The sequence below is a fragment of the Moschus berezovskii genome, chromosome 23 (assembly GCF_049115385.1).
Source record: "Moschus berezovskii isolate FMDL1 chromosome 23, NW_MosBer_1.0, whole genome shotgun sequence".
Classification (NCBI taxonomy): Eukaryota; Metazoa; Chordata; class Mammalia; order Artiodactyla; family Moschidae; genus Moschus; species Moschus berezovskii.
The window spans coordinates 27,205,144-27,347,812 of NC_142482.1; the positions used below are offsets into that span (position 1 = coordinate 27,205,144).

General features: G+C 49.4%; 3 protein-coding genes and 2 long non-coding RNA genes across 6 annotated transcripts in view; 2 read left to right on the forward strand and 3 right to left on the reverse strand.

Moving 5' to 3' along the window:
• Positions 1 to 899, reverse strand: part of TREM1 (triggering receptor expressed on myeloid cells 1) — a 14,948-nt gene extending 14,049 nt beyond the window's left edge. For both annotated transcript variants that reach the window (XM_055406340.2, XM_055406339.2), the window contains exon 1: positions 745 to 899. In XM_055406340.2, the coding sequence (XP_055262315.2) occupies positions 745 to 793 (49 nt within the window). In that variant the 5' untranslated portion in view covers positions 794 to 899. The remainder of the gene's footprint in view (positions 1 to 744) is intronic.
• A 22,012-nt stretch (positions 900 to 22,911) lies between these two features.
• On the forward strand, positions 22,912 to 46,945 carry LOC148774114 (uncharacterized). The gene is made up of 3 exons (XR_016036014.1): positions 22,912 to 23,182; positions 35,977 to 36,124; positions 46,852 to 46,945. It is a non-coding gene; the product is annotated as an uncharacterized LOC148774114 (long non-coding RNA).
• Positions 36,266 to 42,233, forward strand: NCR2 (natural cytotoxicity triggering receptor 2; the record flags this gene model as incomplete). Its single annotated transcript, XM_088831521.1, is given in 5 exon segments — positions 36,266 to 36,391; positions 36,746 to 36,777; positions 36,871 to 36,989; positions 39,488 to 39,588; positions 40,938 to 42,233. Coding segments are annotated over 5 exon segments (474 nt in total), but the record flags the coding sequence as incomplete, so codon positions are not given.
• A 21,910-nt stretch (positions 46,946 to 68,855) lies between the features above and the next one.
• Positions 68,856 to 69,853, reverse strand: LOC148774116 (uncharacterized). Its single transcript, XM_088831176.1, has 3 exons — positions 69,811 to 69,853; positions 69,455 to 69,539; positions 68,856 to 69,348 (listed from the first exon to the last, which is right to left on the reverse strand). The coding sequence occupies exons 1-3, from the start codon at positions 69,851 to 69,853 to the stop codon at positions 68,856 to 68,858; spliced, it is 621 nt and encodes a 206-aa protein (XP_088687302.1).
• Positions 69,854 to 105,980: 36,127 nt separating this feature from the next.
• LOC148774117 (uncharacterized) lies at positions 105,981 to 108,445 on the reverse strand. Its single transcript, XR_016036111.1, has 3 exons — positions 108,325 to 108,445; positions 106,692 to 106,953; positions 105,981 to 106,242 (listed from the first exon to the last, which is right to left on the reverse strand). It is a non-coding gene; the product is annotated as an uncharacterized LOC148774117 (long non-coding RNA).
• Positions 108,446 to 142,669: the final 34,224 nt, after the last annotated feature.

Sequence of the window (142,669 nt, forward strand, 5' to 3'; positions counted from 1 at the left end):
CCCTGCGGAGCCCGAGCAGCAGAGCCTCAGGGCCCTGGGATCACTACCTCTGTGAAAACAGGCTCTTTTCCTCTGTGCACGTCTGTGTCCTCAGCCACAGCAGGTTTCCTGGCCCATGCTTGGCCCCTGGGAGATATTTACTGAATGGACTATGTCTTTCGGGTTTAGGCTTCCCTGCTGGTTCAGTTGGTAAAGTCTGCCTTCAATGTGAGAGACCCAGGTTCGATCCCTGGGTGGGGAAGATCCCCTGGAGAAGGAAATGGCAACCCATTCCAGTATTCTTGCCTGGAGAATGCCATGGATAGACATGAGGTCACAAAGAGTTGGACACAACTGAGTGACTAATACTTCTTTCAACATCCAAAGCACCATGATGGAATATAAAGGGGAAAAAATGTCAAACTCAAAAACAAAATTCCCTTAGATCATGTCAAGATAAGATTTTTCTCTACCATTAGTTTCCCACTCAGGGTTTTGCATGTCCCTGACAACATCAAAAGGCATAGGCATCTTGTTTCCCTAACCCGCCCCCTTTAGTTCTGTTCTCAGGCCCTGCGTGTTCTCCTGATTCTTTTAAGTTTGGGTGGAGAAACCCAGTGTGGCATATCTACCGGATGGTTCTGTCTTGGGTGGCCACATCCCCCGGAGCTTCAGAGGAAAAGGGAGACCTTTCTCGTGAGGGTCTGGCCCCAACCCCAGGTCCTGGGCAAAGAGCTCACTGCTCACGCCTCCTCCGCATCTTACCTGGGATGAAGAGCATCCAGAGCAGCCCCCAGAGCCTGGCCTTCCTCATCCTTCAAGTGCACTGACTCCCACTGTTCTGTGGCTCCTGGCACAGCTACAGAGGGACACTCTACCCCCAGAGGCTCCTGAAAGTTGCACAACAGGATGTTATGCCATTGCTGGGAGGTGCTGAGTCTGATGCTGTGTTTCATCACTGGCTATCTTGGCTCCAGACATCAAGGACAACATAGGGATCCAAGACTAGACTCATTCATAGACCAGAAAAGATGCAGGATGATACAGTACAAGACAGTAAAAAAAGAAGAAAGAAATCCAAAAGGTTCCTTACTAGAAGCAATGAAAGGTAGATTTGACAGTGTGAAAAGTCAGTAACAGAAAAGATTCACTTCAGAAATCATCCCAAATGTAAAATGAATAGGACATGTTAAAGAGCTCAGAAATATACTAGAGGACAAGGCATAGAAATCCAATCCACAAATCATCTACAAATAAGAAATGCCCTTGAAGATTAACATGGGACAGTGGATCATAAACAAGATTAAAAGTGTATATTAAATAAAAACACTTTCCAAGACACAAGTACCCCAATGTTCAGAGCAGCACTAATTACAATGCCCAAAATATGGAAATAACCTAAATGCTCACGAACAGATGAATGGATAAAGAAGACACGGTATATATGCAGATATATAGGAATATTTTCAGCCAAAATAAAGAATGAAATAATGCTATTTGCAGCAACTGGAATGAACCTAGAGATTATCATACTAACGAAGTAGTCAAAGACAAGTACCATATGATCTCACTTATATGTGGAATCTAAAATATAACACAAGTGAACTTATTTACAAAACAAAAAATAGACTTGCAGACATAGAAAACAAACTTATGGTTACCCAAGGGGAAAAGAGAGGAGGGAGGGATAAATTAGGCCTTTGGGATTAGTAGATACAAGCTGCTGCTGCTGCTGCTGCTAAGTCACTTCAGTTGTGTCCGACTCTGTGTGACCCCATAGACGGAAGCCCAACAGGCTCCCCTGTCCCTGGGATTCTCCAGGCAAGAACACTGGAGTGGGTTGCCATTTCCTTCTCCAATGTGTGAAAGTGAAAAGTGAAAGTGAAGTCGCTCAGTCGTGTCCGACCCTTAGCGACCCCACGGACTGCAGCCTACCAGGCTCCTCCATCCATGGGATTTTCTAGGCAAGAGTACTGGAGTGGCTTGCCATTGCCTTCTCCGATACAAGCTACTACATATAAAATAGATTTTTTAAAAAAGGTCTTATTGTACAGTATAGGGAACTACATTCAATATTTTGTAATAAACTATAACAGAAAAGAATCTGAAAAAATATATATACATATATGAAAAATTATATATACACTGGATCATGGATCGCTTCACTGTATACGAGAAACTAACACAACATTGTAAATCAACTACACGTCAATAAAAATTAGAAACATTTGCTATTATTGTCTCCCATTCTGAAGGTTGTCTTCTCACCTTGCTTAGAGTTTCCTTTGCTGTGCAGAAGCTTTTGATTTTAATTAGGTCCCATTTGTTTATTTTTGCTTTTATTTCCAATATTCTGGGAGGTGGGTCTTGGAGGATCCTGCTGTGATTTATGTCGGAGAGTGTTTTGCCTACGTTCTCCTCTAGGAGTTTTATAGTTTCTGGTCTTACATTTAGATCTTTAATCCATTTTGAGTTTATTTTGGTGTATGGTGTTAGGAAGTGTTCTAGTTTCATTCTTTTACAAGTGGCTGACCAGTTTTCCCAGCACCACTTGTTAAAGAGACTGTCTTTTCTCCATTTTATATTCTTGCCTCCTTTGTCGAAGATAAGGTGTCCATAGGAGCGTGGGTTTATCTCCGGGCTTTCTATTTTGTTCCATTGATCTATATTTCTGTCTTTATGCCAGTACCATACTGTCTTGATGACTGTGGCTTTGTAATAGAGCCTGAAGTCCGGCAGGTTAATTCCCCCAGTTCCATTCTTCTTCCTCAAGATTGCTTTGGCTATTCGAGGTTTTTTGTATTTCCATACAAATTGTGAGATTATTTGTTCTAGTTCTGTGAAAAATATTGTTGGTAGCTTGATAGGGATTGCATTGAATGTATAAATTACTTTGGGTAGTATACTCATTTTCACAATATTTATTCTTCCAATCCACGAACACGGTATATTTCTCCATCTATTCATGTCCTCTTTGATTACTTTCACTAGTGTGAAAAGCAACTGATAAAGGATTAATCTCCAAATTATACAAGCAGCTCCTGCAGCTTAATTCCAGAAAACTAAGTGACCCAATCAAAAAATGGGCCAAAGAACTAAACAGACATTTCTCCAAAGAAGACATAAAGATGGCTAATAAACACATGAAAAAATGCTCAACATCCCTCATCATCAGAGAAATGCAAATCAAAACCACAATGAGATACCATTTCACACCAGTCAGAATGGCTGCTATCCAAAAGTCTACATGCAATAAGTGCTGGAGAGGATGTGGAGAGAAGGGAACCCTCTTACACTGTTGGTGGGAATGCAAACTAGTACAGCCACTATGGAGAACAGTGTGGAGATTCCTCAGAAAACTGGAAATAGAACTGCCATATGATCCAGCAATCGCACTCCTGGGCATACACACCGAGGAAACCAGAATTGAAAGAGACACATGTACTCCAATGTTCATTGCAGCACTGTTTATAATAGCCAGGACATGGAAGCAACCTAGATGTCCATCTGCAGATGAATGGATAAGAAAGCTTTGGTACATATACACAATGGAGTATTTCTCAGCCATCAAAAAGAATGCATTTGAATCAGTTTTAATGAGGTGGATGAAATTGGAGCCAATTATACAGAGTGAAGTAAGACAGAAAGAAAAACATCAATACAGTATACTAACACATATATATGGAATTTAGAAAAATGGTAACCTGAACCCTGTATAAGAGACTGCAAAAGAGACATAGGCATTTAGAACAGTCTTTGGGACTCTGTGGGAGAGGGTGAAGGTGGAATGATTGGAGAGAATGGAATTGTAGCATGTATATTATCATAAGTGACCAGTCCAGGTTCGACGCATAAATTTTCCTCTGTTCATTTCTTTGCATTTGTGCTTTTTTAATAAAATTCTTTTTTAAAAAATAAAAAAAAAAAATTAGAAACAAAAAGACCTGCTCTCCAGATCTGAAAAGATATCTGAAATTGGAAGTTGAGAGAATTTTTAACATTGGCAAGGAAAAAATTCATGAAGAAAAATCAAGACTGGACAGTTTCCAGGTGAGAAATTTTAAATTTAAATAAAAGCTCCTGCTGCTAAACAAACAGGAAAAGAAAACTTGATTCCTCCAAAAGGATTGAACTGAGTGGGACTCGAATTTCTCCCACCGAGTAACAAATACTGAGACAGTGGGATGGTGTGTGAAGAAAATCTGCCTCCAGAATTGTGTACAAAAGCTGATTGCTATTCAAGTATGAAAGCAGCAAAAAAGTACTATTGCAAATTAACAAAGCAAAAAAAAAAAAAAAACAACCTCTAAGGTTAACTTTAACATTTTAAATTAAAACTGTTGAGTGCAGCAACTTCTAAGACACCAACAATAATGAAGAAATTTAAATCCTACTATCACACCCTGCAGAGATCATTGTAGTTAAGGTTTTACTAAAATTTTTTTCTATTCTTGGTTTTATAAATGATATCAGAAACCAGGCTTGCAACTGCACTTGGATTGAAATCTGCCAGAAGCACTATTTGTTTTATTTGTCTGGCCCACAGGGAGGGAAAGGAGACAGAGAGGTTTTGAAATTTTCTGACTCAGTGAGGTGTCTATTTGATTTTTACAAGGATGAGTCAGATTTGCACAGTTAATTTAACAGATCCCTCTTCTTACAAGATGTGTCTTCCAGACCTAAATGAATACTACAGCACATGCCAATTTTTTGTGTCTTTGCCTCCTTTCAGGGTTCAGGGTCAGTGTTCAGGGTCAAATTCCTGGAAGATTAAGAGAAACCTTTTTTTTCCACTAATTTTTGCTTCATGTCCTTTGAGGTTCTGTTATTAGCTGTATATTCTTACAAGATCATTAAGTCTTCCGGGTTGATTGATGCTTTTATCATATAGAATGGCTCTCTTTGTCTCTAGCTCTTTTCTTTGCTCTAAAGTCTAATCAGATATTGATACAGCCAGGCTCCTCTGTCCATGGAATTCTCTGGGCAAGAATACTGGAGTAGGTAGCCGTTCCTTTCTCCAGGGGATCTTCCCAACCCAGGGATCAAACCCAGGTCTCCTCCAGTGCAGGCAGATTCTTTACTGCCTGAGCCACCAGGGAAGCCCTGTTAATGTAGCCACTTCTGCTAAAAAATTCACAGTTCTATATCTTGTTCCATCCTTTTTCCTTAAACTTTCCTAGTCACTGTCTTTGAAGTGAGATTCTTACAAGCAGTATCTACCTGGATTGTGGTGTTTTCTCCACTCTGTCACCCTCTGTCTTTGGTAAGGGTGTGGCAATGATTTACATCTAAGGTAAATATTGATGGGTTAGCACTTCACTGTCTTATTGCTGGTTTTGTTTCTGTCCTCTGGTTCTCATTTCTCTGTTTCTCTTTTGGGAACTTTTCATTAAATAGCCTGAGAAGGATTTCTAACTAAACTCGAGTATCACAGGAAAGTGATGGCTCCTTCATGATGTCCTAACTAGAGGCGGCACCTGAGTGTATTTAAATGAGAGAAGTCTCTCTCTACCTGTCTGATCACTTTGTGTACTTGAAGTAAACAGAATGTATTCTCTCATTTTTTAAACCACTGTTTTTCTGAAGAGTTGAGTGACCCATCCATTATTTTTTTCTTTCTTTCTTTTTTCGGGAGGTCATGGGGGAAGCTGCATCATATGGATCTTAGTTCCCTGACCAGGGATGAAACCTGGGCCCCCTGCAGTGTGGAGTCCTAACTTTCCTGCAGCCAGGATTTTAAATTCTCAAACTACTTCTCCCAACAAGCTACTATCTCTTACGGCTTCTCATTAAATAGTCTTGGGACTTGGGACCTAGGATTTCTTTTCATTTTATTAAGGTTCAGTTCAAAGTTCCTCCTTCAGAGGCCCCAGCACCAGGAGGGTTTATTTTTAAGGTACCATGAGTCTTTTTGGTTTTATTCTTCAAACATTATTTTTAGTACTATTATGAACGCCTGTGTAACTATTATTCTGGTTGGGTTCTTTTTCTACTTTAGTAAGTCAGTCACTGGCCCATGTCAATAGGTTCCAATCTTCACAATGGGATAAGGTAACAGTTTCTTTCTTAATATGGATTGGTTAATCACATATCTGTTCTAACCTAGCTAGAATATATGTGTGACATCTTTTAACAACGAGAATGTGTATGTCTTCTTTTTGGCTCAAAGGAGGGCCTTATGGGTCCAGGACCCAGATCTCTGAATTCTGGTGCTGGTTTTTCTGAAGAGGCCCAATGAGACTTGTTGAGTCCTGCCCCCAAAAGGCCTTCCCTGGTGGCTCAGATGGTAAAGAATCTGCCTGCAATGCAGGAGTTGCTGGAGACTTGGGTTCAATCCCTGGGTCAGGAAGACCCCCTGAAGGAGGGCGCGACAACCTACTCCAATATTCTTGCTTGGAGAATCCCTTGGACAGAGAAGCCTGGCAGGCCATAGTCCACATGGTCACAAAGAGTTGGAAGTGACTGAAGCGACTTAACATGCATGCATACCCCAAGGCCACAGGTGTAAGACCTTGTACCAAGGCCACAGAAGTAGAGCCCAGAAGCAAGGTCACCTCCGAAGCTGACTTAGCCCCTTTGTAACCATTGCCAAAAGCCCCCCTGATCATCACCAACAGGCTTCCTGACCCCAGATTAGGCAAAAATGCTCACCTGGGTAGTCACCCTAAAGCTATGTGCGTGCATGTTCAGTTGCTTAAGTCGTGTCCGATTTTGCCCTCAAGAGTCACCTAATGCCATCCTTCCAGCAGGAATTTTGTCTTGAGACTATAAAAATCGTCTACTAACCAACAAAAATGGTCGGCTCTCCCCTGTCCGTCAGGAGGACTGCCCGCTGTGCTCGCAGTACCCACAATATCTCTGCTCTTGGTTCTTAATAAACTCACTCCCCTCTGAAATGCTCCGTGTTTGGAAATTCTTTTCCAACCTCAGACTGCCTCAACAAGACTGTTTCCAGGAGTGGGAAAAACTGCACAGTGGAGCCAAGTGCAGCCTTGGAACCAAGTGCAGCAGGAAAAGCCGCACAGTGGAACCACTGCCCTTGCCCCAGTTGAAATGCATTCTTTGGGCAACACTCACGGGAACAGACGCAACCCTGCCCCTTCCTCCAGCGCCTGGTCCCCTCTAGTCCCCCTGTTGACAGAGAACAAAGGAGAAATCTGGCTGCAGCATCTCAACTCAGACCAGGGTAGAGAAGTGCTCATCAGAGAGCCAGTGGCCTGAATAACCCGACAAACATCCGGATAATGGGCTGGGGGTAGTTTAATCAGCCTCGCTGACAGTGACTATACTAGCCTTCAGGCATGAGAACACTTCCACCCACTCTTCAAACACCCATGCAGTTAAATATGAACCCTTTTTTTAATCAGGGGAAAAAACCCAACCTATATATAACACTTACTATCCATAAAAAAAAGATATTCTGTTCTTCCATTTTGAATATAATTATATTTGTCTATCAATTTGTCTTGATAGACAGGCTGCTATTTTGGGGGGGAGGGTGGGGAGACCCAGGTTTGATCTCTGGGTCTGAAAAATCCCCTGGAGAAGGGAATGGCAACCCACTCTGGTATTCTTTCCTGGAGAATCCCATGGACAGAGGAGCCTGGAGGGCTACGGTCTATGAGGTCACAAAGAGTCGGACACAACTCAGCGACCAGCACCATTAATACCACATGTTGCAGCATGTGGGATCTGAGTTCTCCGACCAAGGATCGAACTGACAGCCCCAGTAATGGAAACTGCAGCCCATACAGTATCCCAGAGTTGTAACCCTGGACCATCAGGGAATGTCCTGCTGTTTCATTTCTGATGCTCACTAATCCCAATTTGGCTATGAGAGTCTTTTCAGCTAGGCCCCATGTTTTTTCACTATCCCATAAGATTATTAAATGCTTCCTCACTCAATGGCAACAAAATGCCTTGCTGAACACACTCTTTTTGCACTGACTATCCAAGGCAACCAGAATCCTAGCAATAAGACTGAAATATAAATTTATAAGTGAACCTTCAAAATTACTGGTATTAACTTTGATACAAAAGCAAATTGGCATCCTGGTTAATGGCAAAACAATACAAAAATTGATATACGCTCTTCAAATGGACTTTTAAAGATACCCAATTCAATTTTAACCTCACTGTCTATCATTTCCTATTGAATCTTAACATGAAAGCATATTATTTAGACTTCCTTCTTTTATTAACTTTTCCTTTCTTGTCAAAATCAGTTTCTTAGCCTTCAGTTCAGTTCAGTCACTCATGAAATGACTATTTCATGCATACCAGGTGGACTGAAGCTTTAAGAGTCAGCACAGAATTCACATTTCTCCTTTCTCTAACGTGGCTATAGAAGCTTCTATCAGCCAAGTCTCTAAAGCTTCAGTGAGCAGAGCTTTGATGGTTCATTTGCATCAGACACGTGAGTACAAACTATCACAGCATTGTTAATTGTCTAAACTCCAATATGGAATAAAAAGTTAAAAAAGAAAAGATGGGAGGACAGGGCCCTGTGGTGCTTCTGGGCACACGGCCTTTCTGTGTCCATCATTTCTTTGATTACAGGAAACAGTCTTCACTCAGCCTCCACAAACTTCCCTGAGTCCTAACGGAGAGATTTGAGCACTTGCTGTTTAGGAAACGGAGGCGATGTCAGACCAGGGAGAGACAGTCTAGAGAAACAATAGAGAAGCCTTGGGGCAAAGTCCTGGTTCCCCATCAAGGGATACCAACAATAGTTTTAAGTTGTTTTACAAATACTGAAACCCCCTCCAGGTGGGAGAAATGAATGATTATTGAGTCAGTTAAAGCATCACTAGGAACAAAACTAGTGGGGGTGATGGAATTCTAGTTGAACTATTTCAAATCCTAAAAGATGATGCTGTGAAAGTGTTGCATTCACTATGCCAGCAAATTTGGAAAACTCAGCAGTGGCCAGTTCAGTTCAGTTCAGTCGCTCAGTCGTGTCCGACTCTCCACGACCCCATGAATCACAGCACGCCAGGCCTCCCTGTCCATCACCAACTCCCGGAGTACACTCAGTGGCCACAGGACTGGAAAAGATCAGTTTTCATTCCAATCCCAAAGAAAGGCAATGCCAAAGATTGCTCAAACTACCACACAATTGCACTCATTTCACACACTAGCAAAGTAATGCTCAAAATTCTCCAAGTCAGACTTTAACAGTATGTGAACCAAGAACTTCCAGATGTTCAAGCTGGATTTAGAAAAAGCAAAGGAACCAGAGATCAAACTGTCAACATCCGCTGGATAGAATGTCTACTTCTGCTTTATTGACTATGCCAAAGCCTTTGACTGTGTGGATCACAATAAACTGTGGAAAATTCCGAAAGAGATGGGAATACCAGACCACCTGACCTGCCTCCTGAGAAATCTGTATGCAGGTCAAGGAGTAAGAGTTAGAATTGGACATCGAACGACAGACTGGCTCCAAATTGGGAAAGGAGTATGTCAAGGCTGTATATTATCACCCCATTTATTTAACTTATATGCAGAGTACATCATACAAAATGCCAAGCTGGATGAAGCACAAGCTGGAATCAAGATTGCCAGGAGAAACAGCAATAACCTCAGGATATGCAGATGACACCACCCTTATGGCAGAAAGTGAAGAAGAACCAACAAGCCTCTTGATGAAAGTGAAAGAAGAGAGTGAAAAACTTGGCTCAAAACTCAACATTCAAAACACGAACATCATGGCATCCGGTACCATCACTTCATGGCAAATAGATGGGGAAACAGTGGAAACAGTGAGCGACTTTAATATTTGGGAGGGCTCCAAAATCACTGCAGATGGTGACTGCAGCCATGAAATTAAAAGAAGCTTGCTCCTTGGAATAAGAGCTATGACCAACCTAGACAGCATATTAAAAAGCAGAGACATTACTTTGCCAACAAAGGTCCAGCTAGTCAAGGCTATGATTTTTCCAGTAGTCATGTATGGATGTGAGAGTTGGACTGGAAAGAAAGCTGAACGCCAAAGAATTGATGCTTTTGAACTGTGGTATTGAAGACTCTTGAGAGTCCCTTGGACTCCAAGGAGATCCAACCAGTCCATCCTAAAGGAAATCAGTCCTGAATATTCATTGGAAGGACTGATGCTGAAGCTGAAACTCCAATCCTTTGGCTACCTGATGGAAGAACTGACTCATATGAAAAGACTGATGCTGGGAGGGATTGGGAGCACAAGGAGAAAGGATGACAGAGAATGAGGTGGCTGGATGGCATCACCGACTTGATGGACATGAGTTTGAGTGAACTCCAGGAGTTGGTGATGAACAGGGAGGACTGGCATGTTGCAGACCATGGGGTTGCAAAGAGTCGGACACGACTGAGCAACTGGACTGAACTGACTGTCCAGGGTGGATGAGTGCTGAGCTACTTCAGTCCTGTCCGACTTTTTGTGACCCTATGGATTATAGCCCGTCAGGCTCCTCTGTCCATGGGATTCTCCTGGCAAGAATACTGGAGTGGGTTGCCATGCCCTCCTCCAGGAGATCTTCCCAACCCAGGGATCAAACCAGCATCTCTTTGTCTCCTGCATTGGCAGGAGGATTCTTTGCCACTGGCGCCACCTGGAAGCCTTGTCCAGAGTATCCTCCTGATATTAATTGTATGACATTGGCAGATGTCAGTGAACTGCAAAGAATCACTTCCATTCTAACCTCAGGAAGAGATTAGGGAGAGTATCTAATAATTTTAGGGAGAATTTCATATGATAAATGAAAAAGATAATACAGACAAGTACAAGTTTTTTGATGCCTTACCTAAAATCCACTAAGTTCTTTATTTCATTGCTCAAAATCATATAGGTGTGAGTCTGTGTACATGTGCATTACTTATATTCATATATGAATGATATATATTAGATCTTTAATTTAGATTCAATCCATGATATAGACTAGCATTTCCTTTGACCATAGTTTGCTTACATTTTGAACTCCAGTTTCTCAAAAATATTTAGATAGAAACATTCATTGTCCCAGTGATTTTGGCTTGGCAGCAGTGAATAGTGGCATGAAGCAAGATCTTAATTCCCTGCCCAGAAATTAAACCTGGGTAACCTGCAGCAGCAGCAGCAACCTGGATGAGAACCTAGAATCCCAGCAAGCACTAGAGGCTAGAAGCTATTTTGCCCTGGATCTTTGCCCCCAGTGAAAAATTCATTTATCACAGAGACAAAAACTATAAATGCAGGAATCCAAAGTTTATTATTGGAGACAAAGCACAACAAGTGGGAGAGCACACAGGGGGACAGTTTTAGTTAAGACAGCATTTCTCATGATGTACTCTGCGTATAGGTTAAATAAGCAGGGTGACAACATATAGCCTTGACGTGCTCCTTTTCCTATTTGGAACCAGTCTGATGGTCCATGTCCAGTTATAACTGTTGCTTCCTGACTTGCATATAGGTTTCTCAAGAGGCAGGTCAGGTGGTCTGGTATTCCCATCTCTTTGGAGAATTTTGAGCATGTCTTTACTAGCATGTGAGATGAGTGCAATTGTGCAGTAGTTTGAGCATTCTTTGGCATTGTCTTTCTTTGGGATTGGAATGTAAACTGACCTTTTCCAGTCCTGTGGCCACTGCTGAGTTTTCCAAATTTGCTGGCATATTGAGTGCAGCACTTTCACAGCATCATCTTTCAGGATTTGAAATAGTTCAACTGGAATTCCATCACCTCCACTAGCTTTGTTCGTAGTGATGCTTTCTAAGGCCCACTTGACTTCTCATTCCAGGATGTCTGGTTCTAGGTGAGTGATCACGCCATCATGATTACCTGGGTCGTGAAGATCTTTTTTGTACAGTTCTTCTGTGTATTCTTGCCACCTCTTCTTAATATCTTCTGCTTCTGTTAGGCCCATACCATTTCTGTCCTTGATCGAGCCCATCTTTGCATGAAATGTTCCCTTGGTATCTCTAATTTTCTTGAAGAGATCTCTAGTCTTTCCCATTCTGTTGTTTTCCTCTACTTCTTTGCATTGATCGCTGAAGAAGGCTTTCTTATCTCTCCTTGCTATTCTTTGGAACTCTGCATTCAAATGGGAATATCTCTCCTTTTCTCCTTTGCTTTTCACTTCTCTTCTTTTCACAGCTATTTGTAAGGCCTCCTCAGACAGCCATTTTGTTTTTTGCATTTCTTTTCCATGGGGATGGTCTTGATCCCTGTCTCCTATACAATGTCGCAAACCTCTGTCCATAGTTCATCAGGCACTCTGTCTATCAGATCTAGTCCCTTAAATCTATTTGTCACTTCCACTGTATAATCATAAGGGATTTGATTTAGGTCATACCTGAATGGTCTAGTGGTTTTCCCTACTTTCTTCAATTTAAGTCTGAATTTGGCAATAAGGAGTTCATGATCTGAGCCACAGTCAGCTCCCGGTCTTGTTTTTGCTATATAGAACTTCTCCATCTTTGGCTGCAAAGAATATAATCAATCTGATTCCGGTGTTGACCCTCTGGTGATGTCCATGTGTAGAGTCTTCTCTTGTGTTGTTGGAAGAGGGTATTTGCTATGACCAGTGCGTTCTCTTCAGTCGTGTATAAATGCAAAGTCACCACTAGAGGGAGCAATTTAACCAGTTTATCTTTGGATGTGCTTCTGTAACTTCTCGCCTATTAAGTGGAGGGAACATTCTAAGTGGCAGCAGTTTTTAGACTCTGTGTCCTCAGCCCTCAATACTCAAAAAGTGTTATCTTGGTAATGTGTTTCACACAAAAATAATTTTAACCTATATTTTTTTAAAATAGTTTCTGAAGTTTGCAACGAGGTCCACCCATGAAAACACAAGGTTACCTTGTAGCCTGGCTGAATCCTTGTTTACACGTAGGGTTTATGATCTAGGGAAGTCCCAGAAATATGCGAGTCCTCTCTAAATGAGTTGTATTTATTCATGTACATGAATAAATTCATTCTGTACTTATTCATTCAGAATTATCAGACTGAATACCAAAGAAAATTCCAATAAAAGTTTATTATCAAAAGTTCAGAGATAGACACCTAGGGCTGGGCTGATCATCATCAGGGAATTTGGTTCCTTCTCTCTGCCCCCACCTTCCTATTCACGGCCTCCAAAGTCTATCATCTTGTGGCCAAAATGACTGCTGGAGCTCCAGCCCTCACATTTGTGCTCTTGGCAGCCAGAAAGTATTTTCTGTACACTTCCTTAGCTTCAATGGGTCTCCACCTCTTCCCTGGGGGTGACAAGACTTGTTGCCCCTACCCCAGCTGCTTGATACTTTTGTTCCATAGAGAGTAGGGATCTATTTTCCCACTCCCTTGCTCTAGGTCCTCCCCACTGAGGGAGATTTTCCATCTTCCATCCTTCCCATGAGCACCTAGAAGAGAAGTTACAAGTTGGTGTGAACACGCCTCTTGTGTCTTGGGATCCCAGGAGTTCTATACTGTCATGCTAGCCTGCACTTGATCTTTGATAATTTGGTAAAACAGCTGAATTGTTCTGACCCACTTGTTTGGTATTCTGCATCTTTTCCTCCCCTCCTGAGGACAGGTGAGCCAGTGATAATGTCTTGAGTCTATGTGGAGTGGCCTCTTTTCCCTTGGGTTTTAGTTTATTCAGTTGTCTTACAACCTCAACTCCTTGGAGATTCAGGAAAATTTGTGACTCTGTAGTTTACTTGGCTCTTTCTTCTTCTCCGGATGGGAGCAGGTCTCTACATCCTGGGCATAACTGAAGAGGCCATATGTGAAGAGACTGAGAATTTTCCAGAGTTACGAAAAGTCATTAAGCCACAGACACAAGCTATCACAAACCAAGCAACATAAACAAAAAGGAACCCTCACCTTGGCATATTGTCGAGAAATTGCAGAACATAAAACTGAGAGGAAGCAGTCTTCACTTATGAAGGATTTTAAATAGCAGACTTCTCACCTGCAACAACACAAGCCAGGAGGCAGTGGAATAAACATCATCTAAATGCTTAGGAGGAATAACTGCCAAACTGAAACTGTTCACCTAACAAAACTCTCCACAGACAGCTGTATTCGTTGGCACTGGGTTCAGTTCTAAAGAACAGAAAAGCTCCAAATGACGGTGCTTAACACAGCTTGGGGGGTTATTTCCATCTCGTGTAAAACCAAGCTCTGCAGTCTATGGGGCAGGTGGGGGCTGGCCCCTGGTTTCCTCCCTCTGTATCCTGCCATTGCCAGATGTGGTTCTTACACTCCTGATCCAAGGCAATAAAAAAGTGCCTTCTCTCTAAGGAAAATGACGGTCATGGAAGATGGAAGCAATCATTTTATAAAATGAAAACTGGGGCTTAGGTCAGCATGTCACATATTTTATCAAATGCTGTTGGCCTGACACACTTCTGGGAGCTGTGGTTCAAAGTCTAGAGGAGTGGTCTAGCCTTGAACTTACATCCTGGTGGTGGCGGGAGTTGAACTGGGGACCTTCACCTTCCTTCCCTTTAGACCATAGTGCATCTAGGAGGTTCACAAAGCAGTCGTTGCCTGCTGATCTCCCCAGGCTTGGAGACACTATTCCAGCTGCCGTCAGCGCCTTCAATCCTTCTAAACTCACACAAAGCCTTCCTTCCCGGATGCTCCTCGTTTGTCTGCTCCAGAGTTCACCCGAAGACAAGTCCTCATGGAGTTCCCACTGCTCTCAAGGGCTGACTGCTGGGGGCTTCCCCAGCCTCCCACCACCAGACCCATTCTGAAACAAGGGTCAGGGATGCTCTTACATGCCGTTATGACTGGTGTTCTCAGGAGGGTCTCTGGACTGTGGGCAGGGGCCCTGAAAACACAAGAGAGAGTGACCAGGGTACTGGGAGGGCGATGCAGACGCTGGTCACAGGAAAACAGACGTTGTCTCATTGTCTCTGCTCCTGGACCCGTGGGCTGAAGCAGGCAAGAAGAGGAGGGAGAAGGGACGGAGGAAAGGTGCAGGCTTGGTGGAGCGGGGGAGGCAGGCGAGGGGCTCCGAGAGAGCCAGGGAGTGGAGCCACTCCAGTTCAGAACTTCCACCCCGTCCTTCCTCCCCAGGTCATGCAGAAATAAAAGAGAACAGCGATGGGACTGCTTCCCTTCAGTCTGGACCGCAGGGTCCACCAGCATCTTCAGCCAGCCTGGACCACCAGGAGGCACACTCACGCCCTTCCCGTGCGTGCCCGCTGGGGAAACAGAGCAGGACCCTATAGTCCTTGCCCCTCGGGCCCTCTGTCTGCCGTTTGTCTGCGGAAAGACTTTAGCCAAGGGATAAGTTTAACAGTGAGAAAATGCAGGAAAAAAAGGAAAACAGTCAAAGGAAACCAAATAATAATGATGTAGTCCTTAAGCATAATCAAGGACCTTTAGTTCCTCTGCAAGGGCTACAGATAATACTCTGAGCCATATCCTGTGAACTGTCTGATACATACTGAAACACCCATCGTGGGGAGAAGTTAGCTACGTGATGGCCAGACTGAAGCCGTGACTTAAGCTGCCGCAATACCAAGAACGAGCCTCAAGAAATGAAAACAAAACCTAAGATTAATGGCACTTGAAACGATCAAGATGACACTGGTCAGACCACAGATGACCAATGTCAAGGTGCCTATCAGAGCTGACTGCTGTTTCTTCACGTAGCCCCCTCCTTCCCCCTGATTGTCGGGTCAAGGGAGTCAGCCTTTGCACAGGCATCCACCCTCCCCCTCCCCACAGTTGCCAGCATCCAAGATAAAGCAAACTTTCCTTTTCCATCAACCTTGCCTCTTTATTAGCTTTTGAGCGGTGAGCAGCCAGACCCCACCTTTGGTTATGCTGGGAAGCCCCCCAAGTTCCTAAAAGAAAGACTTTGACCTTATATTCGTGAAGAACAACACCTAGCACCTGGGGTGCATTCCTCACCCAATGGGGAAAGGGGGTGGTCCTCTGACCTCCTCCTCAGGCCGACCCCTCCCTGCCCCGGGCTCTCCCTCTGTCACTGGCCGCACACATCTGCCAGTCATCCCAGCTGCTCTCTCCCTTACCTCCTACATCCTCCTTCTGCCATCAACAAACAGTTCCATCTCAACCTACTGCTCTTGCACCTCCCCCGCCAGATCCCACCTCCCTCTCCTCTCTTGCCGGTTCCCACCAGGTCACCGCTGGCACCTCCAGGATCTGATCCTTCTTCATGCTCTTTCTGCTCACAGTTCTCAGGCCATTCTTCCTCAAGCACATCTGTTTGCATTGCTTAGTTTTAGGAAACCATTTGTGGTTCAAAGAGATCAGTAAGAAAAGGGACAGTAACCTAAAGAAAAATGCACAGGAACAGTCAGGTCACAGAAAACCAGCAATGCAAACAGCGCATCAGTGTTCAAACAGCCAATCACCCTTCCGCATCACTGAAAAGGCACAAAACAAAACAACAAAATGCAACCTGGACCCAACAGATTGACAGAAACCAAACAGTCGCTGACACTGATTTAGCATTAGCAAGGCTGCAGGCACCCTCACTCACTGTTGATCATTGGGACTACAGGTTTACCCTCAGAAGCCCAAGTGTAACCGCTGAAGAAGGCAATTTTGACAACATCAGTAGAAATGTATGTTCCCATCAACCCAGCAATTCCATTGCTAGAAATTTTCCTATTATAGATCTGAGGGCTTCCCAGGTGGCGCTAATGGTAAACAATCTGCCTACCAATGCAGGAGACGCAGGTTCGGTCCCTGGGTTGGGAAGATCCCCTGGAGTAGGAAATGGTAACCCGCTCCAGCGTTCTTGCCTGGAGAATCCCATGGACAGAAGAGCCTGGTGGGCTACAGTCCACGGGGTCGTAACCAGTCAGACAAGGCTGAGTGGCTGAGCATGCCCGTGCCACAAAATTACCACTGTACGGAGCAAGGAAGCATATGGTGGGAATCCTGACTTTGGGAAACGGGAATGCATTCCCTTCAAATCCAGGAGCAAGACAGGCAGGCACACATTCATCTCTTCCAGCCATCATCCTACTGAAAAGCCCAGGCAATGCCTTAAGACTAGGGGGAAAAAAAGGGGGAAGCCATAAGTAGCAGAAGCAGGTGACAAAACTACCATTGTTTGCTTGATATGATTATCCGTGTTAGAAATTTCAAACGTATAGGATAACAGGAGAAATTATCAAGTCACTAAATAGAAGATCAAAATGTAAAATTCAATTACATTTCTATGCCCTAGCTAGCAACAGTTACAAACATAAGTTTTGTTTATCTTTAAGACAGAATTACAGCAGTTAGCTTATCTTCAGCCTGACTGGTTTCTGATTAAACGTATTTGTAAACCACAGCTTCCTCATTTGTCATTTTGTTTTTTACCTTTTACCTCAGTGAACTCAGTAAATTTTCTATCTGTATTTTCAAAGAAAGATACCTAGTTTCTTTCACATGAAAACTCTGGGTTGTCTTTACACAATGAGGACAATTTAATGAGGCGTGAAATTACGGGATCATAATATTTCCCTCTATTCTCAAGAAAGAATAATTTGTTGTCTTCTGGCATTCATGCTGCAGCAGAAAACTCTGAAGCCAAGATTTTTTTTTTATTAAGTCCTTTAGAAGTAACCCTTTCTTCCCTCCAACACTGATGCTTATAAGAATTTTCTCTTAGTTAGTATAAACTTTTTCTTTTCTTTTTTTTTTTTTTTTGCATACAGGTATATGGCTGACATTACAACTGCTTGGTGGTATTCAGTTTATTTTTATTTCTAGACATTGGGAGAATCATCATTTTCAGCTCCCTTGAAATTGGCAAGGCAATATTACATTGGTTTTGTCGAAAGAACTGCACTGTGTCAGTTCCGGGTGGGAACATTTAATTGCTTCTCTTTCCGGCACTTTCTTCTGCTAGAGAAGCACTTGTTGATTTGGACAGGCTATCAGACTGAGGCAGCCTGGAACTCGGAGGCAGTCTCCAAGGACAATGCCTTGAAAGTTCACCAGGGACCCTCAGCACACTGGAGAGAGGTCAATGTTTGTCGTGCAAAGCCCGCTGAAGGGTAGAGGGTGTTTATGACTTCAGCATCAATAATCTGATCCTGACAGACAAAACATAGTTCTCTTTTCATTAATTCTGTTTGGAATGCAGGAAGCCCTTTTAATCAGCATTCTCTGTTTCCCTTCACTTCAACAAAATTTTCTTCTCCATCTTCAGTTCAGTTCAGTCACTCAGTCGTGTCCGACTCTTTGCAACCCCATGAACCTCAGCACGCCAGGCCTCCCTGTCCAACACCAACTCCTGGAGTTTACCCAAACTCATGTCTATTGAGTCAGTGATGCCATCCAACCATCTCATCCTCTGTCATCCCCTTCTTCTCCTGCCCTCAATCCTTCCCAGCATCAGGGTCTTTTCAAATGAGTCAGCTCTTCGCATGAGGTGGCCAAAGAACTGGAGCTTCAGCTTCAACATCAGTCCTACTAATGAACTCCCAGGACTGATCTCCTTTAGGATGGACTGGTTGGATCTCCTTGCAGTCCAAAGGACTCTCAAGAGTCTTCTCCAACACCACAGTTCAAAAGCATCAATTCTTCGGTGCTCAGCTTTCTTTATAGTCCAACTCTCACATCCATACATGACTACTAGAAAAACCATAGCCTTGACTAGATGGACCTTTGTTGGCAAAGCAATGTCTCTGCTTTTTAATATGCTGTCTAGGTTGGTCATAACTTTCCTTCCAAGGAGTAAGCGTTTTTTTAATTTCATGGCTGCAATCACCATCTGCAGTGATTTTGGAGCCCAAAAATATAGTCTCTTACTGTTTCCACTGTTTCCCCATCTATCTGCCATGAAGTGATGGGACCAGATGCCATGATCTTTGTTTTCTGAATGTTGAGCTTTAAGCCAACTTTTTCACTCTCCTCTTTCACTTTCATCAAGAGGCTTTTGAGTTCCTCTTCACTTTCGGCCATAAAGGCAGTGTCATCTGCATATCTGAGATTATTGATATTTCTCCCGGCAATCTTGATTCCACCTTGTGCTTCTTCCAGCCCAGCATTCCTCATGATGTACTCTGCTTATAAGTTAAATAAGCAAGGTGGCAATATATAGCCTTGACGTACTCCTTTTCCTACTTGGAACCAGTCTATTGTTTCATGTACAGTTCTAACTCTTGCTTCCTGACATGCATACAAGTTTCTCAAGAGGCAGGTCAGGTGGTCTGGTATTTCCATCTCTTTCAGAGTTTTCCACAGTTTATTGTGATCCACACAGTCAAAGGCTTTGGCATAGTCAATGAAGCAGAAACAGATGTTTTTCTGGAACTCTCTTGCTTTTTCGATGATCCAGTGTATGTTGGCAATTTGATCTCTGGTTCCTCTGCCTTTTCTAAAACCAGCTTAAGAAAATTCTCTTCTTATCCTTCTGTCCTTCAGGAAAAACACCCAGTTGTCTCCCTATTCCTGCTGATCTTGTAAATCCTTAATTTGTATGACATGTGCACACGGCTTTATTTGTTTCTTTGTGGCTGTGCTGAGCCTTTGTCGCTCCACGCGGGACTTTCTCTAGTGGTGGAGAGCGGGGCTACCCTCCAGGCGTGGTGCACGGGCTTCTCATTGCAGCGGCTTCTCCTGCTGTGCAGCACGGGCTCCAGCTGTGAAAGCTGCAGTAGCCTCAGCTCCTGGGCTCAGTAGCTGTGGCCCACGGGCTTGAGGCATGTGGAATCCTCCCAGACCAGGGGCTGAGACGGTGTCCCCTGCCTTGGCAGTGGACTCTTGACCATCTAAGCCCCCAGGCAAGCCCTGGCAGGCGGATTCTTATCCACTGCACCACCGGGGAAGTTTTGTAAATCAGCATTTTAAAATTAAATTCCTTTTTCTCTCTACATTCTGGAAGATAGTTATTATCCCATTTTAATAGTGACTTACCACAGCAGCAACTAGAATTCAAGGGTATTGGAAGCCAGGCATATACCCTTCCCTCACCCCAGATAGAAATGTTAGAGGATTCATTTGGGGAGCGGGGAGTAGAATGACTTACACTGAAAAGAAAACATGATCACAGTGCGTTCTTTCCATGGCTAAAAAATATTTACAAGATCAGAAAATGTAAAACCTGAATATCCATCTTTTATGGATATAGTTGTGATTGACTATACTGTGGGTTTACAGGTAGAGGAATTGGGAATGGGCAGGAAAGTGATCCATTAAATGATTCAATTCTTATCTTCATTAATAGATTAACAGATAATATGTAAAGCTGGAAAATCAATAAATAACACTATAAACTTTATTTTTCTCTCTCTTCTAGATTTTCTCTCCCCAGAATATAGAAGTAAACACCTGAATAAATAGATTTTAAGTGATTCCTTCAGGGGAATGGAAACTGAGGCTTAGAATGATGGAGAAGAGTGTTTTTGACTTTTTGAATCTTGTACAATTTTGTGTCTTTTTGAAATGTGAGCTGTGAAAGTCGCTCAGTTGGGTCCAACTCTTTGTGACTCCATGGACTATACAGTCCATGGAATTCTCCAGGCCAGAATACTGGAGTGGGTAGCTGTTCCCTTCTCCAGGGGATCTTCCCAACCCAGGGATCGAACCCAGGTCTCCCGCATTGCGGGTGGCTTCTTCACCAGCTGCACCACAAGGGAAGCCCAAGAATACTAGAGTGGATAGCCTATCCCTTCTCCATGGGATCTTCTGACCCAGGAATCGAACCGGGGTCTCCTACATCGCAGGCGGATTCTTTACTGACTGAGCTATCAGGAAAGCCCTGTGTCTTTTTAAGCAGCAATCATCACACATGTCAAGTTACTTAGAAAAAATTTCACAAACTGCTTCACTAACTAGCTGCTTCTTTTGTTTCCCTTTTTCTTCCTCTGAACAAAAATGTTCACAACAGCTTTATTCACAGCAGCCAAAGCTTAGAAATAACCCAAATGATGGAATGAATGACTGAATGATTTTTTCCGCCTTTTAATTCACTCTAGGAAGAGACTATCAGTTTTGTCCTCCAAACAACTCACCAGAATTCCCTTTGCCCTATACCTCTCTAGCACAGAAGGTGATTATCATTTATTTTCATCTTCTTTGAATGGATGGACCAAGCATGATGTGTTTCTTTATCAGGCATTTTGAACACATGTTCATACATGTGTTCACACTGTTTGTTCTTTATTCTCTAATGAATTACTTGTTCATATCCTAAGCCTTTTTTAAAATGGAAGTGTTTGCCTGATTCTTATTTATTTATTTTTTAATTTATTTATTTAAAAAAAAGATGTTTATGTACAAAAGCTATTAACCCTTTATCTGGTATATAGGATGGGAATAACTTTCCTTCATTGCCATAGACTTTTAAAATGCATGTGTTTTTTGGAAATATCAAATATTACATTTTTATATGGTATATAAAACACCATTTTTATGTGGTATGAAATAAGATATTTCCTTTAACTAGAAAAAGGGGAGTCAAAGCTGACTGCAGTGGGCAATGGGGACCTGATCTGCTGGGTGATGGAGAAACAGGAATCCCCAGAGAGGGGGAGAGGGGGAGGGTAGGGGAGAATGCCTGTCAGTTGTGTTTGTTTCCACTGAGGTGAGCTGGGTGGGAGGGGGCAGCCTAGATGCTCAGGGAGAGTCCCACAGGTGGGAGACACACGCTTCGGAGACTTGGAATTATAGCGATAGAAGGCAGTCTGGGGGTCCTCAGCTCTGGGGGAAGAGGCACCCCCATAGCATTGCCCTCAGGTGCTGGGAAGCCTCTTCCAGAGACACAGGAGTGCCGTTTCATGCGAGGCCCCAGATCTCAGGGTCATAAAGGAGCAGGAGGAAGTGGGGGACCCCAGGTTCAGGGATGAGTTCCCACAGGCCCTGCTGGGGGCCGGGCAGCAATACTGCTCTTCCCTAATATTGGTACAGCCCTGAGAAGTGAGGAGTCCGGGGGAGGCAGTGGGAGGGAATTCAGGGATGGGAAATTCTGTTCCATCCCTTCTCCATCAGACCCGCTTTCTGGCCCAGGTCCCTTTTCATTTCTTGAAATCTCTCCTTCCCACCCAAGTCTGTCATCCTCATCAGATTTATGGTCATCCCAGATAAAATGTGGAGGCTTCTGAGCCATTTCCTGGGGCCTGGAGCTGGTGACTAACCTGGAGCCACTTCTTTAACCCAGGCTTTGTTCTTATACTCGAATCCTGGGAGAAGCACTGATATTTCACGACTCTCTGGCCCTGCACAGCCCACACCACCCAGGAGCCTAGGAAAGACGTCCTCAGCTCAGGCTTACTCAGATTGCATGGGTTTTTGCATCATAGGTGGGAGGAGTGAATATTTGAGTCTTTTGAGTTCAGATCGTGAGGGAAATCCACATTTTCCACTTATACAGGTTATACAGGAGCTAGGAAGACACAGAAAGGAGATGGAATTTCAATTTTAAGAAAACAAGACAGTAAAAAGGGGACCTTAGGAGAAAGAAAACACACTTGCAACTTAGTTTCCAAGGCCTTGTCACCAGAGTACCTATGTCTGGAATTCTCAAACTAGTCGGCACCGTAGAGTCACCTGGAAGTTATGAGAAGATGCCAACGCCCACGCCAGACGCAGAGCAATGAAAAGATCCCCGTGGGGTGGGACCAGACATCCGTGTGCTTGAAGGCCCCCTGGCGATCCCCGCGTGCAGGGAAGCCTGGGAATCACCGGTCTAAACAGTGAAGCAGTCGTCACTCTCCTCTTTCACACTGGGGAAACCGAGGCACGGGGAGTCTCGTGATTCTCTTAAGGTTCCGCCGTGAATCAGGGGCATCACGGGGGCCCAGAGGACTCCGGGCTCAGAGCTCCGTCTTCTGCCGCAGTCGCCCCGGGGCTAAGCAGGGAGCGCAGCCAGGCTGGTCCGCGGCGGAGCGGGGCAGGGCCGGGGGCCCGGAGCGCGCCCGGTGGCGGCGGGCTGCCCCGCCCCCTGCTGGCCAAAGCGCGCTATAGGCCCTCCAGCTGCGCGCGCGAACCGCGCCGCAGCTCCGCTCCCGAGAGCGCGTCCGCCCACACCTTCCCCTCTGAGGCCCTCCGTCCTACGACTTGCGCTTTGCTGTGTGACACGGGGCCCTCCCTTCGCCGCCGATAGTGAGGTCACCGTTTCCCGGCGCTGCCGTTTCTCCATGTCCTTGGGTGAGCATCTTCCGTGCAGAGCTGCGGGTCCCGGCGCCCCCATGGTGCAGTCTCCGCTGAGCATCTGGACCTTTGTGGGGATCTCAGTGGGACCTCGGGGAACAGAACCTGCCGAGAGAGCGCTCACACCCCAGGTCAGTCTCTGTCCCCAGTCCTGAGTCCCATCTCTTCCTCACACGAGCTCTCCAAGGAGGAGCTGGGGGCAGATGGCTCTGTGGGAACTGGGTTCAGGCAATGGCATAGTCTGTGGCCCTGTTACAGAAAACAGCGCGGAATGGCCCCCATTACTCTGTTGACCTTCTAGGGGGTACCTGTCTTCTTACCCACCCCCCAACCCCAAGATTCAGGACATGAGAAGAATCTGGGAGAAGCTGAGAACACAGTAGTCCCAGGAGGGGTGAGGAAAGGCAGCTCCACCTGCCTGCTCCTCCCTCTCAGTGTGACTGCAGGGACAGAGGGGACTCAGTTTCCCTGTCTGTCAAATGGGAATATTACACCTTCTCTCCCATCAAGTCTATGAGGTCGACAGCTCTGGCTAGACTTCCAATGGCTTTCCCTGAGATTTGTTTCCTAAAGTCTTCCTGCCTAGGGAGCTTTGCTCTGGTCTCCCGCAGAAAAGTATGCTTAGGGCCAGGTCTTCTGAACTTCTTTCCCAATACCTCCTATCACTCCCTCCCACCCCCAAACACACACACATAGGATCAGACTGAATCAGGACTCTTTCCACTCCTCCACACTCCTTCTAAAGCTCAGCGTGAATTCGGTGACCTCCAGAGAGCAAGTAGAGGATGCCCAGCTGGAACTGCAGGTGGAAAGCCCAAAGGAAGGGAGTTCAGTGGAGTGACTCTGCCCATCAGCTAGGTGGAAGGAGTAAGATCTGGGCAGAGACAGCAAGGATTCCAGAAACACTGAAGACTAGAAAAAGGATTCCAGAAACTGAAAAAGATTTCCCTAAGGAAATCACATATTTGAAAGCCATTTATAATGTTGAGTTGCCTGTTGTATTAATCGCTCAGTCATATCAGACTCTTTGGGACCCCATGGACTGTAGCCCACCAGGCTCTTCGGTCCCTGAAATTCTCCAGGCAAGAATATTGGAGTGTGTTACCCTTTCCTTCTCTAGGGGATCTTCCTGACCCAGTGATCAAACCTGGGTCTCCTCATTGCAGGCCGTTTCTTTACCATCTGAGCCACTAGAGAAGCCTGTATAATGTTGAAGTTCAACACAGATTGGGACAGACTTGAAGTTCTAACACAGTTGACTCAAATTACATATTTTTCAAAGTTTTACAATATTCTACAGTAGAGAAAAATACAAGAACTTGGAGGAGGTTTTCCTTATTTATAGAATTTTATTATTTTTGTTCCAACTTGACCATTGCAAAGGTTTAAAACATATGTGGTGGTGGGGTGGGGAGGGTGGAAATTTCTCAGCAGCCCAGGGGTTAAGACTTGGCCTGTGTCACTTCTGTGGCCCAGGTTCAGTCCTTAGCCTGGGAACTAAGATTCTGCAAGTCATGCCGTGGGGTCAAAACTTAATTAAACATTTGCATGGGGAACCTCAAACAATTGTTTAAGAACTGAACTTGCCTCTAACTTTGACTCCAACAAGCACATGAATTCCTTGTCTGGGAAACAACCAAGGCAAGTGAGACACAGGCAGGATAAGGGCGGTCACTCTGGCATAACACCAGCCCAGGCTTTCACTCCTCTCTCTTCCCTCTTTCTCTCTCTCAGGCTGCCATCTGCGGAGAGCCCTGTCCCCTCTAGCTGCAGATCCCAGAGCTTTTGCCCGCCCCCCTTCTAGCCCCCACTCTTACTTCCTCTCACTCAGGATGTCTGAACAACACAGGACGCAGCTGAGGAGTCTGGACAAGCCCAGGCTCAAGTCAGAGGCTCTCCAACGTGCTTAGAAAGAGTCCCTGAGGCCTGGGGCAGGGCCTGCTGACGCTTCGGCTCCTCTGTGGGCATCCTTTCTGCAGATTTCTCTGCCTCTGCCAGGTAGAATCCAGCAGCCCACTGTAGGGGAAACTTTTTCCTCTACCCTTCTAGGTTCTCTTTGGCTGGTCCAATAACTAAATTGACAGAAGCCGGATCAACGGGAGAAAATAAATTTAATTTCATATGTATGGGAACTCCAAAGATACGAGACTCAAAGCAGTGACCAAAGTTACTAGGCAGCTTTTATACCTTTCAGACAAAAAAAAAAAAAAAAACCCAACAACAATTATCTGTGAAGGTTTGACAAAATAAAGGGATTTGGGCTTGGGATCGCAAATCAAAGAAGTAACAAAGGTTGTTTCTACAGCTTTCTCAGCCTTGAACTCCCTGTCTCTGGTAATAAGTATGCTTCCTACCCTCCTCGTGCAGGGAGAGTACCATCACACAGGAGATTAATTTCCTGCTTTCAGGGGGGCAGATGGGTCCGAGTGTTCTCGTGCCAGCTGCTTTCCAAGCAGCTTTCATTCAAAATAACCAACATGCCAAAGTGACATATTTGGGGGCAGCTAAGTCACTTCAGTCATGTCCGACTCTGTGCGACCCCATAGATGTCAGCCCACCAGGCTCCCCCACCCCTGGGATTCTCCAGGCAAGAACACTGGAGTGGGTCACCATTTCCTTCTCCATATTTGGAGGCAGCCAGTGCTAAACCCCATCACCACTGACCACAGCCTTCACCAGCCCCCCTGCCTGTCACCAAGAGTTCCTGTCCCCATGACACTTCCTGGTCCCAAGTTCATCTAAAGCCACTCTCCCCAGGCCATCTCCTGAGTACTGTGTTCTCACTGGTTCTCTGTGCTTTCGTTCAGTATATACCTTTCTCTCAACTTTCAGACAAGCCCCTCATCTCGGCAGGCTGTGCAGGACCGAGGGCTGTCACCACCCACCCCTCCTGCCCTGGCCTCGGGAACGTAGATGCTGGTTTCTCTGGATGCCCATTTCCCCCACCCCACCTCCTTGACCATTTAAAATATAGCACAATAGAATATTTTAAATATTATCTTCATTACACAGCAACACATGAAATTGTGCACATAAAGATTCTTTCTTAAAAACAAGCACCACAGTGGTAAACAGATAAAGTTCCCTTCTCCACTCCTTTCCCCAACACTAACCAGGCTCCTTCCCTCGAAAGGTAGCCCTGCTGTTTGATGGATGAGTAGATTTTTAGGCAGTTCCTGGGTTTCAATAACTGTAGGCTTACGTGAGCAAACAGATGAACTGTCTGAGCGGATCCTTCTTTGCAGAGATGAGATTATACTCTCCATGTCAGTCTGCATGCATGTGTGCTCAGTCGCTTCTGCTGTGTCCAACTCTTTGTGACCCTGTGGACTGTATGTAGCCCACCAGGCTCCTCTGTCCATGGGATTCTCCAGGCAAGAATACTGGAGTGGGTTGCCGTGCTCTCCTCCAGGGGATTTTCCCAACCCAGGGATCCAGCCAGCATCGCCTGCATTGCAGGCAGATTCTTTACCACTGAGCCAGCAGGGAAGCCCATGCCATTCTTCGGTAACCATCCAGCATGAGGCTTGGACCTGAAGCTGTGTTCATATCTAAGATGAGCCCCAGTCTTTTTTTTTTTTAATCTTTTATATTTTGTATTGGGGTATAGCTGATTAGCAAACAGTGTTGTGATAGTTTCAGGTAAACAGCAAAGGGACTCAGCCATACATATACATGATTCCATTCTCCTCCAAACGCTGCTCCTATCCAGGCTGCCACATAGCATTGAGCAGAGTTCCCTGTGCTATACAGTAGGTCCCTGTTGGTTATCCATTTTAAATATAGTGTGTACTGTCCATCCCACACTCCCTAACTGTCCCTCCCACCACCCTTCCCGCTGGCAGCCATAAGGATGAGCCCCATTCTTTTTGAACTGCTCCGTGGTACCAAACAGAAGAGATGCTCCGTTATCTTATTACTGCCCCACGGGGCTGCTGTGACTGTGTTAGATTAACACTTGTTAAGAGCGCTGGATAGTGAGCTAAGGCTCAACAAAAGATGACAAGGGGAATAGAAATAGAGAAGTTACCACTCACAGGTGCCTCAAGAGGCCACGTGTGGAGGTCAATGCAGAGCACAGAGTCAGGGCCTGGGACCAAGCCTTTATTAGGGTCCATGGATGGGGTGCTTTGGGGTACCTGGGCTGAGTCCAAATTGGTCACTTAAAACCAAAATGAGTGGGGTTTTGGTGAAGGGAAGGCTCTGGGCCTTAGGGCTATTGGGGAAGTCAGATCAGGAAATTATTTTTGTGACTCCAAGGGCTGCTTTCTAGGAGGGGGTTCAGTTCAGTCGCTTAGTCATATCCGACTCTTTGCGACCCCATGGACTGCAGCATGCCAGGCCTCCCTATCCATCACCAACTCTCAGAGTTTACTCAAACTCATGTCCATCAAGTTGGTGATGCCATCCAGCCATCTCATTCTCTGTCGTCCCCTTTTGCTCCTGCCCCCAATCCCTCCCAGCATCAGGGTCCTTTCCAGTGAGTCAACTCGTCGCATGAGGTGGCTAAAGTATTGGAGTTTCAGCTTCAGCATCAGTCCTTCCAATGAACACCCAGGACTGGTCTCCTTTAGGATGGACTGGTTGGATCTCCTTGCAGTCCAAGGGACTCTCAAAAGTCTTCTCCAACACCACAATTCAAAAGCATCAATTCTTCTGTGCTCAGCTTTCTTCACAGTCCAACTCTCACATCCATACATGACCACTGGAAAAACCATAGCCTTGACTAGACGGACCTTTGTTGGCAAAGCAATGTCTCTGCTTTTTAATATGCTATCTAGGTTGGTCATAACTTTCCTTCCAAGGAGTAAGCGTCTTTTAATTTCATGACTGCAGTCACCATCTGTAGTGATTTTGGAGCCCAAAAATTAAAGTCTAACACTGTTTCACTGTTTCCCCATCTATTTCCCATGAAGTGATGGGACCAGATGCCATGATCTTAGTTTTCTGAATGTTGAGCTTTAAGCCAACTTTTTCACTCTCCTCTTTCACTTTCATCAAGAGGCTTTTTAGTTTCTCTTCACTTTCTGCCATAAGGGTGGTATCATCTGCATATCTGAGGTTATTGATATTTCTCCCGGCAATCTTGATTCCAGCTTGTGCTTCCTCCAGCCCAGCGTTCCTCATGATGTAGTCTGCATATAAGTTAAATAAGCAGGGTGACAATATACAACCTTGACATACTCCTTTTCCTATTTGGAACCAGTCTGTTGTTCCATGTACGGTTCTGACTATTGCTTCCTGACCTGCATACAGGTTTCTCAAATGTTCCCTTGGTATCTCTAATTTTCTTGAAGAGATCTCTAGTCTTTCCTATTCTGTTGTTTTCCTCTATTTCTTTGCATTGGTTGCTGAGGAAGGCTTTCTTATCTCTCCTTGCTGTTTGGAACTCTGCGTTCAGATGCTTATATCTTTCCTTTTCTCCTTTGTTTTTTGCTTCTCTTCTTTGTATTTGTAAGGCCTCCTCAGACAGCCATTTTGCTCTTTTGCATTTCTTTTCCATGGGGATGGTCTTGGTCCCTGTCTCCTATACAGTGTCACGAACCTCCGTCCATAGTCCATCAGGCACTCTATCAGATCTAGTCCCTTAAATCTATTTGTCACTTCCACGGTATAATCATAAGGGATTTGATTTAGGTCATATCTGAATGGTCTAGTGGTTTTCCCTACTTTCTTCAATTTCAGTCTGCATTTGGCAATAAGGAGTTCATGATCTGAGCCACAGTTCATGATCTGAACTTTGGCTGCAGAGAATATAATCAATCTGATTTCGGTGTTGACCATCTGGTGATGTCCATGTGTAGAGTCTTCTCTTGTGTTGTTGGAAGAGGGTGTTTGCTATGACCAGTGCGTTCTCTTGGCAAAACTCTATTAGCCTTTGCCCTGCTTCATCCCGCACTCCCAGGCCAAATTTGCCTGTGACTCCAGGTGTTTCTTGACTTCCTACTTTTGCATTCCAGTCCCCTATAATGAAAGGACATCTTTTTTGGGTGTTAGTGTCAGTTTAAGACTCCTGCAAGCCTCCTGGCCAAACAAAATCGATGTCTAGGCAGCAGGATCCCAGAGGAGTTTAGCTAAACCCTTGACAAGGGCTCACAATTACAAACAATGTGTCTGAGCATTGTCTTTCTGAGCACGTTCGTGTGTGTATGTGTGTGTGTGTGTGTGTGTGTGTCAGAGATGAGGACCTACAAGTAATATCGACAAGTCAGAGAATATACAAGTTAAACTTTATAGACCCTCCCTATTATATGCTGCCACGAACACAGATACCACCTGCTTCACCAGGCCCTCACCAGCACCGGTATGAAAATCTTTTTAACGATTTGTCAAATTAATAAATTAAAGTAATATTGCCATTTGCTTTCTTTTGTCAATTCTTGACTAGTAAAAAGGTACAGTGTCTTTGAGGATATTTTGAGGATATTTATTCCAATTATTTGAAGTTTCTCTTCTGCCCCGTGAATCATTGCCATTAATTCTAAATTCAGACATTCTGTGTGCTTGTGTTAAATCTTTCCCTCTGTATGTAGTAGGAAAGAATATATTGGATCAGTTTCTTTTACTTTAACATGTGTATTCTATTGCTATTGATTCAAGTTAAGAATGTTGCCTACAGACTGAAATATACAGGATACCCATTCTGAAGGCTCCAACCTTTTTTAAATTTATTTTTTTAATTGAAGGATAATTGCTTTACAGAATTTTGTGGTTTTTCGTTATACATCACCAAGAATCAGCCATAGGTATACCCATGTCCCCTCCCTCCCAAACCTCCCTCCCCATCCCATCCTTCTAGATTGTCACTTTCCCATTCATATAAACATTTGCAGAACAGAGAATAACATTTGTCTTATTGGAGGTTTTCAGGAATATGGTGAGCTGATCCATGGGGACAGCTGCAAGAACAAAGGATTCCAACACCTAAGAGTTTACAGTAACCAGCCACCCACCACCTTTTTTAGTGTAAAAGAAGCTTGAATTCTACTGGGGTAAGATTGTTCTCTGGGCTTCCCAGATACAGCTAATGGTAAAGAACCCACCTGTCAATGCAGGAGACATAAGAAACATGGGTTGGATCACTGCTTCAGGAAGGTCCCGTGAGGAGGGCATGGCAGCCCACTCCAGTATTCTTGCCTGGAGAATCCCATTGACAGAGCAGCCTGGGGAGCTACAGTCCGTAGAGTCACAAAGAGCTGGACAAAACTGAAGCAGCTTAGCCTGCAAGGTGGTCCTCTAGGACATTAGTCTGCCACCTTCCCAGACTCCCAGCTTTCCAAGTAAAATCATTATTTCTTACCCCAATACCTTATCTATGAGGCAAGCAGACTGAGCTTGGACTCAGTAACAATGCCACAGATTTTCCTCAAGTGGAATGAAGGGTACATTCTCCCACTTGTATCTTAGGCTGTTGAGCTTTCTGCTCTAAACATCCTAATTTTTCTGATCTCAATTTTTAACCCTCAGAAATCAAATCTGTTGATGGTCAGTTTTCTTAATTTGGATTTACCTTCTTTTTCTATTTGTTTTCTATCATTCTCAAAGGTTGGGGGTGAGAAGAGACAGACACCAGTGAGCCTAGTCCTTTCTTCCCCGCATGCGTGGATGCATGGGAAACACACACCACCTGTCTTTTCCAGACTGAGGTTTTCTCTGTGTTTGCAGAGGCTCATTTGGGCTGGAGGTGCCAGGCCTCGAGGAAGCTGGAATTTCCTGTAGAATAGAAACCCTGGCAGGTGCAAGCAATGTCAGGCTCTGCCCAGGAGGGATTCGCCATCTCTAGAGTCCGGAGAAGGCAATGGCAAGCCACTCCAGTACTCTTGCCTAGAAAATCCCATGGATGGAGGAGCCTGGTGGGCTGCAGTCCATGGGGTCGCTAGGAGTCGGGCACGACTGAGCGACTTCACTTTCACTTTTCACTTTCACACACTGGAGAAGGAAATGGCAACCCGCTCCAGTGTTCTTGCCTGGAGAATCCCAGGGACAGGGGAGCCTGGTGGGCTTCCGTCTATGGGGTCACACAGAGTCGGACACGACTGAAGTGACTTAGCAGCAGTAGCAGCAGAGCCCCAGGGGAAGTAGAGGCTTAGCGTGAAGGACCGCTAAGGGTGAGACACGCGGATTCGGTGTGAGGTAGAACAGCCTGAATCGGGTGGAGACGGGGAGGCAGAGGGAGCCAGCACTAATGGAGGTGGTGGTCTGGGTGGTTTCTGAACCCAAAAGCAGGAGGAGGAGCCCTGAAGGAGAAAGATTCTAGGGTTGGGGAGAAAGAGGCTGGGACGTGGGAGCAGATGCCCGCGGAGTGGTCCGGCGAGGGTGGGTCTGCGCTGCAACACAGTGGATTCAGGGCTGGGAGCTGTCTGCCCCGAGTACAGAACAGTCTTTGCTTAGAAAGGATCGCAGCCAACAGGAGGGTCAAGAGTGGATGTGGGCGAGCAGGTGTCGCTCCAGGGCCTGGACTGCATTGGGGGCCATCGGAAACCTTCACTGCTGCTGCCCTTTCTTCCAGCCCTGGGGAGTGAGGAGGAATTCCTCCCAGTGAAGTGCAGACACAGCCTGGCCCCACTCCTTTCCCAAGCCCGCCCCGCCTCTCAGGCGCCAGTCATTCCCTAAGAGACTGACTCTGGCTCAGCAGCTGCCACACTGAATGAGTGAATGCGAGAGGACGGTGCGTCTGTGCGAGCGTGGCAGCGTTCAGACAAGAGGCCTGAGAGTTTGGAGGGAGAGGATCTTGGTGGCTTATGAGCAGCAAAGAAGCAGCCAGAGATGGGCAGAGCCTCGGGGTGTTCAAATCAGGATCAAATAGACTGGAAACCTCAAAGAGATCGGAATAGACTGGAAACCTCACCCCTGTGCCTGCCGCCTCACCCCCTTACCATCTTTCCCAGCGGGCTGTCACCATCTCCTCCTGCCCCTGCCCTCTGCGCCCAAGCCACGCCCACCCACCTCCCCAGTGGCCGTAGCACAGGAACACAGCACAGCTGACAGCAGCAGGCCCTTGGCCACGACGAGGCCACACAGCAGGTTGACCAGGCGTCTGGAGGCAGCCACACCAGAGGAGACAGAGCTCTGGATCCATGGAGAGAGGAGGGAGAAGAGACAGGCAGGACCCGGGCTGAGGTGATTGCTGCCTTGGGTACTCCCCAAGTCCAGGCCCCTGGACTCATGGAACTGGAGTCTGATTCTGCACCTGACCCACCCGACCCACTGTCAAGGACCCATGGGCTCACGGCGCCAGCATGTGGAGCAATACCTACAGTTCCTTTGACTCGTGGGGAATGACCTGCTCTGAGTCCAAGTCTGGGGGCAGCTGGCACCCCAAGAGAGTCAGAGGCTTCCAAGGGACCAGAGCCCGTTGATCATGGAGACAGGAAAGACCCTGCCAAGAGGGGTGGTGGCAGAGAGACTGGGCTGGAGTGAGAGCAGAGAGCCACTGGGGCCAGAGGTACAAGCACACCAGTTGGAGTACCAGCTCTGTCTACTGCAGAAGAGCCCAGACCTGCAACAGATAGACGGGAGCGGCACCACCCAGAGGTGCCCGCAGAGAACCTCCCGGAAGGAGCCACACGACTGAGGACAGACCTCACGTCCCTCACGTGAAACCAGCACTCACGGAAGTCCTGTCGCTGCTGACACGCATTAATAGCTATCTCCCAGCCCCATCATACGTGCAGTTTAACCCTTCCTCTCCCGTGCCAACCCAGCTCCGAGATGAGACCTGGGACCCCGTTCAGATCTCTGCGCCCACCCCCAGGCTCCCCCTTCCTGTATCAGAGGCCACACAGTCACCTGTCCAGCCCTTCCCAGACCCCTCCCTTCCAATAAGACCCCCAGACCGACCTGTGCTCAGAGACACTGACGGGGATTGGCCTGGATATCACCGGAAAAGCAAATGCAGCTGATGACAACACAGAGAAGGTGATGACCGCCCAGGGTCCCCAGAGGGAGAGTGGGCCAGCCCCCAAAGTCCTAAGAGGAGGAGGGGTGGGGAGAGCCAGCCCCTCAGGGTCCTTCAGGCTGGAGCTGACTGGGGCACCAGGGGAAGGAGCCTCCCCAGAGCTGGTGGGAAGAGAGAGACGGGGCTGGGGAGAGAGCCTGACACTGAGCTCGTTGCAATGGTGGGGGGAGCCAGGGGCTCCTGTGGAGGGAGACAGCACAGGCGCTCGTCCCCAAGGCCCCACTCCTTCTGATCCTCAGACCCGGGGCCAAAACAGCCTGCAGGAGACCCTAGACCCCAGGGACTCACCCAGGCCCTCCTCGCTCACACGGGGTGGCCAGTTCCAGGCAGGGTGAGGTTGTGTCTGAGTCACTATGTGGATCCCCAGTGGGCCTCTGGTGCAGCTTCTACCTGTTGAGTCAGGACACCCAAAGATGCAAGTGTCAGCCTGTGTCTGGGGACTGGGGACCCAACTGCCCACGTCAGTGTGGGAGGGAGCAGGGAGCTGCTGGGATCTGGGGTGATGGAGGCTGGGGAAGGGCCTGAGTGGCGTTATGTCCCTGGACACCCCAGGAAGGCCCCTTCCCTCAGCAAAGAGCTCACCTGGGCAAACCTGCAGGAGGATTTTCTTGTACGGAATGGTGCCACCTTTGGAGTCCTTGGCTTCCCCTTCGTAGGTTCCTGAATCCTCCTCTTTCAGCCCAGCCATGGTGACGTTAGTGAAGCCAGAGCCAGGGTCATCCCAGGTTGTATAGTGAGAGTACTTGACGCATTTCCTGGGCTTGGAAGTGTAGACTAACTCAAGGCACTTAGACCCTTTTTCTTACACCAGATGGGTAGCCCTGCCCAGTGGTCACAGTGGCCAGACAAGGGGGAAATTGTGTGGGAAGGAGTGGCTACACACCCTGCCACACAATGACACTCCTTTATACCAGCCAGGCCCCCCTTCCTCCCCTCAGGAGGGTGCCTCCAGTGTGGTGTGTCATTAGGTTCCTGGAGGGGGCACTATGCCTGTGCCATGGAATTCTGTCTCCTGTCCCGTCTGTGGGCCCGACTTCAGCGGAGAGTCAGGTGCGGTCGGAAGTCAGGGGGCTGGTCTGGTTCCATCCGTCCCTCACTGTCCGACTTTCAGCAGGTCACTGGTGTTTCTGGGCAGACGTATGTGAGAGAGGAAAGCAACACTTCCATCGCAAACCTATTGCGGGAATTGAGAGGCAGGGCCCGGGAAAACGCTTTGGAAAGTCGCATTGTGTGAGAGGGTTGGCGCTGCTCCTTGGCTTCTCCTCGCTCTGAAGCTCCATCCTGCTTTCCCACCTGTGAATCCACGGGCCCTCACAGGCCAAGTTCCCAACGCGTCCATCTTTTGTCTGTCCCTTTGCTCTCATCCTCGGTCTCAGCTCACTCCTATTGCAAGGAGGAGGCCACTGCACCCAGAAGGAGCGGGAGTCAGGGGGGAGGCGGGGAGGCAGAGCACTGGACTCAGAACCGAGTCCCCTTGATAGGTTCCGCTTCCCAGGTCAGTCATCGACTCTGTACAGGGTGCCCGGCGCAGGTGTTAGGCTGCAGAGCCCCCAGTGGCCACGACTGGAATTACACGTCCATAAAGCACAAGCCGGTGGGTGGGTGCGTACTTGGTCCGGTCAGTGGTATCTTGACTCTTTACGACCCTGTGGACTGCAGCCTGCCGGCTCCTCTGGGCATGAGATTTCCAGCCAAGAATACTGGAGTGGGCTGCCATTTCTTTCTGTGGGGGATCTTCCCCACCCAGGGATCGAACCCGAGGCTCCTGCCTCTCCCGCATCGGCAGGTGGATTCTTTACCTCTGAGACGCCTGGGAAGCACAGGCCAGGGTCCTAATCAATCTCAAACTCTCCGTCTCTCTTCTCTCTTTCTCTTTCTTTGTAAATTTTATTTTAAAAGACATTTTATTTATTTGGCTGCACTGGGCTTTAGTTGCAGCATGTGGGATCTAGTTCCCGGACCAGGCCCCCTGCATTGGGAGCACAGAGTCTTAGCCACTGGACCACCAAGGAAGTTCTTAAATTGCATCTTTTTAAAATTAAATTCTAGGGAATTCCCTGGTGGTCCAGTGGTTAGGACTCTGCACTTTCACGGCCGAGGGTCCAGTTTCAATCCCTGGTCTGGGAACTAAGATCCCACAAGCCATGCAGCATGGTCAAAATAATTAATTAATTAGGATAAATAAATCTTAAAAGTGCCAACACTTGCTAAGGGAAAAGATATTAGGGTCTTTGTGTGTCAGTTACACCAATGTTTCTCTGGTGTCCACAGGTAGACAGGTGAGGGTGTAGACATGACGCCAGGTCCCCCAGCTCCTGTGTCCCCTTCCCTCCTCATCTCTGACCACTGACTCCTGTCCCCCACAGCCCTTCTGAGGACTCCTGATCTCTTTGCTCTCAGCTTCCCTCTCCTGCTCCTTTGCCAGGGACCCTCCCTGTATTTCCTTGCTGGGATTCAATCTCTGCCTCCTCTCTCCTCTCCCCTCCAGCACCCTTAAAACCTTCCTGACCTACCAGTCAGGCCCTCCCTGATCAGGCATGAAGATTCTGACCACCCTGGGAGTCTGTGAAGCTAACAGCTCCTGCTCAGTCCTCTGAGGGCCCCTGGAGGCTGTTACCTACCTTCAGCATGACTCTCCCTAGAGAGGAGGGTAGAACCAGGAGCCCGCAGGGTACAAAGAGAGGAAGAAGAGAAAGAGGGAAGAGCCCATCACCTGACCAGTTTCTTCCTGGCCTCCTCAGCTCCTCCCCCAGAGGCAGGTCATGGTGGGGAAGGGGCAGGTGGGTACAGAGGAGAGGAGCAGCCTCTACAGAGACTGGGGGCTGCGTGCTAAGCAGGCTTCAGCCTCTAGGTTCAGAGTCACGGTTGTAGCCAAGAGGGCCCCCTTCCCTCTGCCCTCAGGATCTGACCCCCCAGGTTTCCCTCTCCCCAGGCCAGCCCTTATCTCTTTCATTTTGTCCATCTCAGAGGCGCTGAAAGAGCCAAGTGGAATCCAGCTCAGCTGGGGTCGCCTCCCATTGGCACACTGGAGAAGGGCCATGTGGCCTGGAGACCACCCCCCACCACCCCACCACCCCCCCCCCGGCCCTGCAACTGCTGCTGCTGCCCTTCCCAGGTGAGGAGGGAGTGGGGAGCTAGGGAAGGAGAGGAGAGAACGCAGAACAGGGGCCTCCGTGGCCAGGGGTCTGTGGGTAGGCCACGTGGCCCTGACCAGTGGCCTTTTCTCCACTGGTGGGAGCTCTCAAAGGGTCAGCACCCTCAAAAAGTATCAGGGCAGGCCCTCTTGGTGAGGTGCCAGTACCCGCACAAGGCCAGGCCCTACGAGAGGAAGGGCTGCTGTGAGGTGTCCACGCTCGTGTGCACCAGGCTGGTCACCGGCTCTGTGCCCAGGGCTCTTGGTTCTCCATGTGGGACAACTCGAGCTCTGGCTGCTTCACTGTCAATGTGGAGCCCTATACCAAGGTCACAAGTACCAAGGCCACAGATGCCGAGCCCTGCGTCATCTCCACAGCTGACTGAGCCCCATGGCAACTGTTGCTGTGAGCCCTCCGATCTAGACTGGCCAGCGCCTTGCCCCCATATTAGGTAAAAATGCCTGTGGTGGTATTCACCCTATAGTGCCCTAATCAATCACCTAATGCCACCCTTCCAGCAGGAATTTCCTTTTTCTATAAAAATTGGCTGCTAACCCACAAAAAGTGTCAGCTCTCCCTTGAGCCGACCACTGTTCTTATAGCATCCAGTCTGCTCTCCCTGGTCTTTCGGGAGGTCAGCCCACTGTGCTCGCAGCGCCCTCATTATCTCTGCTCTTTGTTCTTGGTAAACTCCCTCCTTGCGGAAATACTCTGTGTCTACACACAGACCAGTCACCATGACTGCTCTGAGGGAGGAAGACTCGGGCCACTACTGGTATCGCATCTACCACGCTTCCGGCCGCTCTGCCTCCAAGTCCGTGTAGATCTATCTGGTGGTGTCGCCAGGTGAGCCCCTTCTCTGGGATCCCCTCGCTCCCTTTTGGTGCCTCCTGATTACCGAGTCATGGAAGCCAGGCTGCCCTCCCCTAGCCGGGTCTCCTGGGGAGGTTGTAGGGAACACGTGTCCTGGGGACTCTGATATGCGCGCGCACACACACACACACACTTAACACACTGTCCCCATGGCTTACAAGGCTTCTCAAAGATGCTCAAACAGAGCCAAATACTCATCTTTATGCAATTCACAATTTTTACCACTTTGGCAAAGACCCTGTTGAGTTGTGCTGATGGTTTTTTTCATAATGAGACTTTCTCGATGAAGGAAGCAGTGCATTGCATTACACTGTGGCCCAGAGCTTCTTAATCTGAATGTTGATTCCAGGATGTTTTCCTGTAACAGTAGCCACAGCTTTCAGATCACACTCCCACATAAAACTTAAACCCCAAACCACTTGTCAGCAATGTAATTCTTCATAGTTTTATACAGGTCAGGGTTAGTTGTGTTTTAGGCAATGAAGCTTAAAGTAAATAAAAAAGAATTCCTTCATATCATTGTGTTCAAATTGCACCTGTAGTGAAAGAAGAGATATATTGTCAATTGTTATACCTTTTCCAAGTTACTCCAAAAACACTTTTCCAGGTTTATTTATTCTCAGAGTTGGTCTTCTACAACATTAGCCAATTCCTGAATACATGGAATTAACGGGTCAATGGAGAGTGATGCTTAAGCTCCCTTCTTTGCCATGGATTAACCCAATATTGTGGACCAGACTTGTCTGTTTCAGCCTTTCAGTCATGTTTAGCAACTGCAGACAGAATTTTAGTCTAAGCAACAGAAAGTGTGGCTTCACAAGAAGCTCATGAAACATTAGAATTTATGTGTTCAAGAGCTTTTAAATTCAATATGCTTTTCTAAAAATTAGTATGTTTGAACTTGTGTTTTTATACTTTGCTTGTTTTACATGCCATTTGTTTTATGATGTATTTGCTTCATTACAACTTAACAAATAACTCACTGGGTTGTAGTACTTCACCATCAGTTATAATTACAAAACTCACTCACTCTGAGTGCCATCGTTACCTACTGCTGTGACAACAACTGCCACAAACGCAGTGGCTTAAAATGCCAGATGTTTATGATCTGAGTTATGCAGACCCGAAGTTCAGTCTCACTGGGCTAAAATCAAAGAGTCAGTCAGCAGTGTTCCTCTCTGGAGGCTCTTAGAGAAAATTCTTTTACTGCTCATTCGGGTCTTGGGCAGAATTCAGTTCCTCGTAGATATACAGCCACGGTGCTGTTTTGTCGCTGACTTCTAGAGTCTGCCACGCTTCTTGGCTCATGGCTCCCTTCCTCCATCTTCACAGCCAAGCTTCCTTCTCACGCATTTCACTCTCTGACTAGAGCTGAGGAGCACTGTGTGTGCGCTTGTGTGCTTAGTCGCTCAGTCCTGTCTGACTCTTGGCGACCTGGTGGACCGGGCTGCTCCGTCCATGGGATTCTCCAGGCAAGAATACTGGGGTGGGTTAACATGCCCTCCTCCAGGGGATCTTCCTGACCCAAGGATCGAACCCAAGTCTCTTACGCCTCCCGCATTGGCAGACGGGCTCTTTACCACACGCCACTTAGACAGTATGCCTGTTTTATTTGGGGATGCCCTCTCTCCCCTGGCAATACTAAACTTTCACTTTGAAAGTTTTTTTTTCCCCCCAAGCCTTGTGTACTTTCTGTTTCTTCCAAGTACCCTTCTGTGTCTTTTGTATTCACTGGCTTCTGTCTTTCCTCAGAACTTTCTGGAAACCTCTGCTACTTCTCAGCAGCCTGTCCATATTGAGGAACTCTGACAGTGTGTTACAGAGGTTTGTGGATTAGACTGAATGTCTCCACCAAAAATTTATATACTGAAACCCTAAGCCCCAAGTTGATGGTATTAGGAGGTGGGGCCTTTGGGAGTGACTGGGTCCTGAGAGTGCAGCCCTCATGAATGGAATTAGCGCTCTTAGAAAAGAGACCCTACAAAGCACCCTTGCGCCTTCTGCCACGTGGGGACATAGCGTGTGGACTGCCCTCTACGAACCAGGAAGCCCTCCCCTGACATGGAATCTCCCTCTGCTTTGACCTTGGCCTTCCTGGCCTCTAGAACTGTGAGCAGTAAATGTTGGTTGTTTAAGCTTCAATAGGCACTCAATACAGTGTGTTCCCTACATACGAACTTCCGCGTTGCAAACTTTCAAAGATAGCAGCGTGCCTCTAGTTCCAGAAAGGAACCATTACCATGAGGCGTAAGTGGAACTGAAGCTTGCCCTCCACTCACTGCAACTTGAGAAAAGCCCACACACAGCAACGAAGACCCAGCCCAGCCCCTGGATAAATATCAAATAAACACAGAAATAAAAATTAAAGCAAAAAACATTTATGGAGCTCTCTCTTTATTCTTCAGGATGGATTCAGGCAATGTTTACCCATTTACTGCCACCTACCTCACACAGCTTCCACACCTTCTTAGAAGGAGCAGAGAAGGACCCCAGGTTTTCTATCAAACCACCCCTCCCACCACCCACCACCAAGGGCAGGAGTGAACGAGACCTCAGATCTCCAGTTCTTCCTGTGAGAACTCTGCGACCCCCAGACCAGCCTCTTCACACCTACATCCATCCGTCTCCTCCAGTCAGGACAAGATGCCCAGGGTTCCCGGGTCCTTCCTCATCACCCAGAATCACGTCTCCATAAGGCCTCACAGATTCATTAAACTAACCCCGTCCCCAAACCCCCAGGTCTTCTCACTCTGCCCTCTGAAGCCCGGAGTCAACAACGCAAGCTCTTCTCCCTGTTACTCTCCTGCTCACATCTCAGGTGACGTCACCACATCAGCCCTAAATCCCCTCTTTCTGGAAAAAAATTACTCCAGAAGTTCCCCCTCTCTTCTGCAACACCTTTTCTCCCTGTCTCACGTGTTGTAACAATTACAATACAATGGACTGTGAACATAGTAAAAACCTCTCAACCCCACGGCACCTCCAGCTACTGTTCCGTGTTCTATCGCTCTTGACAGCAACTCCCTGGTAAAGACTGAATACACTCTCAGCCTATGGTATTTCTCTTTCTGTTCTCTCCTGAACCCACTCCAATTTGTTTCAGTTCAGTTCAGCCCAGTCACTCAGTCGTGTCAGACTCTTTGCGACCCCATGGACTGCAGCACGCCAGGCTTCCCTGTTCTTCACCACCTCCTGGAGTTTACTCAGACTCATGTCCATTGAGTCGGTGATGCCATCCAACCATCTCATCCTCTGTCATCCCCTTCTCCTCCCGCCTTCAATCTTTCCCAGCATCAGGGTCTTTTCAACTGAGTCAGTTCTTTGCATCAGGTGACCAAAGTATTGAAGTTTCAGCTTCAGCATCAGTCCTTCCAATGAATATTCAGGACTGAGCTCCTTTAGGATGGACTGGTTGGATCTCCTTGCAGTCCAAGGGACTCTCAAGAGTCTTCTCCAACACCACAGTTCAAAAGCATCAATCCTTTGGCGCTCAGCTTTCTTTATGGTCAAACTCTCACATCCATATATGGCCACTGGAAAAACTATAGCTTTGACTAGATGGACCTTTGTTGGTAAAGTAATGTCTCTGCTTTTTAATATGCTGTCTAGGTTGGTCATAGCTTTTCTTCCAAGGAGCAAGTGTCATTTAATTTCATGGCTCACTCCCTGAAACAACTTGTCAGTCTCCAGCGGCTTCCACATTGCTAAATCCAAAATGCTCAAACATCATCATATTGGACAGATAAGCAGCAGTGGGTACGGCTCACCTCTCCTTCATTCTTGAAATGCCATCATCCATTGGCTTCTAATGAAAAGAAAAAACACTTGTGGTTTCCTTCCTAATTCATTTGCAGCTGCATGATAAGTTGCCCCCAAATTTAGAAACTTAAAACAACAAATGACACATGTATTGTCTCACAGAGCACCCTGGGGGCGTCCATCTTAACCGGGTGTTCCCGGTTCAGACTCTCTCATGTGGCGGCAGTCGGGGTGTCAGCACGAGCTGCAGTCACCTGAGAGCCTGGCCGTGCCTGGAGGACCACTTGGCTCTCCATGTGGATGTAGGACCAAAGTCTTGGCTCCTTATCCAGAATGATTGATGCTGGAGAGGGTGGAGATGAATTCCCAGTGCCTTTTACAACCTAATCTCTGAAGTCACACACCACTACTTCTGCTGTATTCTGTTCATTAGAAGCTGGTCACTGGGTCCAGCCCGCACTCAAAGGGAGAGGGATTCGGCTCCATCTCTTGAAGAAAGGTCTATTAAAGATTTTGTGGATTGTTCAGAAATTACTACAGTGTATACTCTGGCCACAAGATACTTACATTTCTCCCACATGCAAAATATGCTCATGCGTTCAAAAGGCCATCAAAAATTTCATCAGAATGAGGTCCAGAAAATTGCCATTTGAATCAGGCCCAGGTGTTGATGAAGCACCTCAGGTACAGTTCTCAATATGCAGACCTGTGAGCTAGAGAGATATGTTATCAGACATATAGCCAACAGACAAAGGTGCTTCAGGCATGGGATAACCCTGATAGAAGTGCCTATTCAATAGAGTGAGAACCTAAAAAAAGGGACTTCCCTGGTAGTCCAGTGGTTAAGAATCTGCCTACCAATGCAGGGAATGTGGGTTTGAACCCTGGTCAGGGAACTAAGATTCCACCTACTGTGGGGCAGCTAAACCTGCTCACTGCAGCTAAAGAGCCCTCAGGCTTTAGAGCCAACGCCCTGCAACTAGAGAAGCCCCTCATGCTTCAGCAAAGAGACTACGAGTCACAAAGAAGATGCAGTGCCATCAAAAAAGAAAAAAAAAAAAAAGATGGGAAATAAGAAGCAAAAGGAACCACAGAGCCACAGAAAAGCTAAAATTCAGCTAGACAAGTGTTGGAAATTCCTTGATGAGGACTCTGCCCTGCTCCTACCTGAAAATAATTTCCCATGGCTCTTGGCTGCTCTTCCTGGGCTCTCAATCCTGCCCTCTGAGTCATCCTTCACTTTCCATGAAAGGCAACCCATGTTTATACCTTCGTAGTTTTCTCAGCCTGCTTCCTGCCCATCCTTGGGGAATATGAAGGCCTTTAAAAATTTTGTGCCTTTGTTCCTTTCAGTCAAGCTGGCAGTGTGTGTGAATGTCATTTTTCTTAAAAAAAAAAACGTGTGGGTCTCCTATGTATCTTATTGAGGTTCACTCAATTAGACAAAAGCCACTCCCACAAATCTCTTCAAGACAGGATATCTCCTACACCTTGGGATTCTGCTGCTGAGTCATAATGCTTTTTTTCATCTATTTTAAATTGAAGTGTAGTTGATATATAATTTATATAAGTTCAATTCAGTTCAGTTCCGTCACTCAGTTGTGTCCGACTCTTTGCAACCCCATGAATCACAGCACTTCAGGCCTCCCTGTCCATCACCAACTCCTGGAGTTCACTCAAACTCATGTCCATCGAGTCGGTGATGCCATCCAGGCATCTCATTCTCTGTCGTCCCCTTCTCCTCCTGCCCCCAATCCCTCCCAGCATTAGAGTCTTTTCCAGTGAGTCAACTCTTCGCATGAGGTGGCCAAAGTATTGGAGTTTCAGCTTTAGCATCAGTCCTGCCAATGAACACCCAGGACTGATCTCCTCTAGAATGGACTGGTTGGATTTCCTTGCAGTCCAAGGGACTCTCAAGAGTCTTCTCCAGCACCACAGTTCAAAAGCATCAATTCTTCGGCAGTCAGCTTTCTTCACAGCCCAACTCTCACATCCATACATGACCACTGGAAAAACCATAGTTACAGGCATACAATACAGTGATTCACAACTTTTAAAGGTTGTACTCCATTGATAGTTACTATGACATATTGGCTCTCTTCCCTATGTTATACAGCATCCTTGTAGCTGATTTTGTACAGAATGATTTGCAGCTCTTACTCTCCTACCCTTGTGCTGCCCCTCCACCCTTCCCTCTCCCCACCAGTAGCCACTAGTTTGTTCTCTATATATTCTGCTTCTTTTTTGTTACAGTTACTAATTTGTTGTATTTTTCAGCTTCCACATATAAGTGATGTTACAAAGTATTTTTCTTTCTCTGTCTGACTTATTTCACTAACCATAATAACTCTAAACCCTCCATATTGTTGTGAATAGTAAAATTCATTCTTTTTAAGGCTAAGTCCCCTCATGTGAAGCATTGACTCACTGGAAAAGAGTCTGATGCTGGGAGGGATTGGGGGCAGGAGGAGAAGGGGACGACAGAGAATGAGATGGCTGGATGGCATCACCGATTGATGGACATAAGTTTGAGTGAACTCCAGGAGTTGGTGATGGACAGGGAGCCCCGAAGTGCTGTGATTCATGGGGTCACAAAGAGTCGGACACAACTGAGCAACTGAACTGAAGTGAACTGAACTGAAGGCTAAGTAGTATTCCATTGTATGTATGTATCAATCACATCTTCTTTCTCAGTTTATCTGTTGATGGAAGCTTAGGCTGTTTCCTTACCTTGGCAACTTTAAAAACTGCTGCTATGAACATTGGGGTGCATATATCTTGTCAAATTCGTGGTTTGGTTTTGTTTTTTCAGATGTTTACCCACAAGTGGAATTGATGGGTCATATGGTAATTCTATTTTTAGCTTCTTAGAAACGTCCAGACGGTCTTTAAGCTTCTTAGAAGACCTCATGTTTGATTGAAAGAATCTGTGAGTCAGGAGCCCTTAAACTCATTAAAGTCCTTTGGTCTGAGGCACTATCTTTCATCTTTCTGAGGTCTTCACAAGGGATTTATAGTCACACCCTTGGTTTCATCTTTAGACCAGATTTTCCAGAGAGTGCTCTGGATTTGATTTTAGCATCATTTAAAGAGCCTCTTGATGAAAGTGAAAGAGTGAAAAAGCTGGCTTAAAACTCAACATTCAAAAAATGAACATCATGGCATCCAGTTCCATCACTTCATGGCAATTAGGTAGGGAAACAATGGAAACAGTGACAGACTTTATTTTCTTGGGCTCCAAAATCACTGCAGATGGTGAATGCACCCATGAAATTACAAGACGCTTGCTCCTTGAAAGAAAAGTTATGACAAACCTAGCCAGAGTATGAAAAAGCAGAGATGTTACTTTGCCAGCAAAGGTCCATCTAGTCAAAGCTATGGTTTTTCAGTAGTCATGTATGGATGTGAGAGTTGGACTATAAAGAAAGCAGAGTGCCGAAGAACTGATGCTTTTGAACTATGGTGTTGGAGAAGACTCTTGAGAGTCCCTTGGACTGCAAGGAGATCCAACCAGTCTATCCTAAAGGAAATCAGTCCTGAATATTCATTGGAAGGAGTGATGCTGAAGCTGAAACTCCAATACTTTGGCCATCTGAGGCAAAGAGCTGACTCACTGGAAAAGACCATGATTCTGGGAAAGATTAAAGGCAGGAAAAGAAGGGGACGACAGAGGATGAGATGGTTGGATGGACCAACTCACCGACTCGATGGACAAGAGTTTGAGCAAGCTCCGGGAGTTGGTGATGGACAGGGAAGCCTGGTGTGCTACAGTCCATGGGGTCGCGAAGAGTCAGACACGACTGAGCTACTGAACTGACTGACTGACAAGAGGCTGAGAATTTTCAAAGCCATCAAGTATCAGCTCCCTTCACATTTAATAGCACTGCCTGTAGTTTCTCTCTTTTCTCTCACATTTCATAAGTCACAAGGAGAAACGAGGCAGCACCCTCAACAGTTTGCCCGGAGATCTCAGCCACACCACCCAGCTCATCGGGTGCATTTTCCAGTTTTCACATTACTGAAGGTGGCAATGCTGCCAGCGTTTCTGCCACCACATGACAAGGACCCCTTTCCTCCTCACCGACTGGCTAAGTGAACCTTGTCCCCATTCTTATGGTGTCCACCTCCAATCTCCTCGTTGCTACAAACAGGACTGATACCATCCACATTACCAAGCTATTTGGATTGCTATTAATAAGTAGGATCATCAGTAAGCATCAGACACTTGGAGGACACAGAACAAATGAAGAGCTTCCGAGGGAGTGAGATGTGGGAGAGGACTGGCCTGTGACACAGCAGACAACTTCTCAGCCGGAGGCACGGAGGATCGCGTGTGGGCAGACGGTGAACTCCAGACCTACGGGAAGTGGGCTCCTCTTCCTCGTGGACAGCAGAGGGGACACAGGAAAGGATCAGGGTGAGAAAAAGGACCAACCTGAGCCCACAGCACATACATCCTTGTTGACACCTCTTTCTGACCCGCAGCAGCCACGGGCAGCCCTCCTCCTTGCCAGAAGGCTGTGGCTGCAAACGTGACACACGGTGGGAAGGGGCCGGGGTTGCCTCTGCATTTGTGTGAAATTCTGCCCCAACCTCGACCTCCTCCTGGCTTCCTGTTCTGACTGCAGGGGTGTGTGTGTCTCTGTGTGTCTGTGTGTGTGCTCAGTCATGTCCAGCTCTTTTCGACCCCATGGACTGTAGCCCACCAGGCTCCTCTGACCATGGAATTTTCCAGTCAAGAACACTGGAGTGGGTTGGGTTGCCATTTCCTCCTCCAGGGCATCTTCCTGACCCTCGTCTCCTTGTCTCCTGCATTGGCAGGCGGGTTCTTTACCACTAGCACCACTCTGACTGCGGGGGACACACAGTGGGAAATCCTGGTGGAATTCAGGAGCCCTGGACGCCAGTACAAAGCCGCCTGCCGCCTTCAGCAGGCCTGCTCTGGACCTCTTTCCTCACCCACGCGTGTGGTATGTGTGTTCTCAGTCATGTCCGACTCTTTGCAGCCCCATGGACTGTAGCCCGCCAGGCTTCTCTGTCCAGGGAATTTTTCAGGCAACAATACTGGAGTGCGTTGCCATTCCCTTCTCCAGGGCATCTTTCTCACCCAGGGACCCTACATCTCCTGCATTGGCAGGCAGATTCTTTACCACTGTGCCACCTGGGAAGCCCTCCTCACCTGTAGGGAGAGGAGTATTACCTCCATACTGTCTTGTGAGGGTTATAATAAGTAATGCAAATGAACGAGCCTTGTAAATTATAAAATTATATGAATATATTGATATATTGCTGCTTACATTTCCTGGTGTGCTACAGTCTGTGGGGCTGCAAAGTGTTGGACATGACTTGGAGACTGAACAATACGTTTCCTCCAGGCTGTAAAACTCCACCCTGCATTTCCACCTTTGATCTCTTTGAAGGGGCCACCTTCTCCACTTTGCCCTCTGTTTTCCCATCATCCCCCTTTCAGATCCTCAGTTCTCTTGTTGGCCAACCAACCAGAAGACTTCCAGCCCCTTGGGTGCTGTTGGGAGCCAGGAAGGACTCTGTACATAAGCCCAGTGAGTAGAAGGGCCCAGGGTGAACAAGGCTTGGACCCAAGACCCAGGCAACTTTCTTAGCTCAGTGAACTTGGGCAGGTCACTGCCCCTCTCTGAACCTCTGTTTCTTTCTCTGGAAAATAAGTGGGATGAAGATAAGTCAGAGCAGCCATGACTCATATGAGGTCAGTTAAAAACAAGACAAAGGCCCCAAATGGAGTCACTTATGCTAAGCTTCATGTCACCAAAGTGAGACTTAATCTGTATATTCAACTCTTCCAGAAATGGATTCTTAACTTAGTCAATCAGGAGTCATCTGATGAGCCCTATTTAAGCAATCTGCCTGATAGATCCCTGCCAGAGGAAAGCAACTTTGCAATAACCAACCTGCTTTTTTGCCAGTATAACTTCCTTGTTTCCACTCCTCTATGAAAGTCTTTCATTGTCTGCTAGATTGGATGCTGCCCAATTCAAATTGATTTTTGCTCAAATAAACTCTTAAACATTTTAATATGCCTCTTTTTTTCTTTTAACAGTTTGCAAGAGAGGGTACACAGTCCCAGGAAGGTGCCGAAGCCACCACTCCATTGACACTCACCTCTAAGAGTCTGGCAGCATGCCAGGTGTCCAGGGGCAATTTGGGCTCACAGGTTTGAGGTTTTTTCCTCAGAAACCCCAGTCTTCCACTTCTTTCCAGTTCTCTACCTTCTTTCTGAGCTCCTCTAGGGACCAGGCTCCCCTCTGGATCCAAGATAGGGGTTCCTGGAGAAGCCAGAGGTCTCGGTCAGATGGGTTCCTGCTCAAGGTTAGAGTGCCGAATTTACTGGGAAAATCTGAAAACCAACTGGGGAATACAGGCTATTGAGAAATGGTTTTTAATTGCATTGGCTGTGGTAATATTAATTTCCTGTGTAGCAAGAGGCTCTTTTTTTAGAGTTGCCTACTAAATTATTTAAAGGTGGAGTGTCAGGATATCTGCAATTTATTTTTAAATACATTCTCATAAAAAATACAGTGAGTTAAAAATAAAGAAATGGAGTGGAATATCTGGACCCCAAGCTCCAATGACAGTGCCTGCGGCAGGCAGATCCTGCTCCTCTCTGGAAATTAGACAAATGAGTCCCCACTTCCTGTGGGGAGGGGCCTGTTGATTAGAAAACTGCACCCCCTTCTTAGGGGGGTACTCAGGCAGCACCTGGTCAGATTTCAGCCTCATCTGTGCCCCCTGGGCAGCCCCGAGGACTGGCACACCTGGGGTGTCCCACCTGGTGTCATCAGATGATAACAGATGCAGCCAGCATCACAGCCCCGGTCCCAGCTATGTCCCCGTTTCAGCAAAGCCCTGAACTGGGCACTGGCCAGCAGACCCCAATAGCCACACCTCAAATTGCACCACCGCACCAGGTTTTGGGGGACTTTTTTCCTCCTTTCTATGTAAACTATGTATAAATGTCAATGATTTCTTGATTCTAAAAATCCTCAAGTTCACTAAAGTTCACTAAAGTCTTTCGTCTACTTATTTTTTAAAGCAGCATCTCACCGGCCTCAAGTCAGGCAGCGGGAAAGCTGAGGGACAGCCATGCCCACAGCACCCAGGCTGCCTTTCCCTCTCCCAGCCCTCCTCCTGAGCCACCCCAGCCCCTCTGGGTACCACTGCCTCTCTGAGGACCCCTGCTCCTCTGGGACCAACACATTCCCCTCCTTTGCTCCCAGCTTTCCGTCCTCCTCCAGCACCCATCAAACCTCCCAGGGGTGGAAACGCGTTACTGACTCACCAGTCAGACCTGGGCGTGATGGGGTCCAGTGGGGCTCAGGACTATGGCCGGGATCCAAATGAGGTTTAGACCCTGTCAACTGTCTTTTAGCCCAACTTTCAAGGAGGGGGTGGTGGGCAAGGCTTAAAGCCAGGAACCCAGGAAGTGAGAAACACTGCGGGGGTGGGGGGTGGGGAGACGGGAAATGGAAAGAGTGAGCAGCCTTGAGATGCCCCATAGTTTTGTCCGGGAACTTTTCAATGACTCACCTGCCTGCCCACTTCACCCTTGCCTCACCCAAATTGGGGGTCAGGAGTGGGGGTCAGGCGTCGGGGGAGCCAAGAGCATCTCAGTTTCCTGCGGCTGCCACACGGGGGCAGAGCTGAGGCCGCTCAGGCCCGTTGATGCTCCGCGACCCTTGGGGACAGGGAGGGGCTTCTCCTGGCTCCTCTTCCCTCCTACCCTGTTCCCTGAGAGCCCATCACTCCAGGCCTTCATTTTCTCAAGGATGCCTGAATCCTTCTCAGTTCTTCTCAGAGGTGCTGGGGGAGCCCTGATCAATCAGGCCCATTTCCCAGGGACCCTGTCATTCTGCAGCCCCTCCACCCGCTCCCACCAAGGGGCAGCTTGGCGGGGAGGACCCCGTCCACTAACGCCACTCCACCTGGGGTGCAAGTGGCCTCGACTTCAGAGGAGGGGGTTGAGTAGAAGGATGCGAGAGAAGGTGGGAGATGGAAGGGGTGGGCCAGAGAGGAGTGGTCCTGCAGCCGGAGCGCCAGCCAAGAGGTTTGCTTCTGGTGTGGCACTCCCCTCCCCAACCTGAGGGCCCCCTGGGCCTGAGACCTGTATCCGAGGCTCCTGGGGAGAGACACCCAAGCCGGAGGGAATGGGAAGGGCTTCTCTGGGTAGGACCCTGCCCACCCTAGGAAGAAGAGCTGTCGCCTTAATGAAAAATGCGCAACATATGAGTTATGAGTTTAAGTTTTATTCTGGGATCCTTACTGAAGACTATAGCCTGGGAGACAGCTGCTTAGTAACCCTGAGGAATCTGCTCCAAAGAGGTAGGGGAGAAACCAGTGTATATGTGATATTTTTGGCCAGTCAAAGCCATGTGCAAAGTCAAGTTTTGCTACTGTTTGGTCACAAAGTGATGTCTGATTCTTTGTGACCCCATGGACTATAGCCCGCCAGGCTCCTCTGTCCATGGGACTTCCCAGGCAAGAGTCCTGGAGTGGGTTGCCATTTCCTTCTCCAGGGGATCTTTCTGACCCAAAGATTGAACCACGTCTCCTGCAGTGGTCAAGCTTCAGTTCAGTTCAGTCTCTCAGTCGTGTCCGACTCTCCGCGACCCCATGAATCACAGAATGCCAGGCCTCCCTGTCCATCACCAACTCCCGGAGTTCACTCAAACTCGTCCACAGAGTCGGTGATGCCATCCAGCCATCTCATTCTCTGTCGTCCCCTTCTCCTCCCGCCCCCAACCTTTCCCAGCATCAGAGTCTTTTCCAGTGAGTCAACTCGTCGCAGGAGGTGGCCAAAGTATTGCAGTTTCAGCTTTAGCATCAGTTCTTCCAATGAACACCCAGGATTGATCGCCTTTAGAATTGACTGGTTGGATCTCCTTGCAGTCCAAGGGACTCTCAAGAGTCTTCTCCAACACCACAGTTCAAAAGCATCAATTCTTCAGCGATCAGCTTTCTTCACAGTCCAACTCTCACATCCATACCTGACCACGGGAAAAACCATAGCCTTGACTAGATGGACCTTTGTTGGCTAAGTAATGTCTCTGCTTTTTAATATACTATCAAGGTTGGTCATAACTTTCCTTCCAAGGAGTAAGCGTCTTTTAATTTCATGGCTGCAATCAGCATCTGCAGTGATTTTGGAGCCCCCAAAAATAAAGTCTGACACTGTTTCCACTGTTTCCCCATCAATTTCCCATGAAGTGATGGGACCAGATGCCATGATCTTTGTTTTCTGAATGTTGAGCTTCAAGCCAACCTTTTCACTCTCCTCTTTCACTTTCATCAAGAGGCTTTTGAGTTCCTCTTCACTTTCTGCCATAAGGGTGGTGTCATCTGCATATCTGAGGTTATTGATGTAGTCAAGCTTACATCTTGCTAAAACATTCCTGCTCATCACAGAGAGCAGACACCTCGAGTTAATGATTTTAGTGCTTTCCTGTGACTGGGAAGATGCACGAATCTGGGGCCATTGGAATTCTTCCTGGGAACTGCATCTAACTTTCTGGGGGGGCCCGTTTATCCAAAGCTCACTGTGCCTTAGGCTGTTTCTCATCCTGAATTCCTCTCAGGGTGCACTGAGAACCTGGTGGTGAGCAAAGTTCTCAGTTCTGTATTCACAGGGCAAAGGAGGGAGGCTCAGCAAATCACGGTGACCTGCCAGTCACCAGGCCCAGGTGTGAAGCAAGGCTATGTGCCCCCACACTCGGCCCGGATCGGGCTTCACTGTCCCCCTGACTGGTTTCAGAGGTGAGCCCAGGCACACCAGTAGGAAACACAGGGCTCCCTGCAGCCACCAGAACTTCATAATTATCCCCCGTGTCCCTGGTGAACTCCTTCCCTTAGGAAATGGGTCTCCAGGGGCACCAGGCTTCTGGGAGAAACGCCCCTCACCCTTTCCCCAGAGGACTGGCTCTCCACACAAGCAGTTCCCCACAGAGAAGCCAGAAAGGAAAAGCCTTACAGATTTTCTCCTTAGAAAACACTACTTTTCTCACATATAATAAAACATACTATTTATAAACGATGTTTTTAAAAGGCGACGGGATACTGGCAGTCCAGGGCTTATGTCTCCGTGCTTCCAATGCAGGGGGAACAAGTTTCATCCCTAGTCAGGGAACTAAGATCCCACATGCCATTCAGCGTGGCCAAAACATTAAATAATAATAAGAAGAAAAGTGACAGGATAGAAAAAATAATGTTATACTCAAAAAAATTTAAAAAAAACTATCCAGAATGTACAGGGAACTCGTAAAATCAATCAGTAAAGGGGGTTAAGGAGAAAGACTCCAGGCCCAAAATGATGCCGCTTTTCCTAAAGTCCATGACAACAGACCTAGACTTAACACTTGACCTAACTGTAGTCTCCACCTCCCCCAGGGACAGTCTTAATCAACCAGCTTGGAACTCTGTGGTCAGCACCCAGGAGCTAATCTGCCCGTGGACCTTCTCCCTCCCTCAGAGGAGGAAGAGGCCATCTGCATGATAAAACCCTTCCCCTACCCCTCCAAAAAGATGTCCAGGCCTTAAAATAATCCTTTATTTTCTTGTGCTAAAATCTCCCTTGCCCCCCACCCTTCTAGCAATAGAAACCTTCTATTCTGTGCCACCCCTCAGAGCACCCTTCTGGATGAGTGCTGCCGATTCATGAATCCTTGAATAAAGCCAATTAGAGCTTCAGATTTACTGGGCTGAATTTGCTTTTATAACGAGGGCAACAACTCCAGAGAAGAAATGGAAAAGGACAGAAATTGCAATCCAAAGAAACATCCATGGAAAATTCATATACAGAAGACAGGATCAATTTTATTAGTAAATGGGAAAATGCAAATTAAAGCAACTGGGAGAGGGGATCATTTTTCCACCCATTAAACTAATAAGAATTTAAAAGATTGGTCATCTCCAGTGGTGATAAGGTTGAGAAAATTGATAGTCAAAAGCTGTTGGCGGGAATATAAATGAGCAAGTCCTTTTAGGAAATCAATTTGTCTAGATTTATCAAACTATTAAACAGGCACCCCCTCCTGCAAGCGATTCAATCATTTCTGGGGTCCACATGAGAGAATACAGTCATGTGTGCATAGCTACGTAAATAAAAGGCTATTTGTCACAACATTTTACATAATAGTGAAACTGACAAGTAAGTCAACTGGCCATGAATAGGAAAGGAACTAGGGAAGCGGTGCTTCATCACCAATACAGAGCACCACGCTGCAGGTGGGGAAGATCTGCGCATAGGTCTGAGTGGCAGGTATCATAGTACTTCATCAACATAAGTTAAAACAAAGATAAAGACAGATCCAGAGATACTCAGGGGTGTGTGTGTATGTGTGTGTGTAGAAACAGCAGAGGATGTGCAAGGATTGCCACCTGATGCTAACAGGAGCTAAATCTGGGTACCAGTGAAGGGGAACGTTTACATCTTACCCTATGTTTTTGTATTGTTTGAATATTCTTAAAATAAAATGCACTTGGGTAAAAAATGATGGCAATGGCTGTTGAAGTGAATAGACTGTGAGAATGTCAGAGGCTGCAGCACCCTTACAACCTCCCTCTCCCTCACCAACCGCCTCACCGTCTCCACCCCCTTCCCTGGGACGAGAGAGGGAGGTTGTATGTGTCTGGTCCTGATCAAGTCTGCTGGTGGCAGGAAGTCTCAAGTGTCCTCTCTGGACACTTATCTGTCATGCGGTGTGTTCTCACTGGCTCCCAAACACTTTAATTACACATATGAGCTGTTCCCTTCATCATCCAGCGAGCTTAGCATGACCAACTGAAAAAGTCCTGTTCCATGCCTGCTATTCCATGACTCCTCACTCACTACACAACCCAGCAAGTAGGTTGACTTTACATTCATTAAAAAAAAAAAAAAAAACAGGCATGATGCTCATAGCACCCTTTTGGCATGACTGCCATAAACTGGAAGTAACCCAGCTGGCAAATGGCTAAATAAACTGTGCATCCTCCATACAAAGGGAATACTATTCAGCAATACAAAGGGACAAACTACCAATACACATAAATAAATTGTATTTCTATATACTAGCAATAAATACATGGAAATAATTTTTAAAATATAACACCATTTATAATCACTCATTAAAGATAAAGTCCTTATATATAAATCTAACAAAACACATACAGGAATTGCTATGCTGAAAGCCACAAAACACTAAAGAAATCAAACATCTAAATAAATGGAGTGTTCATGGACTGGAAGCCTTACATTGTGAAAATATCAGTTTTCCCCAAAACTGATATACAAGTTTAATGCAATTCCTGTCAAAATCTCAGCAAGATTAGTTTTTTTGTAGATAGAGATAAGATTGTTTCAAAATTTATATGGAAAGGCAGAGGAACTAGAAGAATGAAAACAACTGTGAAAAGAATAGAGTGGGAGGAATCATAAATATAGCTATCTATGTAAATTATTTACCTGCGGTAATCAAAGCTAAGCAGTATTAGCGGAGAAAGTCCATGGGACAGAAAAACACTGAAATAAGGCCAATGATTTTTGACAAACATGAAAAGGAGTTCTACGGAGGAAGTATAGTCTTTTTAACAAATGATGCTGGAGCAACAGGATATGCATAAGTTAAAAAGAAGACTTTGATCTAAAGCTCACACCTTATACAAAAATTAACTCAAAATGGAGCATAGATTTAAATGTATGGCATAAAACTATGAAAGTTCAGAAGGTAACCGAGAGGAAAACCTTTGGGACATAGAGCTTAGTGAGTTCCTACACATGATACCAAAAGCATAAGCCAATACATGAAAGAAAAAATTGATATAAAAGACTTCATCAAAACTAAAAACTTTTGCTCTGCAAAAGCCTCCATTAAGAGGATGCCAAAATAAACTAGAATTGACAGGTTCTCTTAAAAGCTGAATGTACACTTGCCCTAAGAAACAATTATGATAAGAATCCATAAGCAATTGCACTCTTGAGCATTTATCTCAGAGAAATAAAAATTTATGTCTACAAGAAAACTTGTACATGACTGTCTAGAGCAGTTTTATTTGTAAAACCCCCAAACTGAAAGCAACCAGATATTCCTCAATGGATGAATGATTAAACAAACTGTTTATGTGTATCTCCATGGAGTACTACACTTGATCTTAGCCAAAAGGTGGAGAAGACTCTTGAGAATCCCTTGGACTGCAGGGAGATCAAACCAGTCAATCCTAAAGGAAATCAACCCTGAATATTCATCGGAAGGACTGATGCTGAAGCTGAAGCTCCAATACTTTGGCCACCTGATGCGGAGAGGTGACTCATTGGAAAAGACCCTGATGCTGGGAAACACTCAGGGCAAGAGGAGAAGAGGGTGACAGAGGATGAGATGGTTGGATGGCATCACTGACTCGGTGAACATGAGTTTGAAGAAACTCAGGGAGATAGTGGTGGACAGAGAAGCTTGGCGTGCTGCTGTTCATGGGGTCGCAAAGAGTCAGATACAACTTAGCCATGGCAACAACCGTGGAGTACTTCTCAGCAATAAAAAGGAATGAACTGTTGATACATGCCACAAATAGGATGCATGTCAATATTTTTTCTGAGTTATAACTCTCAAAAGTGCAAATAGTGTATGATTCCATTTATATATAACATTCTGGAAATGAGAACCTTACAGAGATGGCAAACACATTAACGGTTGTCAGTGCTTAAGAATGTTCAGACAGGGAGGAGTGGGTGTGGCTCTAAAGGGGTACATGGAGGAGAGGGGCTGCTGGCTGTGCTGGAATAGTTATGAATCTTGATTGCAGTGATGGTTGTAAGAATCCACTAATGTCCTAGAAGGGTACTCAGGACCTCTCTGCACTATCGTTGAACTTCCTTTGAATCTACACTTGTTTAAAAGTTAAGAGCTAAAAATATTAATAATAATAAAGATTGTAGCAGTCATGTGGGGCACTGTCTTCTCTGTTAAGCTGTGAGCCCTTCCCAAGGCTGAAGGAGGTTGGGGGAGACTGCACCGTCGGCTCTTATTAAACATTTGTTGGGAGGTAATAATCCTGGTGTTACGTGGACACAGGTCGGGGTGGCCAAACCTTCCCAGAAGTTTCACATCTCCTTCCTAGGAAACCTGTTTGGCTTCTGGTCCTGGGAAGAAAGGTGGGAAGCTGGGAAGGCTAAGCCGCTGAGTGGGGAAGAGGCTGGAGGCGGCAGCCATATCCTAGCCCACTAGGGGGCAGCAGAGGCTGGCGAACGGCGCCCACGTTTGCTCTGGAGTCGCAGACTCTGCCCAGGAGTCCTCTCCGCACTGGCTGCAGGTGTAAAACCAGCTTGAGCAGTCCCACAGCCCTGAGAAGAGGGGGCCTCAATGTCAATCAGGGGTCTCCTGACCCTGGGACTCAAGAGAAGGAGCACTGAGTGGGCTCAGTATGGTCACCCCCTGCCTTCCCTCCCTCTGTGCCATCAATGGCGTAAGAGCTACCCACTCAGAGCGCTTTGCTTTTCCCCGTCAGGGACAAGGGTGCTCAACCAGCCTGAATCTCAGAGAGGGGACGGAGACCCCTGGACCCCTCTGAAATGGGCTTAGACTTGAGAGGGGGGAAAACCTCTGAACGTTCCCAGACACAGATTTGGAAGCTCGGTGCACCTGCTAAAGGCATTTTCTAGCTGATTCTTTAGGGCTAAAGGGAGGGAGAGCTCCATAGGATGGAGGCCAATATTTGTCTCTTAGCATACCCTATGACACCCAGAGATAGCACAAAACTAAGTCACTCTGCAATTTACTAGCTCTGTGTTCTCAGACAGGGCTTCCCTGGTGGCTCAACTGGTAAAAAAAAATCTGCCTGCAATGTAGGAGACCCCAGTTCGATTCCTGGGTCGGGAAGATCTGCTGAAGAAGAGATAGGCTACCCACTCCAGTATTCTTGGGCTTCCCTTGGGGCTCAGCTGGTAAAGAATCCGCCCGCAATGCGGGAGACCTGGGTTCGATCACTGAGTTGGGAAGATTGCCTGGAGAAGGGAAAGGCTACCCACTCCAGTATTCTGGCCTGGAGAATTCCATGGACTGTATAGTCCATGGGGTCGCAAAGAGTCGGACACGACTTTCATTTTCACGTTCAGACAAAGCACACTACCTCTCTTGTCCTGTTTCCTCGTCTGTATAGTGAGGGATAGGATAACTCTGGCTCCCGAAGTTACTTTGATGGTTAAACAGAGTAAGTGAAGCGCCTTGCGTGGCACCTGGCCCCTCGTAAACCCTCAGGAAGCCTGCTCCGGCGCCCTCTGCGGTCCCTGGGACTGTTCTGCACCCAACACCGACTCCTGCGTCAGTATCCTCGTTGGCCACCGGGAGGCGGTGTGGGACCACGGTGCAGGCTGTGAGCACAAGCGGACTCACCGGGAGAAAGAATTCTGCAGCCCCGGCAGCGGAATTGGAGCGTCGCGGCCAGACTGGGTCTTCCCTTCTCGCTCCAGAGTGGCCCTCACAGTCTCCACAGCACGGAAAAGACCCAAGGTAGGTAAAGCAGAGGCAACAGCTGGGATCGGGAGTCAGGAATCCTCCGAGGCTGAGAAATCTGACCCAGCTGGCAGATTTAGAGCCCCTAGCCACTGCCCCCATTCTGGACATCTTCCTAAAAGTTATGGGTGGGAGGAAGGGGGTACCGTTCAAGATGACTTTTGGCTCCTTCTGGGGCAGTCTCGCTTGGGCATGTATCTTTGACGTGTTGGACGGAGACAAGCTGGAGATCTGAGTTAAGGAACTCACAAACCTGGAGAACTTGGATAAGGTAGTTAAATACCATCTTTATAAACACAAGTTGTGTCGGTCCTTTTAAAATAAAATTCTCAAACGGCTTCCCAATCACACCTAATATATAAAATCCCAAACCCCTTCCCAGACCTACAAAGCTAGGCCTAACCTTCCATCTCACCTCCTCCCTCTCCCCTCCCTGTCAGGCTGCAAAGCAGGCACTTTCCACATCCCCATCTCTGCACTGGCCTCTGCCTGGACCTTCTCCCTCCAGAAGTTGGCATGGCTCATTCCCTGACTTCATTCAGGTCCCTGCCTTCTCCCCAGAGAGGACCTTTCTAACCCTTAACCTTAATCTTTCCTTCACAGCACACAGGGCTACCCAGCCTAACATCGGATTATATGTCTGAGTTTATGTTTACCATCTTTCTGTCCCAGGAGAATGTAAGTGTAGGGAGGGTCAGGCTCTTGGCGTTCTGTTCCTCTGTCACTTAGTAGGAGCACACTAAATATTTGATGAATGACTGCATGACCTAATTAATTAATCTACAAAATGTGGAGGCTCAAGGAAGACTCTTGATGGTGACAGCTCTATGTAAATTTAATTCAATGTATATTACTGTGTTCTGACTTTTTGCCTACCATACAGGCTTTAAGCATCGTTGTTGTTATTTTCATAAGGAGAATGTGATGGGGAAAAAAATCTAATGGGAGTGTGGGAGCCATCCCGTCCATCCTCTTTCTTCCGGTTCTTGGAACTGGGGGTGCCCATCATACCAGCGGAGAGCAAATTGCCCCGGGCTCCACAGAGGCGCTGGGGATTGTGGTCTTCTTCACTGTGCCCTGCCCCACTTTCAGCCCTCTGGGCCTTTCCACCCCCTCCCCATCCCGGGCTGCTCCACGCTGGTCCCCCTTTCCCTGAGAGGCAGCTCGCCTGGAACTTGTGCCTCCGTTCCGGCCCAGGACAGCCTGAGCCCCTGGAGATTCCGGATTGGGGGTCACAGGACAGCGCGCAGGAAAATACCTTCCTGGAGCACCACGCTTCCCCGGTGGCTGGTGGAAAGCGGAGAGCCAGAGAGGCCGGAGGGTCGCGGTAGGGAGTGTCAGCGAGACCGGGGAAGCGGACTGAGCGGAGAAAGAATGCGGGGCCCGAGTCCTTCGGCGCGGACAGAGCAGAGCAGCCTGCTCCCGGGCGTTGGATTCCGATCCCCGCGGGACGCCCCCCGCTCCCCCGCCTCCCCGCGCCGGGAGCCCCGACGCTTGTGCGCGAGTAACAAGTGTGCAACTGGCGTGTGCTCGGGGGCACTGACATGCTCCTGAAGAGGCTGGCTGCAAGGAGCTTCACCATCCACACAAAGAGCTCTTCGAGGAGGACCATTTAAATGAGGGGGTTGGGGGGACCAAGGGAAAAGTGTTGGGAACCTGGGGAGGGGGGAGGATACGCATATTAAAGGCGCAATCTCGCCTGAGTCCGGGCGCAGCAGCTCCAGAGAAGGGACCCTCCGGGGCGGGGAGCGCGGGGAGGGCGAGCTCCTGGGCCCGCTTCTCGCCCATTCTCCGCAGAACTTTTCCCCCTCCCGCTTCCCTCGCTCAGCCTCTCTCGGGGCGGTCTCCGGGGACTGTCTCTCACATCCATTCTCCTTTCCTCCTTGATTTATGCTGCAGAGTGGAACGACCTTCCCTGACCTCATTTTCATGACGGCGCGAGCACACCCGGAGCCGGCTACGCACATTCCGGAGCAGGCGCGCGCCGACACACACACACACACACACACACACACACACACACACACACATACCCGAGTCCCCGGCTGCAGGACCCTGCCCATCTCTGAGTTCACACCAGCTCCGCCACTGTTCTGGGCACTGCCGGGGCTGTGGACGCTCAAAGGATAGATCCCCATTAGCATCTGGCTTTGAATATCATTTGCATTTTATTCATTTCATGTCAAAACGCTCAGAACTCTTCCCCAGCCCGCAGCTCTCCCCGGAGCTCGAGCATCGTGGGCCTCCAGCTCGAGCCTCTTCCCGGTGGGCCGCACGTCTGCTGGCTGCACCCACACACACACACACACACACACACACACACACACACTTCACTCACCCTCGCCTAACCAGGGCACCGACCACCATCCACCGCCCCGACGAGCGGGGTTAACGTTTCCTGAGCTCTTGGCAAGTTCCAGGCCCAGCGCTAAGGGTTTATGTGAAAGTGTTCATTTAGTCCTTACAACATCCAAAAGTGCTAAGCACTACGTTATACCCATTTGAGAACTGGGGAAACTGAGTCACAAAGACGGCTTACTCAAGGTCACGGAGCTAAAAAAAAAAAAGGAAGCGGAACTGAAACCCAAGGCGGCGGGACCCCGAAGCGAGAAAGCTTAACCACTTCGCCCGCCCCGCCTCGTGCAAGGTCAAAGCGAAGGTAATTGCGACAGGAGAAAGCAGGTTTTCCTACACGGAAGAAAGTCTTTCTCGGCTCTTCCGCGACCCTTCCCCTCACTCGGCCGGGAGGGGACCCGGGCGCATTCCCCCGGCTGGGGCTCACGCCTCCCCTCTTGTCGGGCCGCCTCCCCCGGTCCTGACCCCTTCCCAGCGAAGGCTCGGCCGAGTCCGGCCGCCGTGCTTTCGGGGTCGTCTGTCGGCGCTGGCTAGTTAAGAAAAATAAACAACGTTCCAAATGGAGGCGATTCCTTTCAACCCAAGCCCCGCCGCCTGCCAGAGAAATGCAAACAGCGGGGGACGGCCCGAGTCCGCCCGGGGCCCCGCGCCCGAGCTGCGGGTGGGAGGGCTGGGCCGCGTAACCCGAGACGCCGCGCCGGCTCCCCGCGCGCTGCCCTCCGCCTGCCCCTTCGCCCCTGACCCCGCCGGCGGCGCGGCCGGCCCGCGCCCGCCTTCCCCGGAGCCCCCCACCGAGCCGGGACCCCGGCCCGCCCTCCTCGGCGCCCCGAACTGCCCCCGCCCCCAGAGCCATCGGCTCCGGCCCCCAGCCCGACCCGCCACCCGGGGAATCCCAGCCGAGTCCCCCGCTGCCACGTGGGCTCCCGGCAGCCACGGCCCCCTGTGGCGGCCGCGCGCCAGGCCTCAGTCCTATTGGATCATTAAACACCGAGAGGAAAATGGGCAGAGGTATCAGAAAGCCACCTAGCAAAGTATTGCCTAGTGAGTGGAGCAGGGTGGGGAGTGCTGCTTCCAGAAACGCGCCCTCTCCATCCTGCGGTGCGCGACGGGAGAAGCGAAGGGTGCTACAGCAGGGTATGGCCACCCCGGGCCCGACGAAGCCGGAGGGACGGCGTATGCTGGGGCGGGTGCTCAGGCCGGGCCGACCAGGTGAGCCTCGCTTCTCTCTTTCTCCGAGTCCTCTGCCTCGGGGGAAACCTGCGACCCGGGCCACCAGGGGGAGCCGTCGGGCGAGCGAGGACGACTCCTCTCGCTTACAAACCGCCCTTCAAGGATACGCCGCCAGGTGTGCGGTCCACGCAGGACGCGACAGTGCCAACCTCATTTTTACTGCCGCGCGAGTGACTCTAGGGACTCGCCTTGGTTGATTTGCGACAAGGCGTCTCGAACAGTCCTCGGGGCCGGGCGCGAGGACTAGAGGGAGTCCTGGGACCCCGGCTCCACGGCCTCTCCAGTTGGAGAAGAGGGGGGTCGCGGCGCCTCTAGGCCTGCCGGCCCCGCCCGTCAAAGTGGCCCCGGGGTTCGCCGGAGCCTCACCCCCTTGCGGCCACGTGGCCGACGTCCTCCTGGCCACCCTTCGAGGGACTCGGAGTGCCGAGGAGGGGCGGTGATGCACCCGCTTCCTCCGAATTCTTTCCAGCAAAGTTGGGCGGCGCCGAGATCGGCGGGAAATACCCAGAATCAGTCTCCCGTCTGCTTCGAGAGCGCCGGGGACAAGCGAAGACCGGGGGCTCCACCGGCTTCCGGTCCCCTTTAGCTCCGACTCCTTTTCTCGGGGCAAGAGTGTCTGTCTGTCGGTCTGTCTCGAGAGCGTTCTTTCCCTGCGTTTTCTTTCCGGCTCCAACTATTGGCCGGGTTGGGAGCGCAGGGCTTTCCCCGGAGCGGTGCTCACGAACGTGCGCACTCGCGCGCCCAGACGCTCGCCCACCTTTCCAAGTAGGGTCCCAGGGTCCCTTGGCACCGTTGCGCCGCTAAGCTCATCGGCTGCCGCGGTTCAAACACCTCTCCAACTCCTGGCATCGACTGTCCCCCAGTCTCTTGACCCGAATTGCAATCAAAACTCTCTAACGGTGCTGAGCCGGTCGTTTTGCCTCCTCCCAACAACCACCCCGCACACACGTAGACTCAGCGTTAGATATTTTCTCTCTCGATTTTTCTTGAAGGGGGCGACATGTGACACCGAGAAAATCTTTCTTCAAGGATTTCCTATCCGGGCTTCCAATGAGTTGGGTATTTCCCCCCTCCTCCCAATATAGTAAAAGGGAGGGGGAAAAGTTTAGAATGTAGGGGAACGGTAGCTATGAACAGCACCAACACCAGCTCTCCCCATCTCCCTAATTCGGTTCCTTTCCGCCAGCTGAAACCGAGCGATTCTACCAGGAAGGAATCCGTTCCTTTGGGGTCCTTCAAGAAGGGCTACTTTGGAGACGGGCGATAGAGAAATCTGAGTGGCCTGAATTACCACCGCCGCCACCAGCACCACCACCCCGCCCAACCATTGCTCCACCCCGACCCTACAGTATAGATGTGACCTTAAAGAGCCCACTAAGGGAGCGGGTTTGCAAGCCCAGCTCCGAGTTCCTGGGGACAGCGTTTGACACTCGGCCCTTCGCTCTCCTTTTCCCTTCCTCTAGTCCGGTCTTCCTCTTCCACCCCACCCCCGATCCTCGCGAGGGACTCAGAGCTGATCCTGGGGGCGAGGACGCGGCTGACAGTTAAATTGCAATGTAGGCCGAGGCAGTGGGGGTCGGGGGGAGAAAAAGGACCGTGTCTCTTTAACTGGCCCTGCAGACAAAGCGAATCCCCTCGGAGCGAGCGGAGTCGGGCGCAGCCGCGCGCAGACCTGTCAGCGCGTCTCCCGCGCTTGGGAGAGAGTTTGCAAAGTCATAATTATATCTCTTAACCTGTCTTGCTCTCTGCAGAAGAAGGTCCCATTATATTGAAATGAGATTATTAGCCATCAAATACTTTCTTTCTCGGGAGTTTTTTTTTTTTTTTTTTAAATTCAAATACCTTAACGACTTGGCAATTGCATTTTGATCAGATTTAGTTGGTGCCCCAGCCCGGAGCGGGAGCCAGGGCGGGAAGGCAAATGGTTGGGGAGGGAAGTGGGGGTGGCAGAAGAGTTTGCGAAGAGAAGCAGCCTCCTCTCTTTTATCCTTCTCTTAGGTCTCATCTACCTGGTGGGGACCTCCGGACCTGGGAAGGAGGTGTGAGATAAGAGAAGTTGGGGCAAGGTAGGGGAACACCTTCTATTCCCTCGGGAAGGTCGGCTTAAACCGCTTCGGTGAAAATAGAAAGTGAATTTCAGGCGGGGCAGCTGTGAACCGTGGGGCGGGGACCAGGATGCGGAAGTCTGAGGGCTGCAGATGGCGTGGCTTTGGGACACCAGGTAAGGACCGAGGCTGCAGCTGGTGGTCTCGTGGGCTTAGCTGCTTCCGCTTGAGGTGGGCTCAAGCCTCCCGCTAGGATCCTAGTGGACGGAATTTCAGTATGTAGTAATAAGTGGGGTTTTGCTCTATGCCCAAAGGCTGTCTGGTTTTGCCGAATATTGTGAGCCCCTTGAGGAAGAAGCCCGTCTTGTTTCCAGACCCTGGAATTCCTGTCCCTACTGCCAGCAGGGCCCTCCCTCACCCCTCACCCCATCCTCTCCCTGGTCGGGGAGCTGGGGGCAGTGAAGTGGAAGATTTTCCAGACTCTAATTGTAAAGCCTCTCACTTTGACTTCCCCTTGCAAGAGGAGCAGCCAGGCTTGTGTTTTCTTTGGCTTTAGCCCAGACTCAAGGAAAATGTAGGGAGCAAGACAGCTCCCCAGGCCCCCTCCTCCTGACTCTCGTGCTTCATATGGAATCCTGGTGGGTCCAATGGAGCATCTGGTTCCACCCCATCACCTCCCAGGTGAACAGCTCTCTTCAAGTACTCAAATAGCAAAATGGGGATCTAGAATCCAAACACTTGGTTTCCAGACCAGGCTAGAACCACACCACCTTAGACCAGTCAACCCTTGTCTCTGAGCCTGTTTCTCCTTGTGCACAGTGAAGGCCTTGGACTTGAGATCTAAACGGTCCCTTTCATCTCTGACCGTTTTATTTTCCTAAAAAGAATGTTCTTATACAGGCATGATCTTCTGGAAGATTCCAGGGAGACTATACCACTCTTCTCCTCCCATCTCTTCAAAACAGCACCCAGGGGCTGAGGCACATTGATTGTGCTATAAAAACCTCCAAATACAAAAACTTTGAGATCCTTTCAGTATCCACTAAAGTCGAAGCATGACCCATACCTATGCCCCAGCACTTCCATAGGTAGGCATTGCTTCAACAGAAATGCATACTGGGTTTCCCAAAGGATATATATCCCCTAATGTTCATATAGTGCTCGTCACAATAGCTCCAAACTGGAAACTACCAAATGTTCATTAACAGTAAATAAACTGGTATAGTCACACAATGGAACTCTCTCGAGAAAAGAGAACAAACTATTGCTATATAAACACCATGGATGGTTCTCACAATGCTGGGCAGAAGAAGCCAAACACAGAGAACTACCTACTCCTTGGTTCCATTTATTAAAAGGACAGAAAGAGGTGAAATGAATCTCTGTTACTATAAGGCAACATGGTAGTTACTTCAAGAGAGGATGAAGTAATGGATGAAGTGGAAAGGAGTATGAGCGAGGCGTCTGGGTTGATGATGATCTGATTCTGGAGCTGGTTACACACAGTGTGTTCAGTTTGTGAAAATTCATTGAGATGTGCAACTATGTTCGGTGCATTTTATGAATATTGTATGAATATTATGAATATTTAAAGCTTATATTGAAAATTTCTTCTCTCCAACCCTTGGTCTCACCCACATACTCATGCCTTCTGATGCCTCGAACTCCATACTGGCAGGAAATCAATCACTAAAGTTTATTTGGCTCTCCTGCCCTATGCATGGCCCTGTGAAAAATACACAGAGGTATTTTAGTCCCTACCCTCAAAAGGCTTACAGTTGAGTTTAGAGGCAGGTGGCTACACAGGAAACAAAGAGGAAATGGTGTGTGGCATAGAGGGAATGGTTTACGAGCAGGTGAGTTAGACAGCCTGAATTTGAATCCCACATCCACCACCTACTGCCCATGTGACCTTGGACAAGTGACTTCATCTCTCTGGGCTCCCGTATCTGAAATATGAAGAGGACCACACATGCAATGTACATTTGGGTCTGTTGTGAGGATTCTACCAGATAGTCTGTGCAACAGCATGGGATAAGTGCTCCATAGATGTTAGATAGCCTTCTCCTGTGCGATGGTGACAGCTCTAACTCACACTGTTCAGAGTTCTGAGAAGAGGGGGATGAATGTAAATTGGGGGAGGCAGGAAAGGCCTACTGTGGAAGAGACAGTTTGAACTGGGAAAGGTTGGTGAAAGGGGGGCTTTAGAAAGATCTTTTGGCATTGTCAGGGATGGGGGAGCCGGGTGGGCTGCAGTCTATGGGGTCACACAGAGTCAGACACAACTAAAGCGACTTAGCAGCAGCAGAGATATTTTTAGTAGTTACAACTCAGAATGTGTGTGTGATAGGTGGGCAGCGCTCCTAGAATCTAGAGGGTAGAGGTCGGAGATGCTTCTAAACATCCTCCCATACACAGGGTAGCCCTCACAACAAAGAATTATCTGGTCCAAAATGTCAATGGTGCCAAGGCTGAAAATCCTAATCTGGAGGGTAGAGAGGATTTACTGGCAATGGGAAGGCATTCCAGCAGGAATAAGGACGTCCTGATGCAAACAACAGTTAAAACTGTACATGGAACAACAGACTGGTTCCAAATAGGAAAAGGAGTACGTCAAGGCTATATATTGCCACCCTACTTATTTAACTTATATGCAGAGTACGGCTGGACTAGAAGAAGCACAAGCTGGAATCAAGATTGCCGGGAGAAATTTCAATAACCTCAGATATGCAGATGACACTACCCTTATGGCAGAAAGTGAAGAGGAACTAAAAAGCCTCTTGATGAAAGAGGAGAGTGAAAAAGTTTGCTTAAAGCTCAACATTCAGAAAATTTAAGATCATGGCATCTGGTCCCATCACTTCATGGGAAATAGATGGGGAAACAGTGGAAACAGTGTCAGACCTTATTTTGTGGGGCTTCAAAAGAGGAACTAAAAAGCCTCTTGATGAAAGTGAAAGAGGAGAGTGAAAAGGTTGGCTTGAAGCTCAACATTCAGAAAACAAAGATCATGGCATCTGGTCCCATCACTTCATGGGAAATTGATGGGGAAACAGTGGAAACAGTGTCAGACTTTATTTTGGGGGGCTCCAAAATCACTGCAGATGCTGATTGCAGCCATGAAATTAAAAGACACTTATTCCTTGGAAGGAAAGTTATGACCAACCTAGATAGCATATTAAAAAGCAGAGACATTACTTAGCCAACAAAGGTCCGTCTCGTCAAGGCTATGGTTTTTCCCGTGGTCATGTATGGATGTGAGAGTTGGACTGTGAAGAAAGCTGATCGCTGAAGAATTCTGATTGCTTTTGAACTGTGGTGCTGGAGAAGACTCTTGCGAGTCCCTTGGACTGCAAGGAGATCCAACAGTCCATTCTAAAGGAGATCAATCCTGGGTGTTCATTGGAAGGACTGATGCTAAAGCTGAAACTCCAATACTTTGGCCACCTCATGCGATAAGTTGAATCACTGGAAAAGACTCTGATGCTGGGAAGGATTGGGGGCGGGAGGAGAAGGGGACAACAGAGAATGAGATGGCTGGATGGCATCACCGACTCGATGGACTTGAGTTTGAGTGAACTTCGGGAGTTGGTGATGTACAGGGAGGCCTGGCGTGCTGTGATTCATGGGGTCACAAAGAGTCGGACATGACTGAGTGACTGAACTGAACTGAAAATCACTGCAGATGGTGATTGTAGTCATGAAATTAAAAGACGCTTACTCCTTGGAAGGAAAGTTATGACCAACCTAGATAGCATATTAAAAAGCAGAGACATGACTTTGCCAACCAAGGTCAGTCTATTCAAGGCTATGGTTTTTCCAGTGGTCACGTATGGATATGAGAGTTGGACTGTGAAGAAAGCTGATCGCCGAAGAATTGAAGCTTTTGAACTGTGGTGCTGGAGAAGACTCTTGAGAGTCCCTTGGACTGCAAGGAGATCCAACCAGTCCAATCTAAACGAGATCAGTCCTGGGTGTTCATTGGAAGGACTGATGCTAAAGCTGAAACTCCAATACTTTGGCCACCTCATGCGAAGAGTTGACTCATTAGAAAAGACTCTGATGCTGGGAGGGATTGGGGGCAGGAGGAGAAGGGGACGACAGAGAATGAGATGGCTGGATGGCATCACCAATTCGATGGAAATGAGTTTGAGTGAACTCCAGGAGTTGGTGATGGACAGGGAGGCCTGGTATGCTGTGATTCATGGGGTTGCAAAGAGTCGGACACGACTGAGCGACTGAACTGAACTGAACTGATACAGACTGGGGCTGGACAGTATTTGGGGGTGTCCAGAAGTGCCCTGCAGTCTTCATCCTTCAGGCTGCAAGTTCCTCATCTACCTCCCAGATTTCAGAACTTCCTGACGGTTTAGAAGGCTCATCCAGTTTCTTCACTGCTCTTATGAGAGATTTGGATAAAGCAGAGCAGATTCTCAGGAGATTTGCAAGCCCATGAGTGTCACATCTCATTGGAACTGCAATTGGTGGAAACCCCTGAAGTCTCAGGGGTCAGAAGGGGAAGGGACTTGTCCACCATCGTGCAGCACAGGTTGGTATGCTGGGAATTGTCCCCAGAGCTCTATTTTGTTAATCAAAGGTTTTATTGATTGATTGATCTGACTGCACAGCATGGCATATGGGATCTTAGTTCCCTGACCAGGGATCAAACCCATGCCCCCTGCATTGGAAGCATAATGTCTCAACCACTGGACCCCAGGGAAGTCCCTAGAGCTCTATTGTTGATGTACAAGTTAGCGGAGAAGGGACTGCAGAAATTGATTAATCTAGAAGTGGAAAATATGACACTTTGTAAACATCAGAAGGAGAGTTGGGACTGAACTTTGGAAGTACCCAAGAGAATTATGTGATTCTCTAAGGGACAAGTATAATTCTGCACTCTCAAACCATGCTTTATAGCCATAGGGTTTCAGAAAAGAGAAAATAGACATTGATTAATCAAAATTCTTCTTTCTTGGACTTCCCTTGTGGTACAGTGATAAGAATCTACCTGTCAATGCAGGGGACGGGGGTTCAATCCCTGGTCTGGGAAGATTCCACATGCGGAGAAGCAGCTAAGCCCGTGGGCCACAACTGCTGAAGCCACGTGCTGCAACTCCTGAAGCCCACACACCTAGAGCCTGTGCTCCATGAGAGAAGCCGCCGCGGTGAGAAGGCCCAAGCTCTGCACCTGGAGAAAGCTGGCAGCAGCACAGACCCAGCACAACCAAAAATGTTAAAAAATTCTTTCTTGAAGCAATTTCTATATGCCAGGTATTGTTCTTAACTCCAGGAATACAGGACTGGACAAGAGAGGCAAAGCAAAACGTCATGGAGAGGGGTGTGGAGCGGGGAGGAGGAGGATAAATGAAACTGTATATAATGAAATGCCATGCATTCAATAGAGCACCTATTTGGGTTAGCTGTTCTTCATAAATATTTCCCATTTCACAAAAGGTAGAAATTCTTTTCTCCAGTTAAGATGGAGAAACTGAGTCCCAGAGAAGGTCAGTGGTTTCCTCAGAATAGATGGACTAATAAGTGGAAGATTCAGGATTTGAAATCAGATTACCAATTTATGGTTAAAAACATCTAGTAAATTAACAGAGGACATCCTTAATCTGATAAAGACTGTCTGCAAACAAAACCTTACAGCAATCATCTTATTTAATGATGAAATAGTGAAAGTTTCCTCCTTCAGATCAGTATAAGATACAGATATCCGTTCATAACAATGTTCTGTTCAATGTTATATTAGACGTATAAGGATTGGAAAGGGGAAGGATTGGAAAGAGGAAGGTCAAAATATTATTATTCATAGATGACATGTCATACATAGAAAATCCAGAAGAATCTACAAACTATAAGAATATGTGTACTTCATGAAGTCACTGAATACAAATGATATACCTAGATACATCTATACCAGCAGCAAAAAAAAAAAGATAGAAAATTGTATTATAAAAGTGATACAATAGGCAAGTAATAGCTAAAGAAAATGAGGTTTCTTTTTGAAGTGATAAAATGTTTTAAAATTGATTGTGATGGTTACATATATTTATGAATATACTAAAAGCCATTGTACACTTTTAAATGGGTGAATGTAGTATGTGAATTGGACTTTCCAAGTAGCACAGTGGTAAAGAATCCACTTGTCAGTGCTGGAGATGCAGGAGACATGGGTTCGATCCCTGGGTCAGGAAGATCCCCTGGAGGAGGAAATGGTAACCTATTCCAGTATTCTTGCCTGGTAAATCTCATGGAAAGATGAGCCTGGCGGACTACAGTCCACAGGGTTGCAAAGAGTCAGACGTGACTGAGCACTCATGTCGATCATCAGTATGTGAATTATATCTCAATAAAGCTGTTATTTAAAAAATTACGGGTATTACAGAGGCCTCTCATTCCTACACTACCCATCACCAATACTTAATCCTGTATAAAAAATAAAATTTTCAACAGCAACAAAAACCATCCAGTGCCTAGGAATAAATCTAACGAAAAATGTGTAAGACCTCTACACTGAAACTATAAAATACTGTTGAGAGAATTTAAAGACCTGAATAAATGAAGTGATATAACCTGTTCATGAGGATTCATAATTTAATGATATCAGTTCTCACCAAACAGATCTGTAGATTCAATACAATTCCAATAAAAATCCCATCATCATGTTTATGGAAATTGAACTCTGGTGGACCTGACTCCATGGCCCACCAAAACTGGACACAACAGAAAAAAATACAAGAGTCACAGTGTCCCCCATACACAGGGTTACAGGCAGACATAACTGAAAGACCATCAAGACCTTCAGTCATAAAATCAGGACCCTAGAAAGCCCAATCTGGAGTAGAATGAGAAAATATATTCTCAGTTAAAACAGATCCTTACTCTGCTTTCAGTAGTTACAAGAGAAAGACCATAACTGACCAAATATATTTTTATTTAAAACAGAATGTTGGAGAGGACCGGGGTTTGTCACCCTCCACAAGTGGCATCACTGGGGATAGGGCTTCCAGGCTGAGGAAGTGGCTCCCTCCCAGTGGGATATAGGTGTGCAGGGGCTCCTCTGGCCAGGACTTGGAGAGCGGCTTGAGAAATCCCCAAGGCCACATGCCCATGGGTACCAGCCTGCGTGGTGGTGTGGCACTGCAGGAAGCTCTTGACCTGTCCCCGGAGGCCAGCTGGGACTTGGCATTCACCTTGGGCTTCGGAGAATTCTGGGAGAACTGAGACTTGAATGTGGTCCCCGGAGAAGACAGCTGCTTCCTTCCGGATGACAAGCTGGGAAGTGCCTGGGAGGCCGGGCGGGAGACGGGAGAGGGCCGAGGGTGCAGCACAGCCTTGGTCCTCAGGCTGCACCCGCAGAGGCAGGGCCGGCCCCCCAGGCTGCACTCTGCCTCCCATCCGAACTCCCTGGGGTGCCACCCTGTCCTAAAAGGGGGAAATGTCAGATCAGTTGAAAAGAGACTCAGAAGATAGATTTTTTTTTTTTTTTTAATGCAAGGACAGTGCTTCCCTGCCTCAGTACAATACTCACTCAGCCTCTTTCTGGGGCAAGTTCCGTTCCTGCAGGATGGAGGACTTAGAGACAGACTCTACCACAGGGGATCTCTTCATTTTCTCTGAAAAGAGGAGGAATTGAGAGCTGGCGGGGAGCGGGCTGAGGGCTCGGAACAGCAGTGAGTCAGAGGAGCTTTCGATGAGGTGTGGGGATGAAGGACCAGGAGAAGCAGCGTGGGGCCTCCAGGCTGGAGGATTAGAATACCCCCAAACCCTCTGTCCCCACACACACCTCTGGGAGGGGGAGCAGTCAGACTCACTATTGTACAGTCTGGAACTGGAAAATAGAAAGATCTAACTGGGGAAAGAGGGGGACCCTCTATTCCCACCTACTGAGGTGTCTTTTCGAGTCCACAGAAGTCTGCTTGGTATGCATCACTCAGGGCCCCTGGCCCTACTATGATGTCACCAAAGGGTTCCAGCTGGTGAGAGCTGTGCACCCAGGTTCCCCCGGGAACCAGGAAGTCCTGCCTCTTCCCCTCTTCTTTCTGGAAAGAGCAGCCTTTCCAGAAACACTTCAGGCTCTTTCTTCACATACGTTATCATGTGTCCTGCATGGGCACCTGATGGGAAGGACACGCGGCTCTCTGGGCCTTGCGGTTTAGTCGCGGAGAAGCACACACCGGACACTGTGTATCCCACTGGTCTGTGCCCTGAATCAAGAGTGATGGCACCAGGAGCTAATGAGGTCCATTTCTGCCGGCCGGGGAGGCCTTAAAGCTCCCTGCGGGAGGACAAAGGGTGGAGTCAGCCTTAAGGATGTATGAGATTTGGGTGGAGGAACCCAGAAAAGATGACTGGGATGAATGCAAAGCAGGGTCAGGAGCCAAGAGACCAGCTGGGCTTGGGCCGTGGATGCACATTTGTTTTTTGTTTGTTTTTGGCCGTGCCACTCAGCATATGGGATCTTAGTTCCTCAACCAGGGATCAAACCCACACCTCCCGCAGTGGAAGCGCAGTCTCTTTATTGTTGTATTTGTTTATTTTCAGGTGTGCTGGGTCTTTGTTGCTGCATGGGCTTTTCCCTAGTTGTGGTGAGCAGGGGCTACTCTCTAGTCACGGCGTGAGGCTTCTCATTGCAGTGGCTTCCCTTGTTGCAAAGCACAGACTCCAGGGTGCTCAGCTTCAGTCATCACAGCGCGTGGACTTCAGTAGTTGTGGCTCCTGGTCTCTAGAGCACAAGCTCAATAGTTGGGGCGCATGGAATTAGTTGCTCTGAGGCATGTGGGATCTTCCTAGATCAGGGATCGAGCCCATGTCTCCTGCATCGGCAGGTGGGTTCTTTACCACTGAGCCACCAGGGAAGCCCCGAAGCACAGTCTTAACCACTGGACCAACAGGGAAATCCCTAGATTCATATTTGTGGGAACCAGGCAATAAAAGGTGTGAAAAAGCAGCAGGGAACTCTAGCGGGGAAACTCTTAGGTACCTAGGTGAGGACTGGGGACTTACTGAGGGTAATAGAACATGCATGCTCAGTCGTGTCCAATTCTTTTGTGACCCCATGGACCATAGCCCACCAGGCTTCTCTGTCAATGGAATTCTCCAGGCAAGAATACTGGAGTGGGTTGCCATTTCCCTTTCCAGGGGATCTTCCCGACCCAGGGATTGAACCTGCATCTCCTGCATTGCAGGTGGATTCTTTATGCTGAGCCACCTGGGAAGCCCCAGGGTAATGGAAAGCCTGTGGGAAATGAGGTGAACTAGAAGCAGGGTGCCCACAGGAAACAGATGGTGCACTCAAGTTCGGAGAATTGAAAGAAAGTTTGGTAAAGGATGTGTTTGTTTACTAGGGCTTCTGTAATAAATTACCACAGACTGGATGCGATGCTAGAACTACAGAATTTTCCTTCTCTCTCTGTTTTGGAAGCCAGAAGTCTGAAATCAAGGTGTCGGCAAGGTTAGTTCCTTCTGGAGACTCAAACTGTCACATGCCTCTCTTGCATCTTCTGATGACTGCAGAGAGTCCCTGGCATTCCTTGGCTTGCAGCTGCATCACTCCACTCTCTACCTCCATCATCACATGGCCTCTTTCCCTCGGTGTCTTTGCATGGCCTTCTTATAAGGAAGGATACCAGCTTTTGGAGCTAGAATCCACCCCAAATTGGTATGATCTTAACTAATTGCATCTGCAAAGACCCTCTTTCCAAAGGAAGTCACCTTCTGAGATTCTAGGTAGACATGAATCTAGGGGAGTGGGAAAAGATTCAACTCAGCACAAAAGGACTATCATTTACAAAGGTATGGACAAATGTAGGGAAACCCCAAGGAATAGTGCAGCATCCAAGGCTATAAAAGGAGAGAGCTGTAGGCGCTTTTTAAAGGCAAGGGGAAGGAATGTCAGACAGAGAAGGCCACCTTGGACTTCCCAGTCCAGTGGCTAGTACTCTGTGCTCCTAACGCAGGGAGCCCAGGTTCAATCCCTGGTCAGGGAACTAGATCCCACATGCCGCAACTGAGACCTGGAACAGCCAAATTAAAATAAACAAAAACAGAAGGCCACTTTGAGCAGAGCTGTGAGCGCTGGTGGAGCACAGACCAACCCTGTGGGGAGCACAGCAGGGCAGCCCCTGCTCTGACCTCTCCCCACTCCCTCCACCTCAGTCATGCTTCCCACCGCACAGGAAGCCAGAGGCAAGGGGGCCGTTGAGGCAGCCCATACAGATCACCCTCCCAAGATGGCCAGGGGTTCCAGAGAGGCAGACAGAAGCTAGCCAAGAGGTCACATACGCCAGCAAGGCATTGACACTCGGCAAGACACACTGACAGGAGGCATTCGAAGGCCCCACGAGGGGCAAAGGCCTGGACAGAGACTGCGGGGTGATGGTCCCTCCCCAACCCTCGAGCCTGGTGTTCTTTAGGCCCCAGTCACGTGGGTGAACCCTGGGTACCCATTCACATCAGGGAAGGAAGCCTTGGGGCAGAAGGATGGACCCCAAATCCTGGGAGAGGAAGTTTGATGGGGGCACTTAAAGCACCTGAGTCCACACACTGGCCCAGGATCAAACTCAGACCTGGTCACACTAGTTGGCAGACTCCCGTTTTTTGTGTGTGGCTCTTCTGGGTCTTTGCTGTGGCACACGGGTTTCTCTAGTTGGGGCACACAGGCTTAGCTGACCTGCAGCATGTGGGATCTTAGTTCCCTGAATTCACATCCCCTGTATTGGAAGGTGGATTCTTAACCACTGGACCACCGAGGAAGTCTCTCAGTGTTTGAAACTTGAATTTGAACATTTTCAGATGGGGCCTTCATGCTCATTTACCTTTAGCTTCAACCGTGCCTCACTGTGCTGTCCAGGGTCCACCTTACTGCTGTCCATTATGTGCCCAGCCCCAGGAAGCAGTTAAGTGTTCAGCCTCTACTTGAGGACACAGAGTAAGAGGAGAAAACAGACTAGCCATTCAGGTTGAGGTTCCCCAGCCCTGTGCACCTGCCCGCCCCAGACAGAGATACCCCAAGGAGAGGGGATAGGTCCCTGCCCACGGGGAAAGGCCAAGAGAGAGTATGGCCCAGGTGAGGGACTGGGGAAAGACGTCTTTACAAAGAAATGTCTCCCAGGAAGGCCCTGGAGCCATTTGGGTACAGGCAAGAGCTAGTTTGTTGGGTTTTTTTCCTCCATCCCTTTCCAGGGTTGTTTATCAGACCAACTGCCACTTGGAAACATGGGAAGAGCTTGGATTTTTGGTTTCTGAAAACCTGGGTTTCTACACTCTCAGTGTGGCAAGGACTGGGACAAATTCTCCAAGACCGCTGGGCCTTGTTTCCCTTTCTATAAATAATGATGCTCATTGCATAGGACTGCTGTGCGGATGTGGTGAGAAAATTCTCCTGGTGGCTATAGAACCAAGGGCCGTGGCAGTCACTGTCACTTGCTTCCTGCCCTTCCTGCTCGCCCTTCCTCTACTTCACATCAATCATTCCACCCAAACTGGACAAGTCAGGGTCTCCAGTGACCTCCTCTTGGCCAGATCCAATGATCAGTTCTCAGTCCTCACTGTTATCGATGCATCTGGAGCAGCTTGGGTTTCCTATCTTCTTGAAATGCTTTCTTCACATTTGCTCTAGGACATCAAGCGCTCCCAGTCATCCTCCACCCTCCCTGGCTGCACCGTTTCGGTCTCTCTTGCACTATCTTTTCCTCCTTTCTGACCTCAGTGAGAGTCAGTGTCCCAGAGCTCCATCCTTGGAGCCCCTTGCCCACAACCTACACACACATCCTTGATGATTGGAGTAGTTACCCTGGGCTGCAGTAACAAAGTACCTAGTGACTTTAGAAGCAGAGATGGGGTGGGGAGGGAGGTAAGAGAGGGGTTCAGGAGGGAGGGGACACATGTATGCCTACGGCCGATTCATGTTGACATATGGCAAAAAAAAAAAAAACCCACAATACTGTAAAGTAATTATCTTCCAATTAAAATTTTTTTTTTTTAAAAAGGTGTATTTTCTCATAGCTCTGGTAGCTAGATGTCTATCAAGGCACCACGCTCCCTCCAAAGGCTCTAGGCAAGACCCTCTCCTTGTCTCTCCTGGCTTCTGGTGGTTGCCGGCAATCCTTGGCTTAAACAGCAAAGCTCCAATCTCAGCCCCCGTCTTCACATGGACATCTTCCCTCTTATAAGTCTGTGTCCAAATTTTCCTCATCTTAAAAGGACACCAATCATTGGATTTGGGCCTGTGCTAATCCAGAGTGACCTCACCTTAACTTGATTAAATCTTCAAAAACTTATTTGTAAATAAGATCACATCCACAGTTCATAGTAGACATAAATGGGGCCGGGCAAGGGGGAGATGCTATTCAACTCAATATAGTGATCTCATGGTTTTGAATACTATCCATACATTTTAACTTAAACTTGTGCTGTGCTCAGTCATGTCTGACTCTTTGCGACCCCATGGACTTCTTTGTCCACCAGGCTTCTTTGTCCATGGAATTTTCCAGGCAAGAATACTGAAGTGGGTTGCATTTCCTACTCTGGGGGATCTTCCCAACCCAGGGATCGAACCCACATTCGTCTCTTACATCTCCTGCATTGGCAGGTGGGTTCTTTACCACTAGCACCACCTTTATTAACTTCCAAATATATATCTCCAGCCCACACTTGGTGCCTGCTTTTCCTGCTTCATATCTCCTGCCCTCTCCACACCTCTGCTCACGTGCCAAGCCATCACTTTGGACCTACAGTATCCTGACTGAACTGTTCTGCCGCCATGGTCTTCCCCGTCGTCTGTAAATGGCAGACCCAAGGAAATCAAAGCAGAGTCCACCTGGTGAAGAGCTCCCTAGACTGACCCTCCCACTCAACTCTGGACACCAGCGGCTGAGCTACCACACAGAAGATGACAGAAGCCTTCTCTAGCCAAATTAAATGACTCCACAGAAAAGACCAACATACAACGGATCTGCAACTTCCAATAAAAACAGCCACTGGCCACCTGATCAAGACATGTGAGCCCATGAGCCCACCAAGGCTTCCAATAAGAAACACCCAAAATTAAACAAGTATCTGAGAAAAGATTCAAACATTAAAGGAAAAATTAATAAGCGAGGAGAGGAGAAAGGAAATCATAAAGAGGGAATTATAGAAAACAGAGCGATTCAAAGAAATTATAATTTATAGCCTCAGAAAGATAATGGAAGATCCATGACATGTAAACAGGATGCAGAATTTATTTAAAAAAAAAAAACAAAAAAACCACTGGACCCTGGTAGTCCAGTGGTTAAGACTCCACACTTCCAATGCAGGGGCCTGGGGTTCAGTCTCTGGCCAGGGAACTAGATTGTGCATGTTGCAGCTAAGATCTGGAGCAGCCAAATAAATTTTTTAAAAAAGAAACATAAAAATGGTACTCCAAATGTAAAAGTCACGTTGATGATAAAGCCAATGAAATCTCGAAAGTAGAACAAAAAGATAAAGCAAGGGATAATAATGGAGGGTAGATAAGAAAATTAAAGGATTAGTCCAGAGGATCAAAACTGACTGTTAGGAGAAATATAATGAAAAGGACTAAAAGGAAGAGGCAATTGCAGAGGTTGTATTCATATTTTCTAAAGATGGCTGCAATAGATCCTGTCTTACACACTTTTCTAGAATTTTGCCATAGCCCATCAAGAGGTGGTGTCTAGCTCTCTTAACCTTGGCTCTTGAAAGGTTTTCCTGACTGTATTTACCAATAGAGTATGGGGGAGGTGAGCCTGTGTGAATTCTAAATCTAGGTCATCAAAGGTAATTCTCCTCCCACTGTGCTGCTGGAAGTATTGTCCTGGAGCCCTGAGCCACCATGGAAGCCATCTGATTGCCCCAGGGCCACCATGCTGCAAGGAAGCCCAAGCTAGGCCACGTGGAGAGAGCACACAGCCTACCCTGAGAAGAGAGAGAGAGGCCCAGTAAGGCCCCAGCTGCTCCCGTCCTCACTATTCCAGCTCCAACCACCATCAGACTGCAACCCCCTGAGAGAGAACCATGTCACTGAACTTTTCCCAGATCCATCAGAGGTTTTAAAATGATTGTAATGGCTTTAGATTACTAAGTTTTGGGGGTGATGAGTTACATGGCAATAGCTAACCAGTACATTGCCTAAGAAAACAAAATTTCCCGGGTTAAAAGATATGAGTTGCCAGGTTTAAAAAGGCCCACTGAGGGTCTAGCAAAAGGAATGAAGACATTCGAGGGCACACATGTGAAATTTCAGAGCCAAAATATTAAGTTAAAAAATTTTTTTAATTTGTGGGAGTGAGGATTACACACAGCAGAGAGCACAGAACAAGTATTATGGCACTGAACTGCTTAGAAGGAACAACACAAGTGACAAATCAATGGACAAATGTCTTTGCTTGAGGTTGGATATGCTCTGTTAACAACAAATACTAAAATTAACACAACAGAAGTTTATTTTTTGCTCACATAATAATTCTGGATGGATGTTCAGGCAATAGGCAGGCTCTCTCCCATGGGACCCAACCATACCACAGGCTCCCTTCCCAAACTCTTTTGTGCCCTGGTCCCCTTTGCCTGTCTGGTGAAGCCTGTGGCCTCCTTCTCAGGATATTTTTAAATCTGTAAAACACAGTTCGTAGCAGTAAAAATCAAACCAATTGTATGGACATACAGTTATCAAAATACATAAAGACAATCTGTGATGTAATAATGTATGTATTTCTGTATTAATTCATTAGCTAATAAGACATTACAGTTAAAAGTACAGGTGATTTAATGCTGCATTTATGGACTTCCCTGGTGGCCCAGTGGTTAAGACTCCTCATTTCCAATGCAGAATGCATAGGTTCGATCTCTGGTTGGGGGACTAAGATCCCACATGCTGCATGGCACGGCCAAAAAATTTTTAAAAAACTTGAAAATGAAGTTGCATTTATTTTTTAAAGACTTATTGATGGAAAGGCTGACAACATTTGTGGTTTGCATACCTCTTGATAGTAAGGAAAGTGAAGAATTCTTATTTGAATCATCTGGTTTAGAATGCCTTTAAAAAAAAAAAAACAATGAAAACCACTCACTTCCCTTCACATATTAATTGACCAACAACGGCAGACAGGGACCCCTGGAAAGCAGCACAGATCTCTCTTTACCAGTAAGAACGTGTGACTTCACTATTTGGTGGTTGAACTCCTCCTCTGCTCAGCACTGGCCAGTTGTGTTACACGACTGTCTGTCAACAGGAAGGCCGCAATTACATGCAATCCCGTGGCAGGTCTAATCAGTGCCATAATTTCCAAGGAGTGATGACTATAATGATATTTTGAGATATCTGCAAGAACTGTAATGTGATATGAAAATATCTGTGATTTCTACTGGTGACAAAATCACAAGCTCTGATAATACTATTGTAGTTTGTCATCTACAGCCATAATAAAAAAGAAATGCTAAACATCAGGTCAAGGGAAAATAAAGACATACTTCCCTTATCCAAGTTCATAGACCCCCCCTGACTTTTGGATCCATGGACCCCAGGTTAGGACACTTGCTCTGGAGCACTCTTTTTCCTTTCTTTTTTTGGCTACACTGGGTCTTTGTTGCTGCATGCAGGCTCTCCCTAGCTGCGGTGAACAGAGGCTACTCTCTAGTTTGGGATATGGGCTTTTCACTGTGGTGCCTTCTCTTGTTTCAGAGCATGGGCTCTGGGCATGCAGAGGCTTAGTGGCCCAGAGGTATGTGGAATCTTCCTGGAGCAGGGATCGAACTTGTGTCCCCTGCATTGGCTGGTGAATTCTTAACCACTGAACCACCAGGAGGTCTAGCCCTCGTGTTCTGTCTATAGCCAACCAGCAGAAAGGAAGAGCATGAGAGGCTGCACACACGGGATAAGTCTGCACAGACCAAGCCTGAAGTTGACACATATCATTTCCACTCATGTTCCACTGGAGACAATTTAGCCACGTGGCTCTGCCTTTCAACAAGGGACCCTGGGAAATGTAACCCCATCTGTGTGCCCAGAAAGAAGAGAACGAATCTGAGAGCCCAGCTAGGAGTCTCTTCCACAGTCAGCGGCATGTGTGGCCTTCTTGTCACTCACAGAATGCACTCAGCCCCCTTCCAAGGGTATCCAAGCAAAGCCCCACCCAGCTTCTGCATTCTATTTCATGTCCACATCCTCTAGGCGACGTGAAGTCTTTCCTAACAAGTCTGATGGAATCTCTCTTGGTCCAAAGAATTAGGAGCTGTGCTCCACCGTCCAACCCAGCACACACCCGTTATATAGGATAATTGTGGTTAAGATTGTGAAACACACATTCCCTGGTCCATCACGATGGTGGAACACTGCTGGGATCCACAGCCTTGGCAATGGAGATGATCACCTCTCGGGAACCTGCACCTTCTCTCTTTCGGACACTAACCATTGTCCTCCATCACCCCAATCTGCACTCTGGGAAATTTTCCGTTATTTCCTGTGTTCACACCTGAAGTGGGCATTGGGAGGATTCCCTTTTTTGCGGTCTCACTGCTTTCACCACCCATGTATTGTTCATGGAAACTCGGGAATCCAATGTTGTTTTAAAGATTTTGGGGGGACTTCCCTGGTGGTCCAGTTAAGACTCCACCTACGAATGCAGGGAGCAAGGGTTTGGTCCCTGGTCAGAGAGCATGTGGCCAAAATTTTTTAAATAATAATAAAAAATTAGGCTATGCTTGTGGTTTCCTTGGGAATTAAATTTCTTCTTCCAGACAGATTTCTGATCTGTTTGCTTCCCATTGATTACATGTGCCAATAACCACATCCAAGGTTTTCTAGACATGGTTCTTGCATCTATTTGTTTGTTTTTTGTTTCTTATGTCAATTTCTAGCTGTCAAATTAATATCAGCTACTGTAAAGCCATCTGTAACAAGAGGCTTATTAGAGAGACAATGTCCTTAACTTCAACCCACTACAGGGCCGCGCTCCTTTGTTTAACTGGGATGACTTCATGGTCTTTGTGACTTAAAGACTTATTCAGTCTTATTAACCAGCTCCTTCATTAGATCCAGAAACTGTTTCTTCAAATGTGAATCTCTACATGCTTTCCTGAGCTCTCATCTTTGCCTGGTGACAACCTAAGTGAAGGAAAAAACTGACAACAAAGCCTGTCTGAAGTTTTTAGCCTCTCCCACTGGATGTACAGTCTCAGTAGAATGATAAATTATCTCCGGTGTCAGTTTCATCAAATGCTTTTGTCCCAGCATAAGCAATATCGCCTTCCTTCTCTCCATCCTGTATATTTGTTTCCTCACCACCTACCCCTAGACAATGCCACTGGTTTTGTTTTCAGGATGCATCACCCCACTTGTAGAATCAATTTCTGTACTAATTAGAGTAGATAAGACTGCATAACAAATAGACCTTAAAAATTTCACTGGTGTAATAGATTTTTAACACAATAGATGTTTATTTTTAGCTCATATCACATACTTGTGTGGTTGTTCAGGGCAGGACAATTCTCCAGGTGGTTATTCAGGAACTGATACTCTTTTCATCTCTTGGTTTTTGCGAACCCATAGAATTTCATTTTCACCACCTCCATCCACCTCCATCACCACCTGTGTATGATGGAAGAGCATACACAGGTCTTCCTGTGGTCTGGAATTTTAATTTCCATGAAAGGGAATTTAACATCATGGCCAAACTTTCTTGCAAAGGAGGCTAGTGAATGCACTCAACCTGTGTGCCCAAGATTTTGGTGACTATGCCATGGTTATTTCTAACCTAAGGCTTTCATCTCCAGACAATTTACCAAACATGTATTGAATATGTGAATGGCAAAAAGACATTTACAGACACACATAGTCTAAAAAATACATCTTCCAATAACCCTTTACCAGAAAACTACCAGAGGATGTGTTCCACCAAGAAGAGAAAGTAAACACAAAAAGAAGGGAACGTGGAATCCAGAAAACAGGGAATAATAATTGTCTTGATCTACAGAGCCTTTAGTCCATATTGGAGCAGAAGTTTGGAGGGCTCTAGGTGATCTCTTTCCAAGAAAACAGAAGAGTGGATCTGATAAATTACAGTGTGACAGAGTTCAGTTCAGTTGCTCAGTCGTGTCCAACTCTCTGCGACCCCATGAATCACAGCACGCCAGGCCTCCCTGTCCATCACCAACTCCCGGAGTTCACTCAAACTCATGTCCACAGAGTCGGTGATGCCATCCAGCCATCTCATTCTCTGTCGTCCCCTTCTCCTCCCGCCCCCAACCTTTCCCAGCATCAGAGTCTTTTCCAGTGAGTCAACTTGTCGCATGAGGTGGCCAAAGTATTGCAGTTTCAGCTTTAGCATCAGTCCTTCCAATGAACACCCAGGATTGATCTCCTTTAGAATGGACTGGTTGGATCTCCTTGCAGTCCAAGGGACTCTCAAGAGTCTTCACCAACACCACAGTTCAAAAGCATCAATTCTTCGGCGATCAGCTTTCTTCACAGTCCAACTCTCACATTCATACATGACCACAGGAAAAACCATAGCCTTGACTAGACGGACCTTTGTTATGTGATAGAGTAGAAAAATGTAATAAGGTATATCTTATAAAAAGCCATTGGTGCTTTTTGTTGGACTTACAGAAAGTCCCTGGTGCCCCAGATATTAAGAATCTGCCTTCCAGTGCAGGGGATGTGGATTCAGTTCAATCGCTGGTTAGGGAACTATGAGCCCATAGGCCATGGGGCAACTAAGCCAGCACTCAGCAATGACTGACCTTGTTCACCACAACTAGAAAGAAGCCTGTTCACCACATGAGATCCTGCATGCTGCAGCTACGACCTGCCACAGACAAAAATAAATACAAAAAAAAATTTTTTTAAGTTGTTGAAAGTTGAGATGTAATTAGTAGGATTTGGTGAAGAGGTGTAAGTGGGCTAAACTCGTGAGACATATATTAGTCAGGATGGACAGAGTTATTCTATAGTAACAACCCCAAAATCTAAATGGCATAACATAACAGAAGTATAAGTCTTCCTCACATGGCTTGTCAGGGGGCTCTGCTCCATAAGGTCATTCAGGGACTCGTCAGTGGTTCTACCAAAGTGTAGCTACCCGCTTCTGAACACATGGCACCCTGAAGAATGTATGAGCTTGTCCTGCCTCAGGAGTGAGAGGCATCACTTCCTCTTCCAGTCTCATTGGCCAGAAATAGTCACGTGTCCCTCTCAACCGGAAGGAGACTCGGCAGTAGTCTTCCCCCGGCTCCGAATGGGAGGAGGACTAGTAACGTTCATGAGAAGTTCACTAAACAACCTAAGGTCAGCGAAGCAAGGGACAGCGTTTCAGGCATGCTACTTTAAATTAGGAAGGTAAATACCAGAACACGTTGAAAAGCTAAGAGGAAAAAGCTAAAGAGTTTGAGAACAGCACCTCTAGTGAGCCTGGCAAGTAACCAGCGTGGGGAGTGAACCACAGGAGACTGCTGGGTTGTGTCAGCGCCTCTGAGTATTGTCTGACTTTTTAAACTATCCACGTGTATTGTTTTTATGAAACTATGTGTACCTTTTAAACAAAACTTGCTTGAACAATAAAGATGGAATCCAGGGAGACTGTCACAAGCATACCCTCAGGAAACCCATCAGGACTCATAGCTGAGGTCAGTGTTGGATAACTGCTCAGTGGTGTACAGAATCCCCGTCTTCCCTGGTGGCCCCACGGATGTGCCTTGGTCAAGCTCCTTCCCGGGTCTGTCCCAGAGGACTTGAATTTGCTTAGAGAACCCACGCACTGTCTCACAGCCTCTTAGCCCTTCTTAGGCTGCAGCTCTTAACTCCCATTTACCTTCCACTCGTCGATGGAGAGTCTTCTCCTTATGAAAATGAATGCAAAATACCAGTTGAAGGCTCTCACTCTCTCTATTAGCAAAACCCCATTGGTCCAAGGCTTCTCAGCTCATCCTGACACTTGCTTCTCTTTAACTTTCTTTATGAAAACCTTAAGTTAGGGCTCTAACCCACAGGCAGTTTATATTTTTCCCCTTTGTGTCCTTGTTCAATGATCTTCTTAACCACCTTAGCAGTGTCCTATTCACACCAAGGCATCCCCGGGGACACCCTGCCCTCCACCACGTCAGTCCTTTGTATGTCTTCTCATTTCCTTCCACACAATGGCCAGAGAGAACGTCAATGAAGTGCATTTGATCATGGCATCCGTCATAACTCCTCTTTGTCTTAGCAAAATATGCTGACCCTTTCCAATCCGTTCCCACCCTGCCCCCTTTCCAGCCTCATCCTTCCCTGCCCCCATGTTCAGGTGCTCCAGCCGCACCCCCTCTACTTGCTGTTTCCAGAACCTGCCAGGAATCTTGGGCCTCCATCTTGGTTCCTGCCAGGCTCCCTTCCTGGAATGCCTTCCCCCCACTGTGTGCATCTCTCCTAGATTCCTGGCAGCATTGGAAGAAGGGAAAGAGACTCATTAGAATGGATGATGTGAATTCAACAGCAATTTAGTAATCCTAAGGAGATCCAAGCAGTCCATTCTAAAGGAGATCAATCCTGGGTGTTCATTGGAGGGACTGATGCTAAAGCTGAAACTCCAATACTTTGGCCACCTCATGTGAAGAGTTGACTCACTGGAAAAGACTCTGATGCTGGGAAGGATTGGGGGTGGGAGGAGAAGGGGACAACGGAGAATGAGATGGCTGGATGGCATCACCGACTCTGTGGACATGAGTTTGAGTGAACTCCGGGAGTTGGTGATGGACAGGGAGGCCTGGCGTGCTGTGATTCATGAGGTCGCAGAGAGTCGGACACAACTGAGCGACTGAACTGAACTGAATGTTAGAAAAGTCACTCAACTTCTCAGAACCTCAGTTTCTCAGCTGATAGGAGGGTTTGTCTGGATTATCTTTAACATCTCGTTCTGGTCCAGTACTAACCACCTTCCCTGAATTGTAATTACACTGAAATGTAATTTAGTTTTTAAGAGCATAAATTCTGGAGCCAGAGACAAAGAGTTTGGATTCAAATCCCAGTTCTGCCACTTACTAGCTGTGTGACCTTGAACAAGCTCGTAATCCACTCCGTGCCTCATTTTCTCACTACTTAATGGGGGATAGTAACAGTAATGTGCTTACCAGGTGGCTCAGTGGTCAAGTATCTTCCTGCCAATGCAGGAGCCGCAGGAGATGTGGGTTTGATCCCTGGGTCAGAAAGATCCCCTGGAGGAGGAAATGGCAACCTACTTCAGTATTCTTGCCTGGAGAATCCCAGGGACAGAGGAGCCTGGCAGGACTGGGGTCACAAAGAGTCAGACACGAATGAGGGACTGAGCACGCATGCATGCACCTCAAAGTTAGCAAGTTCAAGTAATAGCAGTGGTCTCACAGTGTTGTTGTCAGAATTAAATGATACATATATTACACATATTCATATGTTTTGATCCATATGAAGTGGGTTGTAACAGCTCTAATAAACTTGTAATTATTATCATTAGTCTCCACCACCAAACTGAGCCATCTGAGAAAGCAAAGCCTCATCCCCTTTCTCTCCTAAATCCCCATTGCCTAGGATTTCGCCCAATATGTATAAATATCTCAGTCATTTTTTTCCCAGTGAAAGATGGAGAGAATTGGAATAAACTGTCATTGCATTATTTGAGTTAGGTTTCAAGAGCTTTGCCTAAACTCCTTGAGCTGTCTTCCCTTTCAGAAAATCATCCCACTAAATTATGTCTAGCCTTTCACTCAACATTTGGAAGACTTGAGGGTAGAGGTTTGGGGGGAAGTTGTTGTAGTTGGGAGGAATGGAGCTCTTTTTAAGTTTGCAGGGGCCAGTTTCTGCCTCTGAGACTTTTAGAGGTATAAAAGTCTAGGGGAAAAGAGATTTAAAAAATACATCCCCAGAGGGCTGGGAGTAGTTGTACTCAGGGACTCCCAGGAGGCGGAAGTCACCCCTCTTTGGGAAAACCCAAGCAGCACTGGGCCTTCCTGAAATGGACAAAAGGCAAGTGACTTCTTCACTCCAGGCCACTCTTCAGAGATGAGGACACTGGAAAGGGAGAGGCAGGGAGGGGAGTCCCTGAGGCCCCCCTGGGAGCCTCGACAGCATCATCCACGCAGAGGCAGTAAAAGCTGTAGCTACTAAAGGTCATACAAGTCCAGGTCTGAGCCAAAGGGAATGAGTGACAAGGGACAGAGCAGAGCTGGGGAACTGATTAGAGAGGACCCAGAAAGGCAGAGGGAAGGGACAGGTCCCCAGAAAGCCCGGAGTAGGGAGGTGAATAATCCGAACTGATCTGGTACCTCTGCCCATCATCTCTATTGCAGGTTATTTAATAAAGAGCTGCCAAAGTGACTGCAATTTCATTGCTAATGTCACCGTGCCTCACAGTTCTGCATTTTAACCTCATTGCTGGGGCTCCCAAGGCGCCCTACCCACCCCTGCCTCCCTAGTCCAAAGTCCCCCTGCAGCCACTGGGGCGGAGCATCTCATTTTGCTAGGATGTCATCCATTTATCAAAGGACAGGATTAGCCCCCCTCCTTCACATTCAAGAGGCAGAACCTTCCTCTTTCTAATTTCAACTTGGCAACAGCTTAGGTTATTAACCTACTGAATCGTCCTCCAGGGTCTCCCTCTTACACCATGCTCCTTCCCCCATGTTTTCCCAGCATTCACTCTCTGATTCTCTTTTTCTCCAGGGCTGTGAAACTTCAACTTTTTCCATTTTCAGATCTTTATATGCGGATAAAAGACATCCCTCTCCCCACTCCTATCTGATGCTAGACGGAGACGCAGGGCATCAATGGTGAGTGGAAGGGCTGAGAGGATGCCCTAGGACAAAGGGGAAGATGGGGATGAGATGTGGGGAGGCCAAGAGGGAAGAAAGCTTTGAACCTGGAGTCAGGAAATCTAGGCTCAGGACCTAATTCTGTCACTCACTCAACCCTTGTCACTTTTCTCACATTCTATTGGTTATGCAAATCACTAAGGCCAACCCAGATTCAACGAAAGAGGTTAGACTCCACCTTTGAATGAGAGGGTTGCAAAGAGCATGTGGCCATCTTTAATCTATCACAGCATAAAAGAGAAACTGCGGTATAGCAGACATCAGAAGGTTCAAGTCCAACCCCAGCCTCTGCTTCTTACCACGTGTGCTTTCAGCAATTCATTTAATGCACTTGAACCTCTTTTTCTTTATGTATTAAACAACAACAAAGAAATAAGGGAAGAAAGACAGAAAAAGAAAGAAGGAACAGAGGGAGGGAAAGGGGACCGAAAGGAAGGAAGAGAAAGAAGGAAGGAGTTATCACTGAAACAAGTAAGATTGTTTTAATGAACCTGCACACAATTTAATACCATCTAGATTCAAGGCTTTGTTCCAATTGTGTTTTTTGTGTATGTGCTTTAACTAAGGTGACCACATGATTCATAGTTCAAAGAAGAACATGGTGCAGAGTGAAAGGGATTGCCATTAATGATTGTGTAACAGGTGGAACAGGACTGAACTCAGCCACCCGCTTGCATGGTCACCTCACTGTAATACACAGGCCAGTTTTCAGAGAAGAAACTGAGTAATGTGAACTGATCAGGTTACCCAGCGGTGAGCAATTAGTGGGGTGGGGGGGGTGGATAAGGAACATTCTGAGAAGAATTTAGATTTAAAATTTAGAATTTAAAGAATTCAGGAAGTCAGAGGTCTAGTTGAGAGTCTCTAATGGAATAAGGTGGGCTTTCCAGGTGGCGCAGTGGTGAAGAATTCACCTGTCAATGAAAATGATGCAAGAGATGCAGATTCGATTCTTGAGTCAAGAAGATTCCCTGGAGTAGGAAATGGCCACCCACTCCAGTATTCTCGCCTGGAAAATTTCATGGACAGAGGACACTGGCAAGCTACAGTCCACGGGGTCACAAAGAGTCAGACATGACTGAGCAACTGAGCACACACACAGTGGAACAAGGCAGACTACAATAGAAATGATAGAAAAAATCATTCTGGTTCAAGCCGTTTCTCCATCCCCAATGTCAAGCTGTCTATTCAGATTCCCCGTTTCATTCCCAGATGGTGTTCATGCCTCCAGTCTCACCTGTAACCAGTCCTTTCTATGCTAGGTTTCCTTCCCCCAGGGAATTCTATCAAGAATGCACATTTCTTGCCATAAACCCTTGGATGGCTGTTCATCTGCTACAGAAAACACCTTTAACTGCAAGCACGGAACAGGCTTGCCGTGGTCTGGCTCTCCTCCTACGTGTCTCTCCAGCCTCCTCCCCTGAGTACTCTGACTTCATACTTGGTTTACATTCTTAGGAATTCCAAAAAACATTTCTCTCTTGGCCTTCAGTACTGGAGTTTATACTGGGATGCCTCTTTCTGCCATCCTTTAAGCCTAGAATGTTCTTTCCCATTTCCTTTGCCTCTGTAGCCACCCCAGGGTCATCTCTCTGAAGAGCCCTTTTGAGATGCCCAAGGACAGGGAGCGTGCTCTCCTCAGTGCTCTTCAGCTTCCAGGGAGCCTCCTGGCCTGGGGATGCGGGGATGGGTAAGGGCTCAGATGACCTGGGTTCAAATCCCAGTTGATCTTGAGAAAATAGCTTAATCTGTGCCTCGGTTTCCCCATCTGTAAAATGGGTGTAATGAGACTCAACTCTTGGGTTTAACTGTGTGGATATAATACATATATCACTTAATACAGTGCCCGACACATAGAAAGTACTCAGTAAACAGCAGGTATCCTCTTCTGACGTGGCCTGCATCTGGCACCCAAGGGCAAAGACTGGATCTAACTCACACAACTATCTCTAAAGGATCCTCATAAGTGTTGGTTGGAATGAACTGAGTTTGGGAGTTTTTTGAATACTTCAAAGAGACTCTCGGCTCCAGGGGAGAAAGATTAGAAGTCAGAGGATGGCAAGAAGACTAGGAAAAAAGGAGACTAGGGACTTCTCTGGTGGTCCAGTAGTTAAGACCTGGCACTGTGATGCCCATGGGTCACAGGTACTGGGAACTAAGATCCCATAGGCCAAGGGGTGAGGTCAAAAAGAGATGGGGGGCAGCCTCTGACCCCCAGCTTTTAGAACCACACAAGTACCTAACCTCACGAGGAGACAAGCAAATTTTATAAAGAAGTTTCTGTTTGTTTTCTCACTCCAAGTTAAGGGGTTGTAGGTTTTTCCTCGAATTTCAACTTTCCTTTTCTGGCCTCACATTTCTAAATACACCCAAATGAAGATATTTTATGAGCAAACCCAGTTATACATAAAGCATTTTTACATTCCTAAACTGACAAAGTGATTTACCTTTGTAAAGGGCACTTAAAGTCAAAGTATTACATATGCTTCAAAATTTCCTCAAATTTCCACTTAAAAAAGATTCTGAGCAGCTCCGGAATTCCCAGACATTTTCCTGCTCTGGGCTGACCCTTGAGTCATAAGTGGTGTCCACAAAGCAGCCTTTCCCAGGAAGAGCTCTCGAGCTGAAAAAACCAAAGCATCACCATGTCCTTTGTGTCTGGACACCGGCAGGTCCACCATTCTCCCCCCTCCCCAGCCCGCACTGACCTTCACAAGAAGGAGAAGGCAGCAACAGCTGGAGCTGCCTCTGCAGTCAAGCTCCGAGAGGCCACACATCTGGGCAGCTGCCCAGGACTCCAGCTTCTTCAGCCCTTCTCCATCCTGGTGACATGAGTGCCCCTCTCTCTCCCCAGGCCTCTTGGAAAATGCCCTCGTGAAAAATGACACCCTGGAAAGGGCTCCATCAGGTCCAGGAAGAAGAGAAGGAGAGAAGCCTGGTCAGTTTCCTATCCTAACAGTTCTTGAATCCAGGAGGTGGATCCAGGATAAGAGGGGATCCTTGTCTTTGTCTCATGCTAGATAACAGGGGACTTACCTGTTATCAGTGGTAAAGAACTTGCTTGCCAAGCAAGAGACTCAGGTTAGTCCCCTGATCCCCTTAAGGATGAAATGGCAACCCACTCCAGTATTCTTGCCTGGAGAATAGAAGAAGAGCCTGGTGGGCTACAGTCCATAGGGTCGGTCGCAAAAGAGTCAGACATGACTTCGCAATTAAACACCAATAACAGATAACAGAAGATGGTCAGAGCTATCTATACCAACAGGAATTCAAGCTTAAAGTTCCTAAAACTCAGTGAGTGAAATGCAAACCAGAAGCTTAGAAACAGATGTTTACATAATCGGCACCCATTGTGATGTTGGTATTAGAGACAGTTTGACCTAAAGGCTCAGACTCTAGATTTAGTCCTAGGTTTGAATCCTGCCTCTGCTACTTACTGGCTGGGTCCTTAGGTAAATTTCCTGCCCTCTCTAAGCCTTAGCATCTTCATCTGTAAAATGGGCATAAATAACAATAGTTCCCACATCGTGGATTAATTTGAAGATGAAATACAAAGGGACGCTATAGAGGGCTTGGCATATAGTAAGTACTCAGTAAATCCTACAATCACTATTGCTGCTCCCAAGGTTTGTGATCCCTTGGAATAATGAGGTCAGTCTCTAAGCCAGCACCTGCATTACACCACATAACACGTCTCCGTCACAAGGCAGGTGTCTAGTTCACTTCACCTGACAAATTCCTCATGCAGGTCCTCCAGCTGGCCACCCCCAGCTCCATCCTGGACTCCAAGTCTCACCAGTTACCTGTGCCTTCCTGTCTCCTCACCCCATCCCACTCCAGCTCAGAGAGTGAGAATTCTGATCAGGCCCCCAAAGACCCATCTGCAGCTCCCCAGCTTCAAGAAAGGGGGCTCCAACAACGCAGAGCAATAATGAGATGGAAGATGTGGGCTAATCCTGAGCCAAATGAGGGTCTAATTCGCGCTGTAAAAATCTGTCAGCTGCTAGTTAACAGTTCCTCTGGCCCTGGACTGGGGGGAGGGGTGGCCTCTGCTCGCAGGAGCATTTGGGCCTGTACCTAGGGTGTTGTTTTTCTCCCCTTGCCTTGTTTTTTTCGTTTTTGGAATGTGAATATAAAGTTTATGGAGGGGCCTGGTCTCTGTTCACACCGGGTGCTAATGGCCCACAGCTGAAAGCAGAGATGCAGAGGAAAACCGGGCCGAGGAGCCCCCCGAAGGCGAGGGGAACCAGGAGGAGGGGGCGGAGAGGCTGGCGGAGGGGCCCAGGAGGAGGTGGAAGGATATTTAATATTGAATTTGCTTTTCTTTTTTTTTTTTTAATGTGGAAACTTTTAGACACAAACCGGCCCTGTGTTTAAGTCATTAAAACATCTTTAAGCATTTTCTGGTTTGAGTTTGCTCCGCAGCCGTCCGGGTTCCTGGAATGTATTTTATTTTTCTTTTAAGTCGGTGAAAGCAGAAGGAGAAGGGGAGGGGGGGTGGTGCGGTGGGGAGCAGGGGGAAAAAGTGCATTTCCAACAGATTTTTCTTTTTCTTGTTCCTGGGGTGGGAAAGAGGGCGGGGACGGAGAGAACAGGGCTCCCAGTGTCTGATCGTTAATCCCCAGGAACCCCGCTTGGCCTTTTAAAGCCGATGCACTTGCTGACACGGTATCCAGATAAACACTCCGCGGTCCTTGTCAGGAGCGTCGCCCGCCCCGGCGGAGGCCGGGGAATCGCCGCCACGCGCTGGGTTCAAAGTCGCCGGGCTTGGGGGCGGGGGGCGCGCGGTGGTGGCCCGCCCTGCACAGGCGCACGGGCGGGATCTCACCCTCTTCCGCTTGGCACCCGGGCCCGGCGTCTGCCCCGGCCGCCCGGGCCCGGCGCCACCCGAGGCGGGGACGGTGACTCACGCGGCCGCCCGACAGAACGCGCACGTGGCGGCGAGGGCCCGAGGGGACGCCGCCACGCCCGGCTGCCCTGACCTCAGGGCGTAGCCTTGATGCTCTCGCGTCGACGACTCTGCTCTCGCTTCTCCAAGTTGAAGGCCTAGAAGCCGAATCCTTGGGCCGCCGGCTCTGAGCTGGACTCCGGAGGAAGCCCTCCGCAGGCCGGAGATACCCGCGCGGAAACTGCGCTTTCAGTCCAGACGCCCAGCCAGGAGCGCCGCTGGGACTCAAATGGGGTCCCCAGGCCACGTCTCGAAAATAGAGCAGTTACCTTGGCGCCACTCCATCCTCGTGACGGGGCAGAGGGTGGGCGGCCCAAGGACGGAACCCTCCGGGAGCGCGCAGGAGGCGCCCTGTAAGGGCCCAGTCGGAGCTTGCCCATCGGTGGCGCTCAGAGCTTCATGGCCCCCGCCTCCCAGCCCTACTCCCAGCTCTTCTGGGACCCTCTCCCCTGCCAAATCCTGTTTTTCCCTTTGAACAGTGGGGAGGTCCGCACACCTTTGCGGGAGGGAAGAATCCTCAGTTTTCTGAAGAGTTCCTTTTCACAAGATCAGAAAATAGGATGGAAGTGTGTCCAAGAGATTGGGCTAGCAATCCCAAGGGGGCGGTGGGAAGCGCAAAGGGGTGTGTTAGGAAATCTGGAGGGAGGCTGGGGACACCCCCTCCGTGCACATTAGGAAAACAGCTTACCTGGGAAAGTGCTTTTGTAATGTGATCCGCTTCCTACCCCATGGGCCAGGAGCCTTCCTGCTGCTGAAGGCGCCCCTCCCACCAGGGTCCTTGACTTTCAGGGAGGCCTGATGGCTGGGGGGAATGGGACCCAGGGAGGGCCTGGGGGCAAAGAGGTGACACGCAAGATGGCCAGGAGCCTCCTGTCTTGGAGCCTCATGGAACTGCACGCCTCAGGCACACAGGGCACAACCAGCCTTGCGGAGGCTGAGGGGTGCTAGTGGACAGAGGGCTTGCGCTTTGTACTTGAAATACCAGCCCTGAACTGGATCGTTTCTCCTTTGCCACCCAGTAGTCTTTTGGGGTTCCTGGGATGGAGCCAGGGTGGGGAGACAAACAGGAATTTGCGCCCTGTAAGAGGGAGGAGGATGAAGTCAGAAGTAAGTTCAGGTTCAGCGAGCTGCCCTGGTGAAATCAAGGCTTCAAGTTCCAGTCCTCACCCCCAACTTCCTTATGACCTTATGACGAAACTCCTGCATTGGGGGATCCTAAAACTGGAAGGCCTTTACAGGTCAGGAAAAGCTGAAGCTCCACGGGTCCCTGACTGCCCTACACCATGGCATGAACACAGGCCCATCCATCCTCCCACCCCCACAGTGCAGGCCGAGTTTGGGTCTTCTGCTGCCTGCAGCCCAGCCACTTGTGTATGGCTGGTACCCCTAGCTCCCAGCAGAAAATGAAAGCAAAGTGAAAGTCGCACTCAGTCATGTCTGACTCTTTGCGACCCCATGGACTGTATAGTCCAATTCTCCAGGCCAGAATACTGGAGTGTGTAGCCTTTCCCTTCCCCAGGGGATCTTCCCAACCCAGGATTGAACCCAGGTCTCCTGCTTTGCAGGAGGATTCTTTACCAGTGGCAGAACAGCATGGAAAATACTGCATAACACTTGCCCTCCCTGCCACCCCCAAAGAAAAGAAACTGTCCAGGAACAGCTTCCATTGTGGGGAGCTCTTCTTCCTAAAAGACTCTTCTGCTCTCTTCTCCCTCAGAATGGGGGACAAAGATTGACCCCTCGTCGGTACCTGGTGGGTTCCCTGAGTGGGGCAGCAGCGACCTGGTGGGTGCTTCCCGAGGGACCCCGCATGCCAGGCCACTGGGAAGGTTGGGTTCAGCCGTCCTGGGAAGGTTGGGTTCAATCCCAACCCCGTGCTCCCTGCGCTGCAGATTCCAGGCACCTTGGGGGCACAAACTTTTCCGCCTTCCAGATGCAGTCAGTTCTACGTTGCAAAGGAGCAGGCCCTGGCAGTCATCTGGCTTTCAAAATGGGTGCCACAGAAACAGCTGAGAGCTGGCAAGCCCGGTGGCCCTGAGGGTCAGCGTCTGTCAGTCCGCATTAAGATATGCAAAGCCGAGGTGCCCGCGCGCAGCCGCTGTCGCCTCTCGGCCTGGTGCGTAATTGGTGTCAACTGTTTGATTGCCATAATTGCTACTGTCTGGGGAAGTGGCTTCCAGGCCCCAATGGGACAGAGCCCAGTTTGCAGGCGACTGGGCCCACTGCCAGGGCTTCCCGTGTAACTCAGTTGGTAAAGCATCTGCCCGCAGTGCAGGAGACCTGGGTTCAATTCCTGGGTCGGTAAGTTACCCTGGAGAAGGAAATGGCAACCCACTCCAGTATTCTTGCCTGGAGAATCCCATGGACAGAGGAGCCTGGCGGGCTACAGTTTATGGGGTCACCAAGAGTTGGACACAACTGAGCGCTGTCGTTGTGTGTGTGGGTCCACTGCTGACCCTTGGGTGCCTCCCCTACCCTTGGTTCTTCCGCCTACTGTTCCTGGAGATCTGCAGGCCTGGGACTCCTGTGGGATTCCCTACCCATCTCTCCCTCTTTCTGAGAAGGAGGAATGGGAGAAGCAAGGTCTGTCCCCCTCCCCGCAACGACACAAACAACAGCTCCTTCTGGAGGAGCAGGAACGGGCAGGCTCAGGCCTGCAGGATTTACCCCAAGCCCCACACTCCCCAGCCCATGATGGTCACAATAGCAGTTACCTTCCTGGCCATTATCTTGGCTGCCTCTGACCAGAGTCTGCTATAGAGATGAGAAAACTGAGCCTCAGGGGCTGGTCTGTGCATCGTGTTTAGCCTCTACCCACTACATGCTGACATCACATACGCACACTTCTTCCCACTTGTGATAACTACAGATACTTCCAGAAATTGTCAAATGTTCCCAAGAAGGAAGGAGACAAACCGCCCCCAGTTGAGAACCACGGGATCCAGTTGGACCCCCATAGTGTCAGGAACCAAGTGTCAGACTCACCTGGTTCAGTTCATTCAAAGAAAATTTTCCGCATCATCTGACACTGTAGGAAAAAGACCTGAGGTCCAGGTTTGTCAGGCCTGCAGAGAAGACTAAAGAACCCTTCCTGCTCTCAAAACTTAGCTTGGTGGTTAAATACATGGCATTTGCTGCCAGAAGGCCTAGGTTTGAATCTTAACTGCCACTTACTGGGTGAATATCTGTGCCTCAGTTTCCCCATCTGCAAAAGGGAGGCAATTATAGTAACTACCTCATCAGATTATGATGAGAACTGAACAGCTCATGTTTGAAAGACTTGATATTTAGAAGAGGCCTGGAACATAGTAAGCCCTCGATAAGTGTTTGGTAAATAAAATAGAAATAAAGCACTTCTATGTGGGGAGGGGGGTGGTGGTTTAGTCGCTAAGTCATGTCTGACTCTTGCGATCTGGTGGACTGTAGCCTGTCAGGCTCCTCTGTCCATGGGATTCTCCAGGCAAGAATTCTGGAGTGGGTTGCCATTTCCTTCTCCAGGGGATCTTCCCAACCCAGGAATCGAACCCAGGTCTCCTGGATTGCAGGCAGATGATTTACCAACTGAGCTATGAGGGAAGTTATGAGGGGGTGGTGGGGAAGCATTTTTCTTCAGTGTCTGCAAATGAGTACAATGCAGAACAGAAGCAGGTAAGGGTTAGCCAAAGGCAAGAGTGGCAGAGGAAGCAAGATGGCCTGGGAGAGAGCGGTGGCCTTGGGAGGGGAAAAGGAAAAGATTTGGGCCTGGGATGGTAGGAGCTCTGTCCTGACCGGTCACCACGACAAAGCATGTTTTACCTGGATGAAGTGGTGTGGGCAAGGCAAGAGATGCTCCTGAGGGCAGTCTGCTTTAAAGCTTAAACGAAGGGAATTTTCTGATGCTCCAGTGGTTAGGACTCTGAGCTTTCACTGCCAAGGGGGAGGGCTTGATCCCTAGTTGCGAAACTAAGATCCCACAAGCTGTATGGCGTGACCAAAAGAAAATGTTTTAATTAAAATTTAAAAAGCCAAAATGAAGAGCACCCTCCTCCAGGAAGTGTTCTCTGACCCCTTGGCCCTTCAAAATAACCCCATATTCTCTGAGTATTCCCCATATTCTCTGCAACATTACTGGCTCTACTCATTGAATATGTAGTCAAATAAAGCCTTGTAGGGACTTCCCTGGCAGTCTTGTTGTTAAGAACCCGCCTGCCAATGCAGGGGACATGGGTTCGATCCCTGGTTCAGAAAGATGCCATATTCTGTGAGGCAACTAAGCCCATGGGCCATAGCTGCTGAGCCCATGGGCACAGCTACTGGAGCCCAGGTGCCCTGGAGCCCGTGCAACAAGAGAAGCCTCCCCAACAAGAAGCCACAACTAGAGACAGCCCGTTTGCAGCAACGAAGACCAAGCACAGCCATAAGTAAATAAAAGCCATTGTTCCATCCATCGCACAGCGGGTAAGAGCATGAGCTTTGGAGTCTGAATTCATCTCTGATGCTTGCCAGCTGTATAAACTGAAAGTATACAAGCCTCACAAGTCTCAGTTTTCTCATCAATAAAAATGGGCTTAATAAAACCTACCTCCTAAGTCAGTTGTGGACATCAAGTGAACTAATGGATGTGACATACCCAATGTAACAGTTAGGCCATGGTACAGATCCTAATAGAAACTTACTAGGTTCTTTACTTTTTAAAAATAACAATGATGATGATTAACATATATTGCTATTTGCTTCTGCTTTCTTAACTTGCGAAGATTGGGAAGGGTTTGGAGCCAAGGTTTCGGGAATAAGGGGCCGTGAATATGCAAAGTCCAGTGGAGAACTGGGGTTGTGGGGAGCGGGGCAGAGGAAGCAGTCTGCCTCAGGTGCAGGCAAAGAAAAGGTTCATTGTGTGACGAGAACTTTAAAACAATAAAATTGACTAAAAGTCGGTCTGCTTTTTTCTTATCACCATGTGCCAGCAATTCTGTGTCAGAGATAAAATATTCCTCCCTTGGAGGAAAAAAAGATTCTTCTGTTGTGCTATGTTCTAAGCAATTACTGCAGTTACTGTTAAGTTTCAATAATATAGACATGAACTTCAAATGAGTGCATCTCTGTTAGTTATTCTTTCATAGAGATTGTACAGGGAGTTCGTTTGAAGAACTCTCCTGGCTACAGTCAGCTTGGAAGGCACAGAACTCACTGCACTCTTCACTCCCAGTGTCAGTTTGTAACAATTCAGGGTCATTAGTGCTGGTTTCCGTCACAGTACCTCATCTCCTGGAGTTCTACACCTGCGACCAAACGGTAGATTCAAAAATAAACCATGATGTGCAGCGATTCCAAAGACAAAGTCACAGACTCAGTCCTGTCATTCTCTGTGCAAATCGTTCTCAGCAGCTTGCTGACTTCACTCTTTGGGGAGCTTTTCTCCATGTATTTCCTTCTCCCCAGCCCCCCAAAAAAGCCATTGCATGCATGCTAAGTCGATGCAGTTTTATCCGACTCTGCAACTCCATGGACTGTAGCCCACCAGGCTCCTCTGTCCATGGGATTCTCCCAGCAAGAATACTGGAGAGGGCTGCCATGACCTCTTCCAGGGGATCTTCCCCACCCAGGGATGGAACACGCGTCTCTTATGTCTCCTGCATTGGCAGGTGTGTTCTTTACCACTAGTGCCACCTGGGAAGTCCCCAAAAGAGCCATTAATATAATTTTTAAGTATTAGTCAATTACTTTTATCTTTTCTGCAGTATAATCTTCATGTTATTTATTACTTATTGGCTGATATGATTATACAAGATTCTTTTGATGTGTACCATTTTTAAAGTCTTTGTTACAATATTGCTTCTGTTGTTTATGTTCTGGTTTTTTAGCCAAGAGACACATGTGGCCCTATCTCCTCAACCAGGGACTGAACCCACACCCCTTGCACTGGAAGGTGAAGTCTTAACCACTGAACTGCCTGAGAAATTCCCTATATAAAGTTCAGCGAAAGAACATTTTCACTGATTTTTTTCCAGCCATTATTATTATTTATCTATTATGACAATAATTTTGTTACATGTGGGGTTGTTTAAAAGAATTCACCGGGGGTGTCTACTAATTCGGTCCCCCACTGGTTTGGAAAGGTCTCCTCACGAGGTCACCACTAACCAAACCCTCACAGCTGCCCTGGGTCCCCTCCTTCCCCGAGGCGGATAGTGCCTCTCTCTCACCTGTCTTCCCAAGGCCCCCGCCTGTGCTAGGTCCCTCCCCCAGAACCCCCTCGTCACCCCTGCCCCTTCTCCTCCATCTGGCCTCCTAAGCCCCACAGTCTCAGTGGTTACTGAGTAGGGAAAGCTCCCAGAGGAGACCCTGTGTGACCTGGGAGGCAGGCACACTTCAGCACCGGCCACAGCCTCCGTAGGACCCAACAGAAGATAATGCTTAGATCTGGGGAAACTGAAGCCCAAGGAGAGGTGGTACCCAGGCTGAGGTCACCCATCTCCTCGGTGGGTCAGGGGAGAACTGGAGCTCAGAATTCTTGGCCTCCATGCTGGGCCCCTTCCAGGACACCACCCAGCCTTAGCCCAGCTGGAATGGGCTAATGGGGAACTTCAGGCATCAGACACAGGCCTCCATGGATGCTCTTTCTGGCAACAGGGCCATTCTGGGCCCCCTTCTGAGTTCAGAATAGCCTGGCTTGGGCCCACCTCTATCTTGGGCTTCCCAGGTGGCTCAGTAGTAAAGAATCTGCCTGCCAGTGCTGGAGACACAGGAGATATGAGTTGGAGCTCTGGGTTGGGAAGATCCTCTGGAGGAGGGCATGGAAACCCACTCCAATACTCTTGTCTGGAGAATTCCCATGAACAGAGGAGCCTGGCGGGCTACAGTCCATGGGGTTGCAAAGAGTCAGACACAACTGCGCACGCATGCACACACACACACACAGAGCCTCCCTTTCCCTCCCACAGTGTGAGCTGAGAGCAGAGCCAGGTAAGTGATGGAATTCTCTAGGTACATGTCCACATGACGTGCAACCTGGAGGCATTGGTCTTTCCCTGAGGAACTGAGATTGGCTTCAACCCAGACCTCTGGACCCTTGGCCTAGATTGAGGAGGGGTGAATGGGGTGGGGGTGGGGGGAGGGATCATGTGACCCGCACAGGCAGGATGCCCTTCTTTTTCCAGAAAAGGCAAATCCGGGGTCTCTTCAAGCCAAAGATGTTCAGCATCTGTGAGTTCTACTTCCAAGAAGCCCCTTCCCTCCTCCCACTGGCTCTGCCGCTGCTGTGACGGCTGCTGCTCCCATTTCAACCAGCACCAGATCCATTAATAGCATCAATTTTATTTGCACCAGCCTTGGCTCCCTCCCCGCTCCCCAGGGGCACTCGATCCAGAATGCCAGGCCCTGCTTCCTTTTCTCCTGGAACACGCTGACTCCCTCCCTTGGGCGCCCGGGGAGTTGGCAGGATAATAACCTGCGAGAGGAAAACTCTCTTCTCCCTGCCTCCTAATCTTCAGTGCTCACCAAATTAGAAAAGGCGTCAGAAGCCCATCGGGCCGACTGCCGCAGGGGTGTCACGCCATTAACCCCGGGCTGCCTCTGCTGGTGTTGGCAAGGTGGGGGAGGATGCTTCAGGCCCCTAACCCTTTCCAGCCCCCTCTCCAGCAGGAGCAGAACTCACCTTCACCTCTACTTTCCCATCCCCCACCCTCTCTCCACCACTTGGTGTGAAACCCCTACCCCATCCTCCTTATGTTTCCCAATGCCTCTTCCTCCTCCGCCCTCGTTTTCCTTCTCCACATCCCACCTCTATCAGAACAGCCAGCAAGGCCTCTAGACTCTGGTCCAAGCCCTTTCTTCATGTGTGAGAAAACTGAGACCCAGGGAGGGGAAGGAAGTTGTCCTGTTCCTCCTTCAGGACGGAGCTCAGCTGGCTCTTCACCTGTTCACCCAGCAAAGACTGGCTCTGTGCCAGGCCCCAGTTCTCAGGGCTGGGGATAGAGCAGTGGGAAAAACAGGGTCCCACCTCCGTGGGACCATCTATTGGGTTGGCCAAGAAGTTCATTTCGGTTTTTCCATAGCATCATATGGAAACCCCCTGAACGCACATTTTGGCCAACCCAATACTTCTGCCAGAAGGCAGCCCCTCATCCCTGAGTTTGGGTCAAGTGTCCTCCATGTGGGACCACAACTGTGGGTTGACTTGTCAGCCTCCCCACTAGGCCAAGCTCATCGGGACAGCAGGACCATGTCCGGTTCCACCCCACCTCCTCAGTACTCCCAAGCATCTTTAGTGAACAGTCATGACTTATATTGCACTGACTATGTGTCAGGCGCTAAGGGCTAACTGCTGTCATTATTTCTGTTTTAGAAAAGGAAACTGAGTCCCAGACTTGTCCAAGGTACCCATCTACCAAGCAATTCAAACCCAGGCATTCTGGCTCCAGACCACAAACTCCAAACACGTGGCTGTGAAGGAAGGACAGCATGACACCAGTCATGGGCACGCCAGCCCTTCTCTGGGCCGTTGTTTCCATGCCTCTGGGGCAGAAAGTTCTTCCTTGCTCCTGACACCAGTCTCTTCAACTGCAAACACCACTAGAGCTTTGTTTTGTAACCTCCAAGGAGGACAGCTCCTGATCTCAGTCAGATCATCTCACTAAGCACAGGCAGGCTCCTGGCGTCCCCATCCTGGCGTTCATTCCGCTCTCCCTGCCTCCAAGTCCTGCCATCCCAAATACTATCCATGCCACCTCCTCCAGAAAGCCTTCCTGTGTCTGCAGCACCTGCCAGAGCAGGAAGAGGTCGAAGCCAGCCTGTGTGCCACGCAGTGTGTGGTTCAGCCTGGTTGTTCTCTCCAGTGGCCCAGGGTGGGGGCTCATGGTGCGTGCTAAGTAAATATTGGTGTAGTTCAAGGCCAGGGCTGAATCCTAGCCCAGGGCAAGCCACCCCCTCTCGGAGCCTCAGCCTCTTCCTGTACTTAGAGGGGTTGGGTGACTTAGACCATCTCTGAGTTACTTTCCTCCGCAAAATTCTAGGTTCAACTGTAAACATTCCCTTTATGGGTCAGCATCAAGCAAAGTTTCCTTCCTAGATCCTGGGTGAGACCTGTCAGCTGAGACAGGTGATCATGTGAGGAGCAACCGCGAAAGGGCCTAGTGAGGAGGCATCCTCTTCTGGGAGGGACTGGGCAACCTCTGGGAGGGTCTTTGCATAGAATCTGGGAGGCAGGAACAATGAAGAAGAATAACAGTGCTCCCACCCTGTGCCTGGCCCGGCTGTGGGTACCTTATGTGCTTCCTTGTGGTCCGTGCTCACAGCCTCCCTGAAGGGAGTCTTCTCATGCCCATTGTACAGACAAGGAAACTGAGGCTCCTCTCCAAGTTGACATTTACAGCAGGTAAATACGCGTGGGGCATATCTGTCTGACTCCAAAGATTGGGCTCTGCCCATGGCACATAGCTGCATCTTTCAGCTGCCCTGATCTGCGTGTGCCTGGACCGTGTCCTGTCCCTGCATGGTGTACCCAACTTCCACATTGCACGTGGTGTCAAGGAGGGCATGCACGGGGCTGCCGTACTCACACTCTGTCTGGAGAGGCGCAGCGAGTGTGCCTGTGTGAGAGAGAGAGAGAGAGAGAACACAAGTGAGCTGATAGGGACCCCAAAGCGGGGAAAGGACAGAAAGGAGCAGCTGAAAGGAAAGCGGGCGGGAGCTAACACGCAGCGTAAGGAGGGTGACAATAATAACAATAATAATAACAAGGATAGCACAAACCTTGCCTTTTTTTTTTTTCCTCCAAGGCGAATGTGAGCCGAAGCTGGGCTGAGGGGATTAATCTCTTAAAAAATAAGTGCCGTGTGAGGAGACAGGCAGTGATTAAGGTTTTAACTGATCAGTCTGCATCTGACAGTGAACCAGCTATTATCTTAACGGAATCAAACGAACATTCAAAGCCTTGCTCAGCCCCAAACATGAAAGGAGATGTCATCTGCTGGCAGCTGGCAAGCCGCAGGGGGAGCCGAAGGGGAGAGACGAATGGCGGGAGAGGAGAAGAGAGAGGAGGGAGAGAGAGAAAGTGTCACAGGGCGGGAGAAGGGAAGATGGAGGAAGAGAGGAGTGCCCGCAGCAGGACCGCCTGCACTTCCTGCTCCCGTCCCTGCCCTAGGGGACATCAGGGCTCCCACCCTCTCCCCCTCGTCAGTTCCCGCATACTGAACGCTCAGGAAATTTATCTTAAATAAACAGAAGGGCAAGAGAAAAGAAACAAGGCCAAAAAAAGAGAGAGAGAGAATGGCTCTGTTAGACACTTGGGCTCATTTTTCTAATTTCACTCTCCCAACAACCCCACAGGAAACGTGACCGTCTGGATGAGGAATACAGAGGCCAGAGAGGTGAAGCCTCTTCTTGCTGCAGATGCCACAGCTTGGAAGAGGCGGGGCTGGGATGCGAACCCGGGCCTCTCTGGCTCCCCTGTCTCTGTGTTTCTCCCCCGGGAGGGAGACAGGAGAGCAGGGAACACACTGGGAAGCACCAGGGCGAACCAGAGAGGCGCGCGGATGGGGTTTCTGTGCTGACACATCATGCTTGGAGAATAAGCAAAAGATGCTCCCGTCCCATCCCACGCTCCCAAAGCAAGGATGCCGGGGCAAGGGGGACTCCAGAATCCGCTGGACCCTGGGCCTGGACCACTGCCCGATGCATCATTGGTGCCCATCACGGGTTTGTTGGGGGAGAGATGGAGGGAAGGATATGGACACAAGGCAAGCTGGGCAGAGGCGAGACAGGGAGAGTGACCTGGTCTGTTACCCTAGCCCACTGCTGGCCAGGCTCTGACCCACCCCACCCCCAGGAGAAGCCTGAGCAAAGGAGGGGGCACCCCTGCTCCTTGCCATCCGAGCTGCCAGACGGAGGGAACACTGCCTGGGGCTGGCACAGGTGCTTGAGCCTGGGGGAGAGAGAAAGAAAAAAGAGAGAACACCGGAAAAGGAAAGATTTCAAGAGAGAGAAAGGAAAATATCTGAAAAATCAGAAAAACTGACACATGCAGGGCCCCACGTGTGGGACAATTTTTTTGCTGATGTAGAGCTGGTCCCCTAACCCCACGTCTCTTCCTTTGCTGACTCTCTCACCCACTTGAAGAGACATCTGTTTTCCAGAGAAAATAGACATATGGTCCTTCTTCTTCCCTCTTTGTCACACACTCACAGTCTCTCTCACACACAGGCACACACGACAAATACACAGACAACAAACACACTCTCTCTCTTAACACACACACAATCATTGTCTCATATACACACACACACACACACACACAGAGGCAGGGCTGGGTTCCCCCTCCCAGAACTGCTTCTCTTGGCAGAAGTCCACACGGGGGACCTGATGGGGTCCAGTCATTTCTCTGGGGGTGGGGCTGACCCTGTGCTTCCCTCTTCCTGGACGCAGCCTTCAAAAAGCCTGACCCGGAAGGGAGGAAGCCAGAGTAGAAGCCAGAAGCCGGGCATGGTGGGTGGATGGGCAGGAGGCTCCCCTAGAGCTGCAGTGGCTTCCCTCTCCAGGTGGCCAGTCCCTCCCTTTCCCTCCACCACCACCTAAGTCTGGGACCTGCCCATTTCATGCCCAAATTGTGGCCATGGTCTCCTAAGCCATCTCTCTTATCTTTAATCCACCTGTACGCCACTGCTGGGGGCTCTTTCACACACAGCCCAGATGGCATCCCTCTCTTGTTAGAAAGCCGTGAGGATCAAGCCCCAACTACTCTAGCTGGGCTTGAAGACTCCCAGTCTGCCCTTCGCACTCCTCTCTGCCTTGGCTCCTGCTGCCCACGCCCCCACCCTCACTCCCAAACACTCCCACCCGTGCAGAGTCGCACTCTCCCCATCCCCGAGCAGAGACACAGGCACAGTCCCACTTTACACCTGCAGTCCCTGTGTCCATCCACCCGGAGAGCCCTGCCCCTCCTCTCCACTTAGCCAAAGTCTCCTCCTAGGAGGGCTGATGAGCTTGCTGAGCAGCTCTTCCACGTCAGACACTGCTGCCCTTCATAGGAAGTAAGTCAGCTGCTCCTCACTGGAGCCCTGGGAGATACACACACATAACAGAAAGGAAACTGACATATAGAGAGGCTGCTCATCTTGCAAGATCACAGAGGCACATCCAGAAAGTGGCAGAGCTAAGATCTGAAGGCAGGGAGCTTGGCTGAGTCTGTGCTGAAGCACTGGACTGCCCTCCCCTCCGTGCGCACCCCTCCCTCCTTGCAGGCCCTCACTGGCCACCCAGCCCCCACGTCCACTCTCTTTGTCCTCCAGCTTCCTCAAATACGTTATCTGTGCCTCTCATGGGCTCTTTAATTACACAATGCCTTGAATTAGTACTTTGATCTCAGCGTGTGTTAATTTTATCTCATGAACTAGATTATTTATTATCAGGAGTATAAACTGTTTTTGCCATTACTGTTATAGCCCTCCCTCCCCCCACCAGTTGCCTAGCACAGTGCTAGGCATATGGGTTAGAAATAGAACCAGCACCAGCTAACATGTAGTGGGTACTTACTATGGGCCAAACACTGTTCTAAGTACTTTCCATGGATTCCATGTATTTATTCTTCACAAATGAGAACACAGATGGAAAATTAGGAAGGTTAAGTAATTTTCTTGCTCAAGGTCACACAGATGGTAGTGGGTTAAAGATGACTGCAGATCCTATGTCATTCCTCCACTAAGACGTGGAGCTAATTTCTTCTCCCCCTGAATTTAGCCAAGAGGATGCAGCAGAAATGAAGTCATTCTCCTTTTGGGCCTTCGTCTTAAGTAGGCCTGGAATCTTCCACTTGCATGCTTCAGGGAGTTCTGAGCTGCCGTGTAAGAAGTCTGGTTATCTGCCTGTTGGGCTCACGAGGAGAGGAGAAGTCCTGCGGGCCCACAGAGAGCAAGCCTTCCCTTAGTTAGTGACTGAAAGCAACAGGTTCTCATGGGCTGGGTGTCTGGACACAGCCCGGGGCTAACTGCACTCTGAGAGTACGGAGCAGGAGGAAGGGTGGAGCCAGAAGGATAATATTCCCAACCTCCCAACACCATGCAAACCCTCATTCGTCTGATTTCTCTAGAACTTTCACAGAAAACTTTCTGTGAAAAATGCATCCTGAGTTCTTTTGGTTTGCTTTTTACTCTACTGGGTCTTTATTTTGATGTTTCCCAGGTGGCGCTAGTGGTAAAGAACCCACCTGCCAATGCAGGAGACATAGAAATAAAGGTTCTATCCCTGAGTCGGGAAGATCCCCTGGAGTAGGAAGTGGCAACGTACTCCAGTATTCCTGTTGGGAAAATCCCAGGGACAGAGGAGTCTGGTGGGCTACATATAGTCCTTGGGGTCGTAAAGAGTCAGACAGGACTGAGCACCGGCTCCAGAGTGCATGGGGTGGGTGGTTGTGGCTTCTCTAGTTGTGGTGCAGGGGCTTAGTTAACCTGAGACATGTGGGATCTTAAAGGTCCCCTGACCAGGGATCAAACCCTTGTCCTCTGCGTTGGAAAGTGGACTCTTAACCACTGGACCACCAGAGAAGTGCCCTGCATTCTGCTTTAAAAGCCAGTAGACCAGATAATCATCAAAGCCCCTTCTAATCCTAACATTCCAGGATTCCATAAAAATGATAGGAATAAATGGATAAGTGGATGGCCAAACCATCATGTTCCATCTCTGGATGAAAGGTGGGAGGGTACTCAGAGAGGGGAGGAATCCTTGATGCACCTGAGTGACTTGGAATCCAGAGGAGTTCTGGAAGTTGGCAAGAGAAAAGGTAGAGATTGAGGTGCTAGAGATGCCTTCAGGGGCGAGAAGGGATGGAGAAGGGTGGCTTGTGTGGAACGGGGGCTGGGGAGGCAAGCCAGGGAGGCAAGCTGGGGAGTCTGGCACTCGCCATCAGGAGGCAGGGTGGCATCAGGGATGAGGTGCACGAACTCTGGAACCAGCAGGGGTGGATTTGAATCCCAGCTCTGCCCTTTACTAGGTGTTGGCCTGTGACACTGCCCTAAGCCTCAATTTTCTCATCTGTAGAAATCACCTGCTTCATAAGGCCAGACCAATGCTTGACGCTTGGTGAGCACATCGTGTTTATTGCGGTGCCGGGTCTTAGATGCAGCACGTGGGGTCTTCGATCCTTGCTGCGGCCCATGGGATCTTTAGTGGCAGCGTTCAGGATCTCTCAGTTGCAGGCACGTGGGATCTAGTTCCTTGACCAGGGATCGAACCCTGGCACCCTGCTTTGGGAGCACAGAATCTTAGCCACTGGACCACCAGAGAAGTCCCTGCGGCTTCTTTTTAGGAGACCTGGAGTGACTGGCTTTTGCTGAAGCCCTCATAGCTTAGCTTACCCCAGGAAATCTAGAAAAGTACCCTTTCCATTCCCCCAGGGAGAGGAACACATGGAATGTGGGTCTGAGGAAGGGAGGTAAAGTAGAATCTGAGGCTGATGGGGTTTGGGGTGTCATGCAAAGAGAGAGCAGGGACAGGTACCAGGTTCCCAGACACTTCTGGGCCCGCTGGCAGCCGGGGACCAAGAAAGAAGAGAGGGTGTTAGGACTGGGCCGGGGCCCCACATGATCGGGGGTGTTAGTGAGGTCATGCAAAGGAGCGGGCCACTTGAAAAGGCTGGGGGTGAAGCTAGCAGGATCGGGTGCTATCACACCCTAAGAGCCACCACAAGGGTCATCCCTCACTCATGAGGATCCTCAATATAAGGCAAATAGAATCTAGGAAGGATACGGCAGCAAGCCCACAGGTGACACAGGACAGAGTTTTCAGGTCAGAGAGACAGTGTTCCCTGGTGACCAAAAGCTCAGTCTCTGGAGCCAGACAAGTGGGGTTTGAACCCTGATTCTGCCACTAACTAGTTGCACGACCATGGACAAGCATCTCTGTGCTAAGTGCTGTGGTTATAGTCCCGACTCCTGATTTCGTGGTACTTGCACTCTAGCTGGGGAGGTTGAGGCTCAGAAACACGTGGGTGGCAGGTGACACACCCATTCACCAGGGCTGGCAGTGCTGTGAACTGGAGCGAAGGGAATGTCAGTGTGCTCTCGACAAAGTCTTCAGGGACCATGAAATGCCAGCTGGGTTTGGAGAGATTAAAGGGAAAGCTTTCAGGGAGAGGAGAGCCTGGGGACAGGGACGCCAAGAATCTGTCCCCCCAGAGCAGGAGGTGGGCTCATGGGATGGGGGCTATGGCTAGAGGGGCGCTAGGATGCCAATCGCCTTGAATGGAGATGGAGACGTTTGAAGCTCCAGGTTCCATCCACTCCCTCAGAGCTGAGGCAGGTGTGGGGGCACCAAGATGAGTCAGAAGGCCTCACAGGTGCCTCTGACGAGGCTGTGTCCGCACCGCTAGCCCCTGCCAGCTGCCCCAGCCTCCCTGGGTCCCCAGGGTCAGGCCGTGATGGGGTGAGATTTATCATGGGCAGGTGTGCTCCGAGACGGTATATTATCCAGGATTATGAACTGTAACAGGATAATCTCTCTAATGTAATTCAAGCTCTCGACATGGCTTATGGCTCCTTAATGTACCTCAGACTGAAGAATTACAAGAACATTCTCCCCCAAGCTCCCCCATAGCCCCTCCCTCCCTCCTCTGTCAACCCCTAAATGATTTAGTCAATAGCCTGAAGCCAGATCTTGGCATTTAGTCATAATTCAGTGCAGTTCAGTAAACATGATGGGCAAGGAGCTTTCTCTGCCTGCCTTCTTCCACAAAGGCCTCTTTTTCCTCCTCCCCCAAAATCTACCCCCCAGGGACAGGCTGGGATGCAGGACAATGCAGGAAACTAAGCTCCTAGGACTCACCTCAATATGCCCTCTGGGCACCAAGGCTTAAGCTGCCAGGCTTAGGATCAGGGTCCCCAGTCATTCAGCAGGGTAGTCCCTGGACTTGACACCCTCCAGATTGAGAAGATATCCCCAGAGCTACAGACTAACCGGTCCAGGAATCTTAGGATGCTCTGGTCCTGGGACTCCACCCTGTAAAACTCATGCTCTTGGGGAAACATTCAAATTTTCTGTAAGCTACACCACAAAATGTTGTGCCAAGCTTTGTTTCCTATAGTTTTGCCCCTCCTGGGGAAAAAAAAAAAACCTTCCCCAGAGAGCTTGGTCAGTAGAAATCACTCTACTGACAGAGCCCTTTTCACTGCACAGGTGATGATCTTGTAACTCAGATGGGTCTTTTCTAATAACAGATGGTATTTATTGAGCACTTCTATATTGCTGGGCATTTTCCTAAGTACATCACATGATTCATTCATATAAGGCTTCCAAAAATCTCTGGGTGAGAACTACTGTTCCCCCATTTTACTGATAAGAAAACAGGCTCAGAGAGGTGACGCCAAGGCCACAGATCCACTTATTTTATCTCATTCATTTATGTTTGGCTGTGCTGAGTCTTCATTGCTGCATATCAGCTTTTCGCTAGTTGTGGCGAGCTGGAGCTACTCTCTAGTTGCAGGGTGAAGGCTTCTCATTCCTGCAGCTTCTCTTGTTAAGGCATTCAGGCTCCAAGGCATGGTTGCTCTGCAGCCTGTGGAATCTTCCCATACCAGGGATAGAATCCGAGTCCCCTGCATTGGTGGGCAGATTCTTTACCACTGAACCACCAGGGAAGTCCCACAGATCTATTGAATGGGGAAGCTGGGATGTGAACCCAGGCAGTCTGGCTCTAGAGCCTGCTTTCCCGACCACTGCTCTGCAATGTACAGGGTCATACAGCACTTGAACCCAGGACCCAGTGTGCTCCACACCCGATCCCAGGCTTTTCTCTATCCACTTAGCATCCTGCTGATGAAGCAATGGGACACAGCAACCACGTCTTTCCTGGCTCTTGGTCCATTTTCCCAGTGGCCCTCAAGCCCAGCTTTGCTTTTCAATCCCTGCAGTGATTAGAAATCCAGACCACCCCTCAACCAGTCAGTGAGTCAAATGAAGATGTTTGAAAGCCGCCCCCCCAGCTCAGTGCAGGCAGGCAACCTCTCTTCCTCTGCTGTATCCCTGTGTCCATCACCCAACTCACCCTTCACTTTAAGCATAAAGCTAGAGGCCCCTCCACGCTGCCAGGATCCAAGGAAGCCAGCAGAAACCTCCTCTGTGGTAGGAAAGGGCTGCAGGTTGCAAGGACTTCCTCCCAAAAGCAGCTCAATAAAAACGAGACAGTTTCACGGGCAAGTGACGTGTCTATCAGTGCCTTCTGTATGCACCACAGCGGTCTTTCTGTTCTTCTTGACCTTGGCAAATCACTTGGTCCTTTGGTGACTCACTGTTATCTCTAAAGTGGGCTAATAATAGCAAGAGCTAAATTAAAAGATGTAGGTTAGAAAATTTTTGGATAAAGCACTCCATACTTGGAACTAAAACACACACACCACAGGGCACACACCCCTCTGGGTGAGCTGGTCATTAGATGTGGATTTAGTTGTGTCCCTAGCCTCATCCCTATAACCATACCCCAATAAAAAGAAAAAAATCCAGGTGAGTGGTATATCTCTGATCTCTGGATCCAGAATACATTAACTCAAGTTATACCAGCCTCTCCAGCTACGGAGTCTTTGGCATTTGTTAATCTTTGCCCTGGGAGAGACTACTGCTTAGTCTGAGGTCCTTAGGAGAGATGCTGCCAGATATAGAGGGAATTTGCAATATACACTGTTCACTGAGTTGGATTGCATATGGTACTTGGTGTGACAGAATGACCCCAGCATAGGCGTGTATGGGCACCTGAGTCATCGTCCTGCCCCTAACTTCCTTTTCCCTGAACTTCAGTTTCCTCATCTGTAAAATGGGGTCTGGGAGGAGGTCCCAGGTCCCTTCCAGTCTAACACTCTGTTTCAAGATTTACTTCCTTTGCAGGTTTGCCCTGATCCTTTCCCAGGTCTTCAGGTCCTTCCTCTTCTGGGTTCTTCCAGCTCCCTCTTTGTGATCAGTCTGGCCCCATCTCTTATCAGAGACCTGTTTTGTTATTCCAGGAAGTGCCACAAGGGGGAGCCTTCTTAGGATGTCTGGGGTCAGGAAGGAAGCCTAGGCAAGTAAGTGCAAGGCTAAGGTGGGAGCCAGCCAGTCCCAAGGGGCTGCAAGACCCAGATGGAAAAAGAAAGCTGGGAGAACAACGAAGGGGGCTGTAGGCTACAAAGACCATACTCCAGGCTCCTGAAGGACTGAGACCTTGCTTTGTGTTAGTTCTTGTCTATCATATGCCTGTAAGTGCATATGATGAGCTTATCTCATTTGATCCTCAATGTACTCCATGAGTCATACAGTGCAGGCGAAATTATCTATTGCCTCTACAGTTCAGAGAACTAAAGCTCAGACAGGCTCCAGGCTCACCCAGGGTCACACAGCCAACCTGGACCAGAGCTGTCCACTGGCCCAGGTCTCCTCCGGGGTCTTGTCCCAGGCTGGACACACAGGAGACCTTCAGGGATGCTTCCTGAACGAATGAGTAGGCACTCTGGGTGAGGCTGCAACCTCTGTGCGTAAGCATCCTCTGCCTTGCCTGGTGTTGTAGGCCCAGAGCAAGGTAACACCTTGGTTCCACTTTCTACCCCTTGCTCTTACCTTCCCAAATCACAGTGTTCATCTCTTACCAAATCACTTCCATGATCCAGAAGTGCTTGCACTACAGTCGTGCCGTCACCAAAAGCCCCACTCACCTCTATTTATCTTTCAAGTCTTGCTTGGGTGCGTCACATCCTCCAGGAAGCCGCCTTTGATATCTCCCACCGTGGGTAGAGTTGCCATCATTCTCCCGTCGGCCCCCCAAATAAGCTTCCTGATTACAACACACCAATCATTGTTTAAAAGTTATTAGGTACTAGTTTGAACTTCCCCAGAATGGGAACTGAGTCTTACTCATCTCGGACTCCCAGTGACTATAAAAGCTCAGCTCAGCCATCAAAGACTCATTTTGGGTACTGCCCCTTCTCCCTCTACAGCAGTGCCTCTGCCCTGGGGACCCTCTGGTAAAGGCATTTGAAGCGCATTTGGCCCGAACAAATGAATGACTGATTAGTGCACTCCTCCCCCCTTTTCTCTCCTGACCCCTCAAGTATCAGGAAAGGTGACAATTCCAGATTTCTGAAGATACTTCAGAACCCTCCTCAGCCCACCTTCAACCCCTCTAAAGCACTCCCCTTGGGGATATTTTGTACAGAAGGCATTCCCCCTGGCTTGGCTGGAGTCCCCCATGGGACTCTCAAAGCTGAGGGCACTGTCACTGGATCCAGCTCACTTGTACAGGTGAGAAAAGTAAGGTCCAGAAAGGGAAGGCGACCGGGTCATCCCTTCATTTACTCATTCATTCAACAAATCTTCACCAAGTGCTCACTGTGTGTGAGACTCTGCTCTCTGTCTGAGACTTTTTCTTTCTTAACTAAGTGGATTTTAAAAAATATTTATGTGTGCATGTATGTGTGTATTCAGCTGCATGGAATCCTAGTTCGGCATATGGGATCTTGTGGTACATGGGCCATAGCATGTCGGATCTTAGCTCCATGACCAGGAATCAAACCCACCAACCAGGAATTGAACCCATGTACCCTGCATTGGCGGAGAAGGCAATGGCAAGCCACTCCAGTACTATTGCCTAGAAAATCCATGGATGGAGGAGCCTGGTAGGCTGCAGTCCGTGGGGTCGCTGAGGGTCGGACACGACTGAGCGACTTCACTTTCACTTTCACACATTGGAGAAGGAAATGGCAACCCACTCCAGTGTTCTTGCCTGGAGAATCCCAGGGACAGGGGAGCCTGTTGGGCTTCCGTCTATGGGGTCACACAGAGTCGGACACGACTGAAGTGACTTAGCATAGCACCCTGCATTGGAAGGCAGATTCTTAAACACTGGACCACCAGGGAAGTCCTGAGCCAGACTTTATAAAAAAAAAAAGAAAGTCTCTGACTTCATAGCATCTACAATGGAAGAGAGAGACAAACAAATTAGCAGGTAAGTATGTAGCCTATATTGCTGTTGCTGCTGCTAAGTCGCTTCAGTCGTGTCCGACTCTGTGCGACCCCATAGACGGCAGCCCACCAGGCTCCCCCGTCCCTGGGATTCTCCAGGCAAGAACACTGGAGTGGGTTGCCATTCCCTTCTCCGATGCATGAAAGTGAAAAGTGAAAGTGAAGTCGCTCAGTCGTGTCCGACTCTTCGCAACCCCATGGACTGCAGCCTACCAGGCTCCTCCGCCCATGGGATTTTCCAGGCAAGTGTACTGGCGTGGGTTGCCATTGCCTTCTCTTGTAGTCTATATTGCTGCTAAGTCATTTCAGTCGTGTCCGACTCTGTGCGACCCCATAGACGGCAGCCCACCAGGCTCCCCAGTCCCTGGAATTCTCCAGGCAAGAACACTGGAGTGGGTTGCCATTTCCTTCTCCATGTAGCCTATATTAGATGGTGATAAAAGCTACTGAGATATGCAAAGCGAGGGAAGGGAGATGGGGAGCCTGGGGGTATTGGTTGGTGAAGGGTAGAAAAGAACCTTAGCAAAATGAGTGAGAAAGCTCTGTAGGGATCTGGGAAAAGATTGTTCCAGGCAAAGGCAATAGCAAGTGCAAAGGTCCTGAGGCAGAAACGTGCTGTCCTGCCTGTACAACAGTGGCTGGAGTAGAGCGAGGGGGAGGAGTGGGAGGGAAGGGCAGAGCACTGATCAGAGCCTCTAGGGTCTCTGAAGGATCTTTTTCTCTGAGTGAGATGCACACCCATTCGACTTTTGAGCAGAAGAGGGACAGGCTCTGACTTTGATTTTAAAAAGATAACCCTGGCTGCTCTGCTGAGAGCAGACTGAGGGGACAAGGGCTGCAGAGGGACAAGGGGTGCTGCGATGTTCCCGGCAGGAGAAGCTGGTGGGTGGGACCGGGGGTGGGTGGGGGTGGGGTAAGTGGGGAAAGTGGTGAAGGGTAGCAAGCAGATTCTGGACATATTCTGAAGGTAATGTAAACAAGATTCGCTAAGGCATTTGGATGAATGACAGGAAAAAAAGAGGGGTTGAGAATAACTCTAAGATTTTCTTCCCGAGCAACTGGAAGGATGAAGTTGCCCTTTTCGGAGATGGAGGAGAAGAAAAGGAGCAGGTATGGGGGAAAGATGAGAACTTCAAAGTTGAACACGTTGAGTTTGAGATGCCCACTAAACACTCAGGTGGAGACAGGAAACACGATTGACAAGCCGGCAGGTCAGGAGAGAGGTTATGGGAGAGTTGAGAGAACAAAAACAAAATCTCAAGCCTCCCGACTTGCTACAGTACAAAAAGGACTCTTCCCGTGGGTTGGAGAAGTTAAATACCTACGCTCAAAACCTAGGGCGCAGGGAAAGGAAATACGGTAACCCTGTGCGCATGCCCCCAGCCTCAGCAGTGCCAGCTATCAAGCAAGAGCAGGTCCGGGAGAGGGGGTGGCTATCCTGGGGCTCTTAGGCGAGACCAGAAGGGGCCAGGGCTCCGCACACACACACATCAGGGGCGGAGCGGGGGCCGCTCGGACTCGGGGGCGGATCTTCACTGAGGTCTGGGTTTCTTCTCCCGGCAACGGTCTTGACTCGTTTCCTTGAGTCACCGTCAGATATTTATTTAACCTCGTGGTTCAGCCTCCCTGGGGCCGACAGGAGGGATGGAGGCAGGGCGGGGGAGGCTGGCGGAGATGGGGAGCGAAAGGGGAAACATTTTCTTCCCTCCGACTGGCCGCGGCTGCCTCGCTCCTACGTGGGGTCCCACCCTGGGCCCCCCAGACCTCCGGGGGTCAGCCAGCTTCTTGGAGTTAAGGGAAATAAGGAATCACGCTGCTCCACGCCCACCCCACCCCCACCCCCATCGATTTAAGACCGGAGGAAACCTGGGGAGGAGTAACGAGTCTAACGGCCTACACGGAATCCGAGGCGGTGCCAGGCTGCCAGTCTCTGGGGTCCCCCATCCCTTGTCCATCCAAGGAGCGCCCGAGGCCCGGCGGTGCCAGGGGAGCCCACAGACCTCTGAGTTCTGACCAGCCTCCTGTCTGGGCTAGCCACTTCACCTCCGCGCGCCTCCGCTTGTCGGTCTGTAAAAGGGAGTCCTTACTCTTACCCCGCCTTCCTTGACTTGCTGAGGGACAAATCATGTTTTTAAAAATACCAGCTGCCAGTTGCCGAGCGAGGCTGGCACCGTCCTGGGCGCCTCGACGGGGCCTACTGTTCTCCAGCCTCACACACCCCGCCGCGGTCTAGCCAGTGAGGATGGGGGGCTGGAGAGAGGGGCGCGGGGAGGTCAGAACCCAGCTCTCGGGTCAGAAAGGACCCCCCACCTTACCTCTCCCCCAAAACCACGTCCCCCACCCCCGCCCTCCCCCACCCCGGCCTTAACCCAGGGGTCGGTGCGGGGAGCGCTGGGGCGGGAAGCTGGAGGCCCAGGGGGAGCGGAAGTCCCCGCTCGGAGGCCCCACTTCCCCTCCCCCCGGCCGGCCCCGGGGCAGGTGAAGCGGGGACCGGGCTCCGCTCCAGGTGGCGGGGCAGCGACGGGGGTGGGGAAAGGCAACAATAGCACTTTTATTTGGGACTGTTTGGTTCTGAGCGGGTGGGCGGAGGAGGAGGCCGACGGGGCTGCGGGGGAGAGGGGTGGTGAGCGGCATCTGGCGACACACCTGCTCCTGCTTAACCCTGTGCGTGCTGGGGCCGGCCGCTCGGCTGGGGAAGGCGGGCGGACGGCGGGGCGACGAGCCCCCGGCAGGGCCAGCCCCCGGGGGTCCCGGGCCAGGCCCCCGGGCTCGGGGCACGCAGGAATGGGGGCCCCTGGAAGGACCCGGGGGAGGTCCCTGTCCCTGGGACTGTGCCCTAGACCGGGGCTGGCCTCGCGCGCAGCCCGGGGCTCGGGCGTCGGCTTCCCCAGCGCGCCAGCTCGCCTCGGGCGGGATCGGAAGGCGAGGGGTGGCTCCAGGGCCTCTGCGCGGATTCCCCGCCGCCCTCGGGCCGTTCCGGGAAACCGGCCTTCCGGAGGCGGCGCGGCAGCCACGGCTATGCCAAGGGCGCGGGGCGCGGGCCAGGCCCAGCGGGCGGCCGCCGGGCGGGGGAGCCTCGCGCTGGGCGCGCCCTCTCGCGCTAAACGCTTCCAGGCGCGGCGGTGCAGGTGAGCTGGGCGCCCGGCGCTCCCCACCGCCGTCGGGGCCTCGCCAACGCTCCCCTCCCGCCGGAGCCCGCGCCGTCGAGCCCCGCGCTGCACCTGCCTGCGCCGGGACCCCGGCCCGCCCGCGGACCCCCACCCCACCTCCCAGCCCCGGGCTGGCGCGCTCGCCCGCCGTACAATCAGAGCTTGTTTGTGGGCGGAGGAGCCGCGCCGGGTGCGGCGGCCCCGCGCCAGCCCACTGATCCCATAAAATATTATTTGTGTTTAAAAATTCCAGTAATTGGCTATGCAGCCGCTTTTTCCGAGCCCTGTGCCAAGCTCAGTAAAATCGCAGTCCGGCTAGAGTTATTTTCATCATGCAAATTCCCATTTCTGTAAACAGGGTTAAAGCCCCTGGAAGAGGCTGGGTTGGAACCAGGGAAGAAAAGCAGACGGTTGTGTTCCCGAGGCAGGGAGTTAGTCAAACTCGGTCTCCATTCCTGCGGTGACCTGGGTAATTGGGGAGAGCTAGTAAGATAATCCTCCCCAGTCGCTTCTCTTTGAGTCCCAGTGACTGGACTCGATTGGTTGAACTCCCTGGTTTCCTTAACTTCCCCTGTCCCATCTGAATAATTTACATCAGATCACGGAATCATAATGCTTTTCTTCTTCTTTTGAATCACAAAGCAAACTGAGGCTCAGAGAGGGGAAGAGATTTGCCCAACAGTCACACAGCAAGTCTGTGCAAGAGCCCAGGCCACGCATAGTTTGCCTGTATCCCCAGCCGTCAGGACGCCTTTCAGTTCAGTTCAGTCGCTCAGTCGTGTCTGACTCTCTGCGACCCCATGAATCACAGCACACCAGGCCTCCCTGTCCATCACCAACTCCGGGAGTTCACTCAAACTCATGTCCATCGAGTCGGTGATGCCATCCAGCCATCTTGTTCTCTGTCATCCGCTTCTCCTCCTGCCCCCAATCCCTCCCAGCATCAGAGTCTTTTCCAGTGAGTCAACTCATCGCATGAGGTGGCCAAAGTATTGGAGTTTCAGCTTTAGCATCAGTCCTTCCAATGAACACCCAGGGTTGATCTCCTTTAGAATGGTCCTAGTAATAGTAGTAGCAGGCTGCCTAGTGCAGCCTGCACCCAGAGCCCCAGGGCCTGGCTCCGGGATGCTGACTCCGGGTTCAACAACTAAGGGAGGACTCCCCTGTCTCCAAACACACACACTTCCTGTCCCTCAGGAGCTGGGAGCTGCCCAGAGAGGAGGAGGAGGGCAAGGGAGTCCCTGCCAGGGTCTTGGAAACGCTGAGTAATGCACAGGGGAGCCTCTGCCCAGCCCTACCCAGGGATGGCTGCTGTCTGCTGCAAGGAGAACCACACACGTGGGAAGAATGAATTTCTTAAACAGATACTGAAAGGGAGCGCAGATTCTGCAGCTGGAAGGAGAATTGGGGCTCGGAAAAGAGTAAATAATAGTATATTATTTGTAATATAATATTCTATTATATATAGTATGTTATTGCTATTTGGTATTGACACTTAGTATGTGCCAGATGCTACTGCACAATTTGTCTCGTTTAATCCCCACAAGTCTAGGAGAGGGGTATTAACATTGTGCCCACTTCCCAGATGAAGATACTGAGGTTCTGAGAGATTAAGTCACTTACCCAAGGTTGCCTGTAAGGAAAGCCCTTTTTCTGAGGATGTTTGTGAATCTGGGTTTCCTTCACCAACTCCAAGGTTTTCAGACCAGACCAGTCCAGCCTCCTCCTGCCTCCCTCCATTTCCCCCTACAAGCCTTTGTGCAGGCTACTTCTTTACTCCGAGTATTCCTCCTCCCTCCTATTCTCCATCTTCCCCATTGCCTCCCCTCTTCAAACCCTAGGCTACTCGGTCCTAGAGGCCAAGGAATATCTGCATCAGTTCAGTTCAGTTCAGTCGCTCAGTCGTGTCCGACTCTTTGCGACCCCATAAATCACAGAACGCCAGGCCTCCCTGTCCATCACCAACTCCCGGAGTTCACTCAAACTCATGTCCATTGAGTCGGTGATGCCATCCAGCCATCTTGTTCTCTGTCATCCCCTTCTCCTCCTGCCCCCAATCCCTCCCAGCATCAGTCTTTTCCAGTGAGTCAGCTCTTCACAGGAGGTGGCCAAATTATTGGAGTTTCAGCTTTAGCATCAGTCCTTCCAGTGAACACCCAGGACTGATCTCCTTTAGAATGGACTGGTTGGATCTCCTTGCAGTCCAAGGGACTCTCAAGAGTCTTCTCCAGCACCACAGTTCAAAAGCATCAATTCTTCGGCGATCAGCTTTCTTTACAGTCCAACTCTCACATCCATACATGACCACTGGAAAAACCATAGCCTTGACTAGACGGACCTTGGTTGGCAAAGTAATGTCTCTGCTTTTTAATATACTATCTAGGTTGTTCATAACTTTCCTTCCAAGGAGTAAGCGTCTTTTAATTTCATGGCTGCAATCAGCATCTGCAGTGATTTTGGAGCCCCCAAAAATAAAGTCTGACACTGTTTCCACTGTTTCCCTATCTATTTCCCATGAAGTGACAGGACCAGATGCCATGATCTTTGTTTTCTGAATGTTGAGCTTTAAGCCAACTTTTTCACTCTCCTCTTTCACTTTCATCAAGAGGCTTTTGAGTTCCTCTTCACTTTCTGCCATAAGGGTGGTGTCATCTGCATATCTGAGGTTATTGAGATTTCTCCCAGCGTTCCTCAGGATGTATTCTGCATATAAGTTAAATAAGCAGGGTGACAATATACAACCTTGACGTACTCCTTTTCCTATTTGGAACCAGTCTGTTGTTCCATGTACAGTTCTGACTGTTGCTTCCTGACCTGCATACAGGTTTCTCAAGAGGCAGGTCAGGTGGTCTGGTATTCCCATCTCTTTCAGAATGTTCCACAGTTTATTGTGATCTACACAGTCAAAGGCTTTGGCATATCTGCATAGATAAACTCTATATTTGGGTTTTCCTTGTGGCTCAGCTGGTAAGCCGCAATGCGGAAGACCTGGGTTAAGTCCCTGGGTTGGGAAGATCCCCTGGAGAAGGGAAAGGCTACCCACTCCACTATTCTGGCCTGGAGAATTCCATGGACTGTATAGCTCATGGGGTCGAAGAGTTGGACACAACTGAGCGACTTTCACTTCACTTCACTTCAAACTGTATGCGATGCTGCACTTAGACCAGCAATTCAGGCAAGTAAAGGCAATCAGGTTATGAAGCTCTTTGCATAACGATAACAGAACTTTTTTCCAAGAAAACTGGTTAGTGTTTTAGAAGTGCCTCCTACATGCACCCCCTGGAAGAGGACACGCAACCCACTACAGTATTCTTGCCTGGAGAACCCCATGGACAGATAAGCCTACAGTCCATTGGGTCACAAAAAGTAGGATACAACTGAAGCGACTTAGCATGCCTGCACCTACATGCACATCCAAACACACACGCACACACAAACCCCCAAATAGGAGTCTCTGTTGTGGCTCCCAAGAAGGAAAGTATTTCTGGTGGTGCAGGATTACTCTGCCGCAGAATGGGCAGCCTTGTGAGGCACTGAGCCTCCTGTCACTTAAAATGTGTCAGCAGGGGCTAGAGGTCCCCAGCCCAACGGTGGTGCCAGAGAAAGTTCTGAATCCTCCTTGGCTTGTTTGCTCAGAAATCAATCCAACCGCGGGATTCCACCTACATTACTGTACAAATGTAGGTCCTGCTGCTGCTGCTAAGTCGCTTCAGTCGTGTCCGACCCCATAGACGGCAGCCCACTAGGCTCCACTGTCCCTGGGATTCTCCAGGCAAGGATACTGGAGCAGGTTGAATGTAGGTCCTACTTGTAATTAAATTGAATTCGGAGTTAGGTTGTAAGTTTCTCTTCGATCTCCAAATTGAAACACCATCCAGGCAGCCGATGTCCATGGGAGAAAGGAGAAGAACCCTCGGGTGGGAGGACAGCTTTTAGGGGTGAGAAGGGATACATGATGGTGGCGGTCCTTGAGAAGTCCATGGTGTGGGGGAGGGGGTCCTTGAGAAGACGGAGCATCCCTGAAAGAATAAATGGGAAAGTGTCTAGTGGATTCTAGTCAGGGGAAGAGGTTAGCTGCAGAAGACTCTAGCAGGAGGAAGGATAAGAGAAAGCCAGGGACCTCCCTGGTGGTCCAGTGGCTAAGACTCTGAGCTCCCAATGCAGGGGGCCCTGGGCTCAGACCCTGCTCAGGGAACTAGATCCCCCATGCTACAACTAAACATCCTGCATGCCACAACTAAGATCCAATGCAGCTAATTAATAAATATTTTTTAAAAAAGAGAAAGAGAGAAAACCAGTACCTTGAATCCCCAGGGCCTAGTGGGGTCCCTGGAGGGCTCCCCTCCCCCTGGGAGCTCATCCCAAACTCCTAGATTTCCTACCTTCAGTCTTGCTTCCTGCTCAGGTGGGTTACGTGGAGTGTGTTATGTTCAGGTGGGGGTCCTTTTTCCTGCCAGCTCTGGAGGCCTGGGAAGTATTTGAAGGATGCCTCTTCCTGCCCTTGCCTCCAGGTCCTATTACCCTCCTTCCCAGGGCTCATCACAAGAATTAAGATGTGGGGTGACTGCCTCATCCTTCAAGGAAGGAAAGAGCCTCCCCCAATGGGCTGAGGGCCGTCTGAGGGGCACAGGGAGAAATGGGGGTACAGTGGACTTCCAGAGAGTCTGCCCAGGCCAGACTTTACCAAGCCACAAAGATTTCTTGGGGTGTATGCCCCACAGATTTGGTGTCATGATGAGATTTGGAGGTGTGGTTGACACCTTTGAGCGCTCTTCTTTTTGGACCTTGAAGGACTAAGAAGGGGCGCCTCTTTCCTCCCAGGCCCCTGTCCCCTTCACCCATCCCAGAGAGGGTAGGATGGAGTGGGGTGGGTTCCATAACCTAGAGGTGGGTGCTAGGTATACTTATTGCAACAGGAGTTAAAGATGTCATTTTAATGTTTTACTTGATGTTGGTATTAAAGTTATTTTTTACAGTCTGTATCTTTTTTTTTTGATACATAAATATTTATACCTATGATTTGCCTCAAAATCATATAGGGAGAGATGGGACAAAATTGACCATGAATTGCTTCTTGTTGAAGCAGGGTGATGGGATACAGGGTGGCTCTCATACTATTCTGTCTACTTTCATATATGTTTGAAATGTCTGGAGTAAAAGCTTAAAATAATAGGACAAAACTCCGTCCCAGTCTCCCCATCTGGAAGCCATTCCTGGTTGCTCTCACATAGCCTGCTATCTGCTCCTGCTCTGTAGGAGTCTTGGGTCTCTGTTCATGGCCAGCCTGTGGGTGGGGTGTCCCCTCGAAGTGGTCACCACTGGAGCATCCCCGCTGTGGGGGTGCTCAGCCTCAGAGAGGGAGGAGCTGCCCCCACCCGCCGTGCCCACATGCTGAAGTGTGGCGGGCAGCGCGCCAGGCATGTTCACAGATACAAATTATTTCTCGTCGTATAGTCCTGGGAAGTGAACTTTATTCCTACCCTGGATTTACGGATCAGAAAACATAGATTAAGAGAGAAAGGTTAAGAGAACTCTCCCTCTTGATCCATTTCCCCAACTGTTCACCTCCCATCTGCAAAGCCATCTAAGATGTTAATAAAACCACAAGAGTTCTAGTGTGCCTCCCCACACCTCCCCCCTCAAGTTTTCAGGAAATGGTGTTCACATCCGCCAGTCTGCCCAAAGTTCAGCCATCCTCCTTTAAAAAAAAAAAAATGTGTGTATATATATAACTTTATATTATTTGGCTGTGCTGGGCCTTAGTTGCGGCACGCGGGATCTTCAGTTGAGGCATGTGGGATCTAATTCCCTGACCTGGGACCCAGCCCAGGGCCCCTGCATCAGGACCATGGAGTCTTAGTTGCTGGCCACCAGGGGAGTCCATCAGTTGTCCTGCTGTCCTGTCCTTACCCCTCCTCTCCAACCTATCAGCCAGTCCTTCAGGGTCAAATCCATGCTCACTCACACAGTCACTGCCACCAAGGTCAGTCCCTCTCCCTTCCAGCCTGAGCTGGCTCAGCCTCACTGACCCCCTGCTCCCACCCTTATCCTCATCCATCCCTTCTCAGAGCAGCAAAGACGGCCTTGGAGCATTCATCCAGTGGTGTCTCTCTCTTTCCTGTGAAACAAGGAACTCTCAGCACCCTACAGTGGCCAACAGCATCCTGCATACACAGCAGGGCCTTTCAGAGGCCTCTCTCCTGCATCTTACTCCCTACTCTCTCCCTCCCGCCTCCACCCTGTTCCTCCTCACCGTCTGTCCCTCCTCGGTTCCTCTCATCCCACAGGTTCAAGTTCCATATGATGCTTTTGGATGACCAGCCATTTTAGCCTCTGGTTAATTTCCGTGCAATTCTTTTGCAGTTGTCTTACGCATCCATTGATTTTTTTTTCTTTTTTTTCTTTTTGGTCTGTGTCACTCCACTAAAATGAAAGAACCATGAGGCCAAGAAACATGACCATCTCCTCAGCACAACTGGTCTAGTGTGGCCTTGGCACATAAAACATGTTAAAAAATTCTACATTTGATCAACAAAGGAATTCTCCATCATTCCTAAAAGGCCAAGGCCTTTAGGAACTCGGTAAAGATGCTGAAGACAAATTAGTTACCATCTTGGTCCATCCCTGAACCCTTCCAGACTTTTCGAAAGGTCTCAGCACCAGGAATTCTTTGAGCCTGCTCTAATCTGCCTGCCATCTGGCCACCTTGGCCTTTTCTCCTGCTTCTGCTCTCCCCAGACATACCTTTAGCAACATGCCTGGAATAAAGCTTCATTTCTAAAACACCTACTATGTGCCAGGTATAGCTAGTCCTCCCAACCAACTCCAGAAGATAGATTTTTAAAAAGAAAGGAAAAGACATGGCCAGAAAGAGGCTAAATCATTTGCCCAAGACCACACTAGTGAGTGGGAAGTGTTAGTTGCTCAGTCATGCCTGACTCTGAGACTGCAGCCCACCAGGCCCTTCTGTCCATGAGATTTTCCAGGCAAGGATACTGGAGTGGGTTGTCCTTTCCTTCTCCAGGGGATCTTCCCAATGCAGGGATCGAACCCAGGTCTCCTGCATGGCAGGCAGATTCTTTACTAACTGAGCTACAAGGGAAAGAGTGGGAAATACAGGACAATCTTGATTTACTTTAACTCCCAAATTAGTGGGTGGGGCTGTGAGAAGGTTTTTTATTTTTTAAAATATTTATTTTTTATTTGGTTATGTGGGGTCTTAGTTGTGGCATGTGGGATCTAGTTCCCTGACCAAGGATCGAACTCAGGCCCCCTGCATACAGCACGGAGTCTTAGCCACTGGACCACCAGGCAACGTCCCTGTGAGAAGGTTTCTAAGGCCTCCTTCCTTGTAGCATGATTATTCAGCCCTGGGGGTTCCACCAGAAGCAGGAGGTAAGAAATCAGGACCCCCAAAGTTAGAAATCCAGGGAGGGTAGAATCAGGATGATAGCGTCGGGGGATGTGGGGGTTGGTCTTAGGTAGGAACAGAGCTCTGGCTTCAGGTGGGCATGTGAAAGGAGGGGGTGGAAAAAGGGAAAGATGGCCGGGGGAGGTGATGGGGAAATCTAAGCACCCCAATTCTAAACACCTGTGTCTCCTTGCCTCGCCTGCTACACAGCTCCGCTTAGGAGGCTGCAGGTTTGCCATTTCCACTTGGGCAGGCAGGGCGGGGCAGGAAGGGGACCGCTCCTCACTCCTTGACCTACCTGCCTGTAGTCCCCACAGCCCACCTGAGAGGCAAAGCATTCGCAGGAGCTGAGGCAAGAAGAAGCGGGGCAGGTGGGAGGGAGGAGGCTCTGCTCATCTTTGGGAGAGAAGACTGCAGCCAGGAAGGAGGGCAGGACAGTGCAGCCAAGTAGGGGTGAGAAGTCAGGGCTGGCGGAGAAGGAGGGGCTCTGGTAGGGTGGGGAGAGCAGGACCCAAGGTGGCCCACTGTCAGAACAGCCTCCCCCACCCAGTTCAGCCCAGCCTGGGAAGGGAAGTGGGGCGGGGTCCTGTCACCAGGAGACCCTTTGTACTGCCAGGTTTTTGCTGCAGAAATAGCCCCTTTCTAACCGGCAGCCTCCTACTCCCAGGACTGATAGGAATTTCCTCCCACCCCCAGGGCCCCAGGCCTGGAGGGTTAGGGACAGAAGGAGGTGTAGGCCAACCCCACACAGGCCACCCTAAGTGTCAGCAGACTCTTGCCTCAACTTCAGACCCTGGTCCCTCCCAGCCTGGGAGAGGAGTGCCAAGGATCAAAAGAGTGAGATCAGGTGGTCTCTGGCATTCTTGAGAGCTTTTCCTGCTGCTAGGCCGTTCCCCTAGCCCAGGGGTGAGTGGATTTCCCATCCCATCCCAACCCCCTCTCCTTCCTGTTCAGACACCTTCTTCCCACAGGCATGAGGGGGAAGATTGTAGACACTCGACTCAGAAAAACTCAGTTCAAATCCTGACCTTGCTTCTAAGTAGCTGTGTAGCCTTGGGCAAGTCGCTTAACCTCTCAGAGCCTCAGTTTCCCTGTCTCTAAAATGTCATCTCTAAAAATCATGAACGAAGGAGCTTGACTGACTTTATGATGTCTTAGGGAATACGGAGCGACAGGACATCTGGTAAGCCAAAAGCATCTCACAGCATTGTCTACCGGTCTCTTTTCCAGGGAGGGGAAGCCCTGGCGAACTTCCTGGAGGAGGTGGCTGGGGAGAGCTGAGGGGCTTGCAGGGGTCGCTGTGAGTGCGCAGGCCCATCGGGACCTCCCTGGGGCTTTGGGGACGGGGTGTCGGGCGTGGAGAGGGCAGTGGAGCTTGTCTGAGCTGACACCAACCCTCCCCAAACACGCACTACCCGCCCGGTCTCTTGTTCCTCTCAGCCCAAGACGAGACTCGGGCCTCTCCTCCCGGCTCTCTCCGCCGCCCCTCTACCCAGGGCCCCCCTGACCCACACCCTAGGGCGGGCTGGTCTCCCCTTGGGGGGCCGGGGCCAAGAATGGGCGCGTGAACTGGGGCAAATTAACACGTAGGAAAACACCCCGGCACCTGGAGAAACAGGAGCTGGGGCCGGGGGAGGGCGGCCAGAGCCTTGGAAGTCAGAACCCGCACGGAGCGATAATTCACCCGAGTGTCCGCGGCCTCCCGCCCGCCCCCCGCCCCCGCCGCTCGGCCTCCGGTTTCAAAGGCGGACAAACAGCACACTGTGCTGGTCCCGGCTCCCTCGCTAAATCTTCCTGTCTTCAGCTTCTGGTAACCTGAGCCGGCCGAGCTGACGCTCCCTCGGAGGCCTGATGGGTGCCGGGAGAGGGGAGAAGGCGGCGGGGAAAGACGGAGGGGAGGGGGCCGGAGAATGCCGCCCCGCCCCGCTGGGCCCTCGGCCCTCGGCCCTCCTCTGGGGGCGGCCGGGCCAGCCGCCCCATCCCTGCACCGTGGGGTACGGGTTGGGGGGGTACAGTGGGCGAATGTTGATTTAAAGCAACCCTGCAGCTCTGGCCTGTGTTTGCGCTTCTAGATGCTTCTGCGCGTGGACAGAGTGTGAGTCTGTGTGTGAGAGGGAAGGGGGGTGGCTGTTGTGAACTCACACCTCAGCATGTGGAAAAGTCATTTTTGTGCTTAAGTTGGGCACTGTCGTGGGAAGACCTAGGAGCCCCGCTCCTTCCCCCTCCCTCCTCCCCTTCTTCCTCTCCCTCCTCCTCTTTCTCTGCTCCCTCCTCCTTCCCCGCCCCCTCCCCTCACCCCTCGGGGAGAGGGAAGTAATCCCAGAAAGGCCTCCCACAACCACTCCTGACCAGAGGCAGGGCTGAAGGGTTGCCGTCTGCCCAGAGTCCTTCTCCAAGGCTCCTTGACAAGTGAGCTTGCCTGCCTGGGAACTTGGCCCTTAGGAAGCAATCTGGGCCAGAACCTCCTGACCCCCTGTCCTCTCTTTGAGGGCAGGATTGGGAGGGGGAACGTGTTCACCTGGAGAGGTGTGCCCCCCACCTTTGGGATTTCCAGTGGGAGGTCCTACTTCAAGGCCCAAAGTGGAGTGGGTCCTCAAAGCACAGGGGAGCTGGAGACTTTTGGGAGCCCTTCTGGGAAGGGCTGAGGACCATTTAATTAAGAAGGTGATGACTGGATGGGGGAAGGGTCAAGGTTTGATTGGTGAGGGCAGGGGTAAGAGCAGAGGTGAAGGGCAGGGCTAGAGCTGCAGTTGAATCGAGGGTCAGAGAGTAGGAGTGAGATTTGAGGGTCAAGAAATACTTAGGGGGAGGGGTTCATGTAGTGGCAGGCCTAACTGGAGGGGTGGACATAGAGTTGGAGTTCAGATTCAGAGTAGGGAACTGTGTTGGGACAAGGCATGGTGGTAAGTGCAGAGTTCATTCATGCTGTCTTTAATCAGCAATCTTTTAAAAATTTATCTGGCTGTGTCAGGTCTTAGTTGTTGCCTGCGAACTCTTAATTGCAGCATGTGGGATCTAGTTTCCCTGACCAGGGATGGAAACCCAGGCCTCCTGTGTTGGGAGCCCGGAATCTGAGTCACTGGACCACCAGGGAGGTCCCCAACCAGCAAATATTAATTGTCTCCCATGTGCCAAGTACTGTTTTACTTACTGGAAATAGATAGCAGAACACAAAACTCTGCCCCCCTCCAAGGTTCCATGCCAGTGGTGGACAGATAATAAAATTAGAAACTGGATAAATGATATTTTAGATGGTGGTAAAGGCTGCAGAGACAAAGCTGGGAAGGGGGAGAGGGAGTGATGGGGCACGTCTTGCAATGTGTGATATGGCCTCACTGAGAAGGTGACACATGTGTCAAAACCTCCAGGAGGTGGGGAAGCCCGCCAAGCAGATACCTTGGTGAAGAGCTCTGTAAGCAGAGGAACAGCAAATGCAGTTTCTGCTGTGTGTGTGTGTGTGTGTACGCCAGCCCAACATGTTCAGTTCAAGGAACAGCAGAGATGCTAGAAGGGTGGGGAGGGTGGGGGCGAGCAGGAGGAAGGAGGCCAGAATGATCAGAGGCTGGGGTCACGGGTAGGATCAGAATCGGGGGTCTGCATCAGCTTTGTCTTCTCCCTCTTGAGTCATGGGGAGGCAGACAGCCTGTAGGCAGGGGCCAACAGGGAGGAAATGGGTGAAGCTGGGAGACTCGTGGGGGCCCATGAAGCCAGCCCACCCCTGGGAACTGCAGGTCAGCAGAGCCTCTGCTTGGTATGGGGCATCTGACTTCAGGGACCTCCTGGTCTTATCCAGGATCTCCCCTCCAAAGCATGAGACACCACTTCACTTGGAGCTTCTAGAACTTTGTTGCCCACCCCCCATCTGTTTGCTAATAAAAAGATGAAGGGGGGCCTGTCTGCCTTCTCCAGATCACTAGCCTTCTCCTTCCCTTCTCCCCTGCCTGCCTCCTCTCCCTCTCCTTTCTCTCCCTGAGAGCTGATGCAGTTAATTGGAGCGTCTTGGAAGTGCACATTAACACACAGAGCGCCAAGGAGACGTCTTGGCAGCGAAATATCATTATCACTTCTTGAGCTCCAGCCAAAATCCCCTCGCGGTCAAAACACAATTCTTTAAACTAAACAATTAAAGATTTGTGCAAGTGTGGCTGCCATGAGGTATCAGCCTGGGAACGGTTGCCCCTGCCAGTGTGTCAGCAGAAGTTAGCAACCTGCTCCGCGCTCCGAGCCAGGTGATGGGCCGAGCGTCTCCCAGGAAGGAGGATAAACAGCAGGCTCATGGCAGTGGCCTGGCCACCAGTCACAACCTCCCCCCATCCTCAGAGGCACAAGGATTTTGAAATACCAGGCCCCCAACCCCTTTTATTCCCTGCTTTGTCTGCAGAAGCTCCTGGCCCTAGAGAATCACTGGGTACCACACTGCCCCTTGTGGCTGGGGCTGGGAGTGCTGGAAGTCACAAGCTAAGTTTCCTGGATTCCTAGGGCCCAGGCTCCTGCCCACCCCTTCCAGCTCAGCCCTCTGACTCCTGGTCACACATAGGGCCATGCACACCACATAGCCAAGGTTAGAGCAGGGAGATGCTGGGCCACCACTCCAGGTCTACCCCATAATGTGTAGTTTCTACCCTGCACAGTCCTCAGTGAGGACCCCAAGTACTGTCATGGGGCAAAATCTGGGCTACGAATCTCTCCGATAGGTTGCAGGGTAACCGCCTCTCTCTGAGCCTCAGTTCCCATGTCTGTACCATACAACTCAGGCTTGATATTGAAGATTCTTCCAGTTTAAATATGCTGTGGGTCTTTGACTTTAGGTACCAATTGCAAGGGCCATATTCAGTGAAATGTGTTAGCCACTCAGTCGTGTCTGACTCTCTGCGACCTCATGGACTGTAGCCCGTCAGGCTCCTCTGTCTGTGAAATTCCCCAGACAGGAATTCTGGGGTAGGTAGCTATTCCCTTCTCCAGGGGATCTTCCGAACCAGGGATGGAACCCAGGTCTCCTGCATTGCAGGCAGATTCTTTACCATCTGAGCCTCCAGGAAAGAGCTATGGAGGTGTTCAGACAGCAGACTCAGAGAACCCTCTCCTTCCACACATGGAAAGTTCCCCTCATGCTGTACATTTCAGCGATCCAGTTCAATCAGATACTTGCCATGCTCTGGGCATGGGAAGTCAAGGAGATCAGGAATCATGGTCCCTCTGTCTCCGGCTATTTTGAAATGTCTCTCTCTAGACTGTCAAGGAAGCTTGAATCTGATGAAGCAAAGACTCTGGAGCCAGACAGCCTGGGTTCAATCCCAGCTCCCTGCTCACTAGTTATGTGACCTTGGGCAAGATGCTTAAACCGGTCTGTGCCTCAGTTTCCCCATCTTCAAAGTGGGGTTAACCATAGAACCCACCTTTTAGGGTGGATATAAAGATTAAATGAGAAAAAAAATATCGAACAGTTCATGAACACTGTTCTATGAACCAGAACAGTGCCTGGTTTATAGAAAGCACTCAATGAATAGAAGCTATTGTTACTTCTGTGGCTTTTCTAGTGGGAAGCCTATGGCAGCTTGTCTCTAAAGCTGGCATCTCGGGAATTTCCTGGTGGTCCAATGGTTCAGTTCAGTTCAGTTCAGTCGCTCAGTCATGTCAGACTCTTTGCGACCCTATGAATCACAGCATGCCAGGCCTCCCCGTCCATCACCAACTCCCGGAGTTCACTCAAACTCATGTCCATCGAGTCGGTGATGCCATCCAGCCATCTCATTCTCTGTCGTCCCCGTCTCCTCCTGCCCCCAATCCCTCCCAGCATGTCTCTTCCAGTGAGTCAACTCTTCGCAGGAGGTGGCCAAAGTATTGGAGTTTCAGCTTTAGCATCAGTCCTTCCAATGAACACCCAGAACTGATCTCCTTTAGAATCGACTGGTTGGATCTCCTTGCAGTCCAAGGGACTCTCAAGAGTATTCTCCAACACCACAATTCAAAAGCATCAATTCTTCAGTGATCAGCTTTCTTCACAGTCCAACTCTCACATCCATACATGACCACTGGAAAAACCATAGCCTTGACTAGACGGACCTTGGTTGGCAAAGTAATGTCTCTGCTTTTTAATATGCTATCTAGGTTGGTCATAATTTCCTTCCAAGGAGTAGGCGCCTTTTAATTTCATGGCTGCAATCAGCATCCGCAGTGATTTTGGAGCCCCAAAAATAAAGTCTGACACTGTTTCCACTGTTTCCCCATCTATTTCCCATGAAGTGATGGGACCAGATGCCATGATCTTAGTTTTCTGAATGTTGAGCTTTAAGCCAACTTTTTCACTCTCCTCTTTCACTTTCATCAAGAGGCTTTTGAGTTCCTCTTCACTTTCTGCCATAAGGGTGGTGTCATCTGCATATCTGAGGTTATTGGTATTTCTCCTCTCAACCTTGATTCCAGTGGTTAGGACTCAGCATTTTTCACTCTAGTTGTGTCCCATGGGTTCCAGAGCATGTGGGCTCAGTAGTTGCGGCGGACGGGCTTAGTTACTCTGCTGCATGTGGGATCTTAGTTCCCCAACCAGGGATGGAACTCTTGCCCCCTGCATTGCAAAGCAGATTTTTAACCCCTGGACCACCAGGGAAGTCACTGCATCACACTTGAATAAAATCCAAAGCCCCCCAAAGAGAGGGCTCTACGGCCTACCAAACACAACATGCGCCCCACTCTCCCTCCAAACTTGTCTCCCATCATCTCTCTCATCCTTTCCTCTGTTCCAAGGACTCTGGCCTCCTCATAATCCCTTGAACACACCAGATAGGCTCCTGCCCCAGGGCCTTTGCTAATGCAGCTGGGAGTCCTCTTCCCCCTATTTTCTCAACAACTTAGTCCTCCACTTTATTGGGGTCCCTGGCCAAAGGGCACCTCTTTGGGGCAAGTCTTTCTTGAAATAGTAACCCCTCCCCAGTCCTTCTAATATTCTTTTCTCTGTCCTTCCCTGCTTTATTTTTCTTCAGGTTACTCATTGATTGGGCTTCCCTTGTGGCTCGGCTGGTAAAGAATCTGTCTGCAATGTGGGAGACCTGGGTTCAATCCCTGGGTTGGGAAGATCCCCTGGAGAAGGGAAAGGCTACCCACTCCAGTATTCTGGCCTGGAGAATTCCATGGACTGTATAGTCCCTGGGGTCACAAAGAGTCGGACACGACTGAGCAGTTTTCACTTCTTCACTCATTGCTACTTGCTATTTCATTTAACATACATTTTATTTAATTATTATTTGCTTATTTGCTTGTGTTGGGTCTAGTTGTGGCACACAGGCTGTTCGTTGTGGCTTGTGTACTTCTTGCTAGTGGTGGCATGCGAGTTTAGTGGGATCTTAGTTCCCCAAGCAGGGGTTGAACCCATGTCCCCTGAATTGGAAGGAGGATTCTTAACCACTGGAACCACCAGGGAAGTCCCACTACCTACTATTAGATTGCACGTTTGTTTATGCATTCATGTTCTGTCTCTCTTCTTTCCACTAGAATGTAAGCTTCCTGAGGGTAGGAATTTTGTTTGCTTGGTTGACCATTGAGCTCCAGGGCTTAGAACAGTGCCTAACACATAGCAACAGTCTTAGGATAAATGAAACTCCCCTATTCCAGAGAAGGAAACAGAGGCCTAGAGATGGGGCGGGGACTTGCGCAAGGCCCCACGGCTCCTTAGCCTGACCCCCGCCCGGGGCTCTCCCTTCCTGGTTGCCTTCACGCACACCCGCATGCCCCAAAGGGCTCAGGGACCCTTTGCCGAAGAGCGGCCACAGCCACGCCCCCTGTCACTCAGGCGAGCCAATAGCTCAGTTCCTTCAGTTGTTTCTGTCAAACAGTATTTACAATAAACTTTGTTTGAACTTTTGTCTAAGTGATAATAATAATAACACGATAATTATATGGAGTATAACGTACAGCCAGCTGTATTTAATTAAAGCTGTAATTTCACTAAGGGTTTCTGGAAACAGAGTAAACCGCAAGAGTTGTACCACCCGTACCCCTCGGTGGGGGATTACAGCTGCTCAGGAGCAGGGTGGCTGGCGCGGAGGCCCCAGAAGCCAGAGGCCACCAGCAGGGTCCAGCTTCCGGAGTCTGAGCGCTCCCATCCTGGGGCCGCATGCAGAGGTGGGTCTGCGGTGGCCTCGGGCCAAAGACCGAGTCTGGAACCGCTCAGAACGCGTGCACGGGTTTCTCCCGGCCTTCCCTGGCTCATGAGAAAGTAGTCTCTCTGAACACTCCAGAAAAGACACCAAATAGGAGCAGGGAAGATCGCTTGGAAGGCCAGAGGCCCAGGGTGTGGGTCAAAAGGTAGGAATTAGTGCTAATGGAGGGAGGGCAGGCAAGGCATGGATTCAGTAAGCACAGTTTTGCTTGGTTGCCTATCATGTGCCCAGCACTACGCAGGGTTAAGGAGACTTCGGTTTTGCTCTGCCGAGAGTTTGGTTGAGCAAGAAGACAGTCTCTTTTTTTTAAAAAAAAAAAAAAGTCCTTTATTCATTTGGCTGTGTTAGGGTTAGCTGTTGGGTCTTAGCTGCAGCACACAGGATCTTCATTGTGGGATCTTTCATTGTGGCGTGTGGGCTTCGTTGCTCTGAGGCATCTAGGATCTTAGTTCCCCAACCAGGGATCAAACTCACATCCCCAGCAATGCAAGGCAGATTCTTAACCACTGGACCACCAGGGAAGTCCCAAGGTGACAGCCTTGTATACCAACCACAAGAGGAACCCTGCAAGAGAGGGCCTGATAGCCCAGTGGCTAAGAGCCCTGCCTCTGGAGCTAGAGTCTGAATGGTTCAGTCCTGGCTCTGCCCCTCTAAGCTGGGCTTGCCTTTTCTCTCTCTGCCTTCCTCTTTTCATCCGCCAAATGGGGATAATAGTATTTACTTTAGTGTTATTATGAGGGTAAAACCGGGGAATCCTTGTTGAGTGCTTAGGACAATGGGAGAGTGGATCAGTAAACATTAGCTGTTATCCTTGGATATTCTGGGAGCACAGAAAGAGGCAGAATCATTTTGACCTGGAAATAGGGTGACCAACCATCCTGGCTTGGTTGTGGAACATTCTGTTCTGAAACCAGAACAGTCACAGGAAAACTGGCCCATTGGTCACCCTACCTGGAAAGCCAGAGCCGGATCTCAGAGAGGAAGTGACGCCTGGGCCGGGCATGCCCTAAGGATGACAGGGACCTAGCTCAACAGAAGGCAAAGGATGCGTGGAAAGGTGTAGAACCCAGGTTCCAGCCCAGGTCAGCTGTGAGCTCCCTAGGTGACCCTGGGCATTCTCACAGACTCAGTTGTCCCATCTGTAGCCTAAGAGGGGACTGACTGCTCCCAGAAGCGGGCCCCTTGGAGGTCTGCAATCTGGGGAGAGGGGGCTGCAGGAACGCCTGGTGAGAAAGCATCAGGGTCACCCACTCCTGCCCCAGGCCTGTGCAGACACACACACACATACACACACACACAGACATGCACACACAACAGTAGGGCCAGGATGAGGGGTCATTCTCACAGGATAAGGGAGACACTTCCCCACATGATGCTTACCCCTGTGGGGCCCGGAGCGGCCCCAGCGGGAGGTCTGACTGGAGAGTCAGCTTTAATTGTCTAAAGAGGCTTGCTGCTAAGGGTGGGGGTTGAGTGAGAAGATCTCTGAAGAGATGCAGAAATATTCCTGGGTAATAAAATATCCCCTTTTCAGTGTCAAAGTTAATGTTCCAGGCCTCAGGTAAAACCGGATTCTTATCAGCCAGCGCTCTCCCTGGAGAAGGCTGGGCGGCTGCAGGGAAAGGAGGGGACAGGTGGGTTCCCCTCATCCTCAGAGTCAGGGGCTTGGTGGTCAGAGGGGCCCGAGCTCCCGTTGTGAGCCTGCCCTCTTGGTCCCTTGGACGTGCCACCTGGATGTCAAGCTGACGCCCCTCCCTCAGTCATTCTGCCCCCACCCCCATCCTTCCCTCATGGGCTCCTTTCTCCTTTTTTCCTCCCATAGAATTCTGCCCACCTGCCTGTCTCCATCCCTTCTGCATGTGCCGGCATCTCTGACTATTTATGTCTGTCTGTCCTGCTGCAGTCTGTCCCCTGAGACCAGGACAAGAGGCTGGAGGCCTGGCAACTGCTTGGGAAGAACACACGTGCACCGCATGCTCATACGCCCCCTGCAACTCTGCACCAGCAGGTGGGGGCAAGTGATGGCCTTGACCCTGGACTCCTCGTCCATGCCCAGGGCTGCCGTCTGCACCCCTGCTTCTGTGCTGGGCCCCACGCCCGCTGGCATGTGCCAGCGGTGCAGTGGCTCTGACAGGCCATGGGTTTAAATATAGAGTTGCGTATGCAAGACGAGGCTAATTTTAGCAGGAATGTGCTGGAAACTTTCTGAGGGCTCTGTTCTCTGGCTGTCTCCCCTGTGCTCATCACTCGGGGCTGGGAGTCAACCTGCTGGTCCCCTGTCCCTCACCTTCCCACTTCTCTCTCCCAGACGCCCCTCTCCCCAGACCAGGACCCCAACACTGGCCCTGTCCCTTGCCTCCCCAGGGTTCTGCTCCCAGGGGCCCGAGCCCACCCAGTTACCTGAGATTCTGAGTCCCTCAGGTCCCTTCTCTTGCCCCAGTCTCTTGGGCGATACCAAGGCTGGCCAGCCCTGGTGAAAATGATCCATCCAGTAAAATTCCCCTCCCCCCACCCCAGTGATGTGTCCTGTCGGAGCGATACCCCAGATTCACATGCTCACCCAGTGACCGAGCAGTCACTGTGTGTCAGGCAGGTTGATGAGTGCTTTCTAGAGTCACTTGTTTAATCAGTCCGACAACCTTGAGAGAAGCATGAGAAATAGCCCCATTTTACAGAACAGCACACTGAAGCCCAGAGAAGTTCAAGGACCTGCCCAAGGTCACTCAGCATCACAGTCTGGTCATGAAATACATTAATTTTCCCGGGGAGGAGGGAAGGAGGGGGTCACATTCAGCACAAAGGAATCACTGACAGGGGAGTTCAAGGACCATGGTTCTGGTAGAGTGCAGGTCCTTGGAGGCTGGAATGAGGAGCCCCCTGCCTCTCATCCTTCCTGTGTCCTGTTGCCCCACCCAGGGGCCTAAGGCAACAGGCTAGCTTCTCCTCCAATCAAATCCCGCATTTATTTTCGTTCCTCTCCTGTCTTGGATCTATGGGGCACCAACGGTGTGCCCAGCACTACCGCGTGTGCCCAGCTGCAAAGATAAAGGGAGCAAAGGGCTGGCCGGGCTCTGAGGTCCTCCTGGCTCAGCTGGTGGCAGGCAGCAGCCTGCGGTAAACAATTAGCTGCGCGCTCCACGGTAAGGATGATAATAGGAGCTGGGAGGACAGAGGAGAGAAAGAGTTGACATCCAGAAGGGACTGCACCCCCCGCGAGAAACTCCAGAAGGCATCAACTCTTCCTCCCCGGGCTGCTCTGACTGTTCTCCCCGGCAGCTCCGGAAAAAAATGCCCTGTCTCCCCGCGGAGCTGTGTAACAGGCTGCGTGGTTGTTGTGTTTGAGCGCGAGGACAGGTCCCTGTAATGAGGATTAGAATAGTAACAGGAGGATGACACGCTGCAGTTGGAGAGCAGAGGAGCTCGGGGAGCGTGGCCCACCCCCGAGGGAGGGGGATGCTGGAGCCCCCACACACGTCTGACCGTCCCTGGGCCTCTCCACTGGGGCCCGTGGGCTCTCCTTACGCCCTGGCACTGGGGGGCGGTGAGGGCGCCCCAGGAGGGCGCAGAGGACCCACTTAAGGTTATCTTCCTCTCCCCCTCCTGTTCTGCCTTCGGGTCTGTCCATAGCACTAAATTCCTTCTTATACACCAAGTAAGTTCCTTATTCATTTTTCTTACTGTCTAGAGTGGACTCTCCGGGTTTTGTCTCCTGCCACCTCTCTAGTGACTAGGACAGTGCCTGGACCATGGTAGTTGTTCAAGAAAGATGTGTGTGTGAACAGATAGCTGTGGGTTTCCATGGGCTGTGCGGACTTGCCGAACCTATGGGAGTGGAGATGGGCTTCCTGTGGCTGAGCCTGTCCTTGGGAGGAAGGCTGTGAGGGGTGTGTGTGTGTGTGTGTGTGTGTGTGTGTGTGCTGTATATCTGTAAGGTGTGTATGCCTGTGACTTGTGTGTGTGTCTCTGAGAGGCACACATATGTCTCCATGATGGGAGTGTGTGTGTCTGTGTGTGTGGGCTTTCAGCCTGGTCACTGACTCCCTGCACACCATGGAGCAGGTGGTTGTATGGGCTCAGGTACTGGCTTGGGTCTTCTTGGCACAGATGCTTGGGGAGCGGAGGGGTGCAGGTGTGTGTCTGTGTGCTCCAGTGGCACGCGTGGTGTCTCCCTGGAAGATCCCTGCTGATACTCTCTTCCCACCCCCACCACACACCAGGTCTCTGGGACCGACTCTGTCAGGTGTGCCCACATCCAATCACATCCCCCCGGGTGCTCGGGTCACTGAGCCAGCTTTGGAGCAGAGGCCACTGTCTGCAGGAGGAGCTACCATCCGGGGGAGGTGATGGTCCCAAGCCAGGTTCCAAGTGCTCCTCATGGAAAAGTCAAGGCCTCTTGTGAAAATAAGAAAGATGGCCCGACTTTGAGTCGTGCCTGCTGCATGCCAGGCATTGTGCCAACAGCCTTCTGATTCTCCCAGCCCTGTGGGGTGGGTGCTGTTGGACAGATGAGGAAACGGAGGCACTGGGGAAAGAAGCAACTTGTCCAAAGTCACACAACTGGGATGGGGACTGGACCCAGCACCACACCGATGCCTCACGTCTCCTGCTCTCGCCACCATCTGAGGGCTTCACCCGGGTGAGACAGCTCCCTTCCCCCCTTCCCCAGACACCCCACCACCTTGTGCAGAGGAGGGATGGAGAGTGCATGAGGGAGTTGCCTGCTTTCAAAGAGTCGCATGTGGGTTTATCACCCAAGCTTTACTGACAACCACCCCTGCCCTACAGTTGTGTACCCTGAAAGATGTGTTCAAGTCCAAACCCCTCATACCTGTGAATATTATTTTATTCAAAAATAGGGTCTTTGCAGATTGGTCAAGATAAGGTCACACTGGATCAAGGGGTGCCCTTAATCCAATGTTTGGTGTCCTTATAAGAAGATGGAAACGCAGCCTCAGACGCAGAGACACTCAAGGAGAACACCCCGTGACAGTGGGAGCAGAGCCTGGAGTGATGCCTGTGCAGTCAAGGAATACGAAGGGCGGCTGGCCGTTCGGAGAAGCTGGGAGAGCAGCGTGCAACAGACACTCCCCCTGAGCTTCCACACAGAACCAAGCTCACCTCAGCCTTGACCTCAGGCCTCTGGTCTGAACTGTGAGAGAACCAGTTCCCTTTGTTCTAAGCCACCAACTCCATGTTAACGTGGCAGCCTTAGGAAACGAGCCTGCCCTCCCCTCCCAGCATGAAAGGACACGTGTACACACACACACAGTAACTTAAATACACAATTACTGAGGCTCGCACTTTGACCACGTCACACAAGCCCATGTTGGGTGTCTCCTGGGCACAGTGCTTGAAGCTACCCCACACCCGCCGGGCACATGCTTCCCTGCACGTCACTGGATGGAATTCCCTTCTCTGGGCCCACCAGGAACTCACAGCGGAAGCCTTGCTGAGGACAGAAACCACACTCCTCCTGGGGCTTCCTCCCGGGTGTCCCCCTGGTTCACTTCCCAGCCTTCAGTCTCCTGGTTTCCCTTCCTTCCTGCCTTCCTTCCTGCCTGCCTCCCGCCCTCCCTTCCTCCCTCCTCCCCTTTCTCTTCCCCTTTGAGTAAACACAGCCCCATTGCAAGGCCCTGCCGTGTTCTGAGAGGTGCACATTGCCACCTGTTGCTATGGAGAAGCCTCTTTATCACAAACACTGGGTAAACAGCTGCTGCTGGGAGCCCCTTTCTGCTGGCCAGGGGTTTATTTGGAGAAAGTCAATAAGGAAAAATAAACATTCCCGGCCCTGTGTATATACAGCCTTGGGACGAGTGCTCCACAGAGGCTCGGGGCCTGCCAGCTCCCCAGAGGGTCCGGCAGGCTGAGCCCCGCCCCTGCCTCTGATCCCAGAATCCTCCGTTCTGAGGCAGGGTTGGGGCCAGACCGCCCAGGACCTCCCTTCAGACTCACCCACCCTGCCCTAGGCCAGGCCCAGCTGAGGGGTCACGGCTTGGACCCCTCAGCAAGGGTGTGATGAAAGAAATCATTTCAGGGATGCTCCCCCAGGACACCAGAATTCCTGGGGAGAACCAGGCTCAATTTGGCTAGATTAGGTTTCTTTCTTTTTTTTTTAATTTTTATTTTTATTGGAGGCTAATTATTTTACAATATTATATTGGTTGGTTTTGCCATACATTGACATGAATCCGCCCCGGGTGTACATGAGTTCCCCCTCCTGAACCCCCCTCCCACCTCCCTCCTCCCCTTATCCTCTCTCTTGGTCATCCCCGCATACCAGCCCCGAGCATCCTGTAATATGCGTCAACCCTGAACTGGTGATTCGTTTCACATATGATAATATACATGTTTCAATGCCATTCTCCCAAACCATCCCACCCTCACCCTCTCCCACAGAGTCCCAAAGACTGTTCTATACATCTGTGTCTCTTTTGCTGTCTCGTATACAGGGTTATCATTTCCATCTTTCTAAATTCCATATATATGTGTTAGCATAGGTTTCTATCTTAAAAAAAATAATTTCTTTAGCTGCATCAGATCTTAGTTGTGGCATGTGGGATCTAGATCCCCAATCAAGGATCGAACTGGGGCCCCCCACACTGGGAGCACATAGTCTTAGCTACTGGACCGTAAGAGACGTCCCTAGGCTTCTCTCTTGTTTCAATCAAATTCAATGTTACATGTTTAATACTATAACCATCCATTCATTCAGCATATACTTATCTGACAGTTATGATGTGTCAGGAGATTGTGCTGGGCTCTGCTCGCTCCCGCCCTCAAGGTGCTTACAGTCCAGTGGGAAAGACAGAGCTCAGTCACCATCACGATGCGCCCCCTAAATATTTGTAGGGGTGTGACGTGCAACATAGGAGATGTATAGGTGTTGTGGGAGTGTGTAAAGGCGCTCATCTCTCTTACATGTTTTAACTCAGTTCATCCTCAGAACAATCCTCTGAGGGGATAATATTTTTATTCTCATTTTACAAATGGGGAAGTTACTTTACCTAAAGTCAATTAGCTTCTAAGTGGGAAACTCAGGATTTAAACCCAAGACAGCCAGAGGCAAAAGTCCCAGGCTCTAAATCACTGTGTAATTCTGTCAGGCTCACAGTAGAAAAGCCACAATCCCTACCCTCAAGAAATTCGCAAGGAAAGTTTTCTTGAAACATATCCATGTCACTGTGGACAGGCAATGACCCACGTGGTCAATGAGGAGCTCCAGACAGTCATTCAGAGAACGTTGGTGTGACACAGAGGGCTCAGGGCCAGAGGAAGCCATCAGGTTGAGCTTTGCAAGCCAGACAGAATTTACATAGAAGCCAGATGGCAAGGGAGGGATCTCCCAGGGGTGGAGCTGGGGACAGTCTGGCTAGGGTTGGGGGCCAGGAAGACCTGCTTTGGAGGAAGCCTGCCACCTTGCTTTTCACTCCAGACCCCTATGCATCTCTTAGAAACTCACCCCCATCCACACCACCCTGCTTTGGGCCAGGACCTCATCCTCTCCCTCCTGCAAATCTAAGCAGCTTCCTTCCTGGTCTTGCCTCCAGTCTTGCTCAGCTGTAATCCACTCTCCACCAGCCCCCAGGAGCTTCCAGAAACACAAATCTTTTTTTTTCGGTTGTGCTGGGTCTTTGTTGCTGCACATGGTCTTCTCTAGTTGTGGCGTTTGGGCTGCAGAGTGGGTGGGCTCAGGATCTTAGTTCCCCAAACAGGGATGGAACCCGAGTTCTCTGCACTGGAAGGCAGACTCTTAACTTCTGGATCACCAGGGAAGTCCCCAGAAACCCAAGTCTACTCATGTTGCCACTCTCCAACTTGCCATCTCCAGATCGACAGCAGCCACGCCAGCTTTGCTGTCATCTCTTCCTCTATTCCATAAGCATTCGTGCTTGTGCACCAAACATGGGGAAACACTCATGCTTGCCAAGTGCATGGGTCCCTCCTGTGCCTTTGTGCTTTGCCCTCATTCTTCCTCCTGCCTGGAAATCCTTTTTGAAGAGTCAGCTTCATCCGCAAACTCTCAATGAGCACCTGTGTGCCTGGTGCTGTCCTGAGCCTTGGGAACAAAACGGAAGAAAACAGCGATCCTTGTCCTCATGGAATGTAAATCTTAGTGAAGGGTCTGCACTACAACAAAACAAAGAAGGACAATATGTACAAGAGTGGGTGCTGTGGAGTGCTGGGGGGAAATTACAGTGGGGAAGGGATGGGTCAGAGCTAGAGGCCACTGTGATGATTCTGAGTGAGATGAGGGACTAGTTCTCAGGTTTTAGGGAGATCCCTTTGGCTGTTGTGTTGAGAAAGAGCTGAAGAGTGGGTGGGGTGGAGGGGGATGGAACAGGATTTCCTCTTCCTCACAAGGCTGGCAGGGGCTCTGTCCAGGGTGTCCTCCCCCTCCTGCCCCAGCTCCCCAGGGGATTCCTGAGGATAACCTGGGATGAGAAGACACCCCCTGCAATCCTCATCCATCACCCAGGTCCTGCCAAGGTGCTCTGGTTTATGGGCACATCCCTGCAGGTCTCCAGGCCTGGCATTACCTGATTCTCTCCAGGCCACCTGCCCATCTCCCCCGCCCCCACCCAAGGCTCTGGGGAAGGCAGGAGCCCTGCAGAGCAGTGATCCACGCATCAGGAGCGAGGAATTAACATTCCCAAGCTGTAATTATATCTTCCACGGGTGACACCTAAGGAAGCATCTTTTTATAAAAGCAGGTAAATTAAAGGCTTATGGGATTGTGGGGAATGGGTATATTTTTAGCATGCTCCCCTCACCACTTCTGACTGCCAGAACCCTGATAATTGCTCTGGTGCCAATGCTCAGTGTGGGGTTGAGGGATCCTTGCGAAGGGGATCTGGGAGACACTGAGAACCTAGTTAAGCCAAGTGAGAGTCTAGGAAAGAAGCCTGGAGAAACTCCTCTTGATGAGGGAATTATGGGATGAGTCATTCATGAATGGGTCGTGTGTAACCCTTATATGGTATGTATTAAGTGCCAGCTGGTGTTCTAAGTGCTTTCTGTTAATGTTCACAACAATCATACGAAGTAGGTACTGCTATTACCCCCATTCTGCAGATGAGAAAACCAAGGCATTGAAGGTTCAAGTGTGATTTTTGAGTCAGATATTGGAGATATATACACACGTCTCATCCACATATCAAAGTATGCTGACTTCAGTGGTGAATGAATGAATTCCTTCACTCTGTATTCCTCAGATGTTTACAAAGAAACCTAAAGCTCAGCCAATCAGAAAGCTCTGAAGTTAGGAAGTCCCTACCCTTTGGAGTGGGGCCTCTGAACACGCTTCCTGTTCCTGAGAGCCGGAGGTCCCCACTCAGGGTAAAGTCAGCCATTTTGGTTGGTGGGTGGCCCCTGTATGTCCTTAAGCACAGAACACTGGAGCTTGAGGCTGTGATCAGATGTTTAAGATGCTAAGAGCAGGGTCTCTCGGGCTTACAGGATCTTCTGCCCATTTAGGGAACTGGTTGGGTTAGTAGATCTGCTGACATTGGAGGAAACGTAGAGAGAGAAGAAGAGGAGGGTCTAGGATCTCCCTATGTGTTGTCCAGTGGCTGCTGTTGTCTAGGGACACCCCTTCTCCAGCAAGGACATCAGCCTAGAGAAGGCACAGGAGAGAGAGGGGCAGGGGAAAATGTGATTTTTAATGCAAGCCTCGGTAATCAGCTATTTGTGATGGAATTTTATCTGTCCTGGTCTCTGAGGGACGCGAAGCGGGAGTGAGGGAAGAGGGGTCAGAAATTAGTATGCAGAAATATCTGATCAGCCAAAGTAATTTTCTTTAATAATCGTATTCATACTGCCTGCTCTCTGCTCACTAGAAGAATTAAGTATTTAATAGTAATATATTTCATCTGGCAGTGGTTCCGTTTCGTTAGGAACCGTGATGCCTCGTTGGTATATGTGGGTGGGTGGAGGTCTGGTGGGGGGACAGGTAGGAGGTGTCAAAGCAGAAAGAAATAGATAAGTGAAGGGAGTGGGTATGGGTGGGCAGGAATAGAAGAGGGGAAGCTGTGTGCCAGGGTGAGTGCAACAACCCTCGGAGACGTCATTCAGGTGCTTTCACCACCTGAGCTGAACTGTCCAGCTCTGTCCTCTGGCCGCCGTTAACATGTGCCAGAGGGGCCCAGTTGTGACCCAGTTCCTTAAGCTTCATCCCTAACCATCAAAGATGGGTCCTGCTTTCTGACCTCTGATCTGTCCCTAGCCCCCAGCATGGAGACTTACCCAAAGACTAATAGATGAGCTGCATGGCAAGTCTGGCTGGGGGTAGCTTGACATAGTGAACCCCAGATTATGCACTGACACCCATGTCTAAGCTTCTGGACAGATTCCTGGGACTGCCCCCATGCCATTCCTGGCTCATGCCTGAGCAGCGCTGGTACAGAGAGAAGCAGCTTATATGCCGGCTAGCACAGCTGACAGCTGCCTCTCTGCCCTGGGGCTGCAGGAGCAGTGTGCTTTAGCTATTACATGATTTTAATAGTTAAAAAGCAGGCCCAGCGCGTGCCAGGGATGTAATTGATGACACCTAGGGTTGGGAACTCGTTCTCCACTGGAGGCCCTTGCAAAAGCTTTTGGCCTCTTTTGCTAGGCTCTGAGCCCAGCTGCCCCAGAGGAAAATGCCAGTGAGCAAGGTGCAACTCCATTCGCCCGATGAGATGGAGACAAAGACACAGAGGGCCGAGCTGCAGAGAGCAGAGTTCAACTTCTCACTGTTCTTGTAAGAGCAAGCTCCACAAACTGATGTGCAGTGATGCTGGCATTTCCAGGCACCCGACAGGCTGGAATTAAACACCTGTCCGTTAAACTGACAGCCCCGGGAAGGAAGGAGAAGGGGAGAAAAGGGAGGTAGTGGGGGAGGGCTAACTGGTAATCCAAGCACAGACTGGCTCCTTCCCCGCAAGAGGTAACGTGCCTGCTGGAGACAGAGGTCTAGGTGGGAGCAAGCCACATCTTGGTCCCCACTCTCCAGTTTATGAGGCAGAGTGAGGGCAGACTCACAGCAAACCAGTTTTCAGACGTGGATGTTGGGGATGGAGAAAGGAGCATGAGATGACCCCAAGAGGCTGAGCCAAGAAGCTGGGAGATCTATCTGCATTTACCAAAAGCTCCAGCTCATGCGGTAACAGCCTCCCTAGCCTCTTCTACACAGATGTTCTTCATCTGCTCTGAGCCATTTTAGCATGTACCAGGCACTGGGCAACTCATCCTAGGCTGCCCCAAGACGTCTTTTGAACTGTTGCTGAGCATCTGAGTGGGTCTAGCCTGGCTCCCCAGGCTTTCCTGATGGCTCAGACAGTAAAGAATTCACCTGTGGTGCAGGAGACCCAGGTTCGATCCCTGAGTCAGGAAGATCCCCTGGAGAAGGGCATGGCAACCCACTCCAGCATTCTTGCCTGGGAAATCGCATGGACAGAGAGGAGCCTGGTGGGCTACAGTCAGTGGGGTCACAAAGAGTCAGACACGACTAGTTGACTAACACATACCCACACATCCTGGCTCCCCAACTCAAGTGTCAGCTCCTAGAGAGAAGGAGGTTCTGCTTCATAGATGCTCCTATACAAGTGCTTGAGCCTGTACACAGTGGGTGGGGCTGAGGTGGAATGGGTTTATGAGGTGGAATGGGGATGGGATGATTGACGGGTGCACAGCTGGATGGACATAATGCTGAGAGTTGGGTGGTATATGCTGGTGTGCCTGTACTGGTGGTTAACATTTCCACACCAGTTAGTAAATCATCACTGCCCCAGCCCAATTCCCTACTAGCCTAGCCATTGCCCTGGAATTGATTGCACTTCCCCAAGTTCAACAGCTAAACATTAGCTCCCAGCCCAGCAGGGGGCCTCAGGACCCTGCTCCATTGCTATGATCAGTGTCCATCCCAATGGGCCAGCCTATGGGCTTGTTATTTTAACCCACACCCTTGGGTGGGTAGATGAACAGAGGCCAAGACTGAAGAGATTAGATGGTTTTAGGGAAGGCAGAATGGGAAGGAAATAGGGTGGGACAGAAATGGCAAATAGCTTGTCAGGTGGCCAGGTTTTGGTTCTCACACCAGCCACCACCTTGGGCTCTTCATGAGTTCTCTAAGCCTCAGCTTGCTCACCTCTTGAGTGGGGATGACGTCTGCCTTCCCTTCCTTGGAGTATGTGCGTGCCCAGTTGGAAGCTCCCCCTCAGGCTTCTGCTCATTATTCTTTGCCATATGCCTCCCTGTTTCTCTAATAGCTGATGAGCTCCTTGAAAACGGGAATGCTGGGGCCAACATCTCTCTATCCCAGCACATGCTTGGTAAACGTTTGTTGAATGGATGGATAGATGAGTAATGGAGAAATGAGTGCAAGACGTGGCAGACTCTGAAGAGTATAATGGGAAAGTGAAGTGAAAGTGAAGTCGCCCAGTCGTGTCCGACTTTGTCACCCCATGGACAAGACCCCAGGAGCCTACCAGGTTCCTCTGTCCATGAGATTTTCCAAGCAAGAATACTAGAGTGGGTTGCCATTTTCTTCTCCAGGAGATCTTCCCAACCCAGGGATTGAACCCAGGTCTCCCACATTGTAGGCAGATGCTTTACCGTCTGAGCCACCAGGGGAATGTAATGGGGAGGAGGTTACAAACGGGGGAAACTATTAGGAAATGGATAAGGAAGGGGTGAAGGAGGCCTTGGGATGGTGCTGCCAGGTATCAGAAGAGACTCTCTAACACCTTTGGCCCACCCTGCCATATGCCAACCCCCAGCTCGGGACCACACAATGCATCACTTAACTAACAATGTGTACCAATTATTAAGTCCTTACTATTTCTTTCTCTCTCTCTCTCTCTTTTATTTTTGGCTGCACCACATGGTGTGTGGGATCTTAGTTCCCTGACTAGGGATCGAACCCGCACCCCCTGCATTGGAAGTTCAGGGTCTTAACCACTGGACCATCAGAAAGGTTCAGCATTTAATTCTTTCCCATCTGGAGTAATTCCCAATTTGGCGGTGTGAGTCTGAACTGCCCATGAGGGCAGTCTCCCAGGACATCCATCACCCTCAACTGTCTGGGCTGATACAGCTAATCTGTCTGGGCAGGCCACTATCCTCTCCATCAGGAATTCCAGCAAGATTGAAGCTGCCACAAGTAGGGCAGGGGGGCACGGTGAGCAGCAGCTGGCTGGACCGAAGTGTGTACCTGGCTGCCTCCCTACCAGAAATCACATGTATGTGAGCACAGATGTTAGAGTCCTGGCTTCAACTTCCAGATCTGTCATTTATCAGCTGGGTGACTATGGACAAGTTACTTAACCCCTCTGAATCTCACTCACCCACCCTGCCCCACTTTAAAGGGCTGTCTTGAGGATTTAAGGCGGGGAGGGATGTGAAAGCTCCCTATAACTAAAATGATATGCAAATGCCCAGGAGCCATGCCTCCGTGATTGGTATCATTGTGACGGTCACCATCGGTTTGGGTGCAGCTGAGAAAGCAGGAAGCAGTGACGGCCGGATCTTATTAAGGCTCTGCCGTGGAGCAGAGTGATAATGTGCAGACTTCTAGGGGAGAAGAATTCTTTGCCATCTGTTTGTGTTAGAGCAGAGCCCTTTGCTGCTGCTCCAGCCCACACCGGCCCCTCTGAACCGACCCTGAACCCCTTCGGGACGCAGCATCGGCACTGCTCATCCTAACAGCAAGCTGTCCCCTGTCTCCAGCTGCTTTCAGCCTCCTCTGACTGGTCTCATCTCTTCACCCGGATGTAAATCTTCCCTGGCCAGCATGGCTGTTAGTATATCTTTATAGCATTTATCACTTGGAGGGTGGGGGAAGAACATAGGTGGAAAGGAAGGAGGGGAATGCCAGTGGGGAGGTGGGTAGGAAGAAGAAGGAGACCAGCCCTGGTTTTGGATCAAATCCTGGCTGCCCCCCAACTCTCACTAATTTGAGTGGCCATCACCAAGCCTCTCGGTGCCTCGGTCTCCCTATCTGCTCATGGACCTTCCAGCACCTTCTGCAAAGAGTCAGAGAACCAGAGACTCTCAGATCTCCTTTCTTGCCCCCTGCGTCCTCCGCCAGCCCCATCTCTGCAGGGAACCAGCCCCGTCACGTTCACTTTCTGGACCCCTCGTCCCCCACAGTCTTCCCCCCCACACACCCCCACCCATCTCCTCACAGGGGCACCCCGGCTCCAAGCCTGTGTTTGTGAGCTCACCAGGAACCGCGGGACACGGGCCTTTCTCTCTGCCGTAATGAAACCCTTTAATCATATTCAAATAGGTTACTGTTCAGGGGGAAAATAGAAATATGGATTTGATAGCAATAAATTTCCCTGGC

What these genes read in the sequence shown, in the direction of transcription:
- LOC148774116 (XM_088831176.1), bottom strand. Translation starts at nt 69,853, where the DNA reads ATGCATACCAAGCAGACTTCTGTGGACTCGAAAAGACACCTCA. An exon ending in GGACTCGAAAAGACACCTCA is followed by an intron (nt 69,540 to 69,810) that starts GTAGGTGGGAAT and finishes TCCTCTTTTCAG; the next exon opens with AGAAAATGAAGAGATCCCCT. An exon ending in TTGCCCCAGAAAGAGGCTGA is followed by an intron (nt 69,349 to 69,454) that starts GTGAGTATTGTA and finishes TCCCCCTTTTAG; the next exon opens with GACAGGGTGGCACCCCAGGG.